Source organism: Cervus elaphus, chromosome 26 (genome assembly GCF_910594005.1).
Source record: "Cervus elaphus chromosome 26, mCerEla1.1, whole genome shotgun sequence".
NCBI classification, from domain to species: Eukaryota; Metazoa; Chordata; class Mammalia; order Artiodactyla; family Cervidae; genus Cervus; species Cervus elaphus.
Window position 1 is genome coordinate 12491041 of NC_057840.1, and position 144179 is coordinate 12635219.

A 144179-nucleotide genomic window follows, 5' to 3' on the forward strand; every position below is an offset into this window, starting at 1 on the left:
ACCCCATTGGAGAAATAATTCACAGGTCTTTCTACCAATAGCTGATCAGTATCATCACCAGTTCCATTAAAAAGATAATACTTTATTAGTGAATTCAGCAAAATTTTATAGGCTGATATGTTTTGGGAACCTTAGCTGCCAGGTCATTCCAAAGATTGGATGTTATGAAGAAAGCAAAAGAGGCAGAGTTTCATGACCTCAGTAAGCAAACTCTTTACCCTCTATAAATGTATTTATTCACTTGTAATATGGGGATAAGAATGCCTAATCTGCTTGGCTCACAGAAATCAAATGAGGATTTTTCTTTAATGAGAAAAGGTGTGAAAAAGGGCCTGTGGAACTATAAAAACCACACAGATGTGAAGTGTAATTAACAAGCTACAGGGCTTCTCACCTTTTCATAATGATTCCTAAGAATCAAGAATTAAAGCTGAGTCCCTGGATCTCCAAACCTAGTTCATCTCCTCTGGAAATTCTGCCATGAGCCTATAACTGGCATTCCTCCAAAGGAAGCTTAAAGAATACTATTAGTTCCATGGCAAGTGCTATCCCCTCCAAAAAAGAGTCCTATTGGGTAACCTGCCTGGGAAACACTTAGGTTTAGTTGCACAAGCTTATTTCCTGCAATACGTCTCAGAACCTTTAATATGTGTGCTCGGAACCTCTAAGAGGAAGGCTCTTGAAAGGAATTTTCCCAAACTTATTTAGCTGTGGAAATTGTTCATCACAAATCATCTCTTGGGATTGTCATTCTGCAGAAATTACTTTAGAAAACACTGATGAAACCTTTTGGAATTTCTCAGAATGTATGCATTGAAGGCACACTGGCTTGCAATTCTCTTGAGGCTCACAGAACTACTTTGAGCTCAGAATTCCTCAAAGCAAGATCACTTGAGAAGCTCGTTTGGGCTACCCCTGTGGTTCAGCGGTAAAGAATCCTCCTGCAATGCAGGAGCCACAGGTTCAATCCCTGGGTAGGAAAGATCCCCTGAAGGAGAGCATGGCAACCCACTCCAGTATTCTTGCCTGGAGAATCCCATGGACAGAGGAGCCTGGGGGCTACAGTCCAGAGAGTCGCAAAGAGTCAGACATGACTGAAGTGACTTAGCATGCAGGCCCTGAGAAGCTTACTTAAAATGAAAATCCCAGAGCCTCACCTAGGACTTTAGGTAGAGTCACAAGAATCCGCATTAAAAAAAAAAAAAAAATAGCTCCTTAGATAAATCGTTACCAAGTATTACCAGACTGCACTTGGAAAAATGCTGCCGCTCCAGGAGTGGTCAATAGTGGCCCTGTGGTTTTAATGGCTCATAGCATTAACAGCTCACAGATGAGCCGTCTATGACAGAATTGTGCTTTGTGAGTCCCAGAGGCAAAGTTAACCTGGAAAATCTCTAGGGAGATCAATTCTTTTAGTACCCTAACAGTGCCTTCCTCTCCTGATTGATCAGCAGCTATAAGGACCATTGAATTTTGCATCTAAAACTCTTCAGATACAATATTTTGCCTTTAAAAAATGGCATACTTCAATGAGTAAGAACACAAGTTATTTCCCAGCATGAGTTCTTTGGAAATCCAAATGTATATATCTGAAAAAGGAGAAAAATGTAACATCTGCTTTGCTAGCAGAGCTGTTAGAAATGGAAAGGAAAACCGAACACCTTTCTTGGACCTTGAACATAATGAGTAAGTGTTTTAGTTGCTCAGCCGTGCAACCCTATGGACTGTAGCCCACCAGGCTCTTCTGTCCGTTGGATTTCCCAGGCAAGAATACTTGAGTGGATTGCCATGTCCTTCTCCAGGGGATCTTCCTGATCCAGGAATCGAACCCAGATCTTCTGCATTGCAGGCAGATAGCGTGAAGTAATATTGTCTAGAAATGGCCATGGTGACTACATGATATTATAGATACGGTCAGCCCTGGATAAAGACACAGTTTGAAATTAATCTAGAAAGAGAAATTTAAACTATTTTCTCTTTAAGATCTACTGATCTTGTACAGGTCCATGTTAAGCAGCAGAAATACTACATTTAGTGTGAATGAAAGGAGGGGGCGTATTTATCAATCTCTGCAGCACTCAAAAGACTTTTGTGCAAGACTCTTTTTATGTATTTCCCTAATACTATGAGACTATTGTGTAGCTGTGAATTCCCAAGTAAGAAAAAAAAAATGTCTGCATTCAACTGGCTTTGGGAAGTGTTTATCACCAGTTCTTTGATTCATCACACTGAAACCTTTTAGACCAGTTTCCAACCCCATTGATGATGCATCATGGAAGAGATGAGTTCTGGAGCCAGTTGGCTCGAATTTGAATCCTAGCTGTTTTGTTTACTGAGGTTTTTAAACAGTCTAAACTTCAGGGTTTTCATCTGTGACATGGGATAATAACAGTACCTACCTGTCAGAACTGTCTTGTGAAAATCAAACAAGAAAATGCACAGTGCCCAGCATGTAATAAGAGCTCAGAAATGCTAGTTCCTATTTTCCCAGTCACTTCAGGGGAAGGTCATATTTTACGGCTTTTCTCTATCCTTCCATGAGTCTAGAGAAGGACTTTGCATAGAGAAGGGAATCATTTGATACCGTTTGGAAGTTGAAAAAAGGAATGTGTTGAATTGAGGATGTTTTAAAAACCTCTAAATGCTATTCTCTCAAATCATCCCACCCTCCCCTTTTCCCACTGAGTCCAAAAGTCTGTTCTTTACATCTGTGTCTCCTTTGCTCCCCTGCATGTAGGATCATCATTACCATCTTTCTAAATTCCATATATATGTGTTAATATACAGCATTTGCTTTCTCTTTCTAATTCAAGTTGATATATGGCAAAAACCATCACAGTGTTGTAATTACCCTCCAATTAAAATAAATTAATTTTTTAAAGATTCTTGGATATAAAAGATATTAAAGTAAGATTTGTTTATTACTTGATTTTCAGATTTTCAAAAATCTATAAAACATGAAAATTGAAATATTTATATATGGGACATCTCTGTGTTATCTATTTAGTAATTAAAGTTTGGAAATGATTAAAAAAAAAACACCTCTGAATGTCTTCTCTGGACTTTAAGAATATTATAAGACAATTTGGAGAAGAGTAAGGTGTGTGATGTGACAGGTTAGCCTAAACCCTGCTTCTCCACTCTAGACTGAGGAATCAGCAGTGGGCTTCCCGGCCCTATGGGTTCTGCCTCTCCCCTGGTAAGATGCCTTGAATGTATACTTCTTTGAAGATGTTTTTCAGAATAATCCTCTGAATAAGGGTGTAGCTGATCTTCATAGAAAAGTGAAAGTGAAGTCACTCAGTCGTGTCCGACTCTTTGAGACCCCATGGACTGTAGCATACCGGGCTCCTCTGTCCATGGGATTTTCCAGGCAAGGGTACTGAGGTGGGTTGCCATTTCCTTCTCCAGGGGATCTTCCCAACCCAGGGATCGAACCTGGGTCTCCCACATTACAGGCAGACGCTTTACCATCTGAGCCACCAGGGAAGCCTGCAGTGAAACACATATCAAATAATAATGCTTCGTTTGTGGAACTACCATACCATCATATGCTGTGCTGCTTTCATTTATAGGATGGTATCTTTTAGTCCTGCCCAAACAGCAAGAATGTAAGGTCTTGCTTCATCAGCTGAAAGTAAAATTGCTACTATGAAAAATGTGGTGTGTGCTGAAGAATATCACTTGCACTCTGGTGTGTCCTGGAGACGTTTCTAGACAGTATGCCAGGAAAAGCTACACTCGCTGATTGCACTTTTAACCCAATGATAAGTGGAATACTGAAAACCCAGGAGAGTAAGAACTACAAATATTTAAACTACCATTTCACTCCTACATTTGATGATGGAAAATTTTATCTTAGAGTATGAATAAAAGTGAGATGATTGCTTGTACCTGCACTTTAAGATATAAAGCATAACTGGTATATATCCTTGTGGCTAGTGTGGCAGGAATAAGGATGTGGTGGTGGGGAAAGGGACTGAAACGGACTTAGAGCTGATAGGAAATAGAGCAGTCATCTTCCGTCTCTCCCTGGACATTGCGGTGTGACCCATTCTCAATCCTGTTGGACCAGAATCAGTTCCGTTCATTTCAGTTGTCTCTCAATTGCGTCTGACTCTTTCAGACCCCATGGACTGCAGCACGTCAGGCTTCCCTGTCTATCAATGACTCCTGGGGCTTATTCAAACTCATGTCCATAGAGTCAGTGATGCCATCCCCTCATCCTCTGTCGTCCCCTTCTCCTCCTGCCTTCAATCTTTCCCAGCACCAGGGTCTTTCCCAGTGAGTCAGTTCTTCCCATCAGGTGGCCAAGGTATTGGAGTTTCAACTTCAGCATCAGTCCTTCAAATGAATATTCAGGACTGATTTCCTTAAGGATGGACTGGTTGGATCTCCTTGCAGTCCAAGGGACTCTCAAGAGTCTTCTCCAACACCACAGTTCAAAAGCATCAATTCTTCGGTTCTCAGTTATCTTTATAGTCCAACTCTCACATCCATAAATGACTACTGGAAAAATCATAGCCTAGATTAGATGGACCTTTGTTGGCAAAGTAATGTCTCTGCTTTTTAATAAGCTGTCTAGGTTGGTCATAGCTTTTCTTCCAAGCAGCAAGCATCTTTTAATTTCATGGCTGAAGTCACCATCTACAGTGATTTGGGAGCTCAAAAAAATAGTCTGTCACTGTTTCCATTGTTTCCCCATCTATTTGCCATGAAGTGATGGGACCAGATGCAATGATCTTAGTCTTCTGAATGTCGAGTTTTAAGCAAACTTTTTACTCTCCTCTTTAATTTTCATCAATAGGCTCTTTAGTTTTTCTTTGGTTTCTGCGATAAATGTGGTGTCACCTGCATATCTGAGGTTATTGATATTTCTCCTGGCAATCTTGATTCCAGCTTGTGCTTCATCCAGCCCAGCATTTCTCATGATGTACCCTGCATATAAGTTAAATAAGCTGGGTGACAATATACAGCCTTGACGTACTCCTTTCCCAATTTGGAACCAGTCTGTTGTTCCACGTCCAGTTCTAACTGCTGCCTCTTGACCTGCATCAGATTTCTCAGGAGGCAAGTCATGTGATCTGGTATTGCCATCTCTTTCAGAATTTTCCACAGTTTATTGTGATCCACACAAAGGCTTTGACATAGTGAGTAAAGCAGAAGTAGATGTTTTTCTGAAACTCTCTTGCTTTTTCAATGGTCCAACAGATGTTAGCAATTTGATCTCTGGTTCCTCTGCCTTTTCTGAATCCAGCTTGAACATCTGGAAGTTCACAGTTCATGTACTATTGAAGCCTGTCTTGGAGAATTTTGAGCATTACTTTGCTAGCGTGTGAGATGAGTGCAATTGTGCAGTAGTTTGAACATTCTTTGGCTTGCCTTTCTTTGGGATTTGAATGAAATCTGACCTTTTCCAGTCCTGTGGCCACTGCTGAGTTTTCCAAATTTGCTGGCATATTGAGTGCAGCACTTTCACAGCATTATCTTTCAGGATTTGAAATAGCTCAACTGGAATTCCATCACCTCCACTAGCTTTTTTCGTAGTGAAGCTTCCTAAGGCCCATTTGACTTCATATTCCACAATGTCTGGCTCTTGGTGAGTGATCACACCAGTGATGATCTGGGTCATGAAGATATTTTGTATATAGTTCTTCTGTGTATTCTTGTCACTTCTTAATATCTTCTGTTACCATCTCTGGCCTTTATTGTGCCCATCTTTGCACGAAATATTTCCTTGGTATCTCTAATTTTCTTGAAGAGATCTCTAGTCTTTCCCATTCTATTGTTTTCCTCTGTTTCTTTGCATTGATCACTTTCTTATCTCTCCTTGCTATTCTTTGGAACTCTGCATTCAAATGGGTATATCTTTCCTTTTTTCCTTTGCCTTTTGTGTCTTTTCTCAACTATTTGTAAGGCCTTAGGCAATCATTTTGCCTTTTTGCATTTTTTTTCCCCTTAGGGATAGTGTTGATCACTGCCTGCTATACAATTGTGAGTCCATTCTCAATCCTGCTGGACCAGAATACACATTCTTTTATTCAAAGCTAAATATGACCCAGTCTGATTACAATCCTAAATGTGACCTATTGGGTTAAGACCCATTTGTTGTTGTTGTTTAGTCACTAAGTCATGTCCTACTCTTTTGAGACCCCATAGACTGTAGCCTGCCAGGCTCCTCTGTCCACGGGATTTCCCAGGCAAGAATACTGAAGAATACAGGAATGTGTTGGCATTTCCTTCTCCAGGGGATCTTCCCAACCCAAGGATTGAACCTGTGTCTCTTACGTCTCCTGCATTAGAAGAGTTTCTATTTCACTTTTCATTCCTTTCTAGTTTGGTTTTCTCAGGGGCATGTTTGCTCAAAAAATTTATACGCCAGAATGTATAAAGCAAATGTTCAAGCTGGGAAGAGCTTTACTGACTGTTCAAACTAAACTTTTTTAACAAACTTATGAGGATACTAAGACTTCATGAGATTGCGTGCTTGTCAACAGTCATTACTGAAAGAGCTAAGACTAGAATTTAGGCTAGTATGCTTTTTATTTCTAGTCTTGAAGACTTTGGGCTACATCAAAATAGACACCTACAGATTAATGAGTCCTAGGCTGTGTAAATCCTATAAATGCTGTGTCATTGTATTGCACTTTGCTTGCTAAGATCCAAATTTAAAATCCACCATTAGTAGTTACAGTTCAAACTTTATTTTGCCTTTGCCTTTATTTATTTATGCACTTAAAATATTTTTTGGTGTTAATGTCTTAATATTTTAAAATCTTACTGTGTTGTGTGATTTGGGACACTATCTCATTTTTTTTTTTCTTTTCCAGAAAAAGTTAAATTTTAAAAGTTCTGCAGCAATATAAAAGGATTCAATCATATGCACTTAAATAATCAAATGGGCTGTGAGAGGTGAGATAGGATGTTGAATGAGGCCAGCAAGGAGAAGCAATGGAAGAAGAAGGAGCAGAGAGATAGAGGACAAGTGAAGAGGCCAAGAGGGGAACTCCCTGGTAGTTCAGTGGCTAAGACTCCACACTCCCAATGCAGGGGGGCTGGTTTCAATCCTTGGTCAGGAAACTAGATCCCACATGCTGCAACTAAGATTTTGTGTGCCCCAACTAAGACCTGGTGCAGCAAAATAAATAAATAAATGATATTTAAAGCAAAAGAAGCCATGGAAGTCCTGCCATGAAGGAGCAGCATGCCAGAGGAGGACAAGCAGCAGGGATGCTGAAGCACTGTCAGGGCTGCTGCTCACAGTTCCTGACATAAATGTAGAATAGGTCTGATCTGTAACTACAGCATGGCCTCAGAAGGTGATTCCCCCCGGCACTCTCTACATGAACGCCTTTTGACAGCAGAACTGGTCTCTAGACAGTTCCTGTTTAATGTGGGCTGAAGCCTACAACTTCGGTTTGTGCTGTTCCACTCGCTCACCTCTAAATATGTTCCTCTTTCAAGGATTACATCCTTCAGGAACTGTCCCCGACAACCGAATCCCCAGATAATCTCTTCTTTGTCTTAACTTCTATACTAAATTTAGTTCTCAAAATGCTCATTCTTTACAACCATATTTCAGATTGTAAATATCATTTAAAAATGTGTTCTGCATGTGTAATTATGTGTGTGACCCGAAAACATGTATCAGTATTTTATACATTAGAGACGACAATGATGAAGCTTAAACAGAAAGAGACAAGGGAGTTTTATGGCCCCTTTATGCCTACACATTATATTCATAAATTTTTAAAAAGTAAAAAAATTATCACATCCTTTATTGCTCTAACTTCTGATTTTCCAAGATCATTAGGAAAGTCTTTATAGTGTCAGAGACAAACAAATGTCAAAAATCTTTTGAATTATTTTTTTTTTTGAGTTTCAATGAACAATAGGCACTGTTTGCTTTTATCATTTTTAAGGAGTTTAATTTTATGTAATTTGAGCTGAGTCTAGTTAATTCTAATATATAATAGAATCCATTTAAAAGTCACAGCATTTCAAACTATTGGAATGCTTTTCTGTTTCTTTGTGTTCTGTCACTGACATGGAAAAGGCAGTGATATTTCAGGGAACGTGCTACCATATCATACTGCTCATTCTGTCATCAGAAGATTGTGAAATGAAAGCAAGATGGCTTCCAGAAGTTTCCTTTGATAGCTGTTACTTCAGTGACACAGAGCTATGTAACTTTTCAAGTGATAACTCCCTAATTAGTTGGAGCTTTAGTATCCTCTGCCTACATCTTGTCCTCAGCCCAAATGTACAGTTATCTAAACCAAAGTGCTACATGACGTTTTTGTTGTTTTAAGAATGCACAGTTACCATTCCCAGGCTGCTCCCACACTATCTCAGATATGTGTTATATGATACATCTTCAAATTCAGAGAAGAGTGTGGGGGGAAAACGATCTTACTGGTTTGAACTTTTAGCTAGCAATTTAAAGTAGCCACTTCTTGAAATGAATTGCTACTCTATGTGCGCCTGGGTTTCAGTTTGTGTATGTAGACATAAAGCATGCAGTTGTTATGCAAGTTCAGTGAAGTGAGAAGTCTAAAGATTAAAAGACAGTCTTTCAGCAGCAAAAATATGAATATGAGTAGTAGTTTCCACAGGGAAAACCCAAGCATTTTGTCTCTCATCTTACAATTATGTAAGAAAAAAACTGAAAAGGGAAATAAATAATATAATATCATACAGAAAGAGCATGTGATTGGGAAAGTATCAGACCGTCTTTCTGAGAAAAATTATTAACAGCTTCTTCCAGTAAATTAGAAGGAGCTAAATCCATCTGAAAGTCAGAAATGAATGGAGAGGGTGCAGGTGGTATTAAACATAAGCCAGAATGGAAAAATATAATTGTAATTCAGGATAGTCAAAGGGATCAGCAAAGATCAGAAAAAGGAAATCAGTTACACCATTAATCTGAAATTCTCCAATTAGGTGGAGGCATTGAGAAGGCCAAGAAGTCTGGGTCATATCTTTAAGAGCAGAGACTAAAGTGAAAAACAAGTGAAAGAGTGGAAACAGAAGGGAACATAGCCTAGCACATGTGATAACATGGGGAAAATGAACTTGGGATAAATTAAAGAATGTGGCAATTGCATATACAGGAGATACATTTAGATAGATAGGTAGATAGATAGATCCCCTATTGGTTTTATTTTACTGGAGAATTCTGACTAGTATAAGTTCATATCCAGGAAAAATTTGCAGTCCATAGAACTGTTCTTGAGGGAACTCAAATGTTGGATTAACTAGACAAAGACTTTAAATCAGCTATTTTAATAATAAATGGAAGAAATAGACAGAAGATCAACAAGGAAATAGAAGACTTAACACTACAAACCAACTAGAACTAACAGGTATCCATACAACAAAAAAAGAATACACAATTTATTCAAGTACATATGGAATATTTTCCAGGGCAAACCATCTTATGTTAGGTTATAAAACAAGCCTCAATAAATGTACAGGATTGATCATGCAAAATATTTTCTACTACTACATGAAATGAAATTGGAAATTAACAACAAGAAAATTTGCAAAATTCATAAATATTGATTTCATCAAAAGCTGAAAGTAGGCAAATATTTCATAGGCAGGATACAGAAAATGTTTTTTAAAAACTGAAAATACAACCTTTATAAAATTGTAAAATTTTGCTTATCAAAAGGTACAATAATGAAAATGAATAAAAAAGCCATAGCTTGGGAGAAAATACTTGTTAAAATACAAGTTTGAAAAATTACTTGTGTGTAGAATATATATTAAAAAGATTTGCACAACTCAGTCACAGAGTTTTTCAACCGTTTTTTCATTACAGATCCCCCTAAGAGACTTTTTAAATATTTTCCCCCCTAATCTCCCACCCTCCATTAAAATTTAATACTACAAATATACTGTATATATTTTATGTATTGTGGCCTTTTGTATGGCTATTGTAATACTTAAGATGTTTTCACCCCTCCTCTCAAGAGCCAATTTTGCCCACTTGGGAGTGACATGGCTGCCATTTAGAATTCATGCTCACTTTAAAAAAAAAAAAAAAAGATGAGCAAACAATTTGAACAGTCATTTAGCAAAGAAAATATATGAATGGCCAATAAGCACATGGAAAAAGTGACCAAACCATTAATCATCGGGGAAATGCAAATCAAAACCACAATGAGATACTGACACACAGCAACCAGAATGACTAAAAACATTAATATCAAAAGTTATGAGGAGATAAAACAGCCAGAATTCTCATACATTACTCATGGGACACAAACTCTTTGGCAAAAGGTCTGCCAATTTCTTATAAAATTAAGCATACACCTTTCTGTAATTGAACAGTTCCAATTCTAGATTTTTACCCAAGAAAAATAAACCCATATGTCTTCACAGAAACTTATAAAAGAATGTTCAGTGAGGGTTTTATTCATAACAGTAAAAAAACGAAGCAACCGATCAATAATCTATTCACCGATCAATAATCTATTCGCCTACCAACAAGAAAATGGATAACTAGATCATGTCATTGAATGGGGATATGAAAACAATGAAAGCAATAAACTATTGACGTGTAAAAACTTGGATAAAAATTCAAAATAATTATGTTGGGTGAAAGAAGTATTACACACACTAGCTCTTATTGTTTGATTCCATTTATATGGAGTTCTAGAGCAGAAAAAATTAATCTGTGTGAAAAAAAAAATCAGAACATTAGTTACCCATGAAGGTGGAAGTGGGGGTCAAGTTCAAATAGAAAGTTGCTTGAAGAAATCTTCTGGATAATAAAAGTATTCTCCATCTTTATAAAGGTTTGGGCTATTATATACAGACATATGTGTCTCTTAGAAGTCATCAAATGGTATATTTAATAGTTAGGTGTTGTATGTGAATTTTGGGCTTCACTGATGGCTCAGACTGTAAAGAATCCATCTGCAATGCAGCAGACCCGGGTTCGATTCCTGGGTTGGGAAGACACCCTTGAGGAGAAAATGGCTACCCACTCCAGTATTCTTGCCTGGAGAAGCCTGTGAACAGAGGAGCCTGGTGGGGTGCAGTCCACTGGGTCACAAAGAGTTGGACACTGAGTGACTGAGCGCGCGCACGCACACACACACACGAATTTTACGTTTAAAAAGGAGCCGGAAACATCTAAAACTAATATCTGTCAATTATGTCTCAATTTTTTAAAAAGGAAAGACTATAAATCAATATTGAACTCATTAATAATATACATGCTGAAATGTTTAGGGGTGAAAGTTACTGATGTCTATAACTCACTTTGAAATGCATCAAAAAGTAAAATGATTTGATGGTTAAACAGATGCTCAGATGAATAGATATACAATAAAGCAAATATGTCAAAATGTTAAAATGATAGAATCGAGGCATGGAAATAAACATGTTCACTATAAAATTCTTACAAATTTTCTTTATTTGTAATTTTTTGCAAGACTAAAAATGCTGAGAAACAACTGTATTTAATTAAATGCATGAAGACTAAGGTCATTCCTAAAGCCAGTACATTTTTAGAAGAAAACCGGCCTGGTGAAGGGCAGCATGAGATGAGACAATAATCTTTAAAGAAAGTTGAGCACTTTGTACAAACTCTCTTTATGTCATTGCTTTAATCTACAAAATAAGTACAGTAAATCCCCACCTTACAAGTTAGTGAAAATGGTACTTTCCCTGGAAGTCCAGTAATTAGGACTCTGAGCTTTCACTCCGGAGTGCATGGGTCCAATCCCTGGTCAAGGAACTAAAATCTTCTAAGTTGGGTGGCTTGGCCAAAAAAAAAAGAATTGAAGATACTTGGTCTTAGGTGGGAAAATGTAGCATCTAATTTGTTGTTACTTGTTATATATCTTGCTTAACTTAACCTCTTAGCTTCTTTGTTATCAGATGATGTAGTCACACAATCTCCAAAGGTTGTTAGGATAATTACATATATTAATACATGGAAGATCCTCAACATAGAGCCTAAGATGATAGACATAACTAAGAATTGTTTTTCAGTCACTCAGTCGTGTCTGATTCTTTGCGACCCCATGGACTGTAGCCCACAGGGCTCCTCTGTCCATGGGATTCTCCAGGCAAGAATACTGGAGTGGGTTGCCATTTCCTTCTCCATTAAATAAGAATAGATTGAACTATATGAAAAGATTGGGTTTTGTGAGAATTTTTTAGTCAAATAATAGTTGAATTCTGTCAATTTTATGTGATTCAGTCTAATAGCCATATGGAGATAAAAGATATGAAGATAAGACATAGACACATTTATATATGCCTAAGAAAATCTATATGGAGTTCATATGCAGTATTTAGACAAATATTTTGGAACAATTTTGGTGCCTGAGCAAGAGATTCTGTTATGTAACTTTTTCAGGCCACCAGCTACTATTAGGGTGACCAAGTCGTCCTGGTTTTCCTGGGATTTTCCTAATTATAGCACTGAATATCCCACATCCTGGGAAACATTTCTATCCCAGGCAAATCAGGATGACTAGTCACCTTGGGTTTTACAGAAATCATTTCTGGAACCAGCGTTCAAGTGGGTACTTCTGGAAGAATACATCATAGAAGTGGATATATCATAGAAAATGAGCAAAATCCACTTTCCATATGAACAGCTTTTTTACACCCAACATATCTTAATTCCTAGAGGGTGAACAGAAGGCCTGCTAAAGTTTGTAATTGAGCAGATGTTGCTACTCTTTAACTGTGGTGCGATGTCTGTGAGTCACAGAATCCATTCTGTTTAGTGTAACCAAGAGTGTGTAACACGGAAGTACAGGGGCAGTATCACCTGGTGCTTGGGCTTCACCGCTTACTGGGGACCAAGGCATGGTGAGAAATCTACAGACCACTTATATAGTTGTATTCAGAAGTATGTATAGTAACCCTCAGTTAGAGGCACGAAGCAGGATGGGGACATAGAAGGATCCTTGTAGTGACACCTTTTCCAGGCAAACCAACTCCTAGAAGCATGTGGAGCTTCAATAGCGTAACCCAGTCTAGAGGTGTGTTAAGAATTAACACAGCAAGGCTTCATCTGCAGGGAGCACTCAACACTGAAGGCTGAGCCCTGGGGACATTGCTTATGAGCTCCAGCTGCAAAAAGCATATGGGTTTATCTTTGCAAACTCTATTTACAAACAAGGTGCATTTATTCTCCACACAGTCTGTCTTTGCCACTGGTACTTGGGGGAATCCAGTTTCAACTTTAGGACTGCAACTTTGGATCACCCCCCAAGTCATGTATAGTTTCTTGTCAAGATTTTTCCTTTTAAGGTAATTCCCTTGCCCCAGAGTAGGGGAATTAGGGTTCATCCATGCACTCAGAAGTGTATTCCAGGGTGTATTGGATGAGTTCTGTGGTCCAGGAGAATGACCCATGTATATACAAACTTTAATTAGACATCCCTACCCTCAAAAGTCATCTGATAATACAGGAAACCCAATAATGTCGGCACAACACATATAATGCCACAAAAGGTGGTTATTTGTGATAACGTCAGAAGAGTGTGCTTGGGAGGACTGGAATGGTCTTAATGGAGGCAGTGGTCTGTGAGCTGGGCTTGAAAAGATGAACACAGCTTGAATTGGGAGGAATCAGAGTCCAGTGTGTACTGACAGAACTAACAGAAAGTGGCTGGAGGCTGCGGGAGGAACAAGCCATTTAATTCGACTGAAACAGAGGATACAAAAGAGTGTGCAGGAGATACAACAAGAAAAGTAAGTTGGGATCAAATCCGATGGGTCCTCATGGCACTCAGAGCGGTTAGAACCCTGAAAGTGGGGATTCGAGTGTGAGGAAGGCAGACACCGGCTCCTGCCTCAGGGCGCTGACGTCCTAGCGAGGGGAAAGGGTGTCTTCAGGAAGCCAGCCGGGTGAAGGGCGTGATCACTGGCCGGTGCCCACTATGAAGCAAACACAATATTAGTTGTTTTCTGTATAAAATGCCAAATACTCCAAGGACGTCTTAGCCACACAATTTGAGTAAGGAGACTGAAGCTTGGGGAGGCTGGTAAGTTAACCAAGAGTATCCTGCTGTCTGAAGAAGAATCCATACCATGGTTCTCTGACACCAAAGCCCATATCGTTCTGCCCCAGGACAAATGAGAAAGAGAAGAGAAGGAGAAAGGAGGGGAAGAGAAGAGAGGGGAGTGAAGGAGAGGGGGGAGGCTAACTCCTTCCTGCGTTTCAAAATTAAGCTCTAGCAGAACTTCTTCTAAGATCCCTTTTCTAACTGTCCCCCTGCCTCACCCCCATAACACACCATTGTATTTCTTTAAAAACCAGGACTTGCTACAGAATTTATGGGGCCCAGGGAAAGAAGAAAAAGAAGGATGGCCTTGTTCAGAAGTCATCAAGAACTTTGGAAGCGGGACACACACACGCTAAGTCCCTTCAGTCCTTTATGACTCTGCAATGCTATGGACTGTAGCCTGCCAGCCTCCTCTGTCTGTGGGATCCTCCAGGCAAGAATACTGGACTTGGTTGCCATGCCCTTCTCCAGGCAGCAAAGCAACAGCAGACCATTAAACCAAACTTGGAGCTCTTCTAAGTGCAGGGTTTTGCAGGACAGCAGAGGTTGAAATCAGTCCAGGGCAAAGCACTTATCAACCTGCACTCTGTCTGCACCTCTGACTGGTTCTGGGACTCAACTGTGGACTGCTTGAGGGCAAGGACACTATCTCTGTATCACTGCCACAGGTATAAATCAGATGGATAGATAGTTATCTGTATGTATCTGCATATTGTGCTCATCTGTAAAATGGACAAAACCACAGAGCCTGCCTCTTAGAGCTGCCAGGGGGGTTAAATAAGGCAATACATATTCAAGTATGGCTTGCATATTCAGATGAGATCTTTATTATGAATTATCATAAACGAACACATATAACTTCCAAAATTACTTGTACTGGGACTTTTCATAGCAGTTTTATGCAAAATAGTTGAAAATTGAAAACAACCACAAATGCCCACCTGTCAGTGAATGGATAGACATTTTGTGGGATATATATCTTTGAAATTCAACTACATGTGTGCATATATCAGTTCAGTTCAGTCGCTCAGTCATGTCCAACTCTTTGCGACCCCATGAATCGCAGCACACCAGGCCTCCCTGTCCATCACTAACTCCCAGAGTTGACTCAAACTCATGTCCATCGAGTCAGTGATGCCTTCTAGCCATCTCATCCTCTGTCATCCCCTTTTCCTCCTGCCACCAATCCCTCCCAGCATCAGGGTCTTTTCCAATGAGTCAACTCTTCAAATGAGGTGGCCAAAGTATTGGAGTTTCAGCTTCAACGTCAGTCCTTCCAATGAACACCCAGGACTGATCTCCTTCAGGATGGACTGATTGGATCTCCTTGCAGTCCAAGGGACTCTCAAGAGTCTTCAACACCACAGTTCAAAAGCATCAATTCCTCGGCACTCAGCTTTCTTCACAGTCCAACTCTCACCTCCATACATGACCACTAGAAAAACCATAGCCTTGACTAGACAGACCTTTGTCTCTGCTTTTTAATATGCTATCTAGGCTGGTCATAACGTTCCTTGCAAGGAGTAAGCATCTTTTAATTTCATGACTGCAATCACCATCTGCAGTGATTTTAGAGCCCAGAAAAATAAAGTCAGCCACTGTTTCCACTGTTTCCCCATCTATTTCCCATGAAGTGATGGGACCAGATGCCATGATCTTAGTTTTCTGAATGTTGAGCTCTAAGCCAACTTTTTCCCTCTCCTCTTTCACTTTCACCGAGAGCCTGCTTAGTTCCTCTTCACTCTCTGCCATAAGGGTGGTGTCATCTGCATATCTGAAGTTATATATTTCTCCTGGCAACCTTGATTCCAGCTTGTGCTTCATCCAGCCCAGTGTTTCTCATGATGTACTCCGCATATAAGTTAAACAAGCAGGGTGACAATATACAACCTTGATGTACTCCTTTTCCTGTTTGGAACCAGTCTGTTGTTCCATGTCCAGTCCTAACTGTTGCTTCCTGAGCTGCATACAGGTTTCTCAAGAGGCAGGTCAGGTGGTCTGGTATTCCCATCTCTTTCAGAATTTTCCACAGTTTATAACACAACATATATGAAGGTCAAAAACATTATATTGATTGAAAAAATACAGATAGTACAGTTGCATTTTGTGTACATCTTACATGAATTGCAGGTTGAAATCAGATCAGTTTTTTTTTTTTTTTTTACAAAAAGAGAAAGACTACAAAGACACATTAGGGGAAGTTTATTGAATGATGAAAATGTTCTATGTCTTGACTGAGGTGTTGGTTATACAGGTGTATACACTGATCGGGAATTACTGAAAAGTAAACATATATGCCTCTTAGTGCTTGTTTGGGGGCATGAAGTGTATGGAAAATCTCTGCACTTCTTCAGTACAGAAAACTTGAGGGTCTAAAACTATTCTAAAACAATAAAGTCTTCATAAAAATAAAGCAATAATAATAATTTTCATCAATGAACAGAAGCAGCTAAACTTAGACTGGTACTTTCTCCTTCTTGACATATTTCCATACTCATGATCTCATTTGATTTAAAATCCACTATTGTTATTTTAAAGATGGGGAAAGGAAAGTAGGCTTTTAGTGATTTATCCAAAAGACAGAGGTAGAATAAGTCAGGCTTATTTCTTTACGGCAATCCAAATTCTTTTAGTTGCACCAGGAGTGTCTTTGCTTTCAACGAAATGAATCTGCAAAAAAGTTTCCTGCACTGAGCATCCTTTTAACTGTATAACTAAAATTTTATTCTTCTGGCCACAGTGCATTACATAGCTCTTATATGATTTCATGTACTTGGAATTAAGGAACTAGTGAGCTGATTTTGATCTCACAAATGGCTACTGGTTCTGTAAATGCAACATAGCAATCACTGAGACATTCATTCTTTAATTTGGTGCCACTTAGCGGTTTACTCCTTTTGCCGCTGATGGGTATGAAATACAAGTCCACAATTAGTTGTCATAGAGAGGGAGTAGCTTCAACCTAAAGATAAAAGCTTCACCGGACTACCTCCCTAGACAAGTGGGATGTTCCTAAATCCTACCATCCTGACTTCTTGCAGACTGATAAAACACTCATAGTTGTCTAGAAAAGCTAACTATTGAAATAGAATATAAAGCTCTTGTGTTTGAGTGACAGTGAATGTACTGGAAAAAAGAGGACCTTTTAAACAATGCATTAGGTAGAAATTAGGATTTTTTTTTTTCCTTGAAAAGGTAGACGTTCTGAGAAAAGAGATGAAGAAAATGATTTCAGTTTTTTGTTTTTTTTAATCTCAGACTCAAAATACTAACCTATAGCACAGCCTAAGACTACTTTCCATCATTCATTGAACCAAACTCAAAAAGTACAACTCTTAGAAGAATCTTAGAAGATTCAGTTGAATCATGTATATAAATTATTTATGGGTGGGTAAAATGGCATTTTTTTCTTGAAAGGAGGGTTGGGTTAGGTTCTTTACAGACATTCCACATTATGCCCCAGCTCTTCTTCCCCCTTTCTTTTTATCTCCAAAAAGATAAAGATATCTCCAAAGTCTTGGTTTTGCCACCTGTAAGGTGGGAATAAATAGGACAATGTCCTTCTCAAGAATGTAGGGAAGGATCTAAAGAGTTAGCGTCTGTGAACACAGATGTTGCCACAGAAGGAATTTTCTTTGAATGCAAATACTTCTACAAACACTTCCATTGTATTCATGTACTTGACCAAAAATACAAGAAAAAATATTTTCAAACACTCATTTGCTGATCCTCCAGAGTTAATATTATCATATGATCATATTTTCCTCAAACGATTAACTTTTTAAAATAGAAAAAAATAAACCTACGGTTTAAATTCTGTTTGTGTCCTTCTCTGGCATCATCACCAGTTCCCTCCAGAAGCAACCAGTATCATGAATTGGATGATATTTGCCCAATCTTTGATTTTTGCTACTACCACCTATGTGGTTCTTAACATGTAAACATACGGGGTCATATTCTACGTATTATTCTATAGCGTCCTCTCCTTCTCCTACCTCTTCTTCTTTTTCTCCACCTCCTTCTCCTTTCTCCTCCCCACTGCTCCTTCTTCTCAAAGCATTATTATTGTGGGCACTAGCTCATTCTTAAATGATAATACCCACTGTGCGTAATATTTAATCCTATTTATTTTATCTTGCTCTTGTTTCATTGCTCAGTCATGTCCGATTCTTCGTGACCCCAAGGACTGTAGCCCACCAGGCTCCTCTGTCCAGGGCATTTCCCAGGCCAGAATACTGGAATGGGTTGCTATTTCCTCCTCCAGGGGATCTTCCCAAGCCAGGGATCAAACCTTAGTCTCCTGCAGGTGGATTCTTTCTTTACTACTGAGCCACCTGGGAAGTCTAAGACATATTCCTAAATATCTTCATTTACAGAACATATTCCTTATCTATGAGAAGGAATTCATGTGTGATGGTAAATTTTTATTTGACTTCTATATTACATTTTGAGCTTTCCTGGTGGCTCAGACAGTAAAGAATCCACCTGCAATGCAGAAGACCTGCGTTCGATCCCTGGGTTGGGAAGATCCCCTGGAGGAGGGCATGGCAACCCCACTTCAGTATTCTTGCCTGGAGAATCTCCATTGACAGACAAGCCTGGTAGGCTACAGTCCTTGGGGTCACAAAGTCAGACACAACTGAGTGACTAAGCACAGCACATATTACAGTTTTCCAAAGTTTCTGAAGACAGCTTTACTAACTGTTAAGCGAATTCTCAGTGGATTGTAATCCCGAAGGAAACATGCATTCCCTGGCCCCTCACACATCTGCATACAATCCCTTCCCCATTCCTATTGGCATCTTCTGCAGGTGCCCTGGTTTATGTCCAGCACCTTTCTCCACTCTTTACCTTTACATCATTCTTCCTGGTTCTAACATCTTGTTGAAGATTCTCAAAACCCCTTTATCTCCTTGACTTCAATAACCTTTACTTTCACTTTATTTCAGCCACTCAGCAGTATAGCTCTGCTTGAGATGTAGAGCTGATCTAAGTTGCTAACAGCTCAAACTCTGATGACATCCCTCCAAACCAAAATCTATTGTCCCCCAAGATATTTCTTTACTTTGAATTTATCTATTGCACTTGTCACAAGACTTCCAGTCTCTTTATCCTGACTTTTGTATCCCTACCAACCTAGACCTCACTGTTTCTTTCTACAATCTTTCTACAGTTCACTAGCAAGCCCTTAGGTTTACACATCCCGTTGATAACTCATAACATCCTGTTCACCAGCCTGCTTAAACCTCACTTCTCTTCTATTTACCCTTTGCTGGTAGAAAAAAAATAATCACATTTTCTGAGTTCATCCCCAAATCAAGAATCCTCCTCTGAGAGGGTGTAGTAGGAAAATAGGGGTGCAGTGTAATAGAGAGTCCTCACTGCTGCTGACCAAATCTTTTATTCTCTGCTAAAATTTCTTTGGATTTCCTGCTGTAAATGTTCTCCTTCTTTTCAGGTCTTTGACTCTTCCATTTGACTCTTCCTGGGTGGCCTCACCTCCCACCAGCACAAGCTAGGTCACCTAATCTGGTACTTCTCAACCTTGACTGCTCTTGTGATCACTTTCAAAGCTTTAAGAATGCCAATGCCTGGGTTCCATGTCTGAAGATACTGAGCTTCATTGGCTTAGAGTGTGGCCTGGCCATTTGGTCATTTTTAAGTCTCTTCAGGTGATTCTATGTGTGGCCAAAGTTGAGAACCGTTGCTCTTATCTGATTAATCTTCACCTCTTCTAAATTTATTGTAATCTTAGCAAATCATGAATCTTCTCTTCTCTTCCTTCTTTTCAAGGTTATAATCTCAGTATGTCCTTAAGCCTATCCCTTCCCTTCATGAGAAGAGATTAACCACACCCTTGGTTAATCAGTCATTGTCTCTCTTGTCCCTCTCTCTCTCTGACTCTCCACACATTTCTCTCTCTCTCTCACACACACACACAATTTCTGTGACTCTTTCATCCATAAGTTCAGTCATAGATAGAACCTGCTCTCAAGGAGTCTATCACACTCAATGGTGCATCAGTCTCCTTCATCCAGAGACAGACTTTTGAGGCCATATTTTATTTTAATCCATCTTTCACACTCTTCATTCATGTAGCTGTTAAATCCTATTAACTGTATGCTTAAAATGGATCTGACATGTTCTCTCTCTTCTTTTAAATGCTGTTTTCAACATCTAAATGTGTATCATCCATGGAACCTCTGGGCATCTTATTTGTATGAAGAGGGTGTTAGGATCTCTACACTTGCCTCTGGCTCTTCAGCCATCATTTCTCAAGTTCTCAACTCCTGACATATGTATTTTGACCGTTGTGTTCTCAACTGATCTCTATACTCATAGTTAAGTCCTCAATATTTGCATGTAAGTTGATTCTAAGTGTAAAAAAAAATCGATGTCATCATCTTTTATGATTCTGCAGATCAATAATTGTCATATCAAGTAACATGCTATGAGTATATTTTCTAATCACTTATTATTGTTTCCTCTAGAGTTTCTAGTGTGTTTTCCCCCTCATCCCTTGCATTATATGCCATTATCACATCCTTAGATTTTTCTCTATGTCTCAAACATGTCCTCTAAAGTTGGACTTTACCTTATTCCCACCCCACCCCCAAAGATTCTATTGTCCTGTCCTCTTGCTAGATAAATGTTTTCTAGTTCTTTCTGAGGCTAATCCATGCTGAGGCTAACTACCTTCTAGTTCTATGAAACGGTCAGTCATCCTTGGACTCCCTTCCCTGCCTTCTTGGTGAAATACACTGTTTACTGTAGCTCATGACTTCCTCTCTTCTGTTTACTAACATTGAGGGAGGTAAGCTTTCTAAGTTCTGCAAGTCTTTATTCTGATTTCACAATTAACTAATAGTTTGGCTGGGCTGATATTTTCCACATTGAAAACAGGTTGTCCTCAAAACTTCAGAGGCATTGCTTAGATTATTCACTGCCAGTTATGAAGAATCTGATACCAACTTGATTCTCATCCTTTGTAAAGTAGAAAAACTGGTTAATTTTCTCCCATTAACTATGGAAAGTGTCTTCTATTATTTCTTCTTTCTGTCAATTCTCTGCTGAAAATCCCATTCTTCAGCTATTGGATCTTGTGAATTATTCTTTTGTATCAGGATTTCCTCTCATGTTTTCCACCTGATTCCAGCAATATCTTCTCTAGCCACCCCAAAATTCCTTCTCCCATATAACTAATCCTCCTGTCCTAGTTTATTTTTCTCCTAATCACTCATCTCTTTCTAATTTATGGTATCAGCAGAGTTTACTTCTACTTAAAAAAATAATTGTAATAAATAGTGTAACTATATGTAACTTTGTTCTGTATTTTCCAAATTTCCTATAAATGTGTTATCATACTTTCATAATTTAAAAAGTAAAAAAGAAAGAAGATTCAAAAATATACATCCATCTTATGTGTGTGTGTGTGTGTGTATATATATATATATATATAAAAATATATATATAATTTATTTGACTATTCCAGGTCTTAGTTTAGGCACATGGGGACTCTGATTTTCATTGATCTTCATTGTGGCACACAGGATCTTTCATTACAACGTGCAAACACTTAGTTGCGGCATGTGGGATCGAGCTCCCTGCCCAGGGATCGAACCTGGGACCCCTGCAGTGGGGGCACGGACTGAGTCACGGGACCACCAGGACAGTCCCATACATTCATTATATCTTTCTCTCCCACTTCTAGAGAAGAACACTGTACACTCCTCTCTATTAGATCTGGTTTGGTTCCTTGTGGACCATCCACCTTTGAACAAAGACATCTACCATCCTCATCCCACCCAGCCATAAACACACTTCCAAAGCACAGTGGTGAGACTAAGACCCTTGACTTGAAATAAAGGTCTCATTTGGAAAAGAGAAGAAAACCCTGGAGAACACCCAGCAGTCACAAATCCATAAGAGTGGTAAATCCTGTTGAGGAGAAGTTATACAAGGGTTGCAGTTTTTCACAATGACAAGGTCAGTAATGGCCCAGAGAGTAAGGTAGGGGAGAGGCATGATCACCAGAAGAGAAGAGTTCAATGAACTGAGATTCTAGTACTGCAGGTATCATCCATATGGATAATGTAGAAAACACCAGACAGAAACTTGTTTAAAGTAAGCTGCTTTCCTTATCTAGGTTAACCAACAGCCCAAGTATATGTGATGAGGGCCAACATTCAGAGTGCATGTGTCCCCCAGTTCTTATAAAAAAGAGATTTCTCAAGGAAAGAAACCTCATGGATGCATTTGCTAACTTCAGTGAGAGTTTCTGCAGCATTTCAAAATTATCTGGCATTTTCTCTTTGAGACAGAGACATAACCTATGTGTGTAGTCTTCATTTTGGTATTCTCAGGCCTAGTACAACAATGTCTAATAAATACCTACCAGGAACCCTCACATCATCTTTTTAAAAACTTCCACCAAAGTAATGTATCATAAGATCATGAAGATTTTGGAGTGACCAAGTCAGAGAGGAATATTCCTCTGGTAATTGGAATGTAACAAGCGAGATTTCTACATTAACATTGATTCATTTTAACATGCTTTCTCTGAATTTAGAATTGTTTGAAATCTTTCAAATATGTGAGTCCATTTGCCACATTGACCAATGGCCATGTTTTGAAATATCACGTGATTCCAACATGTCTTACTCTCTCTTCAAAATAAGAAATATTTGAAACTGCTTTAAGGTCAGATAGACTCAGTTTGATATTTTTATTTGGTATTTCTCTGAGGGTCATGTTCTTGGTGTAAAAACATTGCTGATATGAAGGCCACTGAATTCAGCAGTGCCACATGGAGCCGGTGTGAATATGGTGGAAGTCAAGGCACTGCTCTGTTGTAAATACCTAGAACCCTGCTGGCCACACGTGGAGCTCCTCTTCCTCCAGAATATTCTTGCTCTGCCCACCCAGATGCTCATGGTCTTTCCTGCCTCTGCCCCCTTTCATTTCATGATGGATTCCTGGCTTCTCCATGACTTTACAATGGTCTCTACAAAGTAAAAAGGAAGAGTTGGCAACATCCAGTTAAAAAAAATCACTCTAGCTAATTTATCTTACATGCATTTTCATGACCTACACCATATTATTAGACTGTCAGTTACCCTCATCACACTCCAAAATATTACTGTAGCCTAAAAGCCAAACCCTCTTCTCGTAATATTCTGCAAGACTTCTGCAGGAGCAAATTTTTCTCTTTCATAATCTATAGCCAAATGCAAACTGGTAGCAATCCAATTCAATCCCTTCACCTAGAAGTTAAGGGAGCCAAGGCCCAGGAAAGATAGTGGACTTGTCCTCTATTCTACAACCAATGAATATTGGAGTTGGGACCTTTCATGCTACTTCTTCAAATGGACTCAAACATTGATGTTTTATTCTTTAATAGTGCCCCTCTGAAACATGATGAAGGTTCCTAATTGAATTATTTGAATGGACAATACTTCATTACTAACAACTCCAGCTCAGATCTTAACACTCATCTACAGCTATCAAACCTGTATCACGTTTTCCAGGCTTATCTCTGGGGGGCATGGAGTAGGGGCAGGGTGCAGAGGGTAGCTAGAGGAGGGCACTGCACAAAGGAATAGAGCAACACTAGCAGCCTTTGGAGTTTTGCCTAAAGCTAAGCGCTGCCAGGAGTGAAAGTCATTAAAGGCCCTTTGCAAAAGTTGTTAAGAAATGTGTAAACAGCCGTATAAACAACACCAGGTCAGGTCAAGGAAGGAGACGGGCAACTTGCAGAGGCCTGAGGAGAGCCTGCCAAAGTGTGAAATTCCCAGCAGGGAGAAGACATTTGGAAAAACAACTCCATCAAGTTTTATCAACACAAATCATTTCCTAAGTGGTATATTTTATTTGGAATATGTGTGGCCTACATTTAACAAGGGAAGCTTTTATCAATCGCAGCTTTTATCACTTCCAGATATCTTGGTTTCTGAATGACTGGCAACGTTTATGGTGTGCTCCTTCTTCTGGGCTCTGCTGTCTAAACACACCCTGTGTGATGCTTTCAGAGTGGAGCGCGGTGATGCCCTGCACCACACTTCCTGGTGGCCAGGCCGTGTGGTTCAGGCCTTGCACATGCTGAACTGTAAACAAACGTGGGCCTGGTGTTCTAATTTTAAGCCTTAGAGAAAACAGACATATTAATAACCATAGCGGTAGAGAAACACCCACAAATAGACTGTGGGATGAAATCCTAGTTTCTCTGCCACAGGCAAGGCTTTGGCGTTTTCTTTTTGAAGAGGGTGATGCTGCAAGAAAGTGATTTCATCTATGATTTCCTTGACCTCCTCGGGAATGGCGTCATGGGCCTAGACGTTCAAGTGAGCTGTGTTGAATGTGGACAAGTGATTTCTCCCTGCCTGTGACTTTGTCCATGTATGAAGAACAATTTCATGAAGATGAGGGGGGAAGCCTTATTGGGGCCTACCAACGTAAAGAATCTGCCTGCCAGTGCAGAAGACATAAGAGATGTAGGTTTGATCCCTGGGTCGGGAAGATCCCCTAGAGAAGGAAATAGCAACCCACTTCAGTATTCTTGTCTGGAGAATCCCACGGACAGAGGAGCCTGGCGGGCTATAGTCCGAAGGGTCACAAAGAGTCGTATGCGACTGAGATCACACGTGTAGATCATGGCCAAGAATCTAAATGCTTCTGTTTTCCCATCCAGATTCTTTCCTCCCTAGCCATTCAAGAAACTCTTTCTGTGCGCCTTCATTTGTAGTCTCCTTCTGCCAGTGTTATCTTCCTCTGCCTCTTTTGTTCACCGACAAAACCTGTCTCCTTAGCCTGGTGAATCAGATTTTGCCCTGTTTCAGGAGGGCTAGCTGTCTGAATATGCTCCTGTGTACACTCAGAGCCACAGATGTGCATGCAACTTTATCCCATAGCAGTTTGTCCATTGTCTATCACACTGAATACAAAGGGAAGCTTTTTAAAAATACAAATAAATTGTATTAAATTTCTGTATCTCTTGAAAGCCATGAGAGAAGTTTGCACCAAATTCAGAGGGTAAGTGTGAGCTTCTCGGATTTAAAATATAGTCTGTCTACCCTATGAAGAGTCCACCCTTTGGCTCTACCTCAAAGAAACATGCCGTCACCCCCCAGGACAGCTGAAAACAGAGATCAGTGAAGGGCCAGGCTATTATGGATGCCCTTGGAAGATAAATAAATCATGGTCGGATCTTCACCATGAACCCCTGACTGAAAGTCACCATGGCAGAATTGTCAGAAAAGAAGGCATCACTTTGTAACCAGGCTGCTTCTCACAAGTGTAGCTCTGCATAGTAGTCATCGGGGAGTATTAGAGATGTGTTTGTTTAAGTGATGGCTTTTTATCGCCTGAGTGAAGCAGGGAAGCGCTGAGTTTTGCTGTCTACCCCGTATGCACAGCCGGGATTCGGCCTCTTCCCACATGCACAGGGTTGTTCACTCTTTCAGAAACCGTTTCACGTCTCAGTAAAATACTCTGTGAATTATTTCCCCCACAGAAAATTTAGTTATTTTTTTCATTTGTGTTTCTATTCTTAGTGGCGTAATGACAAAACAGTCTATTCAGGGACTTCTCTGGCAATCCAGTAGTTAAGACTTCACCTTCCAATACAGGGGGTGCCGGTTCCATACATGGTCGGGGAGCTAAAATTCCGGGTACCCCATGGCCAAAAAACCCAAACAGAAACAATACTGTGACAAAGTCAATAAAGACTTTAAAAATGCTTAGCTGATATCAGTGCTCAGCTCAGCGCTCTGTGAAGACCTAGAGGGGTGGGAGGGAGGCTCAACAAAGGTATGAGCATACGGGTAGCCGATTCATTTTGTTGAACAGCGGAAACTACCCCAACGTTGTAAAGCAATTATACTCCAACAATAAAATAAGTAAAAGTGGTCCTCATCAAAAAAAAAATCTTAAAAAAGAACAATCTATTTCAATTAATGATTACCACTAATGTTTGCTCAGTGCCTTGTATTTGTCAGACAGTGTCAACTACTTAGAGGCTCAATCATGTCTGACCTTCAGGACCCTTTTGACTGTATCCCGCTAGGCTGCTCTGTCCATGGGATTTCCCAGGCAAGAATACTATAGTGGGTTATCATTTCCTTCTCCAGAGGATCTTTCCAGTGCAGGGATTGAACACTGTATCTCCTGCATTGCAAGCAGATTCTTTACCCACTGAGCCATTGGAGTACTTCACTATTTTACAAATACCTCACTTAACCCCCTTAAGGTATGTATCGGTGTTTTTTAGCACACTCACAGAGCTGTGCAATCATCATTTCTATCTAATTTTAGAATACTTTCATCACCCTAAAAACAAACCCAGAACCTGTTAGCAATCACATGCCTGAACTCATAGCTCCACTACCAGGCAGCTACCAATTATCTTTGTGTCTCTAAGGATTTGTTATTCCGGACGTGTCATACAAGTGGAATCATACAGTGTGTGGCCTCTTGTGTCTGACTTATTTCACTGTTTATCAATATAATGTTTCTCAAGTTCATCCATGTTGTAGTATTTATCAGTTCTTTCTCATAGCTTAATATACTCTATTGTATGGGATTCACCACACCCATTAATCAACTGAATGATATTTGGTTTGTTTTCAAGTCTTTGCTATTTGGGAAAGTGCTGTTCTGAAACTCACGTACATGATTTTGTAAAGATGTGTGTTTTCTTTTCTCTTGGGTATATATATCTAGCAATAAAACTATTGAGTCATATAAAACTCTTTAACTTTTTGAGAAATGCAAATCTCCTTTCCAAAGATGCTGCCCCATTTTACAATCCACCAGCAATACTTGAGAGTTCCAATTTTTCTACACCCTCTCTATTTGATTAGAGCCATCAAAATTTCTGTGAAGTGATATCACATTGCAATTCTGATTTGCATTACCCTAGTGACTAAAGATGTTAAAGATCTTTTTAGGTGCTTATCGGTTACTAGCATGGGTCTTTTGTTTTGTTTTGTTTTGAGAAATGTGTACTCAGATTTTTTCCTATATTTTTTACCTGGACAATTTGTCTTTTTATTGTTGAGTTGTAAGAGTTCTTTATATATTCTGAATGCAAGTTCTTTATCAGACATATGATTTGCAAATGTTTTCTCTTATTCCATGGGTTGTCTCTTCACTGTCCTAATGCTATTATTAATGGTACAAAGTATTTTTTAATTTTTATAAGCTTTAATATATCTATTTTTTTTCTTTTATTGCTTGTATATTTGCTGCTTAATAAATTATGGCCTAATAGAATATCAACAGTTTTTCACTCCTATATTCTCTTCTAAGAGTTTTATAGTTTTAGCTCTTACATATTAGGTCTATTTTAGGTTTAAATTGTCCATTTTAGATTAACTTTTTTGTGTATGGTGTGAGGTAGAAATCCGACTTCTTTCTTTCACAATGGAAAAGACCATTTGTCTTAGTTGTTAAGAAGTCTATTGATTCCCTATTGACTTGTCTTGTCACCCTTACTGAAAATCAATTTGCCAAAAATGTATTTATTTTTAGACACTTAAGTCTGTTCCACTGAGCTGCATGTCTACCCCTTCTAGTACTAAATTGTCTTGATTACCGTAGCTTTTTATCTCTAGAAGTGTATATCTTCCAACTTTATGCTTTGTTTTCAAGAGTGCTTTGACTACTCTGTGTCCCTTCAGTTTCTATTTGAATTTTAGGATGAGCTAGTGAATTTCTGCATCAAGTCAGCATGGATTTTGACATGAAATGCTGAATCTGTAGACCAATTTGGTGAGTATTGTCATCTTAACAATATTAAATCTTCTGATTCATGACTATTAAATGTCTTTCCATTTACTTATTTTTTTCAATTCCATTGACAACACTGCATAGTTTTCAGTGTACAAATCTTATACTTCTCTATTTATTCTTAAATATTTTATTCTTTTTCATGCTATTGTAAATCAGACACTTACAGTTCATTTTCAGATTGGTGTATTGTTAGTATATTGAAATGCAATACCTTTTTGTATATTGATCTCTATCTTGCAAGCTTATTGATCTAACTTATTAACTCTAATAGGTTTTGAACTTAATAACTGCAATTGACTTGCCTTTAAATTTATTGATTCTTCTTCCAGATCAAATCTGCTTTTAAGTCTCTCATTTGAATTTTCACTTGAGTTCCTGTTCTTTTAAACTCCAAACTTCTATTTGATTTGCTGTTATTTCCTTCTATTATTTTCTTTCTATTATATTCTTTCTATTATCTTTCTCTATTTTGTGAGGCACTGCTCTCTCCTGTTACTCTTTGGACATGATTACTTCAGTTCTTAAACATACTTAAGATATTTTATTTAAAATCTTTGTCTGCTAAGTCAACTTCTGGGCTTTCTCAGGAACTGCCTCTGTTGATTGCTTCTGTCCATGATTTGTCATTCTTTCTTGCTTTCTTACATTTACATGTCTTCATCAAAAACTGGACATTTTAAACAATAAAATGGGGCAGCTCAGGAAACCAGATCCCCCACCTTTCCAGGATTTATTGTTGCTGATGTAGATTGTTGTTTTTGCTGTTTGTTTATCTAGTGAATTTCCTGAGCACACTTCGTGAGTTTGTATTCTTTTTCACATGTGGCCACTGAAGTCTCTGCACAGTTAGTTCCGCGGTCCCAGTCAGCTAATGACTGAACATAGTTCCTTAAATACCTGGCATCACTAAGTCTTCTGGCCTTTGTCAAGGGCCTCTGTGTGTATTTTGGGGCACACATTCAACACTCAGGAAGGCAGGTTGTAATTCTGACCTGACATTGCATTCCTGTTTGTGTGGCATCTCAAGTTAGCCAAAAGTGAGGGTTTAGGACTTTCTCAGGCATTTCTCTGGGCATTTCCATAGCCCTACATATGCAACCCACTCCAGTATTCTTGCCTGGATAGTTCCATGGACAGGGGAGCCTGGTGGGCTACAGTCCATGGAGTCGCAAAGAGTTGGACCCTGAGAGACTCACACACACATGTATTTGCCTTTTTGGATGCCCAGGACAGTTAGACTTGTTTAAAGACCCCTGGGGACATCTCCTCCTCCAACTTGTCCTTATAAGTTTTTTGATCAGATTCTTTTTTTTCTTAATTATTGTTAATGTCACTCTCTCGAGTAATGGCAATGTTAACAGTTGTCGCTGGTTGTTTTGACAAATTCTCCCAGGAAAAAGACTGCTCACATGGAGTAAGGGCAAACACTTAGAGTGGGAGTTTTCAGGAATTATCAGGCAGCTCAAACAGTGACAGTTCTCTGAAGCTGACGCTTCCGAGGAGCTCCAAAGCTGCTCTGTCCCTCCCAGTCCCTACTAGGCTACTGTTTGTGAGACTGCTTGTTTCCAAGGCTATCCTAGAGCTGAGGAGAGGGTGATGGGAGAAGGGCAAGTTCACACAGTACAAAGCCTGCTGTTTTTAATCCAGATTCAGATTTTTAAAAAACCTCTATGGCTTACTGTAAATCTTTGGTTAATTTCCAGAGTTCTGAAAAATCTATTTTTGATGATTTTTGGCAACGTTTTCCATGCTTGTATAATGGAACAACTCTGTGGAGGTCCTTTCTACACCATTCCCACTAATGTTCACTCTCCTATTGCCTTGTAATAGAATATTCTTGATTGAAACATGGTTTAGAAAATGCCACACCATAAAGATTTTAAACTGTTTACAAATAATGAAGTGATTCGTGTAACCAATGTAATTGTATTATTCTTTTTCTGCCAAGCTATTCTTCTATATTTTTTACCCTACAGAATATAGATTATCTTTATCTCTCCAGATTTCCACATGCATCTAAAGACAATAAGAAACAACAAGAACTTGCAACATTTCCTTTCTGCCACACACTGTCTAACACGCTTTACAAATACTAGCTCATAAGATCCCATGATATAAATGTTATTATGAGCCTTGTTGTAGACATGAGGAAAACCTCTGCACAGGAAGGTTAAATAATGCATTCAAGGTCACACAGCTAGAAATAGACAGAGCTCGGTCTTGAAATGAAGCAGCCTTAGCTCTTCTTAACCAGGACACTATATTGAAGACAAATTAACCAGTCTAAAGGTTGACATTTAGATTTTAAAAAACACAATGCTATTAACTTTTGTCATTTTTAGGGTTACAAAAACTTTGGCTGGACAAAAGGAAATATATACTGATTTGCTGTCCTCCACCTGACAGACCTATAAAAATGTCCACTGTGGAAAATGTAATGAAGGAGCAACATCAACTTACTGATGTTATCAAAGATGTGATTGTGTTATATGATACAATGTAAGCATATGCTATATGCATTTTTAAAAAAACAATAAGAAGTCAAAGGTGCAGATACACACTTTAGCATTTGAATCTTGAATCTATTCCAAATCCTTTCACTTTATAAGGATGTACAGTGCCAGACCCATTCTGAAACTGTGTGTAAAATTCTACATGCTACAGTGAGATTAATATTTTTTAAAGAGTGGTTTTATAGAAAGTTGGCACCAGAAAATAAGGTTCTGTTTCATTATTTTGACATATAAAAGTTTATTGAGGTCACAACATATTCTTTTTTAGAAAAAAATCATTAGCACATGGTGAAATACACAATTTATTGGCATAGTCACAGTAGCACATTTTCTGTGTAAATTTCTCACAGTCCATCCAAAATGTATTTGAGACAACTTTTAAATACAGCTGACTGATGAATAGATTAACATGAATAAAGTTCTTCATGCCAGTCTTTAAGTTTCTAGTTCTCAAATAACATTGCTAATCATTTAGCCACATAGGGCCTGCTTTATTTTTCAAATTCTTCTATGCATGCTTTGCAATCAACACTTCCCTTTCAAAGGCCTTGTTTTACCCTCTTTATTAAAACACCCTCTGTGTGATGGCTCCCTGAGAGTTTCCCCACCTCCGAAGTCTTTTCTCTCTAGAAGAGGGTCTACTGTACTTTTTTCCATCAATACTAACAACATAATGGAGGTGTTGATGTTTTTCAAACACTGAAATTGAGCAAGTCTTGAAATAACTGACCTACAGTTGATGTTGGCCAACTAAACAATTTACAGCTTACCTCTCTGGTTTGGTGTTAACTCACTGTAAACCTCAAGGATCTTTTGCGTAGAGAAGCAGACCTGGAAAAATATTTACACTTAGAAGTTAAGTCAAAATTTGTACTCCTAGACCTGCCTCCCTTTGAGGAAACCCAGAAATTTCACTAACATAAGCTTTATTTAAATGTGTGAAGTATAGCTGAAAACAATTTTATCATCTAGCTCAAGCTCTGTTGACCAATGAGGAAACTAAGGCCCAAGGAGATGATTAACTTGCCCAAGTTTACAGAATTCAGTCACACATGAAATATGGCTGCTCCAGGCTGGCTTCCTAGGACACTATTACGGGCCTTGGAGGCAATATTCCTTAATCACCCCAGGGCCAAGTACCAGGCAGCTAGAGACCACCCCTGTAGCCCAAAGCCCACTGAAATTCTTTCATTTTTTATTGGCGTATAGTTGCTTTTTACTGGAGTGTAACTGTTAGTGTATAAACTAACACAGTGTTGCGTGAGTTTCCGATGTACAGAGAAGTGAACCAGCCTATGTGCACGGATGTCCCCTCCCTCTTCAAGCGCCATCCCACCTCCTCCCCAGCCCACCCCTTAGGTCATCACAGAGCACCCAGCTGAGGTCCTTGCGCTATGCAGAGAACTTCCCACTAGCTATCTATTTCACACATCAAACTAACCAGTCCGAAACTGTTCACCTTTCCCTGCTTTGCCTTTGTTGAGGAAGTCTCAATAAATGTCGCAGCCTAAGCTTTCTCTTCAGGCCTGCTTTCTGCCTCTTGACCACACTGGGGTTTATCCATGTGGCCCTGTGTGCCTCCTGTCTTTAGGATCTGTGAATAAAAGAAACCTTATTTTTTCCTGAGCCTCTCCTCTGTCTTCTCTTGTGGCCAGATCTGAACGGCCATCTCAAAAAAGAGTATAAAACAGTTCCTGCTTCTTAGAGATGGCGGCTACTGGAATCAATGGTCACATGCCTTCTTTACACCACCCCTACTTTCCCAAAAGTCAAAAAGAACAACCCGTTCATGCTTTCTGGCTCGGGGACTCGGCTTTCAGTGGTCATGACAAAGTAGAAGTGGGATAAGAGTTTGTCTGTGGGTAGAAGATGAGGTTACTGGCCAGCTGGATGCTCTCATGGGGATGAAGGGATACCCCCCGGCTGTAGTCAGAAGTGGGAAGTCCATGCGAGGTAACTACACAGCTGTTATCCTCTGCAGTAGACGTCCTCATCCCCCTGAATGCCCTCCCACACTAGGATTTTGTCACTTGATGCCACTTGAAGGGAAGACAGAACATTGCTCTTGCCTGTGCAACAGGAAAACTGAACACCACCACCGAGATGCAACTCTCCACCAATTTCTATTTCCCCCCAGAGTTGCTGATGGATTTCCTTCAACAGAAAATAGTTACTATAGACAGCTCTTAACAGGTCAGCAGTATTGTTCTGAAGCGGGTGGCTATCTTTTTTCATCTCTAATGGGAGAGCTTCTTGCCTGCAACATGATGTGCATGTAGAAGAAAGAGTATAAGACTTCCCTGGTCATCCAGTGGTTAAGAATCCATCAACCAATGCAGGAAACACAAGTTTGATCCCTGGTCCGGGAAGATTCAGCATGCATATGCTACAAGGTAACTAAGTCTGTGTGCCTCAACTACTGATGCCTGAGAGCTCTAGAACCCATGCTCCACAGCAAGAGAGCCGCCACAGTGAGAAGCCCACACATTGTAGCTCACCACAACTAGAGAAAGCCCAAGCTCAGCAATGAAGACCCAGTGCAGCCAAAAATAAATTAAAATTTTAAGGTAAAAGATGGGTTAAAAAAAAAAAAAAAAAGAGTACAGACCTTTCGGATAGACAGACTTGTTCACATCCAGTTGTGTGATCTCCATCCATTCTTTAGTCTTTCCGAGCTTCAGTTCCTTCATCTGCAAAATAGAGAAAATAATACTCTCTTGTGAATAATTACTGTGTGGATCAAATGAAATGTTATACGGTTACATGAAGTGTTATATGGAATGCTAATTATGCATGTAGTCTGGGACACAGTAGGCCATTAATCTATGGGTGTTCTGTTCCCTTTTCACTAGTCCTGTAGAGCATATAGACTTCCTTCCCAGTCGTGGGAAAGAGTGAGAAAAGCGGGGAGAGAAAGAGAACAAGAGGTTTCTCCCTCTAAGGACAACAGGTTTCTATGATTTAAGTACACTGTCGTTGCCTTTTGCGTCAGTAGCCTGAATGTAGACTGAAAATACTAAAACTTCTGCATCTCAGTAGATGCCAAGAAAAAGAACTCTGGGAAATGAAAAAATGCTCTAAATTTTCATGAAAGGAAACTATAGTACTGTAGAAGGAATCATAATAGGTTTACCATATAAATTGCTGTTATTGTTGTTGAATCCCTAAGTCGTGTCTGACTCTTGCAACCCATGGGACTGTAGCCCGCCAGGTTCCTCTGTCCAAGGGGTTTCACAAGCAGGAATGCTAAAGTAAGTTGCCATTTCCTTCTCCAGGGGATCTTCCTGATCCAGGAATTGAACCTGAGACTCCTGCATTGGCAGGCAGGTTGTTTACTGCTGAGGCACCAGGGAAGCCCACATAAACCTTGGGGTTAATCAAATCCTTGTTCCATAAGTACACAAAAATTGTCTCATTATATATCTGTGCCAAATACACATCATGAGATAGGTGTCTATTTACCATGTGTCCAAGTTCCAGAAGAGCAAAACGTTTTCCTCCCTAACTAAAGAATCAACTCTTTTCCTACTCCTGTAAATCTTGAACTATTTTGTCATAACAGTACTTACACATTATTTAAGATTTTAATTATTTATCCTTAATTTTAATTTAAAAAGCACAAATTATAAAAAGATAACCAAAAAATTACTTTATTACATAACTATTTTCAGAGTCTATTCTCTATATTGTATTCTTACATAAAACTTAGATTTTACATATCCTTAAATGGCTATTCACATACTAAGTGATCAATAGCTGTCATGTTAAAAAGGTAACCCCCTTTCCTTTGTAAATGTGCATTTAAGTCTTAAGTGTCTTTATCTCAAGTTACTCCTTTACAGAGTAAAATCTGAAATTTCATCAACATCACCCCCCCCAGTTCAGAACTTCTTTGGTGTTTTTTTTGCCATTAGTTTTTCCAGATCAGAATCTAGGTTCATTTTTTAAAATTTACTTCATTGAAGTATAGTTGATTTACAATGTTGTGTTAGTTTCTGATGTACAGTAAAATTATACATATTTCTTTTTCATAGTGTTTTCCATTATCATTTATCACAGGATATTGAATATAGTTCCCTGCACAGTAGAACCTTGTTCACCCATCTTCTGTAGACTAGTCTTCATCTGCTAATCCCAAACTCCCAATCCTTCCCGCCCTCTCTCCCCCTTGGTGGCCATAAGTCTGTTCTTTGTGTCTGTGAGTCTGTTTCTGTTTCATGGATAAGTTCATCTGCGTCATATTTCAGATCCACATGAAGTGATATCATGTGGTACTTGTTTTTGTCTGACTTCACCCAGTGTGATCATCTCTAGGTTCATCCGTGTTGCTGCAAATGGCATTGTTCTCATTAAACCTGACTAGTTCATTGTCACCCACTGAGACTGGCAGGGATGGAGTTACATTCCCTCAAATGCTGAAGGCAGCACCCTGAACAAGAGATCAACAGGTCCTAGAGGGAGCCCGCATATCACAACTAGCGGTAGAACAAGAGCCGGGTGGGCAGGTCAGACTTATCCCCACCTCACCCCAAAGGTGTTCAGAGTGTCCCCCGGATATGATATCCTGCGACCTGCCATTGGCCATAGCACTCTGAGTTGAATAAAAAATCAGAGCCAGTGACTAAATATGGCAGGACCAGACTTAGACCAGGCAGCCACGCCCAAACAGATGCTGGGGTGGATTAACAACAGCAAGGTACCTTAGAACCTCGCTCTCTGCCTTCCTCTTGTGCTAACATACTTCAGAGGTTCTGTCAGAAAAATGGATCACACAGGGCGTTGCCCACACTCTGAATCACAAAGACCATGTTATAGAAGGTTGATGAAGATCTTATGAAAGGGAACGAATTTTTCAAAGCTTTGCAAACTTTAATAGTGGGAATGTCAGTCTGCTAATTTTTTGTTATTCTGATTTGTTGTTATTATTGTTTTCTGTGTGTGTGTTCAGTCATGTCAAACTCTGCAGCCCTATAGACTGTAGCCCACTAGGCTCCTCTGTTCATGAGATTTTTCAGGCAAGAGTACTGGAGTATTCCTCCAGTAGATTCCCTCCAAGGAATCTTCCCAAATCAGGGATCGAACCAGCGACTCCTGTGTCTCCTGCATTGCAGGCAGATTCTTTACCTCTGAGCCATTGAGGAAGCGCTTGTTCTTGTTTGGAATCCTGAAAATGTGAGGGAATCCTGAAAGAGCAGCATCTTTGTTTTGAACAGTTGCAGGTACAGGTAGGCTGCAGTGATTGTTAGTGATTCATTTCATTTTCTATATTCCAGCTGTGTGTTATCGAACCTGGGCCTCTCACATTGCAGGCAGATTCTTAAGCCTTTAGGGCTTCCCAAGTGGTGAAGTGATAAAGAATATGCCTGCTAATGCAGGAGAAGCAGGAAACTCAGTTTTGATTCCTGCGTCAGGAAGATCCCCTGGAGAAGGTAATGGCTCCCTTCTCCAGTATTCTTGCCTGAAGAATCCCATGGACAGGTGGGCTACAGTCCACTGGGTCACAAAGAATCAGACATGACTAAAATAACTTAGCACAAGCACGAACAAGATAAGATTTCAAATTTTTCATTTACTCAACTCAATGTTTACTTCTATTTGTGGTTCTGAATGTCCCTTCAGTTCAGTTCAGTTCAGTTCAGTTCATTCACTCAGTCATGTCTGACTCTTTGCGACCTCATGAGCTGCAGCACACTAGGCCTCCCTGTCCATCACCAACTCCCAGAGTTGACTCAAACTCATGTCCATTGAGTCGGTGATGCCATCCAATCATCTCATCCTCTGTTGTCCGCTTCTCCTCTTGCCTTCAATCGTTCCCATCATCAGGGTCTTTTCAAATGAGTCAGCTCTTCCCATCAGGTGACCAAAGTATTGGAGTTTCAGCTTCAATGTCAGTTCTTCCAATGAATATTGAGGACTGATTTCCTTTAGGATGGACTGGTTAGATCTCCTTGCAGTCCAAGGGACTCTCAAGAGTCTTCTCCAGCACCACAGTTCAAAAGCATCGATTCTTCAGTGCTCAGCTTTCTTTATAGTCCAACTCTCACATCCATACATGACTACTGGAAAAATCATAGCCTTGACTAGATGGACCTTTGTTGGCAAAGTAATGTCTCTGCTTTTTAATATGCTGTCTAGGTTGGTCATAACTTTCCTTCCAAGGAGCAAGTGTCTTTTAATTTCATGGCTGCAGTCACGATCTGCAGTGATTTGGGAACACCCTAAAAGAAACTATCTCACTGTTTCCACTGCTTCCCCAACTATTTGCCATGACGTAATGGGACCGGATGCCATGATCTTAGTTTTCTGAATGTTGAGCTTTAAGCCAAATTTTTCACTCTCCTCTTTCACTTTCATCAAGAGGCTCTTTAGTTCTTCTTCACTTTCTTCCATAAGGGTGGTGTCATCTGCATATCTGAGGTTACCGATATTTCTCCCGGCAATCTCGATTCCAGCTTGTGCTTCATCCAGCCCAGCATTTCTCATGATGTACTCTGCATATAAGTTAAATAAGCAAGGTGACAATATACAGTCTTGATGTACTCCTTTTCCTATTTGGAACCAGTCTGTTGTTCCATGTCCAGTTCTAACTGGTGCTTCCTGACCTGCATACAGATTTCTCAAGAGGCAGGTCAGGTGGTCTGGTATTGCCATCTCTTTCAGAATTTTCCACAGTTTATTGTGATCCACATAGTTGAAGGCTTTGGCATAGTCAATAAAGCAGAAATAGATGTTTTTGTGGAATTCTCTTGCTTTTTTGATGATCCAGCAGATGTTGGCAATTTGATCTCTGGTTCCTCTGCCTTTTCTAAAACCAGCTTGAACATCTGAAAGTTCACGGTTCATGTATTGCTGAAGCCTGGCTTGGAGAATTTTGAGCATTACTTTACTAGCATGTGAGATGAGTGCAATTGTGGGGTAGTTTGAGCATTCTTTGGCAATGCTTTTCTTTGTGATTTGAATGAAAACGGACCTTTTCCAGTCCTGTGGTCACTGCTGAGTTTTCCAAATTTGCTGGCATTTTGAGTGCAGCACTTTCACAGCATCATCTTTCAGGATTTGAAATAGCTCAGCTAGAATTCCATCACCTCCACTAGCTTTGTTCGCAGTGAGGCTTCCTAGGCCCATTTGACTTCACATTCCAGGACGTCTGGCTCTAGGTGAGTGATCACACCATCATGATTATCTGGGCCATGAAGATCTTTCTTGTACAGTTCTTCTGTGTATTCTTGTCACCTCTTCTTAATGTCTTCTGCTTCTGATAGGTCCATACCATTTCTGTCCTTTATTGAGCCCATCTTTGCATGAAATGTTCCCTTGGTATCTCTAATTTTCCTGAAGAGATCTCTAGTCTTTCCCATTCTATTGTTTTCCTCTATTTCTTTGCACTGATCACTGAGGAAGGCTTTCTTATTTCTCCTTGCTATTCTTTGGAACTCTGCCTTCAAATTCAAGTAATCAATCCAATAATTAAGGAAAGCAAAAACTTTTATAGTTTTACAGATTCAAGGAATGCACTTTGAAGCTGGGAGGTAAAAGATAGTTGACCCTATTTAAGTAAATACTAAGTACATACTAAGTTGCACTCCTAGTATGTACAAAGCAACATCAGAACTTTCTGAAGGGATGGAGTATAAAATACTTCTTTCCTTCTCTTGAGGGGTTTATTATCTGGTGGTGAAAACAAGATAACCAGTAAGCAATGTTTACATAAAGCTGATACAGTAGGTCTCCTACATACTAATGAGATATGTTCCAAGAGCACATTTGTAAGACCTATTCGTTTCAAAGCCCAACAAAGCTAGCCCAGGTAGCCAAATAACAAAATCTGCTATATAATAATGGTACTGTACTGTACTAGGTTTATGATACTTTTCACACAAATAATACATAAAAAACAAACAGAAAAGATAAAACATTTTTAATCTTACAGTGCAGTAAGTACAGTAGTACAGTACAATAGCTGGCACTTCTTAGCTGTACCAGCTACATCACCAGAGCTTTTCTGCTTCCTTTTGGACATCCTGGACTTGAAGATACTGTACTACCATACTTTATACCGTACTGTACAGTAAAGTACAAAAAAGCACAACCATTTATAGAGTGGTTTTTTTATTTACTTATAGAGGATGCATATGTGTGACAATGTACACCAGACGCATGAACTGACACATGATTAGACATGCAAAAACACGTTTGAATCTTTGAAAGTTCTCAACTTGAAGGTTCTTATGAAAGGGACTTACTGAAAAAGCAAAAGCCACAAGAGAGAGACTTTGCTATTAGCTGTATCAAGTGCTACTGGATTCAAAGAGACCATAGAAGCTAAAAGGTCCTGCTCTGCTAATTGCTCTGACTCCACTACCTCCCATCTCCTCTAGTTTCCTGTGATGTTTGAAAATATTGTGAATTAATGAGGATGTCAGTGCATTGCATGTGTGCATGCTCAGTCACTCAGTTGTGTCTGACTCTTTGTGACCCGTGGACTATAGCCCACCAGGCTCCTCTGTCCATGGAATTTTTCAGGCAAGAATACTAGAGTATGTTGCCACTTCCTACTCCAGGGGATCTTCCTGACCCAGGGATCAAACCTGTATCTCTTGCGTGTCCTGCTTGGCAGACAGACTCTTTACCACTGAACCACCTTCAGGTGCATTCAGTTCAGTTCAGTCGCTCAGCCATGTCCAACTCTTTGTGATCCCATGAATCGCAGCACGCCAGGCCTACCTGTCCATCACAAACTCCTGGAGTTTACTCAAACTCATGTCCATCGAGTCGGTGATGCCATCCAGCCATCTCATCCTCTGTCGTCCCCTTCTCCACCTGCCACCAATCTCTCCCAGCATCAGGGTCTTTGCCAGTGAGTCAACTCTTCACATGAGGTGGCCAAAGTATTGGAGTTTCAGCTTCAGCATCAGTCCTTCCAATGAACACCCAGGACTGATCTCCTTCAGGATGGACTGGTTGGATCTCCTTGCAGTCCAAGGGACTCTCAAGAGTCTTCTCCAACACCACAGTTCAAAAGCATCAATTTTTTGAAACTCCGCTTTCTTCACAGTCCAACTCTCACATCAATACATGACCACTGGAAAAACCATAGCCTTGACCAGACGGACCTCTGTTGGCAAAGTAATGTCTCGGCCCCTTAATATGCTATCTCTTTGTCATAACTTTCCTTCCAAGGAGTAAGTGTCTTTTAATTTCATGGCCGCAGTCACCATCTGCAGTGATTTTGGAGCCCAGAAAAATAAAGTCTGACACTGTTTCCACTGTCTCCCCATCTATTTCCCATGAAGTGATGGGACCAGATGCCATGATCTTAGTTTTCTGAATGTTGAGCTTTAAGCCAACTTTTTCACTCTCTTCTTTCACTTTCATCAAGAGGCTCTTTAGTTCTTCTTCACTTTCTGCCATAAGGTTGGTGTCATCTACATATCTGAGGTTATTGATATTTCTCCCGGCAATCTTGATTCCAGCTTGTGCTTCTTACAGCCCAGCATTTCTCATGATGTACTCTGCATATAAGTTAAATAAGCAGGGTGACAAAATGCAGCCTTGACGTACTCCTTTTCTTATTTGGAACCAGTCTGTTGTTCCATGTGCAGTTCTAACTGGTGCTTCCTGACCTGCACACAGGTTTCTCAAGAGGCAGGTCAGGTGGTCTGGTATTGCCATCTCTTTCAGAATTTTCCACAGTTTATTGTGATCCACATAGTTGAAGGCTTTGGCATAGCCAATAAAGCAGAAATAGATGTTTTTCTGGAACTTTCTTGCTTTTTTGATGATCCAGCAGATGTTGGCAATTTGATCTCTGGTTCCTCTGCCTTTTCTAAAACCAGCTTGAACATCTGGAAGTTCAGGGTTCACGTATTGCTGAAGCCTGGCTTGGAGAATTTTGAGCATTACTTTACTAGCGTGTGAGATGAGTGCAATTGTGTGGTGGTTTAAGCATTCTTTGGGATTGCCTTTCTTAGGGATTGGAATGAAAACGGACCTTTTCCAGTCCTGTGGCCACTGCTGAGTTTTCCAAATTTGCTGGCATATTGAGTGCAGCACTTTCACAGCATCATCTTTCGGGATTTGAAATAGCTCAGCTGGAATTCCATCACATCCGCTAGCTTTGTTCATAGTGATGCTTTCTAAGGCCCACTTGACTTCACATTCCAGGATGTCAAGTGCCTAAATCATTTGCCTAACTCCCAAGTTCTTGAAGATCCCCTGTGACAATAAGCAATTGGGTTGTACATGTTTCCTGATTAAGGAGTATTTCAGATTGGAGAGGATAGTGGTTCAGGTTAAGTTGGTGGCAATGGAGAAAGAGAAATGGATGTAAAATTCACTTTGAAGACAGGATAGACAAGACCTGTTATGGAAGAGAAAGCTCATGATCATGAATACCCATTTTTCTTCTTTGCTGGGGCACATGGCTAAATTACATTTTCCAGCCTTCTTTGAAATTAGGTGGGGACATGTGACTGAATTCTGGCTAGAAAAATACATATTGCTATGCACAACATTTCCAGATATAAAATTCTGCCACAGATAATCTTCAATTCTTTTTTTAATGACTTGTGTGGTTACCTTGGACAGTAAATGGTGAACATGGCAGGTCTACAGCATTGAGGAAGCCTTGGACTCTGAGTCATTATTCTGAAAGCCATTCAATTCACAGTGGACAGCGACATAAGCAATCAGTTAATTTCTATTGTGTTACACTGCAGAGATTTGCATAGGGGTGAGAGTGAAATATTGACTTAGGAGATTGATTAGACATTGAGAGTAAGGCTGTTTCACTATTTTATCATTCACATCTTCACTGGAGCAGCTTTTTAAATTTCCTTCAAGAACTTTTGCATTGCATTCTTGGCTAACTCTTTGATGCAAATGGCCTAACTTTCAGCCCATTATGTCTTTCGATGACATGCCTTCCTCACTAAGCTTAATCATTTCAAGCTTTTGATTTAAAGTGAGAGAGGTATGACTCTCTTTCACTTAAACAATTAGAGGCCACTGGTCATGTATGGATGTGAGAGTTGGACTGTGAAGAAAGCTGAGTGCAGAAGAATTGATGCTTTTGAACTGTGGTGTTGAAGAAGACTCTTGAGAGTCCCTTAGACTGCAAGGAGATCCAACCAGTCCATCCTTAAGGAGATCAGTCCTGGGTGTTCATTGGAAGGACTGATGCTGAAGCTGAAACTCCAATACTTTGCCCACTTCATGTGAAGAGTTGACTCATTGGCAAAGACCCTGATGCTGGGAGGGATTAGGGGCAGGAGGAGAAGGGGACGACAGAGGATGAGATGATTGGATGGCATCACTGACTCGATGGACATGAGTTTGAGTCAACTCCGGGAGTTGGTAATGGACAGGGAGGCCTGGAGTGCTGTGATTCATGGGATCACAAAGAGTCAGACACGACTGAGTGACTGAACTGACTGACTGAACTGATAGGATTCTATTAATTGACCTAATTTAAAGTTGTTGTGTCTTGGGAAACAGGGAGGCCTGAGGAGAGAGAGATGTGGGACAGAGCCAGCCAGTGAAGCAGTCAGAACATGCACATTTATAAATAAGTTTATCGTCTTATATGGGTACAATTTGTGGTGTCCCAAAACAATTACAACAGTACTATTAATGATCACAGATCACCATAACAAATAAAGTAGTAATGAAAAAGTTTAAAATATTGCAAGAATTACCAAAATGTGACAGAGACATGAAGTGAGTAAATACTGTTGGATAAATGGCATCAGTAGACTTGCTCGATGCAGGGTTGCCACAAACCTTCAATGAACCTGTAAAAAGCACAGTATCAATGTCTGTGAAGCATGATAAAGTGAAGCGCAATAAAACAATGTGTGCCTATATAAGGCTGTGGAGAAGTTTGATTGTGAGAAAAGAGACAGGGAGAGATAGCTGGAGTGGTTATGGAGACCATGATGGATTTGGGGTTTCAGTTGTCTTATACATGGCATAGAATGTTTCAGTACACCAGCAGTGAGAATAAAATGGAAAATATAAAGACTTCCTTGGTAGCCCAGTGGTTAAGACTCCAAACTTCCAGTACAGGGGGCATGGGTTCAATCTCTGGTTGGGGAAATAAGTTCTTACTTACTGAGGGATATGGCCAAAAAAATTAAAAAATAATTTTTTAAAATAATATGCACCCAGAAAATATGCCTATAAACCAACAAATATGAGCATTTCCCTGACTGAGCTGAGCAGAGTATCTAGCTCTAAACAAAATCCAAGAAAGAAATTTTCCAATAAAGAAATTCTTTCAGCACCCTGATAGGGGCTGGAAGCTCTGGAAAACTAATGGAGGACCTAATGCTTTTTGAAGAAAACATTTTAGTCATACCTAAACTTTTCAAGAAAAGATGATGCTGGAAATCATAAGACAACTGTGCAGTGATCAACTTTGCTGGGCTCTCAGAGTCCCTGAATAATACAGTACAAGCCACCATCCTGATGGGTCTCCTTTAACTACCTCTTGAGTTTTTTGTTTTGTTTGACTTGGTTTTGGTTTCATTGCATCAACCTAAAATCCAAATCTATATCTCTACTTATCCAGATTTCTATTTTTGACTTGCAGTTCAATGAAAACACTTAAAGAGCATCTTCACTTTTAAGCATTTTTGGAAGTGTCTGTCCTTGTAGATCACAGGAGTTTAGGGTGGGATAAACACAGAGGTGTTTTTATGGCAGTAAAAGATAACTTCCTGGAGGTCTGCTTGTCTTTCCTCAAAAAGAACGCAACATGCTCTAAAACATTCATTTCATATCTAGATATTAGATTCCCTTGTTGGTTGGTCTCTTTAAATCTGTCGCCATCCTTCTTTTTTATTTTTTTCCATGCTGAGTCTTCACTGTGGCACACACAAGCTTCTCTAGTTGCGGGGCTCAGATTCAGGCTCCGTAGTCATGGCATGTGGGCTCAGTTGCCCTGCAGAATGTGGAATCTTAGTACCCCAGACCAGCAATCGAACCCAAGTCCCCTACATCGAAAAGCAGATTCTCAATCACTGGACCAGCAGAGAATTCCCCCTTCCTTTGTGTTAACAGTTGTTAAACCTTGTATTATTATCCTTCCTTTTTGTCCTCACATCATGAGTTCAGTTCAGATTCCCACTAACTCTCACCTGACTGGAGGCCAAGTCCTACAATTTTTTCTAAGGTATAAAACATGCTAAATAGTGTGTGCATGTCAGAGTGTATAGTATTGTTCACTGTGAGAACCTAAAACATGCTAAATAGTGTGTGCATGTCAGAGTCTGTAGTATTGTTCACTGTGAGAACCTACCTTGCACAGTGACTCGAAATCCTTGCTAAACTCTTCCAACACACATGTCAGAGGGCATCATATCTTCAGCTTAATTATTTGCACACCAAGGTTGGAATGTACAGTAGTGGTATATGTTTGCTGTCTATTTGTTTTTTAAACTTAACTGAGGAAAACCAGACCTGTTGTTGGAGGACCCCCAGGCTGGCAATCTCACAGTCATGAGGAATTGCTGCAGCAAAAGTTGGGGATTCAAGTAAGACTGCAAATCATGTTGAGAAGGAGACCAACATAACTCAATCAAAAGATTCTTCTTCTGAAAAAGGAGCCTGAATTATTGTTGCCTGATATTGCTAGGACTACTACACCACAGGCTGCAACTTACGAAGTTCCAGTTTAAGAATTGCTACCTTCCCTTCTCTGATTTTGATGGTGAGGTACATCCTCTGTTCTTTTTCTGTATAACAAATAACACCAAAACTTAGCAACTGAAAAGAAAAAAAGTCCCTTTCTGTAGGCTGACTGAGCTCACCTAGTGCTTCTTCTGCTCCATGCTGCAACATGTACTTTGGAGGTTATCTAGGCTGGAACAGCCAGTATGCCTCACTATCACATCTGGGACTCTGGTGCTGGTTATCAGTTGGGGTGCTTCATAGCTCCTCTACATACCTTCTCTCTCTCTACATCGTTTCTCATTATTCACTGAGAAGCCAAAATTCTTACAGGATGGTAGGCTTCCAAGCAAGTAAAGTAAAAGCCACCAGGCCTTTTAAAATCTAGGCCCAACGGTAGTACAGAATCACTTTTTCTGCATTCTTTTGATCAAGACCAGCTCAGATGCAAGGAGAGAGAAAGGGGGCATGGCCTGCCTAGACACTGGTAGAAGGTTGGTGACTATCTTTGTAGATAGTCTACCGCGTTACTACTAGGCCTTAAGCTTACAGAACCACGGTGCATTTCAGTTCCACAAGGCACAGATATTCCAAATAGTGAATAAAAAAAGACTATGATGCCAGATTCTACCTAAAAGTAGATTGTCCTTTATGACTCAATGACTTAACAAGAGACACTCAGTTCTCATGAGACTGTCACTGAAGTTGTGACACTGTTCATCCATTTGTTAAAGGCATTGAACTCCTTTTGCTATGGCTGACCACTGTGTTTTATAGGCATTTGAATCAAATGGGTATTATCTGAGAGTAATTCATAGCACCAACAAATATAAACACATGTTCTGTTATCTTTAAGGGAAAGTCAACTGGAAAATTTTGTGTTATTCTAAATCATTGTATAAACATATATTTCAAGATAGCTTTTCAAATTCAAGCTCAGATATATCAGATAATATCTTTTTCCTGCCTACTTTCAGTTTGACTTCAAACAATTGGAAAAATTTTAAAGACAGAGAGTTATCTTATGTAAGAAAGAATGAACATTGTATCAATATTTCCTGTAGGGAAGAAAAACAGATTAGATTAACTATCTATGTCATTTTCCCATGATTGGGTCTTAACAATTTTTTTTTTCTTTTTCCCCCCAGAATATTACAAGACAGTCAAATCTCTAACAACTGAAGAAAAATATTTGGGTATGAGACCCTCTATCAGTGCTTGGGATTTCAAGTCCTCTGAGAATTCTTAGAATGGATTTTTAAAAGATGTAGGTTTTAAATACTTTCACAATTAACTTAAAGGTGTTTGGTGACTGGAAAAGTCAACTTGTGTGAGGAAGAAGCTAGGACAAGACTCTTCCCTGCACCATACAAGAAACACTTAGCATTTCAGCTCTTATAAATAACAGTGGTTAGTGGTTATGGACTGTTGAAAATCCACTCTGAACCAGAGGCTCTACTGGATTCCTTATATGCATCATCCCATAGTAGTTCATGGGCTGTTCTTTCATTGTCATGTGGAATTACCACCTAGCAAGAGTTAAAGGTCAGTAGGTGCCCAATATGCTACTGGAGATCAGTGGAGAAATAACTCCAGAAAGAATGAAGGGATGGAGCCAAAGCAAAAACAATACCCAGTTGTGGATGTGACTGGTGATAGAAGCAAGGTCAGATGCTGTAAAGAGCAATATTACATAGAAGCCTGGAATGTTAGGTCCATGAATGAAGGTGAATTGGAAGTGGTCAAACAGGAGATGGCAAGAGTGAATGTGTCAACATTCTAGGAATCAGCGAACTAAAATGGACTGGAATGGGTGAATTTAACTCAGATGACCATTATATCTACTACTGTGGGCAGAAATCCCTTAGAAGAAATGAAGTAGCCATCATGGTCAACAAAAGAGTCCGAAATGCAGTACTTGGATGCAATCTCAAAAACGGCAGAATGATCTCTGTTCGTTTCCAAGGCAAACCATTCAATATCATGGTAATCCAAGCCTATGCCCCAACCAGTAATGCTGAAGAAGCTGAAGTTGAACAGTTTTATGCAGACCTACAAGACCTTTTAGAACTAACACTGAAAAAAGATGTCCTTTTCATTATAGGGGGCTGGAATGCAAAAGTAGGAAGTCAAGAAACACCTGGAGTAACAGGCAAGTTTGGCCTTGGAGTATGGAATGAAGCAGTGCAAAGGCTAATAGAGTTCTGCCAAGAGAACGCACTGGTCATAGCAAACACCCTCTTCCAACAACACAAGAGAAGACTCTACACATGGACATCGCCAGATGGTCAATAGTGAAATCAGATTGATTATATTCTTTGCAGCCAAAGATGGAGAAACTCTATACAGTTAGCAAAAACAAGACCGGCAGCTGACTGTGGCTCAGGTCATGAGCTCCTTATTGCCAAATTCAGACTGAAATTGAAGAAAGTAAGGAAAATCACTAGACCATTCAGGTATGACCTAAATCAAATCCCTTATGACTATACAGTGGAAGTGAGAAATAGATTTAAGGGACTAGATCTGATAGACAGAATGCCTGATGAACTATGGACGGAGGTTCATGACATTCTACAGGAGACAGGGATTAAGATCATCCCCATGGAAAAGAAATGCAAAAAGGCAAAATGGTTGCCTGAGGGCTTTATAAATAGCTGTGAGAAGAAGAGAAGTGAAAAGCAAAGGAGCAAAGGAAAGATATTCCCATTTGAATGTAGAGTTCCCAAGAATAGCAAGGAGAAATAAGAAAGCCTTCCTCAGTGATCAGTGCAAAGAAATAGAGGAAAACAACAGAATGGGAAAGACTAGAAATCTCTTCAAGAAAATTAGAGATACCAAGGAGATATTTCACACAAAGATAGGTTCGATAAAGGACAGAAATGTTACAGACCTAACAGAAGCAGAAGATATTAAGAAGAGGTGACAAGAATACACAGAAGAACTGTACAAGAAAGATCTTCATGACCCAGATAATCATGATGGTGTGATCACTCACCTAGAGCCAGACATCCTGGAATGTGAAGTCAAGTGGGCCTTGGAAAGCATCAGTACGAACAAAGCTAGTGGAGGTGATGGAATTCTAGCTGAGCTATTTCAAATCCTGAAAGATGATGCTGTGAAAGTGCTGCACTCAATATGCCAGCAAATTTGGAAAACTCAGCAGTGGCCACAGGACTGGAAAAGGTCCGTTTTCATTCCAGTCCCTAAGAAAGGCAATCCCAAAGAATGCTCAAACCACCCCACAATTGCACTCATCTCACACGCTAGTAAAGTAATGCTCAAAATTCTCCAAGCCAGGCTTCAGCAATATGTGAACTGAGAACTTCCAGATGTTCAAGCTGGTTTTAGAAAAGGCAGAGGAACCAGAGATCAAATTGCCAACATCTCCTGGATCATCAAAAAAGCAAGAAAGTTCCAGAAAAACATCCACTTCTGCTTTATTGACTATGCCAAAGCCTTCGACTGTGTGGATCACAATAAACCATAGAAAATTCTGAAAGAGATGGGAATACCAGACCACCTGACCTGCCTCTTGGGAAACCTGTATGCAGATCAGGAAGCAAGAGTTAGAACTGGACATGGAACAACAGACTGGTTCCAAATAGGAAAAGGAGTACATCAAGGCTGTATATTGTCACCCTGCTTATTTAACTTATATGCAGAGTACATCATGAGAAACGCTGGGCTGGAAGAAGTGCAAGCTGGAATTAAGATTGCCGGGAGAAATATCAATAACCTCAGATATTCAGATGACACCACCCTTATGGCAGAAAGTGAAGAGGAACTAAAAAGCCTCTTGATGAAAGTGAAAGAGGGAGTGAAAAAGTTGGCTTAAAGCTCAGTATTCAGAAAACTAAGATCATGGCATCTGGTCCCATCACTTCATGGGAAATAGGTGGAGAAACAGTGGAAACAGTGTCAGACTTTATTTTTGGGGGGCTCCAAAATCACTGCAGATGGTGATTGCAGCCATGAAATTAAAAGACGCTTACTCCTTGAAAGTTATGACCAACCTAGACAACATATTTAAAAGCAGAGACATTACTTTGCCAACAAATGTCCATCTAGTCAAGGCTATGGTTTTTCCAGTGGTCTTGTATCGATGTGAGAGTTGGACTATAAAGAAAGCTGAGCACCGGAAAATTGATGCTTTTGAACTGTGGTGTTGGAGAAGACTCTTGAGAGTCCCTTGGACTGCAAGAAGATCCAACCAGTCTATCCTAAAGGAGATCAGTCCTGGGTGTTCATTGGAAGGACTGATGCTGAAGCTGAAACTCCAATACTTTGGCCACCTCATGCAAAGAGTTGACTCATTGGAAAGGACCCTGTTCCTGGGAGGGATTGGTGAAAGGAGGAGAAGGGGATGACAGAGGATGAGATGGTTGAATGGCATCACCGACTCGATGGACATGGGTTTGAGTAGACTCTGGAGTTGGTGATAGACAGGGAGGCCTGGTGTGCTGTGATTCATGGGGTCGCAAAGAGTCGGACACGACTGAGAGACTGAACTGAACTAAAGAGTTAACTGAAGAGTTAAAACTCAAATTTGACTCACATGTCCTTGATTCTAAATCCAGGGCAATTTACATTGCAGTATACTATCCTCCAAAGATAAATGAATTAATGTGTGTGTGTGTATATGTGTTCTCAGTCACATCCGACTCTTTGCAACCCCATGGACTATAGCCCACCAGGCTCCTCTGTCCATGGGATTTCCCAGGCAAGAAGACTGAAGTGGGCTGCCATTTCCTCCTCCAGAGGATCTTACCATCCTAGGGATCGAACTCATGTCTCTTGCATCTCCTGCATTGCAGGCAGATTCTTTACCACTGAGCCACCTGGGAAGTCTTTTAAATGAATCAAATTCATGGTAATAAGATTTCGCCAGAGTAGCTCTAATTTCTGTTCTTACAGAAATTATGTACCCATTATGAAGTGGGTACACAAAGAGACTCTCAAACACCCAGATAAAGAAAAATCTAGGTGGTATACAGTGTGGCTCAGCTGGTAAAGAATCTGCCTGTAATGCAGGAAACCAGGGTTCAATCCCTGGGTTGGGAAGATTCTCTAGAGAAGGGAAACCACTCCAGTATTCTGGCCTAGAGAATTCCATGGACTGTATAACCCATGGGGTCACAAAGAGTCGGACCCAACTGAGCAACTTTCCCTTTCACTTTCAAACAGGGAAAAACCTATTTTCTGTCAAGTTTCTGGTTTCTGGGATAAAGTCTATGATTCTACCTCAAAATTTTTGTCTTTAGCATTGTGATGTTTGGAACTAGAGAATGCCTAGGATATCAATATTTGGTATGCTGTTTAGGTTCTTGACACATCTTTACACATGAACCTTGGAATGACTGAAGGAATAGGACAGGACTGGAAATTACTGACAAGGATGTCAGATAATTTTCACATCAAAACCCTAAGTCTTCAGAGTCTCCTAGTCTATGAGGAAGTTGCAACAGGCACCAAGATCTGATTAAAAGCAGCAAGAGACTATTTCACTGGTCACTACTCAGAGTTGTTTCCTTGTTGTTGAGTTCTTGCCATGCAAAGTAAATTTCTAAGGACCGTGTCTGGGCCACAGATTCAGCTTTACTGCAGTCCTGTCTATTCAATATGCACAATGACTTTGCCCATTTTAACCTTCATCATATACACCTAATAACTTTTCCTTTCTTTTTCTTTTTTGGCCACACCATACAGTGTATGGGATCTTAGTTCTCTGACCAGGGATCAAACCTGCACCGGCTACAGTGGAAGCACAGAGTCTTACCCACTGGACCACCAGGAAGCCTAACTTTTCCTCTTTGAGTGTTGCATATGCTCTGATCCTTCAAAAGTTACATAATAATACTGTAGAGGGCCTTTAATGATATTGCTAAGGTTGGGTCTTGATAGTGGTGTTTCTGCTTCCAAGTGTAAACTTTGAAGATCATTCTGAGGATGTTGCCTGGCAACTCAGCGTGGTGGTGGTAATGGTGGGTTATCATCCTGATTCTGTGAGGATCAAGACTCAGGTAACATGGTATCAAGTGGGGTTCAAACCAAGGTTTCCTTTTCTCTAGTGTCCCTTGGAGTGAGGGAGAAGGAGAAGTAAAATGAATAATAAAACATGGGTGACCATGATGACTTCAAGTGTGGAGATTATTTTGCGAAGAAGAAAGCCATATCTGAAAGATGCAAGATTATTTCTGAAGGAAAAAGTGAAAATGCCACTTAAATTATAGGATTTGCAGGAACAAATGGTTTGTATTTAATACACATCATATATTTTACATACTTATTGGTCCTGGTTTCATCTAATAACTCAAAGTGTATTTTCCCATGAAAATTTACTAGGTTTCTTTCTGAATTCCCCACCAGGAGAGTACCTGACTATTGTAAACTAGGGAGGTGTTCCCAAACAAAAGTTTATATGAAGTTGGTGAGAGTGTGTTCCACCCTTTCAAGTTCAACATCTGTGCTGCTGTGAAATCAGAACTGTGTCTTAAGTCCAGACTTGAGGGCACAGGATTGGGAGTGGAGGAGAAGACTCTTTTTAGAATAACTGGACCAGTGAAAACACTGATTCTTGCTCTATCTGGTTACAGTGTGTAGCTTACAGCCCTGATCCTGCCCGGAAACCAGCATTACCCAGTTGCTGTCCTTCCAAAAGCCAGTTCTTCTGCCCTACTGACCCTGAATTCTAGCAATTTCCTGATAAATACCCCTAGTCATCTTTGGTCCTGGTTCCCATCTATGCCAGAGTGGGCCCTTTCCAGATGCACTGGTATATTCAATAAGTCAGAGTATGTGACTTGAGAAGACAGGGTCTTCACTGAATCCTGCAGAAAACAGGAGCAAACCACCTCCATCACTTGATCTGTCATGCACTTCCCTTTAATAATAATGAAAATGATGATGTTGAGAATATTCTTTTATGATATATATTCTAGTGTTCATCTGATATGCATCTTGTTTTGATGCTAATCTTATAGAACGCTGTAATTAGTTCCATTTCACAGATGGGGACACTCAAAGAGCTTCAGTTGCATGTCCAAGGTCACAACAGGTAATAAACAAAATAAATGAACTAAACTCAGCCCTGTCTTCAACACTTGTGTTTTTCTCTCTGTCAAAAGCGATACAAATGCTGTACTGTTTTGTTGTTTTTGTTTTTAACAGACTAAGATAAACATTCCTAAGGAATATCTCTATTGTCATTGAGTATCAACTTCACTGAAATCTCTAGTGTGGTTGAACAATGAATAGGATCCTCTTATTGGGGTCTTTCAGAATAGCTCTCTTACCTGAAAATATAAATAAATCTATAAAAAACACTTCAGATGGATGGAGCAAGCTGTATGAACACCAGTTTTAACATTGGCTCAAAAACTAAAATATTTCTCATGCTTTTGTTCAATTGATGATTAAGCAAATTGCATTGGATATCCATGTTTGAGTCAATAGTGATTTTTGAAACATTTTTATATTCTTATATAAAAGTCTTAAGTCCACATTATTATAATATATCAGGGTTGGTCACCAAATGCGTAAATACTGAGTGCAGCTGTAGAATTTAATAAAGCCCAAAGTTTGAGCTAGCAAATGAAAAATTATATATTATTGGAAACTTGTGCTCAAAGTTGAAATGTGAAGGAAATATTTTAGCACTATCACAATATTACATTGCAATCATTATTTAATTTATCTCCTCTGAAATGACTTAGGGGAAGTGCTCGCAAAGCCCTATTTACCTCAGCCAGGAAGTAAAGCAATGGTCAGCAAATGAATGAAGTCATGGAGCACTGACAATGCCACCATTGTAAGGGCAGCTCAGGGTATTGTTTGACGTCGACCAAGTGAGGACTAAGCATCGGGAAGTTTGTATTTCAACTTAACAAAAGGGCAGGGCCAGAGCAATAATACAAAACTAGCTTTTATTTTTTTCCTTTTAATTGAAAGTGTCCAACTTAAATGCACCTGGAAGAAAAGAAGTCTTAGTAAACTATGAAGATTTTGGAAAAACAGGTTTACATTTTAAACACAGATCTTCAATAAATAGCATTTAAAACTTAGCTATAAGCATAAGCTACATAAATATTCATAAATGCTATGTATCATTCATAAATATATGTACACGTATAAGTGATTTATATATTCACCAATTTTTCCAGGAGAAACTTCAAGCACTCCTAAGCAACCTGTGCATTTCAATTGTCACTTTGAACTTTGAAACAAAGGCGAGACTGTAAAACCAGTTTATAAAAAGTATTATGAGATACCACAACTGGCATTTTTATGACCTTATTAAACTACATTCAAGTGGCATAAATTATATGTAATGAAAGTGAGAAGGATCTCTGACCCGATTTTAATATTGGACGCATGCTTATTAGTTTGAGTTTTTTTCTGAATAGAAACCTTTTCTCAAACTTTAGCAGTTGATATTATGTGGAAGTCATAAATGTCAGATTACATTACACCATTTTGGTTCATAGAATTGCACAGCCATTAAGTTACTGGAGAGTAATGAGCAGGTCTTCTCACAAAGTAAAGCCAAAGGTGTTAATTTAGATTTGAAACATTCCACCTCATTATAAAAGCCAAATTAATTTGCCATGTGTAGAAGCAGCAAAAACTAATATTTGAAATGTGAAAGACCTCCTTTTTGCAGGAGAATGATAGAAAGGAGCATTACGAAGTTTCTATTTCTGAAGAGTAGGCATACGGGTCCCTCAGAGGTTAATTATTAGGTGTTATAGAGTCTCTTATTAGGAATTTCTATTCAAAAAGTTGAATTGATAGAATGAGTTCAATGTTAATAAAGAAAAGACATCTGGTGCCTTAGTTTGAAAATATGTAGACTTAAACATAAATGTAAAGTTAGCCTATTTTATCTCCTTCAATTTTTGTAATATATTATGAAAGAAGGTACTTTTATGTGGTCATAAAGATTTTGTTTAGGCATTAGTCACAAAATCTGAAAAAGATAAAAGGAAAAAGCCCACTAATTTAGAGAACTATAGAAACAAATCATAGAGCACCTTCAAGTGTCCATTAATTAAGGCCAGGCCAAATGAAGAATACCTTCAAACATAAAAAAATGAAGATACTACACACAAAAAATGTCAAAACGACAGCCTTTACTAACCTAGACAACATATTCAACAATGGCAAAGTGATAAGAAGAATAATGTTGAATTGGCTTATCATTTTTTAAAATGTGAGAAAAGCTGAACTACAAAAAGCCAATTATGAAAGAAGGGTAGTTCAGAGTACCCCAGCCCAGAGACCGACAAAAATACCAATTTTGGTGTCTACAGAATCAAGCATACAGAATGGTCACCTGAAGAACCCTCAATGAAGTTGTTCTGGTCAGGATAGCAGGCATTACCGAGGCATTAATAAAGACTCCACAGAGATTCCAAGAATCTCCTATGTGTTCTTAGCAATAAAGGCAGCAGGCAGTGATGGTAGTCCCTGAGAAGCTGAGAAAGGGAGGTTGTGAAGAATCATTTAAATTTAGAGTAAACGGCAGCTTTAGTGTCTTTGGTTTCTATTTTGCTTTCTAGCTCAGAAGGCACTTTACATCCTCAGAGAAACCACTCCAACTGACAGATGTTTATATTTTATTCTCCATATTAGGACACAGATTCAAAGAGGGTAGATCAGCTACCAAAGATTACTCAACTAGTTAATATCTAAGACATTTATAGATTATCTGGCAATGTCTGTCTCATCTCGATTTAAGTGCCTCCAGCAAGGATATTTCATGATTTCTTGGGAAAGCTTACTTCACTGATGAAAAAAAAACAAAACAAAACTGTGTAATAAACTTCCTGTGATATTTTTAATATCAAATCTTTTTGGTTTCTAACATGGCATTGTGGATCAATAATAATAATAACTAAGTATCATTTTAGAGTTTGCAAATTGTTTAAATAACTAAGTTAAAACATATAAGATTGCAACTTCTGCTTTCACACTGCAATAACTTTTCAAAAACATACAAGCACCTTGCATTTCTCTCTTAACATTCCCACGGATTCAGATTCTTCAATCTTCTCTAGATCCTGTTTTCACATCTTTTTAAATGGGGTTTCAACTATAGGGATAATATTCCAGAAACACTCAGAGCAAAGTGGAAAACAAAAGAAGAAGAGGGACAGAGTAGGTTGAACAGATACAGAGAGGAGGAAAGAAGGTCGAGAATTAACAAATCACCCATGGTTGCCATAACAGATTATTGCAAACTGGTGGCTTACAACTACAGAAATTTATTTTTAAATAAAATACTTTTTTCAGTAAAATAAAGGGGGGAATTGGTTTCTTTCTGAATAAAAGGATAACCATCTTAAAATCATACTTCAAAGGCATGTCTGTCAATTTATCCAATAGTTTCTAAAGGTAGGCTGATATGGGACTCCCCTGGCAGTTCATGCTTCCACTGCAGGGGCACGGGTTCAAACCCTGGTTAGGGAACTAGATCCCCACACACCGCATGGAGCAGTCAGAAAAAAAGACACAAACAAACAAAACAAAGGCTATTAAAAATCAAGTAATTAATTTTTTAAAAAGTAGGCTGGTATAATCAGGATTATAATAAAGATTAATGGCATTTAAAGAGGGCTTACTAATTTACCAAATAATATAATGTTGTAAGCTACCAGTTTTCAGTTCTTGGATCCAGGAGTCTGAAATCAAGGTGTCATTCCCTTCCAGGATTTGCTTCCTTCTGAAAGTCACGGTGGTTGTAGGCAACCCTTAGTGTCCCTCGGCTCATAGATACATCGCTCCCGTCTGCCTCCATGTTTGCATCACCTTTTTCTCTGTGTCTCTATGGGTCTTTTTTGTCTCTTACAAGGATACTCATTGGACTTGAAGGCTACCCTAATGCAGTTTAATTTCATCTTCACTCTTAACTAATTACCTGCAATAACACTATTTCCAAATAAGGTCACATTTTGAGGTTCCAGGTAGGCATGAATATGGAGGGGACACTGTTGTATCTACTACAAGGAGATAAAGTTTCTGAGAGCCTCATACTTGTCCTCATCCTCAGGCACAAGGTGATTTTAAAAATGACTGAAATGAGCAAATAGGTTAAATTGAAATTTTGGTGTCTTAAAGACAAGAGAGAAAGAGAGAGAGAGCTTGGAGATATGATGTTTCTATCCAGAACCTTGATTTCAGAACTTTAATGGTGGCTTTAGCGGTAAAGAACCCACCTGCCAACACAAAAGACATGAAGGGTGCAGGTTTGATTCCCTGGTCAGGAAGATCTCCTGGAGGAGGATATGGAAACTAACTTTAGTATTCTTGCCTAGAGAATCCCATGGACAGAGAAGCCTAGTGGGCCACAGTCCACAGGGTCACAAAGAGCTGGAAACAACTGAGGTGACTTAACACCCATGCACTATGATTTTCATTAGTACAGATGATACAGTTTCATTGAGGAGCTTGGTGCTCAGGGTGGAGTTTTCAGTGAGGTGCTCACTATTCCATTGAAAGTCACTAGAGACTCAGTCACAGCACATGAAGAAGGATCAAAATGAAATGAAGGAAGGGTAATACTGAACTTATGGAAGCAATGCAGTGATTCTATTAAGAATGACAGATAAATGCCAGGGGGATTGCAAATCCATCACCCAGTTTTCAGTGATATATGAAGAACAGAGACTCTAAAACTCTGATCATTTATAAGTGATGTTTCCCCCTGTGTCTAGATTCCCTGAGGACCTTGGCTAACAGGACAGAATGTCAGTGGAAATGGATGTGTGATCTTAGAAACTTCAGTGAATTTAGGGAATAGGAAAAAAGAGGTAAAATTGGTGCTCAGAACCCTGACTGAGAAAAATGTGGGTGTCAAACAGCTGAAACAGATTTTCTGGACAGATCTTATAAGGGAGATTGGTTTTAAGTCTGAGACCTAGATGATACATAAAGGTGGATATGGTTGGGATCACTTGTCTATGGGAGAAGATATGAATTCTGTGGATGTCTGTCTTTCATAAGAGGTAGGCAGCAGAAGGAAAGAAGTGCTAGTAGTTACAAGAGAAGGGCTAAGAGTCAGAGTCTAGAGGAGGAATGGCATTTATTGGCCTCTACTTCCTCATTATGGAGCTGGCTAACCTCAAGTTTACCTCAACTTCTCTAGAGAGTTGGCATTGCTGTAAAATCATTCAAGCCTAGGATGATGGTGGAACTCAGGCATCAAAACCACCCATTTCCTCTTCTGTTTCTCACCAAATCATTGTTGTTGCAGAACTAGAGTTCAGAGAAAACAACACAACAAATTAGAGCAAGCTTATGAGAAACTTTTTAAAATTTTATTTTAAAATGCTACCTGTAGCATGTACACCTAGAAAAAAACATATATCGTAAGAACTCCTTCTTCATCCTCAGATGGAAAGTCACCAGAGTCCTTCCATCCTTTAATAGCTGATTTTTTAAATGACCGTTGCTCAAGCCCAAGGGGTGCTATCATCAGCCCGAGTATCATGGAACTCTAATAGATGCTTCAGGTTCATTCAAGGCAAAACCTTTTTTTTTTTTTTTACCAAAAAAGAAAGATAGGTTTGCAACCTTACTATTCCCAGAAATGTCTTCCTTCTATTCTCCTGTGTGCTCAACACACCAAGGTTTTCTGATGCTTTTCTTAAAAGTATGAAAGAGGGTTGTGTGCGTATTACTTTCTCAGTTATATTTGACTCTTTGTGACTCCATAGACTGTAGCCCACCATGCTCTTCTGTCCATGAAATTCTCCAGGCAAAAATATATTGGAGTGGGAAGCCATGCCTTTCTCTGGGGATCCTCCCAACCTTGTGATCGAACTCAGGTCTCCTGCATTGCAGACAGACTCTTTACCATCTGAGTCATTGGGGAAACCACATGAAAGTGTTTAATGTGTGTTCAGTAATATATGTGAAATCACCCCCCTCCCCAAGTCTGACCTAGAAGCAGGATAAACTGTCTTCTGATCTACATAATCTGCCATAGGATAAAAGTATATTAAAGATGCAACTGCTCGCTCTGAATGTTCGCAAGAATGAGAAGTGAAACACTGTGAACTCAAAGCAAATTAAGTGCTTGGCTTCAGATAAAGAATAAGTTAAGAGTGGAACAGACGTGCGTGCTCTAGGCTGTTACCGAAGAGTGAGTCACCCGCACACTGGAACTGTTTCCTGAAACCTGCTATGCTATTGAGGCTATATCATTCACCCGCCTTAGGGCGGCCAGCCTTCTCAGCATGCTCTGCATCTCCAGCATATAAAGGCAAAATGGGACTTCCTTGGTGGTCTAGTGGTTAAGAATCTGCCTGCCAATGCAGGGGACATGGGTTGGATTCTGGTCTGGGAAGATCCCACATGTCTTGAGAGAACTAAGCCCTTGCACCACACTACTGAGCCCACAAGCTTCAGAGCCGCGACCAGAGACACTGCCCCGCCCTGGTGCACCCCAGTTAGAGAAAGCCCAAGCAGCAGTTAAGAAGCAGCGCAGCCAAAAATAAACAAATAAATGTTTCTTAAAAAAGCAAAACAACTGCACATGGTTTTTCATTCATTTATTCCACAATAAAATTTCCGGACTGTATTATTAACGGTTTCTGTGATTGCAGAAAGGAGTTGAAGGGAAATAGCACCTGGCCTCGCAGAGCTTTCTCTTGCATCCAGCCATCCAACACATACCCAGTGAATATCCATCAAGCACCATTCTACGTGCTTGAAATATGGCAGTGAACAAAACTAAAATCCTTTCCACCCTAGAGCTTATAATCCTTTACAGGAAAATAAACAACAGATGTGTCATAAATATGTAATTTTTACAGTATATTTGAATATGTTGTGTGATGAAAAGAGAAAACTAGATCAGGATAAAGAGGGATCCGCAAGAGGAAGGACCAAAAGAGGCAGTAGCACGGTGAAAGTTGCAATTTCAAGTTAGAATGGTCAGGGTAGACTCCACTGAAAAGAGAGATTTGGGCACATACCTGGAGGAAGAGTGTTCTTTTTTTTTTTTTTTTTCCATTTATTTTTATTAGTTGGAGGCTAATTACTTTACAATACTGTAGTGGGTTTTATCATACATTGACATGATTCAGCCATAGATTTACACGTATTCCCCATCCCGATCCCCCCTCCTACCTCCCTCTCCACCCAATTCCTCTGGGTCTTCCCAGTGCACCAGGCCCGAGCACTTGTCTCATGCGTCCCACCTGGGCTGGTGATCTGTTTCACTATAGATAATATACATGTTTCGATGCTGTTCTTTTGAAACATCCCACCCTCGCCTTCTCCCACAGAGTCCAAAAGTCTGTTCTGTACATCTGTGTCTCTTTTTCTGTTTTGCATATAAGGTTATCATTACCAGCTTTCTAAATTCCATATATATGTGTTAGTATGCTGTAATGTTCTTTATCTTCCTGGGCTTACTTCACTCTGTATAATGGGCTCCAGTTTCATCCATCTCATTAGAACTGATTCAAATGAATTCTTTTTAACAGCTGAGTAATATTCCATGGTATAAAGAGTGTTCTTTTAATTATCTGTAGTATGAAGATTCCAAGCTGACAAAATAGCTGATTCAAAGACCCCCAAGGCAGAAGCATGCCGGGTTGGAGGAGGGGCAGAGTCTAGATTAGCCTACTATCTTGTAAATGAAAGAGAAAATGTACTCTACCTGGATGCGTTTTTCTAAACTATACCAATAAGTGCTAGGTCATTTTTACATATGTAAGATTCACTCATTTTAGAAGATGAACTGATTTCTTTGGGAAGTATGGAATTAATATGCTACCATATCTAAAACCTCTTTTTCTTCAGTTTTAACATTTGAGTCTTCCAATGCAGACTTCTAATGAGTCTTCCATGCTTGGCTCTTAATAGTAATGTCCCATACTTTCTATAGTTCCCTTCAGTAATTTTCTTTATCATCTATATAAATAAACATCTCAGCCTCTTCCTTCCCATGACAATGTTCAGACATTTTGATTCAGCTATGAAAGCAATTCTCTACTCCTGATGTTAATCTAGACAGGAATTGACATCAAAACAGGGAACTCACAGAGGCTATATTAATGAACAGATAGAGCTCTGGTCAGGACTTTTATCACCACCATACAATGACCATTTTACATGCACAGTGATCTAACATAATGTCGGCTTGTGCTAGAATCCGGTTCTTCTTTCAACCACATGGAGAGTTTTAGCAGTATGTCTGACTCTTCAATGAAAAGAATATTTTGAAGAATGAAATGGGTTAATCAAGAAATCCATAATACCCTTGTTGGGTATCTTTCACAGCCACTTATAAAATACCCAGCTACTGTCAAGGATGAGAGTTTTAAACTTGGAAATTAGAGCAAAACAAGCAAATTGTCAAGAAAAGATTAAGATTTATACTTTGTTTCACAGTAGAATGTCTTCACTTTTACCACCAGGAAAACCTACATCTTGGGCCACTTTCACTCTGTGAGGAAATTTCACAAGACTGTGATTTCAAGTATCCTCTAAATTCAAGAACAATTTAGTCACTGAACTTCTACTGTTTCTCTGTAGAATGCAAGGCAGTGGGAACCGAGATCTTTGCTTTAATATCGCAGCTCAGCAGATGTGTAAATCTTGAAGGGAAAATGAATTCCAAGTGCCTGTCAACCACTTTTTCAATCCAGAATGCAAGGTAGAAGAGACATGTCTTTAAACCAAGAGCTGATGGTTTCCCTTGCACACCTGTGTGGAAGGAGGCTCTTACATAGCGGTGGTTCACGCTCAACATCTGCTCCTTTCATTGAACTGAGCTGTAAATTGAAATTCCATTGCAATGTTTTTAGAACTAGTTGAAGTAAGGAGACTGTCAGAAATCCTCTTTAAACTCACCCTTATCCAAACAGGAAACTGACCCTTGGCCCCTGAATGTAACAGTACACCAGTGGAAATTTCATTATCCCTGTTTCAGCTGAACTAAGTGAAAATTAATTGTGTAATTATCTGGATGAGCACATGTGTAAAATTTTACAATGTGCCAGTTAGATTAAGTAACGTGTTAGTGGCGTGGTTTAGTGCAGAGTCAAAGCTGTCCTATAAAAATGGAATCAAAAAATCCAACAAGATTGGAAGGAAGAAAAAAAATATATGTCAGAACAAATACTTAACATGAGAAGTAAGGTTAGGCTTAATTCCATAACCTGATGAAAATCTTACCCTCCAGACCGTAGGTGAATCTGGCAGGGATGAAAAGGGTGAGAGTGTGTGTGTGTGTGTGTGTGTGTGTGTGTGTGTATGTGTGTGTGTGCATGCGTGCAGCGTGCATAAGCAGGCACACATATGCACACATGGGACATGTTTTAAATGACTTCTCAAGTTATTGTCATTTTAAATGAAGTTACTACTAAAATATTTAACCTGCCTGCTATTGTATTTTTCATATATAGTTTCCTTCATCAACCACATTGGATAATGCAAGCTCTATTCAGTATATGGAATTATTTGCCTCAGAGACACTGTGCTCACCTGTTCAATAAGCCACTCTGACTTTCCTTCTGGAATTAATTCTTCAAATGATAAGATAAATGCTGCATCCTGACTTGAGATCATTTCTTTAAAATATATAGGCAAATCATGAACTGGCTTTAACATCAAATGCATAGGGAATTTGGATTTTAAGTTTTATTCGCTTTGATACAGATTTTAAGGGACATTTTTCCTGAGAGTTTGGCCTCCCCCCTAAAATAATATTGCTTTATGAAGACAATTTCCATTTCAAAGTCTCTGAAATGTTTAGATAGTAAAATTTCTGGATGAAAGATACAACTTGGGTAGACACTCTTTGAAAGTAAGGACCATCTTTAAACAACATTTAAATAGTGCATTGATTTCTTGGAGAAGGGAATGACTACCTACTCCAGTATTCTTGCCTGGAAAATTCCATGGACAGAGGAGCCTGGAGGGCTACAGTGCATGGGGTCACAAAGAGTCCAATACAACTGAGTGACTAACAGTTGAAACCTTAGCAATTCCGAATGTCAGATTTCACAATGTCTGTGCTGTTTTGGCAAATGCAGATACTAATTTATGTATCTTGCCAATGAAACCATTCTCCTGTTTTTCTCATTCTTTATACTACACATTGTCTCCATAAAGCTATGTTAATGGTAAAAGTCTGCAGAGATTTTTCCTCTACAACTCCCCTGAAAAATGAAAGTTGCACTAGACAAAAATAGTAATGTTCTCAAAGAAAATATGTGTTTCAACATTTTTTTTAATCTCAGTTTAATATTATGTCATTAGATGTTTGTACTTTGGATTACCAGTGTTTTAAAAGATTGTGAGTACTTTAAGAAAGTTGTAAAAATATGTATATGTGCAGCGGAAAAGATTCTAATGTCTATAAACATGATTAAAAGGAAGAAAGCACTGATGTGATTGTAGCCCAGAGGTAAAGAGTACACCTGCAATGCAGGAGACTCTGGTGGATCCTGGGTCGGGAAGATCCCCTGGAGAAGAAAATGACAATCCATTCCAATACTCTTGCCTGGGAAGTCCCATGGACAGAGGAGCCTGGGAGGCTATAGTCCGTGGGGTCGCAAAGAGTCTGGCGTGACTTAAGGACTAAACCAGGACCACCACCATCGTGATTTATAGATCAGACCAGTCAAAGGACATTTTAAAATATTTGAGACAACTCAAAGGGAAGAGGAGAATTTCAGATCAGGGAGTATTAGTCTCACAATGAGAAAGAGACTCTGGTATGAAATTTATATTTTACTGTAGACTACTGATTAGGAAGGCTTTAGTACTGGACGTTTTTCTCTGAGTAAGACACAATGCCTTCCTGCAGCAGCGTTGGTTTTAACATGTCAGGAGTTGGTGGGGAGGGGCTATTGTTTGTCAAACAAAATGGCAACTGGGATGTGTCCTTGAGACCCCCGGAGCCCAGGGCGGCACTGCTGTCTGGGTCCCACGTCACAGGCCGCATCAGTCAGCACACCCACGTCACAGAGGCAAGCCTGGCCTGGGAACTCCTTTGTGCCTTTCAAGAAACAGTGAGAATCAGGAGCATCTATTCAAACTTGCATATATACACACTTATATATACACACACACATATATAATATTAAACATATATTAAATTTTTTCAGTTGTAATTGTCTTGACTTTAGAGTAATGAAATTTTAAAAATATTTTAATTCTTAACTTTATAACTAATTTGAAATGAATACCTTAAAATGCAATGTTTTTATATATTCCAAGAAGAGCTTGGAATATAGTTTCCAGCACTGAACCAGTTATATTTTTAAATTATATTTTATTCTTACTGATTACAATCAAGACCATTTTTATTACCATGGAATTGAAGTCTTACCAAAGAAAGACATCTTTATTCTTTATTAACGTATTATTTATTCTAATTCTTTATTATCATAGAAAGAAATCTTAAAGCCCCCCTTGTCCATTCTACAGGTGTGAAAACTAAGCCCTAAGGAATTCCTCCTCTCCTTGTGCAGTCTTAACTAATCCAGGTTTTTGGTTGTGTGTAGGTTCCCCCACCTCCAATAGGATAAGAAATAAATACGTGAGGAAATGGCAAACCACTCCAGAATTCTTGCCTGAAGAATTCCATGGACAGAGGAGTCTGATGGGCTACAGTCCATGGGGTCACAAAGACTGGACATGTCTGAGTGACTAACTTTCACTTTCACTTTCATTTAATAAGTCAGATGACAGGTTTAATAGACAAGAGGAGGAACATGGGATTTAAAGCCAAGACAACCTAGGTTCAAATCCTTGTTCCCTGTCTTGCTTTTTGTGTGACTCTGAGTGTGTAACTTAACCTCTCTAAACTTCAGAATCTCTCTTTTGGTAAGTGGCATCTACTCCACTTGGTAGTTGCGAGCATCAAGTTAAACAGTATAAATGGAGCTACCTGGTACCTGATGGACAATAAAATTCAACTGTTTAAGGAGAAACTTTCAAAGTCAGTTTATTATATTTATGGTCAAAAGCATATGAAAAAATCTTTGAGAGAAATCAGGGAGGAAATCAGGCTAGCAGAAATTTCCTTCCTAATAAGATTTAGCATCCATATCCCCTATAAAACATGTTTATTCAGTGTGCTAGCAAATTTTCATTTGGGCATTTGGAGAACAGAGAGAGAGAATAACCTGATAACTCAGGAGGAAAATGTATGTGAAGAAAAGATGTATATGCCCATTTCATTATGACTTATTATTTGTACCCCCATTTGATTCCTCAGTGAATTTTGCATGGCAATGTTATTATGTTTTTATTTCTTATTTTGGAAATGTGCATTACATTTTTAATGTCACAAATGGTAGAAAGCTTTGAATTCTCTTTTTGTCAAAAGCTGATCTGCACTGCAAGACCACATATCCTGCAGAACTTCAGGAAAACCCTGGGAAACAAAGGGTATACAAAGTACAGAGAACCGGGTCCACGTGTGAGAGACAAACACAAGAACTCCCTACTCGAGCGATGGAGGGGTAGGGGGGCAGGGAAGCAGGCTTCCTCTCACTAGGCACTAAAAGTGAGCATCAGATTTGCTCTCATTGCTTGTGGAATTTGTGAAATACTTTATTTTTTATGTTTTTTAAAACTTTATTTATGTGTTTATTGGCAGCACTGCATAGCATTTGGAATCCCAGTTCCTCCACTAGGGATCAAATCGGTGCCCCCTACATTGGAAACAAGAAGTCTTAATCACTGAACCACCAGAGAAGCCCCTGTGAAGTACTTTATTGCAAAGCAGAGGGAGGGAGAATTATTCATGGTGAGAGCCCAAGAAATGGAATAACAGAGTTTTTGAAACTGATTTCAAGTCAGCATTCACTTTTCTTTAAATACAAAAATAGGCTACTCCTCCCTACCGTGGGGTCATTCATTCATTATATAGCTCTTACAAGTGCAGCACGGGTAAAACCTAACCCTTTCATTTATGGAGATTTCATTCTAATAGAGACAGACAGACAGTAAATAAATACAATACTAGATGTTGAGTGCTATGAAGAAAACCTAAGCCTACTGAAGGTGACAGAGGCAGGGGGAGTACAATGTTGTCAAGGGTGGTCAGCGAAGCACTTTCTCATAAGCTCTCAAGTGCATAGTCTCAAACTTACTCTGACAATTCCCTGCTGGCTCAAGCAGTAAAGAATCGTTTGTCAATACATAAGATGCAGGAGATGCAGGTTCCATCCCTGGGGTCAGGAGGATCTCCTGGAGTAAGAAAAGGCAACCCACTCCCATGGACAGTGGGGTCTGGTGGGATTCGGTCCATAGGGTCGCAAAGATTCAGACACGACTGAGCACACACACATACCACACCTCAAAAACTTCTAATGTGAACTATTTTATGGTATACTAGAAAAGTTACTTACTTCATTAGTTTTTATTGATTATAATTTCTACTTAATAGACCTATGTCCTTCATTTCTGTATCAGTCAGTAAGCTTGTTATGCGTGAAAGGCACTGTGCCTGTATCTCAGCCAAAAGTGGAGTCCCATGGAAAGATCCCAAACAGGAAGAACCAGAAGGAGAGATATTCCTTTGAAAAAATGGGGACTGGGCGATGTAAAATAATACAGTTACCAAAGCTAAAAATAAACGACAGAGTATCTGATCTTCGAAAACATAACATATTTTCCTGGAGAACAGAAATCTAAGACAGCAAAGGGAATTCTTTTCCTTACTGTCCCACTTTTATCCCAAAGATCTGAGGGAGCCAAATGAAAATTTCCTGGCTTCCTGGGGCAATAAAATAATCTTGGTCTTCTTGTGAAACCACATTAGTATGAAGAGGGAACAGAGGCCCTTTGAGCACTCCTAAGTGCTGTGTAAGCTGCATTTTTCCCCAGGAACTCAATACTTTGTTTATTTGCAGAGTTGTGCTATGAATGCATGGGGGCCCAAATGGCCCAGGTGACACACTCAAGTCTGAACACTTATGACAGAAAAACTCTCAATTAAATGCTTGTTCAAGAGCCAGGAGAGATGCATCAATTACTATTGCTTTTTTCAGAGATGTTGATGAGAAAGAAAGTGGCATTTCTAAAATGTCCTTAGAAAGATCCAGTTGACTGAAGCCCTGGATGATCTGAGCCAAGGTTTCCTTCGCCTTTACCAGCTTCAAGCTCCTAGATCAGTAAGATCACTGACTTTCCCGTTAAGAAGGACAGTAAGTCTAACTTTTAAGTGACTGCATTGTGAGTGCATGCCTGAGCACCTAAGAGAGAGATGGGGTTCTTGGGCCAATAATAGAACTTCGTGGGAGGGAGAAAAGTTTCTTTTATTTTAAAGCTGCTCTATAGAGGGACACTTTATATACCAAATGCAGTAAGATCAAGTGGTCAGCTGCAGGAAGTATGTGGATTACTTACCTCCTCAGAAACCTCTATATGAATAGACACAGTCACTGGTGTTACTTAGAATCTGGCCTCTATTACTTAGGGCCAGGGTTACCAACCTACCTTCATTCTTTTCTTGCTACAATGTTGGAGTTGAAGGTTTAACTATAATAACATTTTGCTAATGTATTTAGTGCCTGTAACAAAACTAAATTGATAGCCCACAGAGCAGGGCCCTGTTAATAAAAAGATATTGATGTTCTCTCTTCCAGTCCTGCTGCTTGAAAATCATTCACAAAGATGTGAGGATTCCACAACGTCCACTGGGCCACTGGAGGTATGGGGCTTTGGAAAGGGCGGTAGATAGGGTTCCAAGTCAACTCTTTTGTTTATGATGAAACCCAGCTTCAGCGCTACCCTGTCCTACCTGTCACCTCTCTCTAGTCACCCTGTCCATAACTAGCTGTAATTTCTTAACAAAGGCTTTTCCTTTTCCCGAGGCACTGTGTCTTCCAAGGAGGGCCATGCAGATGCATCCAAACGCCCCCAAGAGTCATAGCTCTGAACACGTTGCCCTGTTTCAGGTGTGAAGCATGGTGATTCAGTACTTTTGCAGATTATATTTCGTTATAAGGACATTATAGGTAATTACAAGAGAGTGGGTAAAATTTCCTGTGCTGTGTGGTAAATCCTTATAGCAAATGTTCACCTATTTTATGTGTAGTAGTTTTTGTCTGTTAATTCCAAACCTCTAATTTGTCCCTCCTCCCCAACTTCCTCTCCCATTTGGTAATCACAAGTTTGTTTTCTATGTCTGTGAGTCTGTTTTTTTTTTTAACTTGGGAAATATTATTTTATATATAGAAGTATAGTTGATTTGTAATGTGTTAATTTTAGATGCACAACAAAGTGACTCAGTTATACGCACATAGAGATCTATTTTTTTCAAATTCTTTTCCCTTAAAGGTTATTATGAAATATTATGTATTACTTAATACATAATATTATGCTGTTCTATACAGTAGGTCCTTGTAGGTTATCTGTTTTATATATAGTATTGTGTATATGTTAATCCCAGGTTTTGATTTTGTGTATACATTCATTTGTATTACTCTTTAGATTCTACAAATAAGTAATATCATATAGTATTTGTCTTTTTCTATCTGACTTATTTCACTGAGCATAATACATGTTGCTGCAACTGGCAACGTGTTCATTCTTTTTTATGGCTGAATAATATTCCACAGCACACACATATATAGGTAGATATAGGTATGTATACATACACGTGTGTGTGTGTGTGTATAGCACATCTTCTTTATCCACTCATCTGTCGACGGGGACTTGGGTTGCTTCCATGTCGTGGCTATCAGAAGTAGTGCTGCTCAGACCGTTAGGGTGCTTATATCTTTTCAAATTAGTGTTTTCATTTTTTCTGGTTATACACCCACGAGTGCTTCCCTGATGGCTCAGTGGTAAAGAATCTGCCTGCAAAGCAGAAGATGCAAAAAACTGGTTCAGTCCCTAGGTCAGGAAGATCTCCTGGAGGAGAAAATGCTGTCTACTCCAGCATCTTTGCTTGAAAATCCCTGTGGACAGAGGAGCCTGGCAGAGTACAGTCCAAAGGGTCACAAAAAGTTGGACACGACTGAGCGACTGAGCACAGTGCGTATCCAGGAGTGGAGCTGCTGAATCATACAGTACTTCCATTTTTATTTTTTAAGGAACCTCTATACTATCTTCCATAGTGGCTGCATCAATTTGCATTCCCATCAACAGTGTATGAGTGTTCCCTTTGCCTCACATCCTCTCCAATATTTGTTATATTGTTATGATAGCTATTTTTTTATGCCGCAACTTTGTTGAATTCATTTATTATTTTGTTAACTATACTTTTGCTTTGCTTTTTAATAGCATTTTGGTGGAATCTTTAGGGGTTTCTTACTTATAAAATAATGCCACCTGGGGACAGAGGTAATTTTATTTCTTCTTTTCTAATTCATATGTCTTGTATTTGTTTTTTCTGCCTAATTTCTCTAGCTGGAATTTTCAGTACTATGTCAAAACCTTATGGTAGAAGTAGGCATCCTTGCCTTTTTCCTGATATTAGAGGAAAAGCTTTCAATTTTTCCCCATTGAGTATGATGTTTGTTGTGGGCTTTTCATATATGGCTTTTATTATGTTGAGGTAATTTCTTTCTATTCCTAATTTGTTGGCTATTTTTTATCATGAAATGAATTTTGTGAAATGCCTTTTCTGCATTGATTGAGACGATCAGATGGTTTTTTTCCTTCCTTTATTTTGTTAATATGGTATATTACATTGATTGATTTTTGCGTTGAGCCATTCTTGCATCCCAGGTATAAATACCACTTGGTTGTGGCATATGATCTTTTTAATGTGCTGTTGAATTTGGTTTGCTAGTATTTTAAGATTTTTATATGAGGGATATTGGTTTATAGTTTTCTTGTTCTGTTGTCATCTGGTTTTTGTAACAGGGTAATGCTGGTCTTACTCAATGAGTTTGGGAGTGTTCCCTCCTCTTTGATTCTTTAGAATCATTTAAGAAGGTTTGGTGTTAATTGTTTTTTTAATATTTTGTAGAATTCCCTGATAAAGCTATCTGGTCCTTGGCTTTTATTTGTTGGAAGATTGTTTTAAATTGCTTTAATATCTTCACTAGTTATAAGTCTGTCCAGATTTTTTATTTCTTCATAATTCAGTCTTGGTAAATTGCATGTTTCTATGAATTTATCCATTTATTCTGAGTTATCCAATTTGTTGGCATGTGATTATTCTCAGTAGTCTCTTATAATCCTTTTTATTCTGTGGCATCAGCTGTAATGTCTCCTCTTTCATGCTTAATTTCAATTTATTTCTTTTTTTTCAAAGTCTAGCTAAGACTTTATCAGTTTTGTTGATCTTTCTGAGAAACGTTTCTTGGTTTTGTTAATTTTTTTTCTATTCTCTGTTTTATTTATCCCTACTCTAATCTTTATCATTTCCTTCCTTCTGCTGACTTGACCATCATGTTTTTATTAAGCTGTATTTATATGCTGAAATTTTAAATATCTTTACCTCCAGCTAAGCCTTTTCTTGGCAACCTCAGATGAACATGCTTGTCTGCTATCGCTTCAGTCATGTGTGACTCTTTGCAACCCCAGGTTGCAACCCCTTCCAGGCTCCTCTGTCCATGAGATTCTCCAGGCAAGAATGCTCCAGTGGGCAGCCATGCCCTCCTTCAGGGGATCTTCCTTACCCAGGGATCAAACCACATCTCTTACGTCTCCTGCTTTGGTAGGTGGGTTCTATACCACTAGTGCCACGTGGAAAGCCCTCAGATGAGCATATCAAGCCCAAGTACGGGATGTCTTCACAAAGATTCTCAATACTAAGATATCTGAAGCCATGATTCTAAGCACATTACACCTATTTATTCATTTAATCCTTATAAGAATTTTAAGTAAATATTATTCATACCTTCCCCACTTTACAGAAGAAGAAATCAAGGTATAGAGAGATTCGATCACCTCCACAAGGCCACAGAGATAGCAGTAGCAAAGCTGCTGACATCATATTTGTCCTGAAGATTTTTTTCATGTTATTTTCCTGCCTGAAATGCCTTTCCCATTTTCAATTACTTACTCCCTAATTCCTGTTCATCTATAAGATTTAGCTCAAAGCTCCTTTTCCAGCAGGCCTTCCCTAACAACTCTACCAGTGCTGTCTGCCCAACTTGGCTGGTTAGCTCAGCCCTCCTTCATGCTTCCGTAACAACTCATGCATGTTCCCGTTGTTGACTTTTCCAGTTTCACAATTCATTCTGTTCATTTCTCTGCCCTTCCCACCAGAATCATGTGCTCCTTGAGGGCTGTGAGAGCACTCAGTCAATCTGAGATCCTCTGTCATGCAGTATGGTGACTGGCAAGATTATAAATTTAATGAACTTTTCACGTGTGAATAGACATGAAGAGAAACTAAAAATAAAGTATCATATGATGTCTATTAATAGATTAAATGTGCAAATACATAAGGAAAAGTATGGATAAAATTTGCTGGATTATTAAGCAAATATTTATTAAATACCTGCTTTGTACCCAGCCCTGGTTACTTGCAGTGACTGACAACATAACAAACAATTGAAATATTTGAATTGAAAATAAGATCATTCCAGATTAATGTAATGATCCCTTAGCTGAGTCCCTTTGCTGTCTACCTGAAACTTGCAACTTTGTTAATGAGCCATAGTCTAATATAAAACAGCAAGTTTAATTTTAAAAAAGAAGCTCCAAAAACAAACAAAACAATGACAAAAAATAAAGCCAATATAGCAATTTGTAAGAGAGTTTCTGGAGCCTAAATCACTCTCCAGATGTCAACCATCCCCTTAGGAAGTGTCATGACTCCTCTTGAGTCTCTGGCTTTGCAGGTAATGCTAGAAAGGAAGAGCTTTTGAGTCCTCATCTTCCCCCTCAAGGTGGAAGAGAGACCCAGAGGCCTGCCTGGCCTGCTTTTCTTCTGGAGTCTCTCCTTCCTTGGCGTGTGTGCTCTGGACTGGACTTCCCTGAAACTGAAGTGGTGAAAGCTTAGATGCGAAGCTGGCTTTGGGGCAAGAATAAACAAAAGAGGCCAAAGCCAAGTTAGATTTTTCACCGTGCTAATGACATGTCCTAGATTATGGGATAATAGCTTAGTTTGCTGGAGTGGTGCCTTGAGGTGTAACCAAGAGCATAAGTCTTGGTACTTAATATTTCATAACATTGTTTACATGTAATAATTAGGTCATGCATTAAGTGGTTCTTGAGAATCCACTATGGCAGACACTGTGCCAGGTTTTGGAGATAAAAAGATACGTAAAAAATAGGCTTCCTACTCTGGTCAAGCGTGCGAAGTTGTTTCCGTTGTGTCTGACTCTTTGTGACCCCATGGACTGTAGCCTGCCAGACTCCTCTGTTCATGGGATTTCCCAGGCAATAATACTAGAGTGGGTTGCCATTTCCTTCTCCAGGGAATATTTCCGATGCAGGGATCGAACCTCAGTCTCCTACACTGCTGGCAGACTCTTTGCCAACTGAGCCACCTGGGAAGCCTGGACAATGCCAAGGTTTAATTGCCTTTGTCAGCAGTGCCAAAGAGCTACTTGTTAAGTGAGAAGGGACCCTAGAACTCAGATATGTGGAATGTATCTCCTTCTGTTTAAAGAGGTTAAAAAAACAAGGAAGAAGCAACATTGAGAATTCTCTGGTTGTCCAATGGTTAGGACCCTGCACGGCCCCTGGTTGGGGAACGAAGGTCCTGCATGCCACGTAGCTGGGCTAAAGAAAAAAGAAATAGCCTCACTAGACCTCTGATCCTGGATGACAGAGTGGGTGAGGCCCTGTTTCCATTCTTCAAAGAGCAGAGGTACTCTACAAGACGGCCAGCATTAAATGTCTAACCAGGAGAGAATAAGAGGGTGGAAATGCTGATGTCTAAATGGAGAAGGTGGACAAGATCTCAAAGTTTAGATTGGAAATGAGTAGAAAGAAGATGCCATATAGGTTCTTGGGTCAATAACCATAAAGATTATGCATATCATGCATCTGTCATAGGCCAGGAAAAAGATGGTGCAAAGAGAATCTTTAGCCCACCCCAATGTCACCTCAGACATATGGTTTCAGTGAAAAAGAGTGGGATTATTCTGCCAATGAAACTTTGAGGCAAATCCTTTCGCTGTTGACCCCCTTCCAATGAGAAGGTGGTCTGAAAATCTCTCCTGTGTGTAGGTAACCATGCGTCCTTTGCCATCAACAGTCTGTATCGTCCAGAAAAATTATTAATAGCACCTTCTTTAATTTCCAAGAGTTATGATTTGGACTATAAATTATTGAATGTACAAGATTCCAGAACCCTAGTGGTGCCAGGAACTGGGTTCAACACATTGCTTCTACTATGTTATTTAATTTTCACAATTATCATCTCTTTTGTTAATAGATGAGGGCTTGAGGCTTGGAATGTTTACAGAGTTTTCCCAAAATCCTGTATCATTAACTAGAAATAACAGAAATTAAATTCAAGCCTATGTGAAGCCAAAGTATGAGCTACAGCTTACTTTTGTTTCTGCAGCAAAGTACTGCTCTCTTGGCAAGAACATGAAAAACTACATTCAGGATGAAACTAAATAAAGACGTACATAAGGATTTAGTCATTCACAATCAGCATATATTTGCCATGTTCCAAGTAACTATGTTCTAACTTACTTTAGTTGAGTCTCAAAGGATGACTTGTTTGACAGGGAAAAGAGGCTAGCATGGGGGATTGCGTTTCAGGAACACAAAACAGAAATGAGAAAGAACATGGCCTAATAAAGAACTTCTGGATGCTCAGTTCAATGAGAATAGAAGGTTTAGGTTTGCAGAATAAGCACAGAACAACTTTTAAACCAAACAATTCGCAAGGACTGGAACCTAAGCTGTAACAGCGGACGACAAAGGGGGAGGTGGTTTGAGAAATCTTCAGTTGTTACAGATCCCAGTGAGCAAATGGGTGGTGTGGCGGTGAAGCGGATGGAAAGGGCAAGAACAGTGCTCACTACTATCTGTGCTTAACTACCCACTGCAGTCAACTCACTGAATCAGAATTTCTGAGTGGGAGGCCTTTAATCTGATTAACAAGAATTGCCAGGGATGCTTATCATTTGGGAAGTTGGGGAAACACTGGATAGTAGATAGTGGTTCCATTAACAGAGTCAAGGATAGAAGGAAGAGCTTTCATAACAACTATCATAAATTCATTTTGCAAATAATAAATCTGATTTAAATGGAAATGTTTAACAGGTAACTGCATATCTGAAACTAAGGAGAGGGTCATGCTGGAAATTTTTAAATATTAATTTAGGAAACAAACTTGGGTAAGTGATAATGGTTAAAATCATCACATGAGAACAGATATTGTGATAGAAGTGAGAAACAAAGGACAAAAACCTCAAATAATTGCTAACATCTAAGGAGCCAAGGTAGAAAAAGGAACCAATTAGTGAGAGAAAAGTTTTAGAGTTTCAGAAAAAAATCAAGAAGGGGTGATGTCAGAAGCCAAAGAAATATGTTTTGCAATGAAGAGGGAGTAGTCAGCAATGTCATATACCACAAAGACAAGGAATTTGAATTTTCCTTTGAAATTGGCACTTAATCTCTTATAACCTTCCCAAGGTCCTTAGATTACAATGAAATGGGAAGTAAATGGGAATGAGTAAGTGCAGACAAGCAGCCTCGGTCGGCTACACTTTCTAAAACCCTGGCAGAGAAGAACAGATTGGAGAGTGAGAAGATGATACTTACAGAGGGATTTGGGCTGAAGGGAGAGTTTTCCTTTTTCCTAGTCCCCATCGAGGCTGTCAGGACTTGTCAAGGAAGCAAGAGATAGAGACTCAGGCAGAAGAGAAAAAAGAGGAGAAGACCATGGCTTGTAACCCACAGACCCAGTAGGTATTTTTTATACTAAAAGATACATAATCATGTTTTTAGGCCAAGGGAAAAGAATCATGAGGTTAGCATATAAGAAAAAGTAGATGATTAATGGGTAAATGGCTATGAGGCAGAAAAAAGACCAAGCTATAGAGAGTTTTAAGAACACATTGTTCTCTTAAGAGATGGGTAAAGAGGAAAGAATGGATGAAAGCAAGAACTTTTCAATGGACAAAAAAGAATTCAAGGATATCAGGTGGCCTGGTCCCAGTAAAGTAAGGAGATCAGGTCATCCATTGAGGGGGACAGAGACTGGGATTGGATCAAAAGCTCCAGTGAGAAACATTTGGAAGACTATGGGAAACTGACACTTTCAACCCCTTGGCTGAAAACCCTTGGCTTGCTATGTTCACCAAACCTATATTACGATCCTTATCCAACTGTAACCAAGTCCCACTCCCCAACACTAAGCCAGACTTCAAAATATCTGTAAAGATCCCAGCTTCTCCCTCACTTTTCCGAGATGTTAGAGACTTACTCTCTTGGCATAGTGCTAGTCCAACATGCTAAGCAATAAACTTAGCTTTTCCTTATCCACAAATTGTCCAGGCACTTTTGGGAAGCCAGCATTCAACAGTTATTTATTTTTAAAAAAATGAACAGAAGACAATTAGACCTTTTTGTTCAGGTAATACTGGTTAATAACATCATGTAAATTCATGTGTACAACACTATAATTTAAATTCTGTATTCACTGAAGCATGCTAACCACCAAACTAATTAGACCTTTCCTTGATGACTAGGATCCAACCATTCGTGTGATGAAACTAGATTTCTGAAAATGGACTTTCAGAAATGCAAATGTTGAATAGTTTAGAGATTTCCTGATAGAATGTGTGTATTTTACAAAGTTATTGAGATTTAAGAAATGCAAATAATATGATATGGAGATGAATTAGCAGAAATATAAGAAGTGTCTCCCACAGGGCATCTCTTATCAAGGGATCTCTGTAACCAAGGATGCTGTTTTCCTTGCTCTGTATCCCTGGCCCTCTGTCTATTCATTAGCAAGTACACAGTTGCCCACGCTTCTGCTCCAGTGGGCTTCTCCCTCTCTGCTAAAAGCAAGCCTAGTGGAGCTGGGGAGAATTCTTTCCCAGCAGCCACAGTGCTTAAGGTTGAGAGCAAAGTTTGAAATGCCAGAGAGAATTCTAGATTCAAACCAAAGTACAGTAAGTTCCCTACATATGAATGAGTTCCATCTCAAGAGTGCATTTGTAAGTCCAATTTGTTCATAAGTCCAACAAAGTTAGCCTAGCTACCCAACTAACACAATCAACTACAGTGCTATACTTTAATAGGTTTATAATACTTCTCACACAAATAATACAAAAAAACCCACAAAAAATAAAGAAAACCTTAGAGTACAGAACCTTAAAAAGTACAGTAGTACAGCACAACAGTCTTACAGGGACTGGCATCGCGTGACGAGTCACTGACTGGAGGACAGACAGGAGGTGGGAGGTGGCGGAGCTGAGGATCGTCAGCAACAGGACACGGAAGGCAAGCTGCAATTTCATTCACACCTGATGTGGATGGAATGCACGCCCACATCTTTGAAAGTTTGCAACTTGTAGGTTCATATGTAGGGGACTTACTGTATATCCAAACCAGGCTCTCCATCTACTGGGAATTTTCCCCCTCCCCAAATTTTCCTGTTGTATGATATTCTTCTAGCTCTCTGACTTTTTGCCTTTCTTCAAAATAGCTCACCTCCTCTAGTACCAGAATGCTGCTTTTGTTCATATCATTAAACTAACCAATGATAGCATTATGAACATAACCTTTATTTTCATTTCTTTCACTCCTTCAGATAATTTAGTTCAGTTTTTTTTTTTTTTTTTTTTTTTACTTACAAAGGCCCTTTTTTCCATTTGTTCTATTTCTTTGTTGTCTTCTTCATTTGTTATTCAGTAAATCTATGCATATGTAAAGTTTGGTTTAACTTCTAGATAAATCAGTTATCCATTTCTCTGTCTTACAGCACTAAAAACATAGTTGGGGTTCATCAAGTGCTTTTTGTTTGAGAATACTAATTTTCATTAGCTGATTGATGCAGAATTTCATTAACCCCTAACTGTGTAACCCATGCATCAGATTGATAAATACTCTAACTATAACTACTGACAGCATACAAAGACAGAAAACTCCTCCATGCCAGGCATTGTTCTAAGAGGTTAACCTGGGTTAACATATTTCATTCTTAAACCAACCCTATAAAGTAAGTACTGTTATTATCAGCTGCATGTTTAAAAAAGGAAACTGAGGATGAGAAAGACTGAATAATTTGTCCAAGGCCAAGCATCTGAGAAATGACAGAGCTAAGATTTGAACCTTGGTCATCTGGCTTCAGTCTCTTAACCACTGCACCATGCTGAAGATCATTATAATTTTTCTGTGATTAGAAAATGTAAAAAAAAAAAAATTGCATGGTTAAATTTGGAATTAATAGTTAAGCTAAATATTTTCTTTTGTAATAGATTTGTCCATGTGGTTTTTTATAAACTAATGGCCATTTTCTATTTGTACCTTTTAAAGAAATATTATTTGATTCTGAAAAATGAGAGATTAATGACTTTAAATTCTATGAAATGTATTTGTGCAAATCTATCTTGTTTGCACAAATGAATCAAAGTTATTTCCTTTCTTGTGACCTAACTTTTGAGGTATTAGCCAAAGAGAGAGAGAAGTTATTCTAATTGTGAGAGCTTAAAAGAAAATAAGATTGCAAGTCTTACAACTAATGGCAGAGACATTCGGAAATTAATATCTTTGCATTCTGAAGAAAACATGTGCTAAACCAGGAAAGTTCATGGGTTCCATTTCTCCTCAAATGCTGGTGTGTCTTTTCTCTACCCTCATTCTACCCTCATTTCCACCTGGGGAAGTAGGGAAACCTGGGCGAGTAACTGTGAAATTCCACTTTATTTTTCTTGAAATAAAAAATGTCTCCTTTGTTCTTTAAGGCACTGCCTCTGTACTTGTAATTCTTGACAATCCTTCCTTCACAGAGACTCTGATCGGCATAGGAAACGGTTGCCAAGAATTCAAAACCATCATAAGTCGTAAGGGATTATATTTGAGTGAGAAGCTGCTAAAATTGTTTCAAATCACCCAATTTCACGTAGCTGAAATGTGAACAGGGGAACAGAGGTGAAACATAAGCTTTTAAAGGAATGTTAACTGCTATCATCAGGGAAAGATACATTAAAAAAAAAAACCTACTGTCAGTAAAAATATGGATATGTTCACTAGGATGGGGGGTGGGGAGCCAGATGGGAAAATGATGGGACAGCAAACAAAAGGGCAGACAATGTGAAATCTCTGTTTAATAAACACAGCTGGGATGCAGCTGAAGTTGAGGAGACATAGAAGCTACCTTTTTACTCACAAAGAAAATCAGCTAATGTAGAAGTGAAATTGAGTATTTGGTGAATGAATGGACATTTTCATGCCAAGAAATAGGCATGATTATTTATTCCCAACAGCTTGTAGGACTTAACATTAAAGAGAAATTGCAAGAATCAATGACTGCCAGGAGAGGATGTCTGCTGGCTTGCATGGGAAGCACATTGACTGTAAAAAGAAATGTGTAAATCTTTGCAGCCATAAATGCACTCAAAAAGGCAGCTACTGAGAATATCCTGAAGCACTTGGACATTATAATGTATGCATGGTATTTTAATTAATGAGAAGCATTTTTTATTCCATGGAAGATTTCTTTTATGACCAAGTTATTTTATCTATGGGGGCTTCCCATGAGATAAAGTAACCAAAGTAACCAAAAGTAGTGCCTTTCTGAAATATAGCTGTTAAAATATAGCCTTGTAGATGTGTATAACTTCAGTAGATTTGCAGATCTTAACTTAGATTAATTTTAGTTATGAGAATGTTGGCTGGAATGCATGATATGAAAACTTACTCTAACCCATGTTATCCTGAGATATGAATTTTATTTTCACCTACCTGAATAATTTAATATGGTAAGCTTTGTAGTACTATGAATTCAAAGATTCATCATCAACAATTATGAGATATCTTTATTTTTCAGCAAGAGTACACACTTCTTTCACCCAAAGGAAGGACAGGCATCCTGCCTTTAGGGCAACACTAAGACTAAAATAATGCATATTTGCTTATCGTTCAAGATGATAGCTAGATTTTGCGTCAGCCTCAAACCAGTTTAGTTTTTTTTAAAAACCTCAACTAAAAATTTCTTTATTCAGATAGTATAGGTCATGAACTATCTGAATAAGAAATTGCTATACTAGTCTTTTAAATGCTACCTTATGATAAAAATGTCCACTCTAAAGAGTCCTTACAAAATGAAAGCAAAAAATAATGAAATTATTGCAGGAAGGGGGACCCCTTCCTTCCAGGGCCAGAAACTGGGCTCTTATCTAACACCCGGAAATGAATGGTCCAAGGAGACACATGTGCTGACAAAGCAAGAGACTTTATTGGGAAAGGGCACCTGGGCGGAGAGGAGGAGGGTGAGGGAACCCAGGAGGACAGCTCTGCCAGCGCGGTTTATGGTGATGGGATTAGTTTCCTGGTTTTGTCTTTAGCCAATCATTCTGACTCAGAGTCCTTCCTTGTGGAACAAGGCGTATGCCTTGTTCAGCCAAGATGGATGCCAGTAAGAAGGATTCTGGGAGGTGGTCGGACATGTGGTTTCCCCTTTTGACCTTTACTGAACTCTACCAGCTGGTGGTGGCTTATTAGTTCCGTGTTCCTTACCAGGACCTCCTGTCATAAAACAACTGATGCAAATGGTTACTATGGTGTCTGACCAGGCTGAGCAGTTTCAGTCAATAACTAACAAAATTATGAATTTTTTCTTGGATAGTAAGCTATTTATTTTATATAATATTTATTGGGTCTTTATTATATATGAAACACTACTGTACACCCCTGGTAGAATGCAAAGATGAATAAGGCACAGTTCCTGTCCTCAAGGATTGGATAATGTATGTGGAAAGGGGTGAGGGTGGAGACTAGAGGCTAGAAGAGTTTATTGTTAAATAAAGTACTTCAGTTCAGTTCAGTTCAGTCGCCCAGCCATGTCCAACTCTTGGTGACCCCACAGACTGCAGCACGCCAGGCCTCCCTGTCCATCACCAACTCCCGAGCCTACTCACACTCAATCCGTCATGTCGGTGATGCCATCATGCAGGTGAACCAGCCTCAAAATCCAAAGTTTATGTTTTGCTGCTGCAGTGGTGGTTTTGTTTTGGTGTGAGCCATTATAAATTCCTGCTCCATGCTCAGTATTAAAAGTCATATCCAGAAAAGCAACACACAAACAAAAGCAACAAAATAAAGCAGACTACACACATATCCTTGCAAAGAGGTGTTCATAATAAATAGTACTGGTGGAAATAAATGCCACACTTGTGAGTCTGGAGATTAAGGATGTTAGCGGTCTACGTCTAACTTCCTGTTTAACTTTGAACTAACCATTTAACTTCCTTGGACCACAACTTCTCCAACTTTAATATGGTGTTAATGTCTACTAAAAGGAGTTTCAGATGACAAAAATAATATTTGCATACTTAATGAATTCTACTGGATAAGGTTTAGGTGATTTCAAGTTCGCCATGCATCATCTGACACTGTGTTCTATGTAAATAGCCTTCCCTGAAGTTATGTGTTTCAGCATACTGGGTGAAATCCTTTCCTGAGGGATTAAACTGGAATTCAAACCCACCAGTCTGGTTTGAGGATTCATGGTCTTAACCACTGAGCAACACTGCCTCTCAGGCTAAAGAGGAGATGATGCTAATAGGAATATTGAAAGTGCTTAAAATACTAGAAGTATTGAGATTAAAGCCCAGTTACTTCATAGTTTTGCATGGCAGAGAAAAACCATCCCATGTAAGGGTTTCAAGACATCCAATATTTTTTTTCAAGGCTTAGTCCAGTTTATTTTAAGACTTGGTCCCCCAAGTTCTTAGAGAAAACTCCTCATTAATAAAAGCATTGCCAAGTCTCAACTGAATGTAACCATACGGAACCCAGGGTGCTGGGATATTGTATCTCAGGTAGGATGAATGTAATGGGTTTCCCTACCCACAGGACCATGAAAGGATGAACTGCCTCTGACTGGGCCATTCACTGAACTGTAAGTGCACTAATTATTTAACATACCCCTTTATTCTTTATGTAATAAAATGAACACATAAGGACAGTCCAGACAGAGTGGTTATTAAAGCTTCATTTTAATAACCTCAACCTAATAACGTCATGGGGTGGTCAGGGAAAATAATGAATGCTCATCCATTCATCCATCCACCATTCACTCAAAAGACAGTGGTTGCATTTACCACACGCCACGCACATTCTAGGTTCTAGACTTCAAAGATGATTGAGAAATGTCCTTGTCCTCAGGGAGCTATAATTTGATGAGGGGGAAGGGACAAATCAAAAGGTAACTAAGACTTTTTGACAAGGGCCAAAACAAAAGAAAGACTCATGTGAGATGGGAACACAGAGGATCAAACAAATGACCTATGGAGGCATAAAAGTCTTCATAGAAACAAGGACATCTGGCCTGGGTCTTAAAGAGTGTGTACAATCTACTTACATTGGCCATTCTTTTATTCTTATTATTACTATTTAATAGATGTGGCTTTATGCAATGAGGTATGGATAATTTAATTTTTAAAATTTTTATTGGCGTGTATTTGCTTTACAATGTCTTGTTAGTTTCTGATGTACAATGAAGTGAATTAGTTATGTATCTACATATATGGGAGCTCCCCAGGAGGGGCTATGTTAAAGAATCTGCCTGCCAATATATGAGACACAAGAGATGAGGGTTCGATCCCTGGGTTGGAAAGATCCCCTGAAGGAGGGCATGGCAACCCTTTCTAGTATTCTTGCCTGGATAATCCCATGGATAGAGGAGCCTGGCAGGCCATAATCCATAGCATCACAGAGTCGAACATGACTGAAGTGATGTAGCCCGCATGCACACATATATACCCTGTTTTTTAGATTTCCTTCCCACTGAGGTCACCACAGAGAATTGAGTAGAGTTCCCTGTGCTATACAGTAGTTACCTATTTTATATCTGATAGCATATACATGTATCAACCCCAATATCCTAGTTCATCCCAGTCCCTACCATGGAATTCACAGGTTTATTCTCTACAGCTGTGTCTCTATTTCTGCTTTGCAAATAAGTTCATCTGTACAATTTTTTTAGATTCCACTATGAGCGATATTCTACAACGTTTGTTCTCTTCTTTCTGGCTCACTTCACTCTGTATGGCACCCTCTATATCCATCCACATCTCTGCAAATGGCACAGTTTTACTCCTTTCTAATGGCTGAGTAATATCCCATTGTTTATATGTATTACTACTACAGCTTCTTTATCCGTTCCTCTGTTGATATACATTTAGGTTGCCTCCATGTTCTGAAGGCTGTAAACAGTGCTGCAATGAACACTGAAGGGCATGTATCTTTTTGAATTACAGATAGGGCATTCTTTACAGGGAAAAAGATCCCTCTACCCCCACCCCTACCCCCATCCCCATCACCCCACCAGATTAAGTAAAGCAAAATGGCTTTAGATAAAGCTTCTAAAGAATAGGTGAAGTCTTTTTTATATTCTAAGATGCTAAATGAACAACTTGGATTAGCTATCATTTGTTAATAAGATTATCAGCCGAGGTCAGAGTAAATATGACACTCTGATCCAGTGAAAACAAAGTGGACCAAGCATGGGAGACCGCCTTTAAACCCCAGTCTGTACCAGTTTGCAGTGCAATCCTGGGCAATACAATTGATGCAATGGGAATAAAAAAAAAAAAAACAAAAAAAAACTGTAGTTTGAACTAGAGTGCTAGAATGTATTAAGAATGACACTTTAGGGAACTTACCTAGTGGTCCAGTGGCTAAGATTCCACATTCCCAATGCAGGAAGCCAAGGTTTCCTCCCTAGTCAGGACACTAGATCCCATATGCCATAGTGAAGTTTGACGACCCTGTGTGTCGCAACTAAGATCAAACACAGCCAAATAAGTAAATAAATAAATTTTTTTTTGAAAGACTCTTGGGGGAATTCCATGGTGGTCCAGTGGTTAGGGCTCTGCATTTCCCACTTCAGGGGGCAAGGGTTCAATATCTGGTTTAAAAAAAAAAAAAGACTATGGAAAGAAATCTTCATTTAAAATGAAAGAAGGGAACATTTCTTTCCAAAGGCTCTTTATCATCATCATCATCATTATTATTATGTCATAAGAACACAGTCAGCCACTTCATTTCAGTCGCTCAGTCGTGTCCGATTCTTTGCGACCCCATGAATCGCAGCACGCCAGGCCTCCCTGTCCATCACAAACTCCCTGAGTTTACCCAAACTCATGCCCATCGAGTCAGTGATGCCATCCAGCCATCTCATCTTCTGTCGTCCCCTTCTCCTCCTGCCCCCAATCCCTCACAGCATCAGGGTCTTTTCCAATGAGTCAACTCTTCGCATGAGATGGCCAAAGTATTGGAGTTTCAGCTTCAGCATCAGTCCTTCCAATGAACACCCAGGACTTATCTCTTTCAGGATGGACTGGTTGGATCTCCTTGCAGTCCAAGGGACTCTCAAGAGTCTTCTCCAACACCACAGTTCAAAAGCATCAATTTTTCAGTGCTCAGCTTTCTTCACAGTCCAACTGTCACATCCATACATGACCACTGGAAAAACCAGAGCCTTAACCAGACGGACCTTTGTTGGCAAAGTAATGTCTCTGCTTTTTAATAGGCTATCTAGGTTGGTCATAACTTTCCTTCCAAGGAGCAAGCGTCTTTTAATTTCATGGCTGCAATCACCATCTGCAGTGATCTTGGAGCCCAGAAAAATAAAGTCTGACACTGTTTCCACTGTCTCCCCATCTATTTCCCATGAGGTGATGGGACCAGATGCCATGATCTTAGTTTTCTGAATGTTAAGCTTTAAGCCAACTTTAACAAAAGTGCAAAATTTTATTCATCGAACTATAAGCCTTGTTTTCTCAGCAGAGTAAGGCTAGAAGGAGGATGGGAAAATCATTCATCTTTACACAATGCTCTGCTGTTTAATTTGTTATAAGCGTGTGTTCATGTAGTAATTTAGAAGTCAAAACCAATAAAATATTTTAAAAGAGTGAACAGCAAAAGAGAAACAATGTTGAGGTCCATCAGCATGAATAATGATGGTATATTGAGGAGTATTACTGAATCCAAGCAGCTCCCATAATTAAACATATTTTTGTTGTTGTTTAGTTGCTCAGTCGTGTTTGACTTCTTTGCAACCCTGTAGACTGTAGCCCTCCAGGCTCCTCTGTCCATGGGATTTCCCAGGCAAGAATACTAGAGTGGGTTGCTATTTTCTCTTCCAGGGGATCTTCCCAACCCAGGGATCAAACCCACGTCTTTACTGCTGAGCCACCAGAGAAGCCCAGATGAATTTTAATGGGATAAAATAGAAAGGTCTGAAACAGAGCAAGGTGGATCTCAGTATTTCTAATCATTATAGAAAAGTGGGGTTGCTTAAAACAGTACAGAAGGAATTTGTTAGCTCTTTGGGGAAAAAAATCGCTTTTTTCCCAAGAAAAGAATCTGCCTGCAATGCAGGAGACCCCAGTTCAATTCCTGGGTTGGGAAGATCTGCTGGAGAAGGGATAAGCTACCCATTCCAGTATTCTTGCCTGGAGAATTTCAAGAACTATATAGTTGGACACAACTGAACCACTTTTACTTTCACTTTTGGGAAAAAAGTAATATTGAATTGCTCCTGGCCTCTTACACTAAAATAAATATCAGATGTATCAAAAAGTTAATTACTTTAAAAAAAGAAAATATAGAAAACTATTTTTCTGATCTTGAGATGAAGAGAAGCTTGTTGAGCATAATGATAAAAACTAATTATAAGAAATAAAATAGTCATGTCTATATAAACATTTAAAACTTCTGTCAGTCAGTCAGTTCAGTCGCTCAGTCGTGTCCGACTCTTTGCGACCCCCTGGACTGCAGCACGCCAGGCTTCCTGTCCATCACCAACTCCCGGAGTTTACTCAAACTCATGTTCATCGTGTTGGTGATGCCATCCAACCATCTCATCCTCTGTTGTCCCCTTGTCCTCCTGCCCCCAATCCCTCCCAGCATCAGGGTCTTTTCCAATGAGTCAGTTCCTCTCATCAGGTGGCCAAAGTATTGACTTTAGCATCAGTCCTTCCAATGAATATTCAGGACTGATTTGCTTTAGGATTGACAGGTACCTCTTCTGTAACTCTTCCCTTTCCTTTATCCATTTAAATTTTAAACACAATTATATACTAGAAGGCAAATGGAAACCTGAAATGATGTTTAAATCATGAAAAACATGAGCACCACAAAATAAAAAGAGCAGAAGTGACAATTCACAGAATAAATGCAGATGAACATACCAAATCTGTTCAGTTTCCTTAATGACCAAAGAAATCTAGATTTAAACAAGGAGAAACCACTTTTGCTTAGCAAATCGATTAAGATTTTTAAAGTTTAAAAATCTTGGAAAAGGCTAAAGTAATCCATTCCTAAATGCATGTGAAAACATCCAAGTGGCAGCCATCGCCATCTATTGGTGGCAAGCAGAGGTGACCTGCTGTCTGAGGCAAGGCTTTGTTCCTGGCCATGAAAGCTTGTAAATCCAAAGTTGAAAGCATAGGAAGGTCTACCTGTGTGGTTTGATGAATGAGGAAATGACTTTCTCATTCTTTGCTTCGAGAGGGATGACATGGTGCAATCTATGGTACAATGGCACAATGGTACAATCTACATTTAGCACTAGGTATAAAAATCATTAAAAATATATATGTACAATTATAGGTGCTCAGGGCTGGTGCACTGGGATGACCCAGAGGGATGGGATAGGGAGGGAGGCGGGAGGGAGGTTCAGGATGGGGAACACATGTACACCCATGACTGATTCATGTCAATGTATGGCAAAACCAATACAATATTGTAAAGTAATTAGCCTCTAACTAAAATAAATTAAAATATATATACATATATCATATATATGTATACTTCTTTATAATCCATTTATATTAGTTATATAATCCATTCATATTAGTATAAGAGAGTGCATGCTATTGTTTAGGTAGAAGATAGTAGAGCTAATATTGGTCACCAAGTCTCTTCTAGAATTGGATCCAGTTTACACACTTCTACAGCCAGAAAATTTCCCATTTATATGTCTCTATAACACAGCCAACTTTGTGAACATTGAAATCCATTAGAACCACCAAAATTTATATAAACTCCATATTATAAAACTCAAAGTTTGTGCATACTATTTTAAACGAGTCAGTTAATATAAAATTATGGGCTTCCCTGGTGACTCAGATAGTATAGAATCTGTCTGCAATGCAGGAGACCCAGGTTTGATCCCTGGGTCAGGAAGAGCCCCTGGAGAAGGGAATGGCAACCCACTCCAGTATTCTTCCCTGGAGAATTCTATGGACAGAGTCTGTAGTCCACGGAGTCGAAGAGTCGGACATGACTGAGCAACTAACAAAATACTTCAATGAACATACTTTCCAATTAATACTTTCCCCACTGAGATTATTTATTATAATTCCATCTTATAATATAAATATTGTATTATATATACATACACATATATGAAAGTGTTCGTTGCCCAGTCATCTCCTACTTCCACTCCCCCTGAAAAGGGGATCGTCTCGACTCAGGGCTCGAACCCGGGTCTCCTACATTGCAGGCAGATTCCTTACTGTCTGAGCCAGCAGGGAAGCCGTGAAGCGCTGTATGGAACAGCAGAGAAAAAAAAGGGAAGAATCTACCTATCAACAGCAGATCTGTTAAATAAGTTCAATCTGATGTACTCACTAAAATGGTTATGTATACGGAAGCTGGAATTATAAATGTCATTATTTTCTTATTTTCTTGTGAGTGTGTTTTATACGTTTCATAGTTGCTTCAAGAAGCACATACAAGCAGTATGTAGCTGCAGTAATCAGCTATTTTTTTTGTAATCAGAAAGAAAAATTCTTGAAAAATAGCTGCAGTAGAGGGCAGGGAAGGAAAAGTCTACTGATTTGCCAAGTTCTTGTGCTCAGTGTAATAGGTGAAAGTGACAAAATCAAGTTGCTAAAAGGTAGAAGCTCCCCCATGGCTGTTCAGGGCTGCCTTCAGCTGTCCTAGGCTCCCCACAGGTCCTCTAGGCTCTTTTCCCCTCTGCCCCAGGCTGGATCTCTGCTTCTCTCCAGTCGGTTTTACATTAAGTCTCCAGCATCCACTGAAAGGAAAAGGAGAAGAGCGCTGCAGAGGATGAAATGGTCAGAGAGCACCACCAGATCAATGGATGTGAACTTAAGCAAACCCAAGCAATAAAGGAGGACGGGGAAGCCTGGCATGCTGCAGCCCGTGGGGCTGCCAAGAGTCAGACACAACTTAGCAACCGAACAACAGCCACTGTCTGTGCCGCTTGCCCACGTGCCTCTGTGGAACTTACAAACCCTCTCCACTGTCAAAGCCTGTTTCCTCCAAAAAGTTCTCAGAGTTTGCCTAACTATTCCGTGCTAAGCCATTAGGACAGTCTGTGACCTTGAATAAGTTAAACTGTGAACCAGTTTTGCTACAAAAGGAGAATAATGAGTACCAACATCATAGGGTTGTTGTGATGTTTAAATGACTTCGTACATGTAAAATGCTTAAGATACTGCCTGGTAAATAGATAAGCCACAAGATGTGCTGGTTATTCTTATTATTTAGCAATTATCCTTATTTTACTATTTTTCCAGAGTCTATTCTATAAGCACTGGCCAAAGTTAATAGGGTTCTTTACTGCAAAATTAATAGAGTGTGTACTAAGTATGAATGAGAGAGATAGTGTGCAGTGAGTTTTCCAAATTTTCATTTAAAAAGAAAAGATCTCTGGATCCCTTTCTAAAGCACCTCAAGGAATGGTTCTTTTGGAAAGGCTAATTTATTTCTTCATCATAGATGTCTTTCTCCTCCCCCATCCCCCACCTCCCCCTTCACTTGTACTCATTAAATTGAGGGCAAGGACCCGGTTGCTATTGTTTTTACATTTTAAGTCAACTCAATTCTTCTGAAAGCACTTTGGAATAAGAACTATATAAATGTAAAGTGATGGCTCCTTTCTAAATGGTTTGCATTTCTGAGACATGAAAACTTTCTTTCCTGCCTTGTATGAGTTTGAAACAAATTTTTATTGAATGGAAGAAAGAACAGATGAACATAGGGGAAAAAAAACTCTTCCATAGTCTAAAACTAGTTGTTTTGAAGAGCTGACTAATGTGGTGGTTCTAGGAAGGGAGGCTGCATGCTAATATGAAGTGAGTGTACTATTACATATACATATACATATATATAATTATACATATATAAATACTACTGTGTATTTTCAGAAATTTAAGTGAAGAAAAGTTCAGGAATAACTTGGAAACACAACAGCACAATCATGTCAGAAAACGCAAACAAGTGCAGATATAAGAGCTGGCTTCGGCAGTGATCTTGGCTATCTGCTCTGTTTGGGTTCTCGGCATATTGAGATCAATGAAACAGAACGTCCTACTGATTTGCAGTTGTTGTTGGGGGGACACGGGCAGCTGATCCAGGCTTGTAAGCTTGGAGGCTCACCCAGTCCTCAGATTATAGTTCACACTCTTGTTCCACCCATCGGTAGGCTCTCTGGTCCTCTGACCCTTAGTCACTCAAACAACGGTGTTTACACCCAGGATGGGAGTTTTATCTAAATTACAGGATGCTCGGGACTGCCTGCCCTTTGCAGATGATGGACATAGATTAGCCGATCTAAACAATTAGTTAAGGAACAATCTGATCCCTGGTGACAATTAAGGCATCTTGCTGACAGCTGAGGTGACAGCAGACGGACAGTAAAACTACCCCTCACTGAAATCAAGAAACTGGGTCTTTCTGATTTACAGGCAGGTCTCTTTGTTTTTGGTTTTGGGGTTTTTCTTTGTATGGGCTCTTAAAAGACTTGAAAATGACTGAAAGGATGATTGTGTAGTGGAAATAACTGCTGCATAGTGGAAAATGTAGAAATAGCAACTTATAAATATTAGCTGAATTGTTTCTCAGATCTGACTCTTAGGAAGATTAAGTGGACAAGAGGAAACAAAGAAAACTGACAATACTTTCTCTGAAATAAGTCAAATCTAAAATGTAAGTCAAGATATTTCAGAGAGACTACGTGTGGGGACACCACACCCACCACACACCCCCGACCCGGTCTTTTAGCTTTCCTAACTGTGAAAGTGATCTTCAACATATAGAACTACACTTTTAAACCTTCACTAAAGTTTTAGAACAACAGTGTTTAGAGAAAATACTTTATTTCTGGGATCTAGAAATCCTAAGATGCCAACACAGTAACTACTTTTTTGCTACCACTCTCAAAAAGGAAACATTTTAATTATAAATGCTCTGAAAACAGAATTAATTTTTTTTTAATTTAAACATTTGGTATGTTTACACAGGATCTTTTCCCAATTCCCTCATCAATTGAATAAGCCTGTGGATGTTCTCCAAGCTGACTCCTTCCCTACAGAAAAGAACACATTTCTCCAGAAAGGATTTTGAAGAATCTGTCCAAAAATCTTAAATCCCTTCTTCCCCATGAGAAAAAAATGGGGAGGGAATCAGGACATGGATTTCTATTTCAACTCTCCTGTCTTAGATCTTTAAATTACAGGATATTAAAAATAAACCTAGAAGACACGGCAATGAATTTTTGGAGCAGCTGGAAAAGAAACCATAAAACGAGTGATTACAATCAGCAAAGTGTGATAACAGCTGAACGCATTAGACCCATCCTTAAAAAGCCAGGCCCCACCCCCTTCCCCTCTTGGACCTTTTTGATAGAGAAGGGGATGTCATACAATACAATCCAAACACGTTCTCTGTCCATATTGGGTTAAGAAAATATAGCGCTGGTCGTGGTCCCCAAATGACAGACATCCACAGATGCAGAGCTGACGATTTTCCTGTTCCACCAGGCAGAGTCTGTGAGGGAAGCACCCACCTGCACCAGGGTCTGGCCTGGTGACTATAAAAAACAAATCCTTCACCGTGGTCGCTGCTCTCTAGAAACATAGATAATTCCTCTTTGCCCATCTTCCTTTGGCAATGACGGTAAACGGAAAGTCCTAAAAGTATGTAACTTTTCTTGCTTTCAGAAGAGTTGTCAATGAAGAGTCTTGTACTTCTTCCTATGAAGCTTTTAAATATTGACCTGTAGAAGAAATGTCTTTTTTGATGTATGATTATAACATTACAATCTCCCAAGTTGTTATCAGAATGCATTCAAAAGTCATGTAAATCACAGTGGAAAAAAAAAAGATGAAATTGGGTTCGATAAAACCAGCTGTAAGATTTTGAAATATCTGCTCTAAACTGGATTTGTTAATTATAACAGCCTTAGCAAGAAAACTTTATGTTATGAAAATCCTCTTTTATTTTCTTGCAGGTTAATTTTTTTTAAAGCAAAGGTTTTTCTTTGATAGAAAATGATGATTATGACATATGTAAACAGAAAGTCAAAAGAGACTATGCTTGAATACCTCGGAAAAAATTCATGCCTAAATATAGAGAATTTCAAAGCAGATACCATACGCTTAACTCCATATCCAAACATAACCTTTTATATCTTCGGTTTTTTTCCCATTATTTTGAGATCATAGACAAATGTCTCCTGTACTTAGCAGCCTTCATGTGGGGAATTCATTTTCATGCACAAAATTAAATACACGATCCTCTCAAAAAGAATGGCACTTTCTTGGTTTCTGGGCAAAAGTTTTCCCAGGGTAGCTCTTTCAAATCCAAATATTTCTGTAAAAAGTAACATAAAGCATCAACATTTAAATACTAAATTAGTTTTAATATTCCCAATTTGTTGAGTATGAAATCTGACATAAATAGAAATATTAACAAGTAATTGCAGAGGTGACTTTTATATTTCTAGAACTGTAGCATCTCAAAAGTGACCCAGGTAGGTCTGGTACCAGTTTACTCTCATTAGGGAGTTTAACATCCAGACAAAAAGGGAATAAAGTGTCCATAGCAAATCAATTTTATATCATATAAGCTTATATTGATCTAATACTGCATAAAAATGGTTTTTAAAAAAAAAAATTTTAAAGATCAGATATATTATTTTTCTACTAAAAAAAAAACTTACTTAAAAATTTAAAACCAGTTGCTTGATGCTGTGAAAATTTTACTTGCAGTAGTTATTAACCCATTATTTAGAAAAATAGAAGATAGCTGGCCAAATGACTGATTAACAAACAAGTTGTTAAAACAATCATGAAACAGCCATCAGCAATCAGATATCTCTTAGAGTATTTAATAATTTGGGAATGTGCCCATGAAATGTTATTAAGTAAAACAAATAAGATGGAAAATGGTAAATATAGCACAATCCAAACTATGCGTATGGAAGAATATTTTTCTGTTGAGGACAGAAGACGCTGATGGCTGACCAGACCACTGTCTTTAAGAAGGCTCCATTTTGAAATGAATCATATGTATTTTTGTAGCTGTGAACCTTATCCTCTATGCTTCTTTCCCTTTGATAATGGAGCTCTCCTTTTTCCCTCTGCATAAAGTAATATATCTGCCCTGTAAAACAATAAAAATGATTGAGATTATTGGGGGAACAGAGTTTAAGTTGTAGTTTGTTCTAAGACTTTGCATGTTTAATACCTCTCAAAGGGTGTATGTAGTCTATGGGGTCCAAAAAAAAAAAGCTGCTAGCCTGAAATCTTCATTATTTAAAATACACGTTTCTTCTTTTATCATGAAAAAAATATACACAGCAACTTTGACTTCAATAATAGTTTTCAGTCTCTTTGCATCATTGGTTTTTAAAACCGTGTTGTATGGCATAGTTTATTTAAAAGTTTAAAGTGGATCCCTGGGAAGTTATATATAAGAGGTGTTTTTTTTTAATCTAAAATATTTTCAGGAAAAAAATTAATTCTAACTTTGAAATTATAGGTACGATTCCTTTTATCCAAAACCTGCATTTCTATCACCTGTATAAACATACCTGGTATAACTAAGTATACAAATGTCCAACCGATTTCTAATTGCTTTGTTATTTTTATCAGTGCAGTACGGTCAATGAGTTTTTACTCTATATTTTACCCGTACAGCGAGAAAGAGCTACAAGAGAGCTAAAGAAAGTTCCGCAGCCTACAATGGCGCAAGGAAGCGAGGGTGGGCAAATCTGGGCCTTAGAGCGCCACCCCATGGTAAACAGGGCGAAGGGCACCCCTGGGTAGGCTCTGCTCTTCAAAAATCTCTTAGCCATGGAGACGGAAAGGAGCGTCTGTTCACTGCATTTATTCAAAACGTCAGCGATTCTAAATAACTTACTTTCTCTGCACTGGTGGCTGAGCAGTTGCTGAATTTAGGAAACTCTTTGAATACTTTGGATTCTAACTTAAAGGACATCCTTTCTTTTTTTTCAGGTAGAATAGACAGTATGTCAGGATTTCAGTAAATAAACATTGCAGCAACAAAGAAAGCCTTGTGAGCTTGTGTTACCAGATTGACTCTCACAAAAATTCTAGTTTAATGATCAATTTCAATACCTAAAATCAGTCTTCATGATGTTTCTTGCCTTGCAAAGGAATCGTTAGGGTTTTGCTAAAATTGCCAAAAACCAATAAACCACAGTATATGCGATAAACATTTTGGGGTATTAAAAAAGAGTTTGAAATGTGCAACTCGTTAGATTTTTGGATAAGAGAAATTAGGAACAAAAAGCAAGCAATTATGAATTACATTCTTGCATGGATTAAAAAACAATTTTTTTAAAACAGATCACCACCATTTTCATTCCAATGATCTCTTATAAAAAGTAAAAAGAACATTACCTTTCCAGTGTTCATTCCAAAATTACTTTTTTAGAGGAAAAGGGAAGAATATAACTGAAATTCTACTTGCCACTTTAAAAATCTGCATTAGCAGAATAAAATTGTTTTAATCACCTTGACTTAAAGGCTGTTTGTTTGCATTAGCTATTTTAAATGCTCTTCTGTTGTTACTTTCCCGCAAACAATGGGAAAAGTCCATTTGCAAACTAGCAAGCCCTGGCAGAGGCATTTCTTCAGGCAATTCCCAAGGAAGGGAATTTGGGACAAGGGGCCAGATTCCGGAGTCTAGGTCCGCATTTCTGGAGCCACACACTCCCATTTTTTCCAAAATATCTTCCAGTTGACTCTACAAATGGCTTTTGCAGGCATTATAGGGGTGCAAACCAGCAGCACGTGGTGGGGTGGGGGGATATAAACTCTATAAGAAAAGAAAACGTTAAAATGCATGGAAAATTGGACAGGAAGACTAGTTAAATGGCATTTTACTGCCTATACTCTAACCTTCTCTTCCAACTCCCATTTTACTCATCTCTCAGGATTTCTCTTTTTCAGAATTGGTCATTCAGTGGTAAAGAATCTGCCTGCAGTGGGGGAGACACAGACCTGGGTTGGGAAGATCCCCTGGAGAAGAAAATGGCAACCCACTGCAGTATTCTTGCCTGGAGATATGCCATGGACAGAAGAGCCTGGTCAGTTACAGCCCATGGGGTCGCAGAGTCAGACACGACTTAGTGAGCAGACAGCAAAGACGATAAGGCATGTTCCCCGAACGGGCTGTTTGCTCATGGCGCTGTGTCCTCACCGAAGAGAACGTCTCTTCTGTTCTAAAAATGGAATTTGAAAATGTTCAACTTGAAAATACTACGTGTTAAAGTAACTTGTTTAATGATTGACAAATAAGAGTACAAATCAGGTGTACTGTTGAAATAAAAGATCATATTAAATAAATGGAAAAAAATTGTTTTTTAAATACTTCAGTGTCCAAGTTAGCCCAGTTATATTTTTAAATTACAGATTATAGCTTATATAGAAAAGAATATACTGTATGAAACAATTAGTTGTTAGTTAATAATAAACACAGGTGGGAAAACCAGCTGATGCAGAAATAGAACGTGGCTCTGCTTTGGAAGGCCTCCACAGCCTTTTCCTCGATGCATTAACTCCCTTCCCAAAAATACAACTTTATCCTGACTTCTGCGATATTCATTCTCTTGGGTTATTTTTAAATGTAGTTTTACTATCTATGTAAGTATAAAGTGAATGATTTTGCATGTTTTTATTCATCTCCTCTAGGATGGAAATTTTAGAGTTCATACTCCCACCAAAAGTTCATACTCTCCTGGCCAAAAGATTTACATTTCCCAGGATCCATGGCCCCTTCCCAAGCCAACTTCAGTTTCCTTAATTCTAGTTGATTCTTAGGTTCTTGGGCTGTAAATGACAGAGTGCACGTACATAGCTAACAACCAGTGCATTCTATGGATGCTCCAAAATTGCCAGCCCTGGGTGTAGCCTAATGTGTAGGAAAAGTGGGTGGACAGTTATGTTGTGTATTTCAAGGCACCAAGCCCCCTCATTCAGTTTATTTCAACAAATGTCTCAAAATCAGGTCAGTGCCTTCAATTTGGGACTTTATTGCTTTGGCATAAGGTTGTATTTTGAAAGCAAACTGATCCGGGATGGGCATCCTAATCTACTTTATCAATTATATATCCTTCATAGTAAAAGAAGGCACTTCCCAGGTTGTACTGGTGGTAAGGAACCTGCCCACCAATGAAGGAGATGTACGAGATGCAGGTTCGATCCCTGGGTCAGGAAGATTCCCCTGGAGAAGGAAATGGCAACCCACTCTAGTATTCTTGCCTGGAGAATCCCATGGACAGAGGAGCCTGGCGGGCTATGGTCCATAGGATCACAGAGAGTTGGACATGACTGAAGCGAGTTAGCATAGTAAAAGAAGGTCCTCAGCTGATGTCTGGAATCATGTTTTCAGAGACGACAAGGGGAGATCACCAGGACCAATGGGATCATTGACGGGACCTCTTGAAGACTTGCATTTGAAGACTGTAGTCAAGCCAGGTAGAAAAGAACAGTGCATTAAAAATACTACGTGCTTGTTAGCAGGGGCCCATTGGGTTTTTGGATGGTGGTAATATTTGATAGTGATATATGCTGGCTTCCTGAGGCAGGTGGCACTATACTTCATTTTCTTCCCACATTTCTTCTGGAGCTTTGCTGAGAGAGGAAATCTGTACCTCATGGAGGTAAGTGTGTGAAACAGCATTGGAAGAAAACAACTAAAAGAAGAGTTTGCTAATACTCTGAACAGCCCAACCTAGCAAACGTCACCTATACTAACACTCTGAGAGCTCTTGCAAAAAATATCAAGTTGTTTTTATATGCACAAAGTGTTTAGGAACTTTAGGAAAGGATTCTTCCAGAAATGCAGTGCTCCTCACACTGCCTAAAGCCTTCATATAATTTAGATTTGGAGACAAAGGGTTATGTCTAGATCCAGTCCCATTGCAAAGAGTACTCTTGAATCAAGTAGGTAATGCAGTTTGAGCTTGATTTATCTTGTAAGTTTCCATCAAGTCCCGCTTTAGACCTTTGTATTAAACTCTGCTCTTGCAGATGAGAGTTGGCACAAAGACAGGCAGAAATGGCTGCAGGAACACCTTGATTTGCATGGGTGAGCTGATAAAACAATAAATTAATCTGTGTTCCTACTGAAGCTGAATCCCATCTCTGTACCCCCAAAGAGAATAAATCTCAGAGATTGAGTTTGGGGTGAAGCAGAAAAGAATAGCTTTATTGCTTTGCCAAGCAAAGGGAGCCACAGTGGGCTGCCCTCAAAACTTTGTGTCCCAACCTGGAGGCGTAGTGAGTTTTATAGCAATGGTTCAAGAAGAACATGATAAGCTTGTAGACATTTTTCTGATTGGTTGGTCATGAGATAAGTAGGAGTCGGCGTCTTTGACTTTCTGGATCCAACAGGTCTTGTGGGCAGCATTTAGTTAGTATCTCACACCTGGTAGGGGTTCAGTATCTGCAGAACAGCTCAAAGATATTATTTATATCCCTTCAGGGGGAACCAGGACCCTGGCCCAAGGCTGTACTATTGCTTCTCCCTTGTCTCTGCATTCACTTCCTTCCATAATTAGCAGCTGTAGGAATCTGCCCAGTTAGAACTCAGGGAAGGTCATGGAGGTCAAAAGAAGACTATTTCCTGTAATCAGAAATGAGGGACCCAGAAAACCTTTTGTGCCCAGGCGCCCCACAGGGTCCTGCTATATCCCAGAGTACTAGAGTTGCTAATAGATAAAACCCAAAGTTTCTGGATTAATTCAGAAAACCCAGGATCTCTATGACCAGCCTCCACTTGTGCCCTTATCTCATAGTTCCTAAATTTGCACTTTGGAATCACCTGAAGAACTTTGAAAAATACAGATGCTGTGTTCTACCCCCAGGGAGTCTGACTTTGGTCTACAATGCAGCCCAGATTTTGGAATTTTAAAAGATGCCCCCAGTGATCCTGACATGCCATCAAACCCAGGACCACTGGACTAATCACTCTAGAATTGACCACATTTTATGGTCTAAATCAGGGATAATAGTGGACGCAAGGGTTTTTTCCCAGCACAGTATGTAATGGATTGAATGGTGATCACCTAGAAAGATGTGTCCACCTCTTAATGAATGTGACTTTTATTTGAAAGGGGTAGTTATTAATTATTAATAAGATGTAATTATTCATAAGGATCTCAAGATGAGATCATCCTGGGTTATCTGTGTGGGCCCTACATTCAGTGACGGGTGTCCTTATAAGTGAAAGGCAGAGGGAGATTTGACATGGAGATAAAAGAAAGCCATCTGAAGAAAGAGGCAGAGATTGGAGTTATATAGCCAAGGAATGCTTGGGGCACCAGAAACTGGAAGAGGCAAGGAAGGAGTACCCTCTAGAGTGTTTTAGAGAGTGTGGCCTTGATCATACTTTAATTTCAGTCTTCTGGTCTCCATAGCTGTCAGGGAACAGTGCTACATACATACATACATACATACATACATACATACACACACACACACACACATACATACATACATACACACATACATACATACATACATACATACATACATACAATGCTTAGTTGCTCAATTGTGTCCCACTCTTTGTGACCCCACAGACTATAGCCTGCCAGGCTCCTCTGTCCATGAGGGTTCACTAGGCAAGAATACTGGAGTGGGTTGCCATGCCCTCCTCCAGGGGATCTTCCCAATCCAGAGATTGAACCCAGGTCTCCTACATTGCAAGCAGATTCTTTATTGTCCGAGCCATCAGGGAAGCCCATGAATACTGGAGTGGGTAGCCTATCCCTTCTCTAGGGGATCTTCCCAACCCAGGAGTCGAGCCAGGGTGTCCTGCATTGCAGGGAGATTCTTTACCAACTGAGTTACCAGGAAAACCCATATCTGTATATTTGGACCCATTGCACAGTTTGCAGGATCTTCCCTGACCAGAGATTGAACCCTCACCCTGAGCAGTGAAACTGCACTGTACTAATCACTCAGTTACCAGAAATTCCCAACAATGTTATTTTAATTCACCTAGTTAGGTGCCATACATGTTATGGACGCCCTGGAAAATTAATAGCACAGTTTAATTGCTTTACTTCCATTACCTTATGTTCACAAAAATCCCAAAAGTGAGGTATTATTGTCATCATTTTAGAGATGAGGAAGCCAAGGCTGAAGAAGACCCAGCAGCTTTCCCAGATGCAGGGCTGCAGTGGTACAGCTAGCATTTAACCTTGACCAGAGCCACACTGCTGTGGGATAAAACTGAGAACCTGAGCCTTCCAGAATGATGATGGCCACTTTGACTTGGACCCAGAGAGCCCAAACGTACACTGGTTCCAGCTCCAACTTTCATCCCCCAGGTCAATATGCTCCATTGTTTAGACACATTTTGTGTGAGTGATTCTTCTCTGTTCATAAACATTAAAACATGCAATTAGAATTAGAAAGATATTAAAATGGGAAGAAAGATATTAAAATGCATTTATATTATTGCTGGTATGAAGGTTTTCTAGGCCTTGGGGAGTGGGCACAAGCAGGCATGGTCTTTAAAAATCACTAAATCTAGGCTAGATGTCTTAAAACTTGAATTGTTTTTCCAATTCAGTTACTAAGATCTGGAACCTATTGGAGATTACTCAACTCTCCTGTATCTTGGTGTTCTCATCTGTAGAACAGCATGGAAACTCTGCCAGCCTCTCAAGATTTTGTGTGTGAGAACACTTTGAAAATGATAAAGTTCTCTACAGGTTTATCACATGACTGTGTTTTCCATGGTGCTCCTGAAAGCCAAACAGGCTCTGTGATATCAGTAACTATGGAGGGTGGAGAAATCAAATGCCTTCTTTAAATTAAGAACTGAGTGATGGGTAAAGAACATTTTGCCATCTACAAAGTCATTAAGGTTTTTTTAAGACTCAACTCCCTAGAGAGACTCATATGGTTGCTTTAATATGATTAACAATAAAAATAAGGTTGTTTGAAAAGAAATTGTCATGATTCTGGTGGTTTGTATAAGAAATGTATTTTTATTGTTTATTTTTCCTGCAATACTCAAATCATTCTTCATTCTCATCTATTTTGAACTTAAAAGCCAATAATGATATTGAGTTCTTAGATAAATGGAATGCTTTTTCTTTTCATACAGAGACAGCATAATTTCATACATACACACCCAAGCACCCATAGAAATGAATCTTTAAAATAATTTAACAGTTTTTAATAGTACCAATTGTAATCATAAAGATTAGTAGATAATGAATAATTTTATAGAATACTGATTACAACTGACAAAATTTCACATAATTTAGTTAACAAGAGAAGAGATGGTAGTACATAATTTTATTAATAAAGTTAGTCATCTAATGTAGGATTGGCTTAATATGCTATTGTTTCAAATTAAGATAATTCCCATTAGAGATAACACAGTATCCATAGTTCTGTACAGTGGAACTCTAAGCTTCCACTAGAATTACCTAACATGCTATTTAATAGTATGAGAGAGAAAGGTATGGGAGTAAGATCTATGAACATACGTAGTAGCTCACATTTCTTTATGACACCCTTATAGCATCTGCATGGACTTAAAATTAGAACTGACCTCCCACATTTTTGATGATTTAAACATTTAAAAATAAGCATCAAAAATAAAAATAAGCATCACTGTTAAACAATTGTTTTTATGTGTTTCAAATAACATTTTTCATTTGTGTACAATTCATTTCTTTATCAGATATAACCCCCATTATATAATTTGATGAAATTTTAACATAAGATTATAAGAAAAAAATGATTTTTTTTGGTCATTGAGAACAAATGCAACTTTTAGACTTAATTTAATGTAGCAAGATAAGAAATTCTATAGTCACTTTCTCAAGAAACATAGTATTTTTTTTTCCCTTATGCAATCACTTTACTTGTGCAACATCAGACCTCAGTTCTCTATAGACTAATCCTTCTTTGGGAAATATCCAAATATTTGGCATTCAGAAATCCCTGGAGTGCAGTATGTTCAAACTTCATTAAACATAGGGGTTTTTTCAGAAAGTTATCACAACACAGCAGAAAATAAATTAAAAAAGAATATGTTCAGAAACTAAACACTGATCAAAACATTACGAAATAAATGCACTCTGATTTTTCTATCTACTTTTAGCCAATAAAAATATGGGAGAACATCACGATGGATGTGGATCAGAGCCTATTCTTTTCTTAGATAACACTAGAATGGCTAAATAGATATTCTCAGATCCCTGAAATGATCTAGGTTTTATCACTCTCCGATTTCCATCCAGGAAGTTACAAAACTATTTCTCTGTGGTTTTGTGAAATACACTATTTGGAAGTCTGAGAGATTCTGTTATTTAACGATCAATGTTTTTTAGTTAGCTGTGAAATTGCCTGTTGGCATTTTCGAGGTCTGGGCTGGATGGTGGATGAAGCGTGAGTTGTGAACTGCGCGGGGTGAAAAAAATTTCATGGTCACGTTTCAGCCTCCTTCATGTGGCACAGGCATTAATTTATGAAACCACATTTTACTTAAAATCAGGGGGGGAAATCCAATTTTTATGAGAGAATAAATATGCTTTTGGATAACACTCTCTTTCCTGTGATCTGCGTAGGATTTGCTCTCAGGCGTCTTCTCTTTTAGCCGGTTTAAAATTTCAAAGCCTCGCAGTCCTTGTGCAGAACCCCGGGGTCTCCTACGCGGGGCTACCGCACACCTCCACCACCTCCACAGCCTCCTCTTCTGCGAATCGCTGGCCCATGTGCCCCCGGGCATCTTTCAACAATAGTATCATATTTGCTTGTAGTTCTGAAGTAAATGTTTTCATGGTCTGTCACCTTGATTTTATTAAAGGTGTTGGGACTAAAGCATTACCAGGGGTGAAAAAACTCAAATCAAGGTTCTGAAATGTTTGGAATTTATAATCACCAATCTTTCTCAGCCTTATATCGGTCGTTTTCACATGGGACACATCTACAATTAATCAAAAGTTAAAGAAGACATTACAGATGTTTTCAAGTACCTAGCACTTCATTTTTGTGCCTATAATACTTAGATTTTTAGGCAAAGCAGCTAGATTCAGGATCTTTTTTTCAGTTATTTTGGTTAGAGCTTTGCTTTGCTTGCTCTGGTTAGGATCACGTTTTCAGGGTAAAAGATCTGAGTATGAAAAGTTCTCTCGGTTGATTCCAGCCCAGATTTCAAATCTCTTTAAAAGATTCTATTTCCAGAAAAGAGCATGCTAGAAACGGATTTTTATTAAATTTGTATTGACTTTCCAGGTTTTTGCAATAGGAAGGTCTTGCTTTAGTCTTACTTCAGTACTTTTTTACCTTGTAAACGATTGCACATATATTTCTCTTTTTTAAAAAAAAACTGCTCTATTCTTAAATTTTAAAAAACTGCTTCCATACATACTACTATATATAAAACAGATAAACAATAAGGACCTACTGTAGGGCAGAGGGAATTATATTCAATATCTTGTAATAAACTACAATGGAAAAGAATATGATAAAGAATATATCTGTATATATAGAGCAAAGAAGCGCTTTGCTCTATACGCAAAATTAACACAACCTTGTAAACCAACTAAACTTCAATTTAAAAAAAAATTTTTAAACTGCTATAAAAATTTTTTGATGAAAATGCAGATTTTGCCCAGAGATAGGTACAACAGGGCGCAGTGTCAGAGCCTCAGTGTAACTTTCTTGTTTGCACACTGCCCCTGCCCCCCACCCCTCACCCCTTTTATTTTTTCTTAAAGGAAACATCCCTTGAAAACCGAACTGCTTGGAAGAAATATATACTTTTTAACAACACAGATTCTGAGTCGCTGAGCTAAGTGCAAAATTTAATTAAGTGGCAGGAGCTATCCAGTCCCCACGTGAAGCGCTCGGGGCTGCTGATAGGTGGGTGAAGCAAAACAAGTGTATGTTGCAGGGCCCCCGTGCAACGCGGCTGAGTTGTGTGTGGTCCGGGTGGACATTTGTGTCATCCTGTTTGGGAACCAATTCAGGATCTGTTTCTGTTGGCACTTTCCTCCTGTTGTGAATATATTAGTACATTTCTCAAAGTCTCTGCAGACCTGAAAAGCTGGTAATTTAAGCCCTGAGGCTAAGACAGACAGTTTTGCTCCATCAGTTCATGCATGGATGATGGGAATTCTCAGAAAGGAAGAGACGATGTCAAAGCAGAAGAAAGAGTACTGGCCTAGTGCTGTACAATAGGACCTTGTTTTTTAACCATCCTATGTATTATAGTTTGTATCTGCTAATCACAAACTCCCAGTCCTTTAAGCAACTATATGGTCAAAAAAAAAAAAAAAAAAGAGTACTGGCCCAGATTTAGCTGAGGGCTTCTTATCAGCCTTTCACTTTCTACCATAAATGTTCAAGAATGCTTTATCTCTGGTCTGGAAAAGTTATGAGAAAACCATGTCTTGTGCTCGGGTCCTTCAGCTGATTTCTGAGTCACAGTTTGAAAAATGAGACGAGAAATATAGAGTTTTCCCTAGACCATAAAACTTCAGATCATTGCGAAAGTCATATTTATGCCTTTCCTGATGAACTGGTTTTTGCTCTCTTCATTCTGTGTTCTTTACCAAAGCCATCTGAAGATTTCACTGTCACCCTGTTATATGGAGCACATGAATGTGCAGTTATGTGAAAGATTCTCTTTCATTAAATAAACTCACCTTTGTACATGACTGTTTTCCTCAAATGTAAAGAAAATAAAAGAAAAACTATGTAGCTATTCATCTGTTTACAAACATATGTCTAATGCATTTTACATAAAATCAAAACTTGTTATAAATGCACTGAAGTTTCCTTTCATGTCCTACAGACCCCCAAAATCCTGGGATCAAGTGAATGCCAATATTCCTTTTTGTGATGTTTTTGTAGATTTTTGCAAATTTGCATGTAGACTTATTTTATGCACAATGATCTGTACATGTAGATCAGCATAATCCTTTGTGTTTCCAAGAGCCAACAGCAGTAGTGAAAAGATACCACATGGGGAAATTTCTTATTTTTCCAAAATGCCTCAGTAAAGGCAGCATGGAACATTCAGGTGTCAGTCCTGGTGGTTCTCTGCATGTTCACTTATGTGAAATTTCGCACTCATTGAAATTAACTATCCACCTGACACCATAAAACAGTACAACCACGACACAAGCCATTCACACTGGCCACATCTGCAAATATTTTTTCCTCTGAATTTCAGTCCCATTAATGAAGATGTGATTGTTTCTCCGTGACCTTTAGCACCCTCCAAATCCTAAGAGACGAGCTGCTTTTCTTCCGACCCGACTGCACCACAGATGTTCCCGCTCACACTGAGTATCTCTTATCTCACGAGGCTCCTGCCTCACCAGCTAAGAGAAAGCTGCCCCCTTCACCAGATTCAGGACTGAAAATGAAGCGTAAATCTTACGGGCTAATAAGCACGGCAGTTACTTCAATAAAATGTTACTTAAAAGTCAATAGGCTGCACATGTTAAAGACATTAGAGCTGTTAACAGACCGTTGTAAAGTAAGCAGAATCTTTAATAACCTGAGTGCAACATTGAACCATTCCATTTTCAGCTCAGGACAGGCTTAGCTCTGGCACTGAGGTACCGCATTCATGGTATGAAGTTCTTTTGCATTCTCAGAATTAACAATCCAGCAGGGCTGGATCTAGAAAGAAAACCGCATGCCTCTGGGAAAGCTTGAAACTCAGAAGGTCTTGCCTTACCCCTGTTGTGAGCAAGGAGACAAACAGCCTGGTGTTTAGCATCAGACCCAGTGTCTCAAATGCCTGAATCCCTGACCCTTCAGCCCAAGAAGCAGGAGAGGCAGATCTGATGGAACTGAGACTCCTTAACTCAGGCCAGTGTGGTCTTCACTAGACCAAACCCAAGGAACACCCTTGAAGCACACTCCGGAGACTCTACTACAGTGTCAAAGAAGGCTAATATTGGGAAGAGCAATTAGACAAAATTAGCTGTGATGCACTTATGACACTTTTCTCCCGAAGGAAAGCAAGGCGCTTGTTAGTCTAAGGAAGCTTCTTTCACCCTGTCTTAAACAGCAGCTACTCTGAAAGACACCTAATCCCACAGAAAGAGAACAAATAAAACATTCAGATCTTTGTCCTTAGAGAGGAGTGTTCCCACTGCCTTTTCTAGGATTCCCTTCATTTACAGAGTATATGGAGAAAAAGGCAATGAAGAGAAAGAGATTTTCTTTCTAGTTAACTTATAAATTTGACAAGTTAAAAAACCTAAAGTCTAAATTATTAAAAGAATGAGAACCGATTAGAAATGCTATTCATAAATTTAACCTAAGTGATAACCTTTTCTTTATGGCAATTCATTTTGTATCCTGATCATCATTTTCTTCAATATGGAATTTCTAGATCTTCCAAATTCTAAACTGAAAGAAAGTAATCTCAGTCTAACACTGAAAGAGCCATGTTACTAAAAGTAGTAATCATTTGGGTTGGGGAGAAAAGGGATAAATCAGAGACTGCATCAAAAGTGGGGATTATTATCAAAAGAGCATGACATCTTTACAGAAATGTTTTACATTTGAAAGTTCTGATCATCTCATCATCCGAATCGTCTGTATTCTTGTTTTCAGTTCAGTTCAGTCACTCAGTCAAGTCTGACTCTTTGCGACCCCATGGACTGCAGCACACCAGGCTTCCCTGTCCATCATCAACTCCCAGAGCTTACCCAAACTCATATCTATCGAGTCGGTGATGCCATCCAATCATCTCATCCTCTGTTATCCCCTTTTCCTCCCACCTTCAATCTTATCCAGCATCAGGCTCTTTTCCAATGAGTCAGTTCTTCAAATCAGGTGGACAAAGTATTGGAGTTTCAGCTTCAATGTCAGTCCTTCCAATGAATACCCAGGACTGATTTCCTTTAGGATGGACTGGTTGGATCTCCTTGCAGTTCAAGGGACTCTCAAGAGTCTTCTCCAACACCACAATTCAAAAGCATCAATTCTTTGATGCTCAGCTTTCTTTATAGTCCAACTCTGACATCCATACATGACCATTGGAAAAACCATAGCTTTGACTAGACGGACCTTTGTTGACAAAGTAATGTCTCTGCTTTTTAATATGCTGTCTAGGTTGGTCATAGCTTTTCTTTCAAGAAGCAAGTGTCTTTTAATTTCATGGCTGCAGTCACCATCTGCAGTGATTTTGGAGACCCCCAAAATAAAGTCTGTCATTGTTTCCATTGTTTCCCCATCTATTTCCCGTGAAGTGATGGGACCAGATGCCATGATCTTAGTTCTGGGAATGTTGTTTCAAGGCAGCTTTTTCACTCTCCTCTTTCACTTTCATCAAGAGGCTCCTGAGTTCTTCTTCGCTTTCTGCCATATGGGTGGTGTTATCTGCATATCTGAGGCTACTGATAATTCTCCTGGCAATCTTGATTGCAGCTTGTGCTTCATCCAGCCCAGAATTTCTCATGATGTACTCTGAATATAAGTTAAATAAGCACGGTGACAATATACAGCCTCAATATACTCCTTTCCTGATTTAGAACCAGTCTGTTGTACCATATCCAGTTCTAACTGTTGCTTCTTGACCTTCATACAGATTTCTCAGGAAGTAGGTCAGGTGGTCTGGTTTCCATCTCTTGAAGAATTTTCCACAGTTTGTTGTGATTCACACAGTCAAAGGCTTTGGCATAGTCAATAAAGCAGAAGTAGATGTTTTTCCGGAACTCTCTTGCTTTTTCGATGATCCAATGAATGTTGGCAATTTGATCTCTGGTTATTCTGCCTTTTCTAAATCCAGCTTGAACATCTGAAAGTTCACAGTTCATGTACTGTTGAAGCCTGGCTTGGAGAATTTTGAGCATTATCTTGCTAGCCTGTGAGATGTGTGCAATTGTGTGGTAGTTTAAACATTCTTTGACATTGCTTTTCTTTGGGATTGGGATGAAATTTGAACTTTTTCAGTCCTGTGGCCATTGCTGAGTTTTCCAAATTTGCTGGCATATTGAGTGCAGCACTTTCACAGCATCATCTTTCAGGATTTGAAATAGCTCAACTGGAATTCCATCACCTCCACTAGCTTTGTTTATAGTGATGCTTCCTAAGGCCCTCTTGACTTTGCATTTCAGGATGTCTGTCTCTAGGTGAGTGATCACACCATTGTGGTTATCTGGGTCATGAAGATCTTTCTTGTATAGTTCTTGTGTGTATTCTTGCCACCTTTTCTTAATATCATCTGCTTCTGATAGGTCCATACCATTTCTGTCCTTCATTGTGGCCATCTTTGCATGGAATGTTCCCTTGGTATCTCTAATTTTCTTGAAGAGATCTCTAATCTTTCCCATTCTATTGTTTTCCTCTATTTCTTTGCATTTATCACTGAGGGGGGCTTTCTTATTTTTCCTTGCTATTCTTTGAAACTCTGCATTTAAATGGGTTTGCCTTTCCTTTTCTCCTTTGCTTTTTGCTTCTCTTCTTTTCACAGCTATTTGTCAGGCTTCCTTAGACAACCATTTTGCCTTTTTGCTTTTCTTTTTCTTGGGGAAGATCTTGATCCCTGCCTCCTATACAATATCATGAACCTCCATCCATAGTTCTTCAGGAACTCTGTCTATCAGATATAATTCCTTGAATCTATTTGTCACTTCCACTGTATAATCATAAGGGATTTGATTTAGGTCATATCTAAATGGTCTAGTGGTTTTCCCTACTTTCTCCAATTTAAGTCTGAATTTGGCAATAAGGAGTTCATGATCTGAGCCACAGTCAGCTCCTGGCCTTGTTTTTGCTGACTGTATAGAGCTTCTCCATCTTTGGCTGCAAATAATATAATCAATATGATTTTGGTATTGATCATTGGTGATGTCCATGTGTAGAGTCTTCTCTTGTGTTGTTGGAAGATGGTGTTTTCTATGACCAGTTTTTCTCTTGGCAAAACTCTATTAGCCTTTGACCTGCTTTGTTTTGTACTCCAAGGCCAAATTTGCCTGCCACTTCCAGGTATCTCTTGACTTCCTCCTTTTGGATTCCAGTCCCCTATAATGAAAAGGACATTTTTTGGAGGTGTTAGTTTTAGAAGGTCTTGTGGGTCTTCATAGAACTGTTCAAATTCAACTTCTTCAGTATTCCCGGTTGGGGCATACCAGTAATACCATGGGGATTACCATGATATTGAATTGTTTGCCTTGCAAACGAAGAGAGATCATTCTGTCATTTTTGAGATTGCATCCAAGTACTACATTTCAGACTCTATTGTTGACTGTGATGGCTACTCCATTTCTTCTAAGAGATGCTTGCCCACAATAGTAGATACAATGGTCATCTGATTTAAATTCACCCATTGCAGCCCGTTTTAGTTCACTGATTCCTAAAATGTCTTACATACAAGATGACAGAGTAGAAGACGTGTGCTCATCTTCTCCTGCGGGAACCTCAAAATTACAATTTACTGAGCAGTCATCAACAGGAGAATGTTGGATCTCACCAAAAAAAGATACCCCAAGTCCAGGGGCAAAGGAGAAGCCCCAGCAAGGTGGTAGGAGGGAAACATCGTGTTTAGAGTCAAACCCCATACCTTGCAGAGACACTCAGTAAGCTAAAACAAAACTTACGTGTACCAAGACCCAGAGACCCCACAAAGATTGAGCCAGAACTGTGTTTGAATGTCTCCTGCAGATGTACGGGTCAGCAGTGGCCTGCCGCAGGGGCAGGGGCTCTGGGTGCAGCAGACCTGGGTATGGCATAAGCCCTCTTGGAGGAGGTCACTATTAACCCCACCATAGAGCTACCAGACTTATACAGGACTGGGGAAACAGACTCTCGCAGGGCACAAACAAAAGCTTGTGCACACCAGGACCCAGGAGAAAGGAGCAGTGACCCCACAAGAGAATGACCCCGACTTGCCCATGAGTGTCCAGCAGTCTCCAGTGGAGGCGTGGGTCGGCGATGGCCTGCTGCAGGTTCGGGAGCACTGAGTGCAGCGGTGTGTCCATGGGGCCTTTTGAAGGAGGTTTCCATTATCTTCATTACCTGAACCATCAGTTCAGTTCTGTTCAGTCGCTCAGTCATGTCCGACTCCTTGTGACCCCATGAATCGCAGCACACCAGGCCTCCCAGTCCATCACCAATTGCCGGAGTCTATCCAAACCCAAGTCCACTGAGTCAGTGATGCCATCCAACCATCTCATCCTCTGTCATCCCCTTCTCCTCCTGCCCTCAATCTGTCATTTTTCCATGACTACTGGAAAAACCATAGCCTTGACTAGACAGACCTTTGTGGACAAAGTAATGTCCCTGCTTTTTAATAGGCTGTCTAGGTTGGTCATAACTTTCCTTCCAAGGAGTAATCGTCTTTTAATTTCATGGCTGCAATCACCATCTGCAGTGATTTTGGAGCCCTGAAAAATAATGCCATCCAACCATCTCATCCTTTATTGTCCTCTTCTCCCTCTGCCTTCAATCTTTCCCAGCATCAGGGTCTTTTCCAATGAGTCAGTTCTTCACATCAGATGGCCAACATATTGGAGTTTCAGCTTCAATATCAGTCCTTCCAATGAATATTCAGGACTGATTTCCTTTAGGATGGACTGGTTGGATCTCCCTGCAGTCCAAGTGACTCTCAAAAGTCTTTTCCAACACCATAGTTCAAAAGCATCAATTCTTCGCTTCTCAGCTTTCTTTATAGTCTAACTCTCACATTCATACATGACTACTGGAAAAACCAAAGCCTTGACCAGATGGACCTTTGTTGGCAAAGTAATGTCTCTGCTTTTTAATATGCTATCTAGGTTGGTCATAACTTTCCTTCCAAGGAGTAAGTGTCTTTTAATTTCATGGCTGCAGTCATGGCCTTAGGTCAAACAACAGAGAGGGAACACAGCCCCACCCATCAACAGAAAATTGGATTAAATATTTACCAAGCATGGTTCATCAGAACAAGAACAAGTTTCCCCCTCAGTCAGTCTCTCCCATCAGGAAGCTTCCATAGGCCTCTTATCCTTATTTTTGTTTTACATATTCTATTTCAGTCTTCATCCATAGACATACACATAAATTGAATTATAATAAAAATAACATGTTGCATTGTATTTTTTCATTTAACATTTTATCAAAACTATTTTTTCATATTTCTCTTTATATTTATTATGGCCACTTAAAATTTTTCCACTGAGTAAAGGTATCCTACATTTAGCCATTCTTTAATTGTGGCATTTCGGTTTCACGTCTATTTTCTTGGTAGCTCCTTTGACGTACTAATCCTGACATCAGCTCTTCTGGTGGCTAAGGAGAAGTGGTTGAGCTAGACGGATGCGAGGAGTACGTCTGAAACCCTGACGCCACTGAGGAGTCCTGAGGAGAGAGGCAAGAAAGACCGAAGACGGTTGGGTTTAGTTATTAAGGAGAGACACCGCCCTGGGGACAACGCAGATGTCCATCAGCGAGGAATGGATAAAAAGATGCGGTACATATAAAGACGCTTACTCCTTGGAAGGAAAGTTGTGACCAACCTAGAGAGTGTATTAGAAAGCAGAGACATTACTTTGCCAACAAAGGTCCATCTAGTCAAAGCTATGGTTTTTCCAGTAGTCATGTATGGATGTGAGAGTTGGACTATCAAGAAAGCTGAGCACCGAAGAATTGATGCTTTTGAACTGTGGTGTTGGAGAAGACTCTTGAGAGTCCCTTGGACTGCAAGGAGATCCAACCAGTCCATCCTAAAGGAGATCAGTCCTGAATATTCAATGAAAGGACTAATACTGAAGCTGAAACTTCAATCTTTTTGGCCACCTGATGCAAAGAGGTGACTCATTTGAAAAGACCCTGATGCTGGGAAAGATTGAGGACAGGAGGAGAAGGGGATAACAGAGGATGAGATGGTTGGATGGCATCACCAACTCAATGGACATGGGTTTGGATGAACTGCAGGAGTTGGTGATGGACAGGGAGGCCTGGCATGCTGCGGTTCATGGGGTCGCAAAGAGTTGGGCACAACTGTGTGACTGAACATATATATATATATATATATATATAGTGAAATATTACTCAGCCATTAAAAAGCGTGAAATTGGGTCATTTGTAGAGATGTGAATGGACCTAGAGACTTTCATACAGAGTGAAGTAAGTCAGAAAAAGAAAAACAAGTACCGTATATTAATGCATATATATGTAATCTGAAAAACTCAATATAGATGATCTTATTTACAAAGCAGAAATAGAAACACAGACATAGAGAACAAACATATGGATATCAAAGGGGAAAGAAGGGGATGGGATGAATTGAGAGACTGGGATTGATATATATACACTACTATTTATAAAATTAGAGATACCAAGGGAACATTCCATGCAAAGATGGGTTCGATAAAGGACAGAAATGGTATGGACCTAACAGAAGCAGAAGATATTAAGAAGCGGTGGCAAGAATACACAGAAGAACTGTACAAAAAAGATCTTCACGACCCAGATAACCAAGATGGTGTGATCACGCTCCTAGACCCAGACATCCTGGAATGTGAAGTCAAGTGGGCCTTAGAAAGCATCAGTACGAACAAAGTGGAGGTGATGGAATTCCAGTTGAGCTATTTCAAATCCTGAAAGATGATGCTGTGAAAGTGCTGCACTCAATATGCCAGCAAATTTGGAAAACTCAGCAGTGGCCACAGGACTGGAAAAGGTCCGTTTTCATTCCAATCCCTAAGAAAGGCAATCCCAAAGAATGCTCAAACTACCACACAATTGCACTCATCTCACATGCTAGTAAAGTAATGCTCAAAATTCTCCGAGCCAGGCTTCAGCAATACCTGAACCATGAACTTCCAGATGTTCAAGCTGGTTTTAGAAAAGGCAGAGGAACCAGAGATCAAATTGCCAACATCCACTGGATCATCAAAAAAGCAAGAGAGATACAGAAAAACATCTATTTCTGCTTTGTTGGCTATGCAAAAGCCTTTGACTGTGTAGATCATAATAAACCATACAAAATTCTGAAAGAGATGGGAATACCAGACCACCTGACCTGCCTCTTGAGAAACCTATATGCAGGTCAGGAAGCAACAGTTAGAACTGGACATGGAACAACAGACTGGTTCCAAACAGGAAAAAGAGTACATCAAGGCTGCATATTGTCACCCTGCTTGTTTAACTTATATGCTGAGTACATCATGAGAAACACTGGGCTGGAGGAAGTGCAAGCTGGAATCAAGATTGCCAGGAGAAATATCAATCACCTCAGATACGCAGATGACACCACCCTTATGACAGAAAGTGAAGAGGAACTAAGCAGGCTCTCGATGAAAGTGAAAGAGGAGAATGGAAAAAGTTGGCTTAAAGCTCAACATTCAGAAAACTAAGATCATGGCATCTGGTCCCATCACTTCATGGGAAATAGAGGGGGAAACAGTGGAAACAGTGTCAGACTTTATTTTTCTGGGCTCCAAAATCACTGCAGATGGCGATTGCAGCCATGAAATTAAAAGACGTTTACTCCTTAGAAGGAAAGTTATGACCAACCTAGACAGCATATTAAAAAGCAGGGACATTACTTTGTCCACAAACGTCCATCTAGTCAAGGCTATGGTTTTTCCAGTGGTCATGTATGGATGTGAGAGTTGGACTGTGAAGAAAGCGGAGTTTCAAAAAATTGATGCTTTTGAACTGTGGTGTTGGAGAAGACTCTTGAGAGTCCCTTGGACTGCAAGGGGATCCAACCAGTCCAACCTAAAGGAGATCAGTCCTGGGTGTTCATTGAAGGACTGATGCTGAAGCTGAAACTCCAATACTTTGGCCACCTCATGCGAAGAGTTGACTCATTGGAAAAGACCCTGATGCTGGGAGGGATTGAGGGCAGGAGGCGAAGGGGACGACAGAGGATGAGATGGCGGGATGGCATCACCAACTCTATGGGCATGAGTTTGAGTAAACTCCGGGAGTTGGTTATGGACAGGGAGGCCTGGCTGCGATTCATGGGGTCGCAAAGAGTCGGACACAACTGAGCCACTGAACTTACTGATTTATAAAATAGAGAACCTGCTATATAGCACAGGGACCTTACTCAGTGTTTTGTGGTGACCTAAATGGGTATAAAATCCAAAAAGAAATGATATACCTATACATATAGCTGATTCACTTTGCTGTACAGCAAAAATTAGCACAACATTGTAAAGCAATTATGCTCCAATAAAAATGTTTAAACAAAAAGGGATATAGCAAGTAATGATGAGGCAATATGGCGGAAAGGGAACATAGAGGATAAAAGATGAGGAGATTCTCACAGCCCTGCAAAGGTAGGATCAGGGGGAAGAAAGAGAAATCAGCAACAACGAAATGAGGATAAGCAAAGAATCTTGGCATCCACTCGGGGAACAGAGCCAGATACAGCAGTGAGAGATGAGGCATTCCCTGGAAATTTCACAAGGACCGACTCTGTGCAAAGGCTTGGGAGAGGCTCCAGCAAGTGTTCTGGGAGAGAGCCGGATGAGAGAAGAGGTGAAGGCCAGTTCTCTCTGTGAGCATTTGAGTGTTTATTTAGTTGTCTAAAGCCTTGGTTCTCAGTTCCTGAGAAAGTACAACTAGTTAGTTCCACTTCTACCTTGACAGAGAGGGTGGCGGGGAATAACCTCTTCACTATTTGGTTTCTTCTCAGCTATCTCATGAGGGCAATACCTTGGATCATTCCCTTGGTCTACTGTGCAGGGCTAATGAATGGCTGTAAAGCATAATATTATGTGACATGAGTGGCGGCCAAGATTTAACACCTCTCTTGAGAAAGCAAATCTTAATTGCCCACCTGAAACTGTCTCCCACTCCAGTTAATTCCAGGTTAGAAGACTGAAACAGTGGGTTCCACCAAAGGAAGCATGTGCCAAGGATGGGATTAGACAGGTGAGGGAGTGAGACTATCCCCTCAACAAAGTCACAAAGCCCTTTGGAGGAACTGTTGCCTACACAGACCAGCCAACCTGCCCTTGTACTTTGCAGGTAACATTTTCAGAAAAGAGGTTTCTTTTTTCTCAGTTGGCCTGGTAAGAACATTTAAGGAGTAATGAGTAGCTACTGAAGTTAACCAGGGACATTTTTCCACCCAGGGAATTTCCCTTCTGTTCAACATTTGGAAATTCAGCTAAAGATAATTGCAGGTAAGCCTTCACCAACAGATGTATTCATTTTCCATTGTAGTTTCTTAAATGGGTACTTGTACACAAAAGACCTTCTTCCTGTATATTTTCAGTTCTCTAGGGTACAATTACATGAAATTATTCAGCAGCCAAGTTTGTTTTGTATCACTTGACTGGGTAAGGACACAGAGAAAGCTGCTCCCTATGGCACTGAAAGCTGCAAATCTTTTTTGCCTAAATGTTTAACAGTCACATTCATCACAGTCTAATAACAAGGCCTCCCACAGACAACATAGTTCACTTGTTTTCACCCTCCTGTTAAGAGTTTACCAGAAAGACCAACTCAGGTCTTGATGTTGATTTGATATTACAAATAACTGTGCATGGGATAAAATGGATTGGTCTAACATAAATTGGTTTTTCTTACCACCTGCAACTTTCCAATACCATCTACAACTTAAATGTTTTTGCATGACGCTTATATTTTTGAGTGGCGAAATCTTAAATAAGCTACAAATTTTAAAACTTTTAAATTTAAAAACTATAACACATCTTACACTTGAAAAACATTTTACTAGCTATAAAGCATACAGATGTGTTGTACACTATTTCATTTGTCCCTTAGAATATATCAGTAGAGTAGACATTATTTTTAGTTTAATGATAAGACCAGAAAAATGTCTTATTTACTTCTGGTCTCTTTGAAAATAGTAAGCAAAACTGGTCAAAGAATTTATTCCTTTAAACTTCAAATCCCTGCTGGTGGTTCTTGTTTTGCTTATTTGTATCTTCTTTTCTTTTTCAGTTTGACATTGAACAAACACTATGTACCTGAAGCAAAGCCCTTTACATAGTTCATCATATTTAAACATGGGATAAGTGAGGAATTTGGAATTATAAAGTCCTTTAATTATTTCCCTCCAGAAAATAACAAATGTTAATTTCTGTACAATTAACACATGAAGATAATGATAATGCCCCCATTTCCACGAAGATCTTAGCTATGAAGGAGGGAGGTAGAGTTTTCTTCTGAGAGTTAAACTGTAAAACAAAAGAATAATAGAAGAGCTTAGTGATATTAAAAAAGAAACAAACAAAAAAGATGACTTTAAGGAGGATAAACTGTCTTCCAGACCAGAACCAGGGCGAGGCTGTTACCAAGTCCAAGCTCATGCTGCTAACTGCATGACAGGCCAACAAATCAAGAGATGAGATGTGGCTAAGAAGAGTGACTTTATTCTGGAAGCCAGAAGACCAAGAGATGATGAACTAGTGTGCCAAAGAGTCACCTTATGTAGTTAGACTTCTTTTACATTAGAAGGAGAGGATGTGTGGCTGGTTGTTGTCCTTTATGTGTTGGCCAGATCCCAGACAGGAGGTGATAATCTTTAGTTCTTTCAGCTCCATAGGTCTGATCACCTATTCCTATAAACCTCCAACAAGGCAAATGTTATACTCTGTTCTGCAATTTTGTAATAACGATATGAATGAAAAGTGTCATACCTTTAAACATCAAAACAAGGAAGCAGAGCCTTGAGAGTGGGCGCTCCTGTATATTTCAGACTATAGGCAGCGTTCTTTTACAGAAGGTTCAGAGCTAGCATGGATAACCACAGGCAACAGAGCACAGGGGTTAGAACCAAGGGAATAGATCTGATATGAAATCATGTTTGTTTTTCTCCCTCACAAGACCTCATTTTAAAAAGGAAGGTCAACAAAGGCATTGGGCAGTCATGGAAACTCAGTAGATGAGATTATAGAGGTGCATATACATGGGGGTTCCAGGATGACTTAGCCAATCCCAAGATTAAGTTACTCTTTGGGGCAATCATGGTTCCTTGTTACCAAACATCTGAGTTACAAACAAACCCCATGTTTTCTGATTCCATGGATTCCAAGACCTGTTCTCATGAAGACATGGCTTATCTCTCAGATGTTGTCAGAAAAGAACCCACTAACAGAGCTGCTAGAGGTGCTTATAGATATTGTAAAATAATGTTAGCACTGTATTTATACACTCACCCCTGTAGGGTAGGGTCTGTGAATTTGAATATGCTTCTGAAAGGAGACTCACCCACAATTTTCTGTGACTGCAAACTTGAGGACTACAATCCAGATTGTGATAAAGTCATTAAGGGAAATGTCAGCACAGTGCTTTCCTAAGGTACCTTTTTGGTTTTTTAAAATTTCAACATGAAAAAAAATTTTTTTTTATTCATGAGAGCTTTACCTACTTCCATATAAGACTAAAGGTCATATAAGGCCATTACAACAAATTTAAAATGCTTTCAACTATCTCAAGTATTCTTGAAAAAAAAAAAAACTTCCAGAAATGAGTTAAAATGAGGAAAGGGAATCCAAGAGAGATTAAATGATTTGCTCAATGCCATTCAATTAATTAGTGTCAGAGTTAGAAGTAGACTTCATATCACTTTCCCATGCAAGGCTTTCATATTCTCCAGTGGAAAACTACTTTAAGTATTTTCAAATACCAGTGGATTTCAGTTGAGTATTTGCATTTCCCTTGCAATTGCCTGTCATTTGAAGCATAATGGCTGGGACTTCCTCGGTGGTCTAGGTGGTCTAGTAGTTAAGACTCTGAGCTCCCAGTGCAGGGGGCACAGATTCAACAGCTGATCAAAGAACTAATATCCCATGTGGCATAGCCAAAAAAAAAAAAAAATTAAAGCATAATTATCATCTACCCTACTTTATTCCTTCCCACTTCTCCATATTTTTAAAATACCTTCATCCTTCTCCTGAAATTAAGTGAGAAAAGACCCATGCTGTAGAAATACTCAGAGGCTTTATTTTTTTAGTATGAAATTATTTAGATAGTTTACAGTATTTTTCTCATACCAAGTCTTCAGAATCTCGTACATGTTTCACCCTGACACCACATCTCTACTTGGATATCAAGGCTACTGGCCAAGTATTAGGCAGTACAGATTTGGAAGGCTATCTGTGGAGGCTGGAGTGGAGGCAGGAGGACAGGTGGGAGTACACTGTCCCGGGCAGAGTTGTGGCAGGCTCCCCCCTCACACGCCAGTTCACGCAAGGCACACAGAAGGGCCTCGGAATAACCAGTCGCAGCTTGCACAGAAGGCAGCACTGGGAAAGTCGAGTGAGCAGGTCACAAAGCTGCAGAAATACCCAGAACCTTTCATATGGTCGTGTTAGTTACAAATCCCCAAGGAGGATTATAGGCTGCATTATCCACAAGCTCATTTGACAGATCTTTGCGCAGAGCATCTCATTATCCTGTGAACAGGATTTTCAGAAATGCTGCATCTGAATGTCGAACTGCATGTGCTTTTTCCTTCTGACATTAGATACTCTTAGCCTCAGGAAGCCCATGAGGTGGGGGCCATGGAGAGAGTTGAAAGATAACAAGAGTGGTGAGTGGAGAAAGTCATTTAACACGCCTGCCTGTAAAACCAACCAACTCAAGTGCTATAGTATTTCTTCACAGAGGTCCAGAGAGGATTCATTAATTAGTGTTTGAAAAACAGATCACTGGGGAAGGTACCATGTGAACGTGGTAATCATCAACACCACTCACAATCACTCCAATAGCATGTGGTGATGGCATGTTGACTCTGATCGTGAACAGTTGTTGGTGTTGATAAAGCTGTGAACTTTGAATCATTAAATGTGCTTGCTTTGTGGTTTTAAAACCCCAAGGCAGATGTTATGCAGTAGAGTTAAGTTATATCTTGAATATGTGCCTGGAGTCCAAAGCTAAGAAAGAAAACTATCAAAGAGCCCGGAGCACATGACAAACAGGTTTTGACAAAGGCTCTCCCAGGAGAGTCTTCACGGAGAAGTGATGTGATAGGTTAGTTCCATTGTCCTAGTTCTCTTTCCTGTTGAAGAGTATTTTGCCAGCTCAGCTTGCTGAACACTGAAGTTCACAGTGCACTGTCAACCTTAATACATTTTCCATGAACTTTTATTCATCCTAAACACAAAGCACCAGGGGAAAAAAAAATCCTGATGATCAAATACATTCCCAAATGACTCTTCACTCCTTGAAATGGATAGAGCAATTTGAGAATAATTTTTTTAAATGGATAATCTTTTGAAAAGCCCCCATGAGATGTTGCCTGCCCACTCCCAATTGCCAACTACATCGTCCTAGAGAAGACTTGTTCTTCTTGCCAAAAAAAGGGGGAGCAAGTTGGGGGAAAAGAACCGAAGCCCAGAAATGTTAACTGTCAGCATTGAAATGAGGTATTTGGCTGGTTGAAAGAGAAAGATTGGCTGTATTGCTTTGACCTCTCACTTCTATTTGTCCTTTGGCTATTAACCTACTTTTGGTTTACCCCTTGGTTTTTCCAGCTAGTACCTGAATTGCTCCCAAATTAAGCTTATCATCGGTTTCCACACCCCAAAATCTGTGTGTTCAATTTCTGGATCATTTGTCTACTTTTTTTTTTTTTTTTTTGGCCACACCAGGCTACATGCAGGATCTTAGTTTCATGACCAGGGATATTGAACCCATGCCCCTAGCGGTGGAAGCATGGGGTCTTAATCATTTGAACTGCCAAGGAAGTCCCCATTTGCCTACCTTCTGATACTGGACTTCATGGTAACTTCCTCCTAACAGGCACTTACATGGACAGGAATGTTCTAGCAGGACATGTCCCAATTTCAATCACCTAGCTTTGCCTTGGCTTTCTTGGTGCTGCAGCCCAATGTGCTTTAGCAAATCACAACGCCTGAGCACACCCCAGGCTTACCAGAAATAAATTCTGAAATTACCTCCATGCCTTTGAAAATGGCTATATATGTGGTGGTGGATAGAGCAGGTTGTGTTCTTAATATATTCTTAATATATTTCGGGGGGAAAGAAACAGTTGTAATAACACACTGCAACAGTAAAAGTCCTATTTAATGAATGTGTTGAAAATTCTGTGAATCCCCAATTTATGTGTATGTGTGAGGCTTAATTAAGGGGGTATAAAAATATGGGGATCAATGGAAATTGGTATGTTTTTAGGTAGTGAATCTGCTTCTGTGTTTTTCCTGATCCCAATTTATACCTCCCAGCCATTCTTTGTCTTCTAATCTGCTTGATTTTTCTCCTTGGCACTTACTACCTCATATGTTATATATGTATTACTACCTGATATATGTATATGTGTGTGTGTGTGTTGAGCAATAGGCTCAACATCCAGAAAAACATCAAGCATACTCTCTTTTTTTTTTTATAGTGAGCCCTTCAGATTCCTGAAATCAATTTTAAAATAAGTTGTCATGCTCTGCTTTAGATAAATTCAGAGAGTGCATTTTAAATCCATTCTTTCATTGGTATTTGGGTTACTTATAATTTTGCTGTAACCAACACATATATAGTGCTCATTAAGTATTAAATACATAAGCTCTTTATAGGTATTCACCAATTTAATCCTCACAACATCTAAGTAGAAGTTTTCATTTTCCTCAGTTTATAAATGAAAATGCAGCATAGAAGGTTGAGTATCTTACCCAAGGTCACACTGCTCTTACATGACAGAGGTAGGAATTGAATGGGCAATCTATTTTCATTGTCCTTGCACTTAATCACTAAGCAACACAGCCTAAAACTTAATGCTGGACCGCATAATAATTTATTATATATTGTCTTCTACTGAGCGAATTTATTCTATTTCTGATGATCTCTCTTATTTTGGTGGAACTATTAGAATTATCACCACTCAAGGAGATTTGTACCAGGCAAAAGCTTTGCCAATTAAGATCAATATTCATAATTTATTGAACAAAGGAAGCAAACGGTTTCCTATTTTAGTTTCCTGATCAAAGTAATGAAGCCAAAGGAGGAAAATACAACTTTATAATCTTAGCAACATTTCCCAAATAAATTAATGTCTTATCTTCTTTTGTATAGGAGTGTATTCTACCAACACTTTCCTCAATATTCCTAGAACCAATACTGAATAAAATTCTACATCTCTAAGCAAATTCTGGGAAAGGCCCAGCAGCAAGTATATACATAACTACATACATATGTATGTAGAAATTTACAGGCTACCATATCCAGACATCATGAGGTGAGGCTCATAATTTTCTCAACCTCGCCAGACTGTAGCAGCATTTATGATCTGGAGGAGATTTATTGATTTTACTTTTCATCCTCTCATAGTAGGAAACCGCCTTTTAGACCATTGACCTCCCCCTGTTATAATGAGGGTAGAATAAAGAAATATATTTATAATACCATTCATGGGAACAGGCAAGCTTTTTAAGGTGTTATAAAGAAGTGCTGTTACTATAATGGTGGTGGTTGTAACAAAGGTTTTAAAATAGTCATTTAACACTTGTACATAGGAGAGCTTATATTGATTGAATTTTCCCGTGTTATAGTACTTGAGTAATTTGACTGTTTCATTTTGTAACTGGTTATTTAAATAATTGAATGAGTATGTTTCAAAACATTGTATACAAGAAATGAAATGCTCTCCAGAGAAAATCAGATGTCCAAACTGATCACCATCTAGTCTTGAATATGGATTATTCTAGAAGGAATTGTATTAGAGAAAAGAGACAAAGACAAAGAGAGGAGAAAGTATTCATCTCCAGATAATGAAGATTTTGTAATGACCTTGAGACAGTGAGGAAAACAAATACTACACAATGTTTGAATTCTCTTGAATTTAGTGTTACAATTTATAGCTGAGGGATCTGGGCATAAATGAGTCAGTGAAGCTTTCCATGGCTAACTTCTCCTATAAAAGTAGTCAAGACTATCTTCTGTCTCACAGAAATATTTTGATTAAAAATAATTTCATTATAGGGATTTCCCTGGTGATCCAGGCATTAAAACTCCATGTTACCAATGCAGGGGGCGCAGGTTTGATCCCTGGTCAGGGAACTAAGATCCCACATGCTATGTGGTACAGTCAAAAGATATAAAAATAAAAAGTAAAAAATAAATAAATTTATTATAAATATAAGCTGCTATCGTTAAGAAAACTTTGAAGACATTAACTACCACCTGTTGCTAATATTTGACTGAAAATTTGAGATATTGTGTGTCTACCTTCAGACCCCCACACTAATTCAAGGAAAACGTGTTTTTATCAAATCGGTGTGTGTAAAACAAGAGGAAAATCAAAGGAGCTGTGAGATGGGTCTGAGAGAAGATGGAAATCTTACCTTCACACGAGAGAGAGGCTGCTGAACCCCTCAGCTCCCCTCGCCTGTATCATCCTGACTTATAAACCCATTCCAGCCCCAGATTAGGGAGGCTCTCCGGATCCTGTGCGGGGTGGGGTGAGGGGAAGCAGCGCCAGACCTGCACACTGCGTCCTGGGTCCTAAACAACCTCCATTTGAGCCCACGCCTGGGGGAAAAGGTAAAATCCAGGTAGGACTTGATACAAGCGTTTCCCTAGCTGAGACTGCTGAACAACACCCTCCCAGATCTGGGGGGGTCTTACACAGAAGTGACTCGAATCCACTCAGAACAGCTGGCATTGAACTGACACATTCCAGACACCACAAAAGTACTTGGAGATCTCTACTAGCGTTCTACTAACCTTACAGTTCAATAGAACCGTATGAGCAAGCTCTTTTGATTATTTGTTTTGGCAAACTCAAGTGGTGTGCCAGCATTACATCAGGACGGCTCAGTCAGTGGTGTGTGCGCGCATGCTCAGTTGTGTCTGCCTCTCTGCAACCCTGTAGACTAGTCTGCCAGGCTCCTCTGTCCATGAAATTTTCTAGCCAAGAATACTGGACTGTGTTGCCATTTCCTCCTCCAGGGGATCTTCCCAACCCAGGGACTGAAACTCAGACTCCTGTGTCTCCTGCATTGCCAGCAGATTTCACCAGTTAGTGGTGCTGACATGCAAATATAGTGAAAGAGAGCTCCTAATTTACCTCATTTATAAATCAAACTATAAAGAAATATTTGAACATGTGATAGCCTCTAGGAAGCTTAGAACTACAGCCTCTATCAAAGTTCTAAAATAATTCAGGATTCGCTGGATAATTTTAATAGCTCTTGTCTATTGAATGTTTACTTCTGGGGACTGAGCTAAGTTTTTCCCATGTATCATCTTATGCAATCCTTACAAAACATAATGTGATTGGGATCAATTTTACCTCCATTTATAAAATAGGAAATATGGATCAGAGAAGTGAAGTAGTTTACCGTCGATGCTAAGACAGTAAGTGGTGGAACTGGAGTTCTAATTTGAGGTGATTGGGTTCCAGAGTCACCACAAAGAACTATTTCCCTCACCAACAGAAATACTCCTGTTAGAAATATATACAGATTGTGTGTCCTGCTGTAAGCTAGTGATGAATATATTTAGTGAGATTTGGATTTCTGATATTATTAACTTATATCTTGAAGGCCACATCTAGGATTTGCAAACTTAATCCTTGTGGAGGCCCAGCATTTGAACTGGGGTCAGTCAGTCAGTCCAGTCGTTCAGTTATATCCGACTCTTTGTGACCCCATGGTCTGCAGCATGCCAGGCATCCCTGTCCATCACCAACTCCTGGAGCCTACTCAAACCCATGTCCATTGCTTCAGTGATGCCATCCAACCATCTCATTCTCTGTCATCCCCTTCTCCTCCTGCCTTCAATCTTTCCCAGCCTCAGGGTCTTTTCCAATGAGTTATTTCTTCACATCAGGTGGCCAAAGGGTTGGAGTTTCAGCTTCAGCATCAGTCCTTCCAATGAACACCCAGGATTGATCTCCTTTAGGATGGACTAGTTGCAGCATCTTTTTTTCTCAGTTTTGCTGCACCCTCAGGTTCAAGTCACTCCTTTGCACAGTACTTCAGAGAGAGGGTCTGCATGCTTTTGAAACTCTTACCATTTATTCTGACAAATGGAATACTGTCTGCTGTGGCAGGAAACAAGAGATGTTCACAGTTATCAGCAGTTGCAGCCACTGCCTACGGTGAGCTAGTGAGCCCTGAGGTAACTCAGGAAAAGAAGGCCTGCCATCTAGGCTTCCCAGGTCTCAGTGGTAAAGAATCTGCCTGCAATGCAGGAGACTCAGGATATGTGGATATCATATCTTATTCATATCATATCATATTCATATCTTCTCTATGTCAGGAAGATCCTCTGGAGAAGCAAATGGCAACCCACTCCATTATTCTTGCCTGGAGAATCCCATGGACAGAGAAGCCTGATGGACTATCGTCCACAGGGTCACAGAGTTGAAAGCGATAGAACAAGCACCCAGCAGCGATCAGAGTACAACTATTCTGACAGGTGAGCCCCGAGGAGCTCAGGATGTGAAAACACAGGATACTGGCCCCAGAGAGCGGAGGTGCATATCGAAAGAATGATTTCATTTGGCCTAGACTCTTGCATCTTCCAGATATAGCAATTCCTTAACTTGGGATATCTGGTTTTCTTTAATTAACAGTTATCTTTTGATGTTCAGACTACATTGTCCTTTGCTGCAAAACTTCTGTATAACCTGGCTCCCTCCTCATCTCCTCACCTCCAGTTCTCTCAGGGTTACTTGAGATGCTGTTTCCCAGGCTTAAGTCCTAAAAATTTACTGTGAATAAAATATAACTCTGAACCTTTAGGTTGTGCATTTCATTTTTCAGTTGAAACTTCTTACTTGATATTTGTTAGCCTAGAGGTGGGGCACTTTCTCTGCTGATCTGATTAGTTCTCAGTCTTATTTAGTGAGGTGCCATGTCCCTGCATCTTGGGGGTGTGGCCTTCTCAGCACCCCATCCCTCTCTTGGCCATGGTTCTGGGTCCAGCACTTCATTCGTGCTCTTCCTTTAGAGAAAGAGGCTGTCTCTGTTTTCTGTTTGTTCTCTGTTCATTTCTCTCTAACTGCAGTAGCTTTTCAGTAGTATCCTCAAAATGGCGGTATTTTCTGCACTTTTTTCCACACTTACACATATTAAAAAAAAATCTTTTTTTTCTCAATAGGCAGGTTTTGGATGAGGTTGTGTGCCTTTTCCAAAGTGATTGTTATTCCCTGAGACTTCTGTCTTGGGCCATGAGAGACCCTTTCTCAGGCCCCTTGCCAACCTGCAAGCTCTGTGGTGAACAGACTGCAAGTGGGTAAAAAATCAAAGGGATTTTGATATTTTGATATATCTGCCTTCCCAGAGGTTTCTGTATTTAGCCTTCATTTTGCCTTTACTGACTTAATAACTTGACCCAAGTTCTTCTTTACCCAGATGAATAGGGTTTATGTCTCATCTCTCGATGTCTCTGTGACCTCAGTCTTCAGATGGGTCAATAAAAGTTGTGAATGTGCAGGTTGTCTGGCTTATTTATCATTTTGCTGTTGTGTGGGGGGGACCTATGATCTTTCTGGCTTCCTATTAATACAATCCAAGTAGAAATTTAAGAAGTCCTAAACAAGTATTTAGGTTATAAAAGCAATGCAAGTGTATTGCAGAATCCTGGCAAAATGCACTATATAAAGAGAAAATAAAAATCACACACGGCCCCCTTGTGTGGGGATAAACATTTTGGTGTATTTCTCGTATGTAATATGTATCTTACAAAGAAAGCTTTTATCAGACTGTGTTTGTTGCTTTGAAATCTACCTTTTCTCCTGCTTTTTTCCTACCTTTCCCCTGACTCTATGGACAACAGTTGATATGGGCTCAAGCTAGACCCACAGATCTACAGCAGCTTTCTGAGACCATTCACCTTAACGCTTCCATCAAAGCTGGAACTCTGGAGTGCCAGAATTCAACATAAACCCTTAGGACAAGTCCCAGTGTTAAGCTTTTTTTTTTCTTTCATTCCAGAGTTTCTACTTTCTCCTTGTTTTGAGACTCTGCCAATTCCTTCCTTTTGTACCAGCTCATTGATATATTTTAAAAGACGACTTTTACTACTTTGGCCAGAATTTTTTAGGGACTAGAAATGAAAAATCACTTAGTCTTTCTGTTCTTCAATCTGTCTTGTTTGGTCTTACTAAATACAAATAACCTGATTATATTGCTAGACTTTAGGTGTGAATAGATTTTTTCCACAACTTGATTATAAACTGCTTGAAAGAAAGAATAACTCATGGTTTAGATTCCTTATAATCTCTGAACTCTCCAGCAGAAGATAGTGAATGCGAGAGGTAGTTAGTAAGTACCTTTTTTATAATGCATCATTGATGTAAGTGCCATGTTTCCTGTAGATTGGAATGTGTGTGGACCATCAGTATGAACCATGTGAATAAACAAACAAGAGCAAGCTCATGACAATAAATTTACTATTTAATTTGAATAGAAAAGTGATATTACTTTCTTGCTGGATATGAAATTAATTTTTTACTTTGTAATATAGCTCTTCAAAACTTATCTTAAGATTAGATACAGTATAACTTAATGGAAGCTCCACAAATTTGAAGCCTGACCAATGTGGGTTTTAAATTCTAGTACTATACTATTGAGCTAAATGGCTTTAAGTGAATTCCTGTTATTCAGTCACTGTCATGTCTGACTCTTTTCAACCCCATGGACTGTAGCACGTCAGGCCTCCCTGTCCATCACCAACTCCCGGAGCTTACTCAAACTCATGTCCATCGAGTCGGTGATGCCATCCAACCATCTCATATTCTGTCATCGCCTTCTCCTCCTGCCTTCAATCTTTCCCAGCATCAGGATTTTTTCAAATGGGTCAGTTCTTTGCATCAGGTGGCTAAAGAATTGGAGCTTCAACTTCATCATCAGTCCTTTTATTGAATATTCAGGACTGATCTCCTTTAGGATGGACTGGTTGGATCTCCTTGCAGTCCAAGGGACTCTCAATAGTCTTCTCCAACACCACAGTTCAAAAGCATCAATTCTTCAGAGCTCAGCTTTCTTTATCGTCCAGCTCTCACATCCATCCATACACGACTACTGGAAAAACTTTGACTAGAAGTTTTGACTAAAAGCTTTGACTAGAAAAACCAGACCTTTGACAGTAAAGTAATGTCTCTGCTTTTTAATATGCTCTCTAGATTTGTCATAGCTTTTCTTCCAAGGAGTAAGCGTCTCTTAATTTCATGGCTGCAGTCACCATCTGCAGTGACTTTGGAGCCCAAAAGAATAAAGTCTCTCACTGTTTCCATTGTTTCCCCGTCTATTTTCCTTGAAGTGATGGGACTGGATGCCATGATCTTCACTTTTTGAATGTCAAGTTTTAAGCCAGCTTTTTCACTCTCCTCTTTCACTTTCATCAAGAGGCTCTTTGGTTCTTCTTCCCTTTCTGCCATAAGAGCAGTGTCATCTGCATATGTGGGGTTACTGATAATTCTCCTGGCAATCTGGATTCCAGCTTGTGCTTCATCCAGTTCGACATTTCACATGAGGTACTCTGCATATAAGTTAAATAAGCAGGGTGATAATATTCAGCTTTGGCATACTCCTTTCCCAATTTGAAACCAGTCCACTGTTCTATGCCTGGTTCTAACTGTTGCTTCTTGATCTGCATACAGGAGGCAGGTAAGGTAGTCTGGTATTCCCATCTCTTTAAGAATTTTCCATAGTTTGTTGTGATCCACACCATCAAAGGCTTTGGCATAGTCAATGAAGCAGAAATAGGTGCTTTTCTGGAATTCTCTTGCTTTTTCTATGATCTAACTAATACAATATTGTGTGTGCATGCTCAGTCATGTCCAACTCTTTGTGACCCCATGGACTATATGTAGCCCACCTACTTCCTCTGTCCATAAAACTTTGCAGGCAAGAAAACTGGAGTGGGCACTCAAATACAGTATTAGTTGCAATTATTGGGGACCTGAGGACTGTTTTACTTAATCTGAAGAACTGAGAAGAATCCAAAGAGTCTTAATCTTCATCAAATTTGAACCCAGGTTTCTCTGGCTGCAAAACATAACATCTGATGTCCTTCCTAAAAACAGTTTCAGTAAGAGCATTCTAAACAATAAGAGAAAGTATGTTTCCACATATAATTTTTAAGTAGTGACTGCTTCACTAAATCCCACTTTTAAAGTCGAATAGTATTGTTTTGGGGATTTTTTTCAAATGCTATTTACAAACTTTTATTAGACAGGAAAAGATGACATTTAACAATAAGTTCATCCTTACTTGAGATTTGTTTATGTTCCTTTGGGAGAAAATTCTTTGCTCAAGGCATTTTTGATGCGTGCTAAGTCACTTCAGTTGTGTCCAACTCTTTGCGACGCTATGGACTGTTGCCTGCCAGGCTTCTCTGTCCATGTGATTCTCCAGGCAAGAATACTGGAGTGAGTTGCCATTTCCTCCTCTAGGGAATCTTCCCAACCCAGGGATTGAACCTGTATCTCTTGCAGCTCCTGCATAGAAAGTGGATTCTTTACTGCGGAGCCACCAGGGAAACCCCATTTTGGATTACTTGAATATATTAATTGATGTGATTCAATGACTCAAACTTTTCAAAATATTAGTAGATTTCCATTCAGCAAACATTTTGTGTATTAACTTAACAGCTTTTGTGGGCTATGTAGTAAGCTGACAGCCATTGATCTATGTGAAGAACTGGTTAGGGTTCCTTTTTCTCCCAAGCTTTAATTTGAATTTTTCAATAGACTGATGACTTTTTAGGACTTCCCTGGTGGTCTAGTGATTAATACTCCAACTTCCACTGCAGGGAGTGTAGGTCCAATCCCTAGAAAGGGCACTAAAATCCTACATGCCATGCAATGGGGCCAAAAAATAAAAATTTAAAAAATAGACTGATGACTTTTTCCCAAACTGAAAATGGTCTTTTGGAGTCCTTAAAACATAATCTTCATCCAGCATCCAGGTTACTCAGTAGTAAACCAGGCATTTCTTACAGACTGAATCAAAATACACAACTTCGAACTCTTCTTGTCTCATAAATAATGGAAAGAGAGATCAGCCATTACCATATAAGGGAAGACTGAGGAAATTCAGACTGTCAAGGTCAGACATATTCACTAGTAGCCTAACCCCAGGTCAGCAATTAGTGAGTATGAGAGATCTAGAAAAATAAGAGCATTTGCTCCTCTGTGAAGTCTGCAAAACCAAGCGGATTGATTTTTTTTAAGTCATGCCATGTAGCTATGGTATCTTAGACCCCCCACCAGAATTGAACCTGTGCCCCCAGCAGCTAAAGCATGAAGTCCTAACCACTGGTATTCCAGGGGATTCCAAGTAGTACCTGTTTATGCTTTAATTCATAATTTCCCCCAAAGTGTGTACAGATATGCTGAAATCACAATATAGAGGCCAGAGAAGCCAGCCTGGAAGAAGCGTACAACCCTTAGAATCATAATAATGATAGATAACATTTATGCTAAGTACTTACACATGTGCGTGATATCATTTAATTTTCACAACAGTCTTCTAGAGTAAATATTGTTCTTCCCTGGTGTTCTGGTGGTTAAGAATCCACCTGCCAATACAGGGGACACAGGTTCAATCTCTGGCCAGTGAGGATCCCACAGGCCACAGAGCAACTAAGCCTGTGTACCACAGCTACTGAACCTGCACTCCAGAGCCCACAGGCAGCAACTACTGAAGCCCAGGAGCCAAGAGCCTGTAACCAAGAGCTCTGCAACAAGAGAAGCCCCTGCAAAGAGAAGCCTGCACACTGCAACTAGAGAGTAGCCCAGACTCGTTTCAACTGGAGAAAGACCACATGCAGCCATGTAGACTCAGTGCAGCCAAAAATGAATAAATAAATAAAATTTAAACAATAAAATGTGCTGCAATTTTCTACACTAAAAAAAAAAAAAAAGATGTAGGTTACTTGCCCAATTGGATTATAATCCTTTCTCCATGGGTAGAAGGAAGAAGGAGCAGGGATTTTTTTTTTTTTTTTTTGCTAAAAGGAGGGTGTTGAACACTCTTCTAAGAAGACTGTGACTAAGATTACTAAAAAAAGGTGGGGGAGTGCTCTTACAGACATCACTGATAAGAAATGAACACTAGGGTAACAATAATACAGTGAGTAGCAGTTGGCAGTTTAAAATCAATAGCACAGAATCCAGTTTCCTATTCCTCTGGAGCAAATTGAAGCCGAACATGACCTCTGTACTCCAACATGAATTAATTCTCGGAGACAGTTTTGGGTGAAGTAGAAGTCTTTCTTGCTTTGCCAGGCAAAGGGGGCCACAGAGGGCTAATGCCCTTGAAACTATGTCCCCACCTTGGGGGGACTAGTGAGAAACTTTATAGTAATGGTTCAGAGAGGGTGTGATCAGTTTGTGGACATTTTTCAGATTGGTTGGTGGTGAGGCAAATGGGAGTCAGCATCATCAGCCTTCTGGTTCCAAGGGGTCTGAGGTCTACCGGCTTGTGGGCAGTATACCATTAATTTTTCCCAGCTGCTGGGGGTTTCAGTATCTGCAAGACAGCTCAAAGGTATTGTTATGTGTATCCCTTGAGGGGGAACCAGGTCCTTGCCCCCAGCACTTCACTACTGTTCTTGAATGTTTTTCCCTTGTCTCCACATTCCTTCCCTCCCCTTAGCATCTGTTTGAATCTATTCCTTGGAACTCATGGAAGGTCATGGAGGCTGAATGAAGCCTATTCTGTAATCAAGAAATGGGGGACACAGAAAGGCTTTTGTGCCGAGGAGCCCCACAGGATCCTGCTTGGTACCAGAATCAATTCTAGGACTCAAGCAAGTTAAATAATCTGGGGGCTTAAGAATGTCAACTTTTAAGTTAAGGAATTTTGTAAACTAATAATGAAACTCCATAGAGTATATGATTTCCCAACTGTAAATGAGATAATACTTTGACAGTCTATGAGCTGTAGAGACCCTGAAGTTACACAATAAGCAGGAATCTAATGCCTCTTTATAGGAAGTTGTTATTGGATCCAAGTTAAGAAAAATGGAAACAATCCTCCAAGATTTACAAACAGACAAAAGTAATGTAACTAAATGTATATAGACAAAGTCTCAGAGACATCACCATTCTTCATGTTAAAAACTAACTTGACAACTGGCAAAGCATATTGTTATTCTATATTGCCAGAAAGATCCTACGCAGAAGCCTTTGGATTTAAATGCTGAACACACTCTCTAATCCCAGGGGATAGTTCAGAATTTCCCTTCCCACTAGCCCTACCCCCAAGAAAGAGAAACACTAAGATGAGTCAAGCACATTCCATTGCAGAAAGTGGAGTTTGGGGTATCAGAGTAATTTTGTGATTTCTTGCGTCCTTCTTTCTTTCCCATCTATCGTGGGTGCTGTTGGTATCCTGCCAATATTCCCTTGATGTTGGTACACCCAAGCCCTAGTGGCTGTCAGCATTGACTGCAAAGAGATTCCAGCTGCCCTCTGCTCCAGAAAACTGCCCTTGGTCAAACAGAAGTGAGTTTGGTTGCCTCCTTAGGGACAGCCAGGAGCCAATGACTTCCTGACTTGAGGGTCCAAAAGACCAGACCCGCCTCTCCCCTTACGTTAGAACAACTCTGCAGGGCCCTTCTGTCTCAGAGTATTCCCACGCAGTCAGGTGGGGACTCGTTTCCAGGCTAAGCAACTTCCTTCCTTTCTTTCCCAACCCACCCTGCTTCCTTCAGCCTTCTTGTTCTGAGAGTTGTTGTTTAGTTGCTAAGTCATGTGTGACTCTTTGCAATCCCCATGGACTATAACCTGCCAGGCTCCTCTGTCCATGGGCTTTTCCAGGCAAGAATACTGGAGTGGATTGCCATTCCCTTATCCAGAGGACCTTCCCAACCCAGGGATTGAACCTACATCTCCTGCGTTAGCAGGAAGATTCTATACTGCTGAGCCACAGGGAAGTTCCTTTTCTGAGGGTACCCCATCAATAAATCACTAGAAAAGAATCCTCATCTCAGGCTCTGTGTGCAGGGAACCCAATCTAAGACATGCCTATGAGGCTACAGCATAAGACAGGCTTGGAACTATCTCTAAGATAGGAGTGGAGGCTTCCTCACTTCAGAAATGTCACTGGACCAGAGATATCCAAGGATAGGATGCCTGAGGTTCTTCACCTCTGTGGGGAGGATCTGTTTCTGTTCACTTCTCATAATTAGAATAAAAAGATCGAGAAGGCTGAGATAAGAATATGAACTCAAAGAAATGGGGTCAAGAAAGCCACTTGATTTTATGGGGGGGAAAGGCTTTTATGTAGTCCACCTTAGTTCAATATAAGACAGAAATACCACATAGAGACTTGGAGCTCAAATTCTGGCCAACAGGAAGTAATATGAATTTATCCAGAGGGTCTTTGAGCATCAACTCTTCTTGTAATTACTGAACAGAAGAAGGGGCTGGTCAAAGAGTTTGTATTTCAGAGATAACTAATACCAAATACTGCTCAACACCAAGCTGCATTTGGTGTAATGTGACTTTGTGTGCAGGATTCTTGGACCAACTCAGAATGGCTTGTTCTATTTCAAACCTGCAATTGGTCTAGCAATTAGAAGAAAAATATCTCATGACTAAAAGCTACAGAGAGGCATCTAGACTAGGAATGGATAGAGTTAATCTGTGTCCATCTGTTTTTATTTTTCTCCAACCCAATTCTGTCAGCCACTACAAAATATTCCCATGTGTTCCAGGGTACTGTTGAACAAGACATCTGGAATCAAGCCTCCTTGTTTTTAAACCATGATAACAATAGAGTAATTAGAAAAATTATGTTAAATGCTTCATTATTTGGATGGGAAAAATCTCTAACCAGGGAAACTACGTTCATGTCCAGATTGGAAAGTGTTGTTCTCCTCCGTGTCTTATCCCAATTCACAGGTCTGATGGGCAAACTTACAGAGGAGGTGGGAGACATGGTAAAAAAAAAAAAAAAAAACAAAGAAAAGAAAAGAAAGAAAGAAAGAAAGAAAAATGGCAGGATCAGTGAGGTCAGGTGGCTGTTGAAATCAAAACAGCCAAGCAACGTTCTGAGTTGGAAAAAAGAATCAAGTCAGGGGTTAAGGACCTCCAGGCTGTCTCCAATAAATAGCAAACACCAAAGGAATAAAAAAAATACCAAAAAGAGAGCAATTAAACAAATAAAAACACTCTATTAGAGCACACATGCACGTACTTGGTTCTTTCAGTTGAGAGGGAGGATCACCCCTGATCTCAGTTTAGACATAACTGTAGAATTTTAACCTGGGAAGAACTTTTGTGTTTACTGAGGATGACTCTCTCATTTTACACTGATACCCAGAATGGCAAAGTAGTGGCAGCTGATACGAGAACCCAGAACTCCGCCACCCAAGTCAGTACACTGCCCTAGGCTGTGGAATATGACAGCTCCCAAAAGAACAGGACAAATCCACCAGCGTTACATTTAAAAACTTCAGATTCCATATATATGTGTTAATATATGATATTTGTTTTTGTCTTTCTGACTTCACTCTATATGACAGGCTCTATGTTCATCCATATCACTACACATGACTCAGTTTCTTTCTTTTTGATAAATGGTACTGATGAACATATTTACAGGGCAGGAATAGAAGGACAATGATAAGAAATGTTCAAACTACCAGACAATTGCACTCACTTCCTATGCTAGTAAGGTTACGCTCAAAATCCTTCAAACTGCACTTCAGCAGTACTTGAATCAAGAACTTTCAGATGTACAAGTTGGGTTTAGAAAATGCAGAGGAACCAGAGATCAAATTGTCAGTGTTTGTTAGATCATAGAGAAAGCAAGGGAATTCCAGAAAAACATATTCTTCTGTTTCATTGTGCAAAAGCCTTTGACTGTGTGGATCACAACAAACTATGGAAAATTCTTAAAGATGGAAATACCAGACCATCTTACCTGTCTCCTGAGAAACCTGTATGCAGGTCAAGAAGCAACAGTTAGAACTTTATATGGGACAACTGATTGATTCAAAATTGGGAAAGGAATACTCAAGGCTGTATGTTGTCACCCTGTTTATTTAACTTATATGCAAACTACATCATATGAAATGCCAGTCTGGATGAGTTACAAGCTGGAATCAAGATTGCCAGGAGAAATGTCAGCAACCTCAGATATGCAGATGATACCACTCTAATGGCAGAAAGCAAAGAGGAACTAAAGAGCCTCTTGATGAGGGTGAAAGAGGAGAGTGAGAAAACTGGCTTAAAACTCAACTTTCAGAAAACTAAGATCATGGCAGCCAGTCCCATCACTTCCTAACAAACAGAGGGGGAAAAACTGAAAGCAGTGACAGATATTCTCTTCTTGATCTCCAAAATCACTGCAGATGGTTACTGCAGCCATGCAATCAGAAGACTCTTGCTTCTTGGAAGGAAACCTATAACAAACCTAGACAGCATATTAAAAAGCAAAAACATCACTCTCCTGACAAAGGTTTACCTAGTCAAAGCTATGGTCTTTCTAGTAGTCATGTATGGATGTAACTGTTGGACCATAAATAAGGCTGAGTGCTGAAGAATTGATGCTTTTGAACTGTGGTGTTGGAGAAGACTCTAGAGTGTCCCTTGGACAGCAAGGAGATCAAACCAGTCAATCCTAAAAGGAAATCAAACCTGAATACTCTTTGGAAGGACTGATGCTGAAGCTGAAGCTCTAATACTTTGGCCACATGATGTGAAGAGCTAACTCACTGGAAAAGACCCTGATGCTGGGAAAGGTTGAGAGCAGGAGGAGAAGAGGGTGGCAGAGGATGAGATGGTCAGATGGCATCACCAACTCAATGGACATGAACTTGGGCAAATTCTTGGAGATAGTGGAGGACAGGGAAGCCTGGCATGCTACAGTCCATGGGGTCTCAAAGAGCTGGACACAACTGAAAGATTGAACGACAACAACAAATAGAGACACAGACATAGAGAATAGACTTGTGAACACAGGATGGGGAAGGAGAGGGTGAGACAGACTGAGAGAGTCGCGTCAACAACATACACTACCGTATGTAGAAGAGATCACTGGCAGGAAGCTATGGTAGAGAAGAGGAAGCTCAGCAGCACGCTCTGTGATGACCTAGAGGGGCGGCTTGGGGATGAGGTGGGAGAGAGGCTGAAAAGGGAGGTGTGTATGTATACACATAACTCACTCAGGTTGTTGTACAGCAGAAACTATTAAAACACAACATTGTAAAGCAATTATATTCCAATTAAAAAATAAGCTGAAAAAATTTTTGCAAGATTGTGTTAACAATATCCTTTCTCAATAAAAATTAATTCAGCAGAGATGTTACCTCTATCTGTAACTATCATGTCTTCCTCTCAGATCAAGTGGAACTATCATTTTTCTCCTTTGTAACAAAAACTCATTGTAACAATGATATTTAACCAAAACCAAAACCAAAAACCTTTTCACTGAATTCAAACAAATATCATTGTATGGGGAACATACTGTCATAAACTATCTCTAGATCAAAGCCAGGACACCATGAGACTGGCTACAGCCTGGGAGGACAGGGCACAATTAAAGGAAGCCATAAAGCCAGATAATTCTGCCCTTCTCCAGACCAACACCAGAAGGGTAACCCGACCCTGAACTCCTTAATCTTCACAAGCTTCGAACTCGGAAACAGCTCGGCTCTCCAATCTGATGACCATTCTGTGAGGATTCATGTGTTAGAATGACTGTTCCAATAAAGGTCCACCATGGAGTCAACAGTGCAATTTTGTGCTGGGAGCATGATGGCCAAGTACAGAGATGAGGGCAAAACTAAAATTAAACAGACTCCCCCAGCTCCACTAGAGCATCAGCAGCTTTACTTCTATCCCAGCCCAGTGGAAGACTTCGGCCACCCTGCTGACATCAAATAAAGATGGATTAATTTGCACTTACCCAGGGTTGCCAGGTAACCACCCCTTCACTCCCCATTCATTAAAAGCCGTCCAGATGTGTAAATTCCACCTTACATCTACAGTCTTTCTGCAGCACATTACGAGTCTCCTTTGTGGGTTTTAATGGGGATGAAAGATGAGGCTGCACCTGGGCAGGGCTCATACTCAAAGTATGAGCTTTGGGATTTTCCAAATGGCTAGACACTCACAAGAAGAAAAAGAGCAGAGTCCATCATCTTCAGTTTTGGAGTCTTGTTCTTGACAATACCCACTGAAAAGGGTACACTCCCCTCAAGCTGAAGTCAGCCTGCCACCCTTTGTGAGAAGGGTTCCTGGGGTCAGATAAAGGCCAGGAAGAATCTTTGGAAATTTGAGGGTGACATCCACCCCCTGTACCTTGCTGCTTCTTGCCAAGCCACCTTAAGAAGCTGTTACATTTAAAGCCTAGCTGGAACTATTCTGTAGCCATACCAGGCAGTGTGTGCACAGTAAGGAACCCCTGTCTTGCTGGCACTAGAAGGCGCCTTTCATTCATTTCATAGACATTTACACCATGCTTCTGAAATGCCAGGCTGTGCTAGGTGCCAGGGATCTTAGAGAAGAATGAGAAAGTCTATGCCCACCCAGAGTTGGATCTGTGGTTCTTAGAACAGAGTTGGTCATTCTGGATTTTACATTTGTTCATTTATTTCAGTTTGCAGCCTTAGAAGAAAAACTCTTCCAACTTTTTGCCAGTGTAGGCATACATTTAGGAATCTTTGTCCTTTTTCTGAGGCTTTACTAGATCTGAATATCCCTGTCTTTATGACTAAAAGCCTTGCTGATGCTGAGAACCATGTAAGTCAGCAGACAAAGCAGGAGTTGGTACCCTGAGAGGTTGTCGGGCTGGGCCACTGTGAACAGTGGGCTGGAAGTAGGGTGGCCATGCTTTATGCAATACCCTATACACAGGGCTTGATCTCAGAAATCTACCTGGATACTTGCTAGATTAGTCATTAGATTAATACATGAAAGATAGTTTAAAAAAATGCAATGATAAAAGATTACAATTAGAAGGGTCAAAGTTTTGATCTAGCACACATCTCTTTTTATAGAGATGACAAAAGTAGAACATAGAGAAAGAGTTTTACAGGGTCACACTGACTGCAGCAAGGCCCTGGGATATTGAATTCTGTTTGTGTTTTAATGGGGTGCTCAGAGCTCTAGCCCCAAAGAGAGATGACTGGAGGACAGGAGAAGCCTGGCAGGCTGGCAGGGAGCAGGGCGTCTGGAGGCTTCTCGGATTGCAGCAAACAGATGTTGCCCATTCCAAACACCCTGCCCCAGCAGCTACCCTTGCTGGAACAACTTCTGTGGTTGTGTTAGGCTTTTCCAGAGACATAGAACCAATAGGACTGGTTGATTGATGGATGGATATTAACTCATGCAATTGTGGAGGTTAAGAAATCCCATGATCTGCAAGCCTGAGACCCAGTAAAGCTGCTGATGTATTTTGAAGGCCTGACAGCTGGAAGGCTAATGGTATAGAGTCCAGTGTGGGTGTGAAGACCTGAAAACCAGAGCAACACGGACCAAAGATCTACGGTCCAGCTCAACATTAGTCTAAGAGCCGCAATGCTGCCGCTGCCTACTTTTTCATTAAATGCAGACCCTCAGTGGGTTGTGTGAGCCCACTCATTCTGGGGAGCATAATCTGCTTTTTTACCAATTCATATGCTAATCCCTTCTAGAGACACCATCAAAGAGACACCCAGAAATGATGTTTAAGAACATATCTGGGCATCCTCTAGTACAATCAAGCGGACACATAAAAAGAACTATCATAATGGTATAACTCACACCCTTTCTTACCACAGAAGAAAGTGGAACAGATGGTGGTGATCTGTGTTCTACTTTTGAAGAGCTCTTCTCTTCTGGTTTTTCTGGGAGAACTCTTAAAGAAAAGGCATTCCTTTATTCCAACAGAATTTAAATAAATGTACTTTTACAACGTGTAGAAGTATGGATTAATGGAAGCTGACTGGCATCTTTAGCTTCTGCTGTGTTTAAATTGATTCCCTTTCTTTCACGCTTTTCTTTCGTGGCTGCCCCACACCACAGTTCCCTGACCATGGATCGAACATGTGTCCTCAGCAATGGAATCTCAGTGTTAACCACTGGACTGCCAAGGAAGTCCCCTCATGCTGTACTTTTAAGTGCTTCTGGGGAAAGAATTACAAGTGAGGTTGGGGATGGAACCTTAAGGAAGCGAAGACTATAGGATCGTAAAAGTAATCCAGTTTAGGTTTAAAAGGAATCAGTTGAATAGTTTTGTCTTCATATACTGTTGTCTTCAGTATACATCATGGTTTTACTTAATTGAATGTTATTACTTAATATTTTCTTCTTATAGATGAGACCATGCTCTTTTCTATGACATGTTTTAATACATGTTATCTGTGAACTTTGTTTTTAAAAAAAGGAATCAGACCACTGTCATAACAGAAATATAAAGTAAAAAAAAAAAGAAATATAAAGTCTGCTCTTCTAGCATGTTTTTTAATCAACCCACAAATCCTTATAGTGTCTAGTATGTTCAAGTCACCATGGATGATAAAAGATGTAATCACAACCTGCACCTTCAAAGGGGAAAGAGGAAAGAGTCACACAGCAATTTTTACATTTCCAATAATAGGCCGTAAGTGCCAAATGAGCGACAGACATCGTCTGCTGCAATTCAAATATGTCGTGTCTTTCTCTCCAAGGCCACCTCCCTTTTAACAGCCACCATCATCTCTTGCCTTGACTAGTGTAGAAGCTGCCTAACTGGCCTTTCTTCATTTTCCCTTGTCTCCTGCAAACTATTCTTCTTGCAGGAATGAAAGAGACCTTTGGCAAAATTCAGGTATGACTCTGTCACACCCAGCTGCTTGAAATTCATTTAGGCCTCCATGGCTTTCAAGATCAAGTTCAGCGTCCTTAATATGACCTGTTTGTCCCTGCATAATCTGGCTTTGTTCTTACTTTCGATCTCATCTCCCACCTCTCTCTCCCTCACTCCAGATGTCCTGGGCTTTGCTCTATTCCTGGGACGTTCCAAGTTATAACCAGTTTCAGGACCTCAGGGATCACACTGTTCTGTTTGGATGGAATCCTCTGCTTCTCTTCCCTTCCCATTTCATCCTATGCATCAATCAGAATGTAAATTCAGTTTCTCTGTGTCAAGAAGAACTTCCATGATCCTCCTTTTCTTTTTTGGTAGTGCCGTGGTGACACTTGTGGCATCTTAATTCCCTAACCAGGGATCGAACCAAGGTCCTCAGCGGTGAAAGCACGGAGTCCCTCCACTCTTGAAAGGTACCCGTTATCTTTTCTTGTTGTGCCTTCTACTTTTCTTTCACGTGGTTTATCTCAGTTAACTATGTGCTCCAAGATAGCTAGAACATTGATGCTTTTTCACTACTTTATATCAAATGTGAATATTAATGAATACATGTTCAATAAATATTTTTGAAAGAATTCTTGACTGGAAGATCAGAGAAGGCATGAGAGCAAAAGCATTGGAAGTAGTGAAGGAAAACTTAAAGAACTGGGTTTCGACCCAAGCCTTAAAGATTGAGCAGGACACAAATGGATGGAAAACAAAGGGAGGAATTAAAAGATTAGGGTGTCTTTGACTGTGGTCATTAGACAACAAAATCCAGCACCATTTTTCAAGTGGGTTCTATTTTCATAGAAAATAGAAACAGTTTTACAGAAATGTTGCTGAGTAGCAAATCAATTTTTGAAAAATCAATCCAATTGTTTTCCCAGTAGTAACCCAAATGGATTCCATGGTGTTAGTGTCATCACTTAAACAGCCTACATTAACATTTAAACAGAAAACCAATATAGATTTAAAGTGGTTTCACCACAGACTCCTAAAGAGTTGATCCAATGTTGAGATCGCACTCACTTTAGCTGTGGCAAGTGGGAGGGAGAAAACATCTAACAGGGAGGTGAAGAGAATACTGGCTTATCTGGGCAGAGCCTATGTCATTGATGAGACCAAAATTTGTGGCAAAATTTAAACATAATTTGAACTTGTCTGCTAGGCAGCTTTAAGATGACTTGAATTCTTAAAATACTTAGCTGATTTAGGTGAGTTGTTAAAAGCTGTTATATATGAGGCTACATCATAAGTAGCCTCCCTGGTGCTCAGATAGTAAAGAATCTGCCTACAATGTGGGAGACCTGGGTTCGATCCCTGGGTTGGGAAGATCCCCTGGAGGAAAGCATGGCAACCCGCTCCAGCATGCTTGCCTGGAGAATCCCCACGGACAGAGGAGCCTGGTGGGCTATAGTCCATACGGTTGCAAACAGTCAGCCACAACTGAGCTACTAAGCACACAAAAAGAGAAGTTGAGAAAAAAAATTATATCTATCACAAGGAGAGGTATAAAAGTTAAGATGAGTCTTCTCCAAAGAGAATAGTAGTTTCAGGCCTATAGATGGGAACAGAAGGAAAGGAATGGACACTAGGTAATTCTTAATTTATTCATCTTTTTATTTTGCACACTAGAGCAATATCCCATTTGATTTATATTGTCCCTGACTTGCCATTGGTTTTGTTGTTCATAACCCCTTGTGCTTTTTCTTTGAGTCCCTATAATGTACTAAATTCCCACTTTGTACTTTGGCCCACACACTAATCTTCCTTCTTCCTGAAGACTATTTTCTAGCATCTTCACTGGCTGACTGCAATTATCCTTCAGGTCAGATCTTACATAAGTTTGTCAGTTCCCATCAGCCCTTTTACATCCTCTACACCTTGACTTATTTATATTATCCACAAGGATCCTAAAAGTTTTTGAATATGAAGCTGAAACTAACCTAGGGACTAACTCAGCGGTGTACTGATGTCCTATCATTTGCAGCTCAAGGACAATTGGACAAAAAACATTGCAGGAAGATGCTTAGCTGATGTTGCTTCTTGACTGAGGCAAAAGAACCCAGAAACTAGTTTTTTGGCTCTATAGGGATAATGATCAGCTTCATACAAATCAAAACACTGAACTCTGTTCTGTCGTTTGGATTCCAAATAATACAGATATGTACTTAGCATTTTCTGCTTTACCAGTTTCCTCCTAAAGGCTTTTTATTAAGTCCTTGTTTGTAGATGACATAGTCCTGGGCATTGATCAAAGAGAATGAATTGGAAATGGCCAGAAAAAAAATTATGTAAATAATCCAGACATGGAAATCTATCTATCTAATCTACCTTTACTATATGCCACATTTTCATATTATATCTATATAAAATAAATATCTACTTAAGCATAATTCAGGCCCTAAATATATCAGCTCAGCTCAGTCACACAGTCATGTCTGGCTCTTTGCAACCCCATGGACTGCAGCATTCCAGGCTTCCCTATCCGTCAACAACTCCTGGAGCTTGCTCAAACTCATGTCCATCGAGTTGGTGATGCCATCCAACCAACTCATCTTCTGTCGTCCCCTTCTCCTCCTGCCTTCAATCTTTCCCAGCATCAGGGTCTTTTATAAGGAGTCAGTTCTTCTAATTAGGTGGCCAAAATATTGGAGCTTCAGCTTCAGCATCAACCCTTCCAATGAATATTCAGTGTTGATTTCCTTTAGGATTGACTGGTTTGATCTCCTTGCAGTCCAAGGGACTCTCTGGAGTCTTGTCCAACACCACAGTTCAAAAGCATAAATTCTTTGGCACTCAGCCTTCCTTATAAGTCCAACTCTCACATCTATACATGACTGTTGGAAAAACCATAGCTTTGACTAGATGGACCTTTGTCAGTCAAGTAATGTCTCTGCTTTTTAATATGCTGTCTAGGTTGGTCATAGTCTTTCTTCCAAGGAGCAAGCATCTTTTAATTTCATGGTTGCAGTCACCATCTGCAGTGATTTTGGAGCCCAAGAAAATAAGTCTCTCACTGCTTCCATTGTTTCCCCATCTATTTTCCTTGAAGTGATGAGACTGGATGCCATGATCTTTGTTTTTTGATTGTTGAGTATTAAAAGCCAGCTTTTTCACTCTCTTATTTCACTTTCATCAAGAGGCTTTTTAGTTCCTCTTCACTTTCTGCCATTAGGGTGGTGTCATCTGAATATCTGAGGTTATTGATAATTCTCCAGGCAATCTTGATTCCAGCTTGTGCTTCATCCAGTCCAGCATTTCACATGATGTACTCTGCATATAAATTAAATAAGCAGGGTGACAGTCTTGTCATGTTCTTTTCCACATTTGGAACCAGTCTGTTGTTCCATGTCTGGTTCTAACTATTGTTTCTTGACCTGCATACAGATTTCTCAGGACGCAGGTAAGGTGGCCTGGTATTCCCATCTCTTTAAGAATTTCCCACAGTTTGGTGTGATCCTCATGGTCAAAGACTTTGATGTAGTCAACAAAACAGAAGTAGATTATTTTCTGAAATTCTCTTGCTTTTTCTATGATCCAGTGGATGTTGGCAATTTGATCTCTGGTTCCTCTGCCTTTTCTAAATCCAGCTTGAACATCTGGAGGCTCTCGGTTGACATACTGTTGAAGCCTTGCTTGGAAAATTTTGAGCATTACTTTACTAGCGTGTGAGATGAGTGCAACTGTGCGGTAGTTTGAGCATTCTTTGGGATTGCCTTCCTTTGGGATTGGAATGAAAACTGACCTTTTCCAGTCCTGTGGCCACTGCTGCATTTTCCAAATTTGCTGGCATATGGAGTTCAGCACTTTCACAGCATCATCTTTTAGGATTTGAAATAGCTCAACTGGAATTCCATCACTTCCACTAGCTTTGTTTGTAGTGATGCTTTGTAAGGCCCACTTGACTTAGCATTCCAGCATGTCTGGCTCTAGGTGAGTGATCACACCATCGTGGTTATCTGGGTCTTTAAGGTCTGTTTTGTATAGTTCTTGTGTGTATTCTTGCCACCTCTTCTTAATATCTTTTGCTTCTGTTAAGTCCATACCACTTCTGTCCTTTATTGTACCTATCTTTGCATGAAATGTATAACAGGTATAATTTTCAGGTCACAGACTCAGGCACAGACACAAAAATTTCCTTGTTTTACTATAAATTCAACTTCTTTTCTATTCCCAAAGCCATTTTCACAGAAGAAAGAAACAATCTCTGCCAGCTCCATCTTACTTCAGTTCTGGATTTTTCAGTTGATCAGGATCTTCAGGTTTGCATCTGAGGTCCAGGTGTCGACAGAGAGCCAAAGTGTCAGGAGAACAGTGGGGAGAACCTCAGGTTTGATCATGGTCCCTTTGAGCGGGACCTAACCAGCCCCCTTCATCGACTTGCACATTACACCGACTTTTCCTTGTGCTGCCTGGGAAGCCCATCAGCTTCCCCTGCCACAACTGTCTCCTCTCAGCCAATCTGCTCTTCTGTCCACCTTCCCCACCCAAGGGGTGAAGGAGCTCTCTCCGGCTGTCTCAGGCTCTTCCACTTGCATATACTGCCTTGGCCTTTCTCTATCGCTTTGTTCTGCCAGTGAGGCTAGAAATAGGGTTGACAAACCAGTCAATCCTAAAGGAAATCAACTCTGAATCGTCATTGGAAGGACTGAATCTGAAGCTAAAGTTCTAATACTTTGGCTACCTGACGTGAATAGCTGACTTGTTGGAAAAGACCCTGATGCTGGGAAAGTTTGAGGGCAAGAGAAGAGGGAGACAGAGGGTGAAGTCGTTGGATAGCGTCATCAACTCAATGGACAAGAACCTGGGCAAACCCCAGGAGATAGTGACGGACAGGGAGGCCTGGCATGCTGCAGTCCACGGGGTTGCAAAGAGTCAGACACAACTTAGCAGCTTAAACACAACAATTACACTCATGTGGCTTGGTCTGATAGGTGAAGAACAACAGCCATGAAATTTCTTAACATATTCTTAAAGGACAGGAAAGATGGTGTGGGTTGGGAGAAAGTTTTGAGGTTAACAAGAGATATACCAGTAAAAGGGTTGCTGAACAAGGAAAAGAACCAATGTGGAGCACTGAAGAAATGGAAGGAACTGGGCTCTGTTAAGAATTTTGACAGGGAGGCTAATGATCTTGAACAGGATCTCTGATGGAAAGCACTGCCAGGCATCCTATGTAGAGAAGAGGAAGTATAGCAAGTGCTATTATTTCTAGGAATGTTGAAATATAAATGGGTTTGAATATCAGTAACTCATCGGCTGAGAAAGGGTCCTAGAAATCTGAATGCTGCCTCATTTGTTATACATAATATGAAATTCCCAGCAGGTCCTTGGTTTAGAGGTTCCAAACCATCCTAGCCACCCAGTTTTTAGGTCTGTATTTAGATAAATATTTTGGGATAAAAGAAGGTAAGCATCACTTCTTAAATTAAATATTTTTGCTCGTTATCTAAAATGGTATTTTTTTCTGGCTACTAAAATAAAATAATTTCATTGTCAAATATTTGAAAAATACAGAAAAAGCTTAAAGAAGAAAATAAAATCATCTATAATGCCATCACTCAGAGATAACCACTATTAACATTTTGATGTATGTACTTAGTCTTTTTCTCTACACAAAGATGTGAATTTCTAATTACCAAAATGTAGTGGCACCTCACATACTATATTCTAACCCACTTCTCCCCTTTAATTTATTGCAGACATTTTTCAAATCATTAACTATTTTTCATGGACAGGGGAGCTAGGCAGGCCACAGTCCAGCACAAGCATACAACTACTTTTCTAAAATAATTCTGAGTGGTTGCTCCAGATATATACCACAATCCATTCATCTAATTCCCTATGATTCAATATAATTATAAGTTTTCAACTTTTTGCTATCACTAAGAGCACAACTTTCTTTTAAAATAGTGAAGAAGAAATTGGTTTCCCATTACCGCTACTTTTTTTCTCAGAATGATACACAAATTCAAATCATCCTGGATTTCCCAGCCTTCAGAAATGGGAGAAGTAAATACGTGTTGTACAAGCCATGTAGTCAATGGTGTCCTTTTTTGTATAAGATGCACTTATTTATTTTTGGCTGCGCGAGGTCTTCACTGCTGTGAGCAGGCTTTCTCTAGTTGTGGCAAGCAGGGGCTACTCTTCATGTGGGGCTCGGGCTTCTCATTGCAGGGGCTTCTCTTGTTGCAAAGCCGAGGCTCAAGGGTGCGGAGGCTTCAGTAGTCGCAGTGCGGGGATCAGACAGACCAGCAGAGAAGCCCCTGTAGTATTCTGGAGCAGACTGAGCTGACTAAGACGCTGAATCATTTAAGATGTGAATTCCTTTTCTTCTCCTCAAGCTACCCAGAATGTATACAAACAATGCAAAACAGAGATTTTTAAATGATTTTTCCTTTTCACTTTTTTTTTTTTTTGGCCATGCAGCATGGGGAATCTTAGTTCCCTAACCAGGGATTGAACTCACACCCGCTGCATTGGTAGCACAGAGTTTTAACCACTGGACCTCCAGGGAAGCCCCTAAATGATTTTTTTTTTTAATTTTTTTATTAGTTGGAGGCTAATTACTTCACAACATTTCAGTGGGTTTTGTCATACATTGATATGAATGATTTTTAAGGAGCAAAATGTTGTTAACTTTAATGGCAAAGAAGTCAGGTGCTAAAGTCGATGAAAGGGTGCCAAGACAGTGAGATGCAGACAGTTTCCAGACAAAGGCTGTGGACTCCCTGCTCACAGCTGGGCACTGCCTCTCAGCCTCAAGACAGTCCAGTTAACACAGTGAAGTGTGGTATTTACAAACAGGGAGCTGCAGCTAAGTGTAACAAAAAAGTACAAGTCTGCAAAATTTCATCTACGTCCAAAGTATCTTTGGAAAGTCCAATCCCTTGTGACTCATTTGTCCTGTCCCATAAGTAACATTTTTTTGAAATCATTTTTAGCATGAAGAAGGATTTTCTCCAAGTTGAAATGAGGCCATGAGAGCATGAAAGTTAAAAAGAAAGAAATTGAGGCAGGAAATGTTTACTCCATGTTCAGGACATACAGAAATGCTTAGAGAGACCACGGATACCTTCAAAGAACAGAAACGGAATACCATTCACCAAGACTCTCCCCTCCTTCTAAGTATAGCCCAAGAAGCAGCCCATTATGGAGAGCTCTGACTCTGATTTTTCAATTTGTGTCACGATGCTGGGGAGAGTCAATGCCAAGGTTTTTTCACTCTTTAGATCTTTGCAGAGAGATGTTTGCAGTTGAGTAGATGGAAGTGTTTGTGACATTAAAAGGCAATGACCTGTCCTGGACTACAGCTTGTATGGCAAGTGACTGGTCTGAATTGCCTTCTACTTAGGCAAGCAAAAGAGAAAGTTGAAAAAGAGGTTCGAGGATTAAGTTTCCATGTGTGTCTCTATTCACAACAGATGGCCTCCACACAGACAAGCTTTACGCATTTGTTGATCTCCAGATGGGCAAATAAAATGCCATTTTTGATCCCATTGTAAACTGAGGTGGGGGATTCTTACAATCTTTCAATCCAACCAAATAAGGAAAATGAATTTTTCTCCAGGCAGAGATTTTAAGCTAAAAGAATATACCTTAAGGCTATATTAGGATTCTCCATATAAATGTATGAGTTTTTATGGAAGCTCAAGGTTTAATTCATTGTAAACTTTAAAGAAAAAAACATATGAATAACTGTCTAACATTTTTGATAGGTCATACCTATGGCATAGTCAAGAAAAAAAAATTAGTGTTTTGGGGATAAATTAAAAAAATTGGGTAAATCCTATGAGATTCAACACATATTGTGGAATTAACTCCTTTTAATAGTTTTGTTGAATATTTGATTGTATAATTATCTTCCCAGTTATGTAAAACACACACTTTGAAGATTATCTTTCTCTTCTCTCTCTAAGCAGTCAATTTTCCTCCTGATTTCTAAAATGTTTGCTTTCCATACAACTAAACCACATTTTCACAACTAAAACCACAGCCATATCATCCGGCACCTCTCTGATTTACACAGTACAATATACAGTTGACATCTTGTCTTTGATTTGGTGTTTCATTCTGCTTCCCCACCTGAGCCGGTCTCTCCAATACTCTCCTCAATTATGTGACACCCACCCCCCACCAATACACACATACTCACACACCTGAAAGCATCTGATTTTAGTGGCTACCCTTGGACTGAAATCCAGGGTCTTGACTGCAGCAAGGAAGCTTAACTCATAATTGGGCAAAATAATGTTCTGTAAAAACTTCAATTCCCAAAACCAATTGCTCTACTTTAAAAATAGGATAATGATAAGGCATGGGCTTGGTTCAATATTATTATAAGTTTTCAACCTTTTGCTATCACTAATGTTTTGCTTCTATAATTATGTTTAAATATCATCAACTTTGTATTTATTGCAACAGCCAGCACACTCATAGGGAAACATTTGATTAATGCTTACATCTTTAATGACACCAAAATATCTAGCCCGGTGTCAAGCTTATGGTCAATTTTCAGTGAATAATAATTTAAAATGTTTTTATTGTTTATTAATATCTTAGTTTAAAAAAGAAAAAGCAATAGTCTCTGATAGCTACAGTGCAGCATCTTGAAGCGGGGCCCAGGTAGCAATACGTTTACTCGAGGATGGCCGGGTGACAAGCAGCGCCACCTACTGGTAACGTCTATGGTCCCTGGAATCCAATAGCCTGGGGTTCCCATCCTGGTTCTTAAACATTAGCTTTTACTCTAGGAAGTTGCTGACTCTCCAAACCTGAGTTTCCAAAGGGATCACATAGAGAAAATAACAGAAATACTAGAAAATACATATCAGGTTGTGTGAGGATTAAATAAGATGGCACATATAAACGCTTTGTGCATTTCAGCAATACCCACACCACATACGCACACACAACTATGATTATACTCAGCACCAACGCACTCTTTTTCTGTAAAGTCCTAGAAAAGATGGGCTCTGTTTCTGTCATGTTGGACATTGTTGAGCATCCCTTGGTACTTTGTTATGCCTCTGGCTTACTGTAATAATAAATATTCTGTTGCCATATTTCCCCATTAACCCTCTACTTCGGCTGCATCAAAAATCTAATCTTCCCAATAAATCCTATTTTTTTTAACATCTCTATGATTTCAATGCATTCTCTCACCTACAACACCATTCTCTTTCCCCAAAGTTCTAGGAACCAGCAGGTTACACAGTGGTTTTCTAGTTGGCACCCACTGCGTGACAGTCAACTGGCTTTAACATCTGTTACCTTGTCCAAGCATTGATGTGGCTGCTTTGGGCTGTTTGTCTCCTGTGTCTCCTTACTTTATTACCTGGTGGTCTCCTTTCCAAAACTCACACCTCCAGCCAAAGAGACCAATAGTTCCTGGGAGACAAGAAGCCTCCTTAACTCTAGAGTGTGGGAAGGAACATAACCGTATACGACCTTGACTGAAGTAGGTAAAGCGCCTGGAATTTCACCAGTGGTGAGTGGTGGGTGCCTACCCCTCCAGCCACATCACAAGTCATGTCCTTGGCACATAACTGGACCTGCAGGCCTTGATAAACTCAGAATTTCTGCTCTGATCCACTGAAAAACCACTCTTCTATCTGGTTGTAGGGTATGTATCACTACCTGCCTTACTTCCCCAGAAGCTCTATATTCATCTACATCTTTCCATCAGCTCTTGCTCCATGATATGCTGGCTGCTATTTATTCCACAAGAAGACTGATACCCTGGATCATATGCTAGTAAAAGGCCTTTATTTTGACTTTTGAAACTTTTATTAGTTGAACACTGAATAGTGCAAAGAAAGAGTCCTTAGACTACTTTAGAAGAAAAATCAGATGGTAGTTTAAGGCAGAATACAGTAGGGGAAGAGGAACAAATTTGGAGTCTTATAAATCCTGTGAGATCTGCACCTATTTCCTTATCTGTGAAAGAACGGTTAGCATACTTAGGGTACAGAGAAGCAAATAATGACAACATGCAAAGTACCTGGTGCCCTCTGTGAGGCATTCAGAAGGACCTCATTAATTTTCCTCGCCTCTTCCCTTTCCTGCTCTTCATCTCCCTTGGAATTATAGCCTAGCAAGTTAGAAGGGTCATAC

At 39.6% G+C, this 144179-nt stretch overlaps 1 non-coding gene across 1 annotated transcript; it reads right to left on the reverse strand.

Moving 5' to 3' along the window:
• Window positions 1–3417: 3417 nt before the first annotated feature.
• Window positions 3418–3489, reverse strand: TRNAY-GUA. Its single transcript has one exon. It is a non-coding gene; the product is annotated as a tRNA-Tyr (tRNA).
• Between the last annotated feature and the right edge of the window lie 140690 nt (window positions 3490–144179).